Here is a 144,179-nt window from a genome sequence, read left to right on the forward strand (position 1 = left end):
ACCAAAATAAAATCAGAAATGAAAAAAAAAAGATGCATTGCAACTGATATCACAGAAATACAAAGGATCATCATAACTACTATAAACAACTATACACTAACAAATTGGAAAATCTAGAGGAAATGGGACATATACAAACTACCAAGATTTAACCATGAAAAAGTCAAAAACCTGAACAACCCAATGATGCGTAATGAGACTGAATAAAATGTTTCCCAAAAAAGAAAAGCCCAAGATAGCCTTACTACTGAATTCTACCAAACTTACAAAGAAGAATTAACACCAATTGTCAAATTATTCCAAAAAATTGAAGAGGAGGGAATTCTTTCTAAATCATTCTATGACACCAGCATTACCCTGATACCAAAATCAGACAAGGACACGAGAAAAAGATAAAACTACAGCCCAATATCTCTGATGAATATAGGTTCTAAAATTTCAGCAAAATACTAGCAAATCAAACCCCACATACATCAAAGAGATAGTAGGCCATGATCAAGTGGGATTTATCCTAGAGATGCAAGGATGGTTGAACATATGCAAGTTAATAAATGTGATACATAATATCAAAAGAATGAAGTAGAAAACCAATAAGATGGTATCAATAGATGCAGAAAAATATTTTATAAATTCAATATCCTTTCATGACAAAATGATTGACAAATTAGGTATAAAAGGAACATACCTCAATATAATGAAGGCCATGTATGACAAACCCACAGGTAACATCATACTGAATGGGGAAAAGTTGAAGGCCTTTCCTCAAAGAACTGGAACAAGACAAAGATACTCATTTTCATCGCTCCTATTTAATGTTGCACTAGAAGTCCTAGCTAAAACAATCAGACAAGAGAAAGAAATATAAATTGGAAAAAAAAGGAAGTCAACATGTCCCTATTTGTGGATGACATGATCTTATAGAGAGAGAAATCTAAAAATTCCATCACAAAATCTCTTAGAACTGATAAAAGAATTCAGGAAAGTTGCAGGATACAGAATCAACATAAAAACTCAGTAGTCTTTCCATACACTCACAATGAACTAGCTGAAAAAGAAATTTTAAAAGCAATTTTCTTACAGTAACAACAACAACAAATACCTAGGAATAAAGGTAACCAAAGAGGTGAAAGACCTCTACAAGGAAAACTATGAAATACTACTGAATGAAGACCCAACAAATTGAAAGACATCCCATGCTCACAGAACAGATGAATTAATATTGTTAAAATGTGCATACTACCAAAAGCAATCAACAGATTCAATGCAATCCCTATCATGATACCAATGACATTATACACAGAAATTAAAATAATAATAATAATTCTAAAGTGTGCATCAAACCATAAAAGAGCCCAAATAGTCAAAGCAATCCTAAGCAAAAATAACAAAGCTGGAGACATCGCACTACTTGCCTTCAAAATACACTACAAAACGGGTAACCAGAAACAGCATGGCACTGGCATAAAAACAGACACAAAACCAATGGAACACACTAGAGAACCCAGAAATAAATCTATAGATGTACAGCCAACTGATTTTCAAAAAAGGCACCAAGAACATGCATTGGCAAAATGACATCCTTTCCGGATGCTGCTGAGGAAACTGGATATCCATATGCAAAAGAATGAAATTAGATGCCTATCTCTCACCACATACAAAAAATCAACTCAAAATTGATTAATGGCTTAAGCATAAGACTCAAAATTATAAAATTACTAAAAGAAAGCATAGCAAAAATGCTCTAGGACAGAAGTTCCCAACCCCTAGGCCATGAATCAATACTAGTCCTCCGCCTGTCACAAACCCCAGGTGGGAGCATTACTGCCGGAGCTCCACTTCCCATCAGATCAGCTTCAGCGTTAGGTTCTCATAAGAGCATGAAACCTATCGTGAACTGTGCACATGAGGGATCTAGATTGCACATTCCTTATGATCATCTAATGCACCCTCCCACCCCCGCCACTGCAGGTCCGTGGAAAAATTGTCTTCCATGAAACTGGTCCCTGGTGCCACAAAGGTGGAGGCCACTGCTTTAGGACATGGATCAGGACAAAAATTTTATGGCTAAGACCTCAAAAGCACAAGAAATTAAAAAACAAAAATAGACAAATGGGGCTATATTAAACTAAAAAGCTTCTGCACAGCAAAGGAAACAATCAACAGAATAAAGGGATAATCTTTTGAATAGGAGAAAATATTTGCAAACTATGTATCTGACAAGGGACTGCTTTCTGGAATATAAAAGAAACTCAAACAACTCAACAAGAAAAAATAATAATCTCATTAAAATGCGAGCAAAGGGTCTGAATAGACATTTCTCAAAAGAAGACATACAAATGGGCAACACACATTTTTAAATGCTTAACATCACTCATCATAAGGGAAATGCAAATCAAAACCATGATGTGATATCCCCAGTTAGAATGGCTATTATCTGCCAATTATTAAAAAGTCAGAAAAAAACAGATGCTGGCGAGGTTGTAAAGAAAAAGGAATGCTTATACACTGTTGGCTGGAGTTTAAGTTAGTTCTGCCATTGTGGAAGACAGTGTGCTGATTATGCAAGGATCTAAAGACACAAATACCATCGGCTCAGCAATCCCATTACTCAGTATATAACCAAAGGAATATAAAGTGTTCTATTATAAAGATACATGAACGTGTAAGTTCACTGCAGCACTATTTGCAATCGCAAAGGCATGGAATCAACCTAAAATCCCATCAATAATAGACTGGATAAAGAAAATGTGATTCTTACACAACATGGAATAATATGCAGCCATAAAAAAGAGTAAGTTCATGTTCTTTGCAGGGACATGGATGGAGCTGGAGGCCATTATCCTTAGCAAACTAACACAGGAACAGAAAAGCAAATACTACATGTTCTCACTTACAAGCAGGACCTTAATGATGAGAACATGTGGACACATAGAGGGGATCAACACACACTAGGGCCTATTAGAGGGTGGAGGGTAGGAAGAGGGAGAGAATCAGGAAAAATAACTAATGAGTACTGGCTTAATATCTAAGCGTTAAGTAATAATATATAAAACAAACCCACATGACATGAGTTTACCTTTGTAACAAACCTTGCACGTGTACCCTGAACTTAAAATACATGTTACGTAAAAATAATCACTATTATTAAAAAGACAAAAAGTAACAAATGCTGGTGATAATGCAGAGAAATGGAAACTCTTCTACACTGCTGGTGGGAAGTAAATTAGTATAGCCATTAAAGAAAATAATATGGAGGCTCCTCAAAAAACTGAAAATAGAGCTACTACCTGATCCAACAATCCCACTACTGGGTATTTATCCAAGAGAAAGAAAATAAGTATATCAAAGGGATACCTGCACACCCATGTTTATTGCAGCACTATTCACAATAGCCAAGATATGGAATCAACTTAAGTATCTATCAATGAGTGTATGGATAAAGAATGTGTGGTATATATATACACAATGGAGTACTGTTAAGCTATAAAAGAGAACGAAATTCTGTCATTTGCAGCAACATGGTTAGAACTGGGGGTCATTGTGCTATGTCAAATAATCCAGGCACTGAAAGACAAATACAAAGTTTTCACTCATATGTAGGAGCTAAAAATGTTGACCTCATAGAGGTAGAGAGTAGACTGATATGGGGTGGTGATAAAAGAGGTCAATAATGAGTACAAGCACATAGTTAGGCAGAAAGAAGAAGTTCTAGTGTTCAAAACACAAATAGGGTGATTATCATTAACAATAATAGATTGTATATTTCAAAACAGCTAGTAGAGAAGAAATGTTCTCAACACACAAAAAAATGATAAATGATATGCTGGGTAGGTAAACTAAATATTATGGTTTGATAATTACACACTGTATGCATGTATCAAAATATCACATATACCCTCATAAAAATGTACCCATATTATGTATCAACTAATAAACAAAGTCTACCCCAGACTAGGAGGTAACAACAGGTTAGTGATCACCCACAGAGGGAGCATCTGGTCTCACCCAGCCCAAGTTGCTAAGTAGTGACCACCAATCCATGGTGCTCTTCTTATGCCTTCCCTAGGTTGGGAGGCAGGCCCAAGTCTACATATAACTGTGGAGCATAGCCTTTTGCCCTCCCCACCCTAAGTGGTTGAGCATCAATCCCAGAGACCTCACCCAGCCTTACAGCAAAGCACATAGCCCTGTCCAACTACAGATTCCATATAACAGCACTGCCCAGCCAGGAAGACAACCTGCCCAATATGCAACGCTGTCCCAGCAGAGATTATCACAAAGCCCAGGCAATAGTTCCACCTCACTACAGAGTCTGGTCAGTGTTCTCACCAGACCATGGAGCACAATAAACAGTACCGTTCAACTTTAGAAAACAGAAAGCAACCAAGCCCAACTAGAGAGCTTGACACCAAGGTCTGCTCTCCTTAGATTGCTACTAGTGGCCCATCCAGAATTTCAGGCTAGGCTAAACAATAAAGGTCTATCACCACCAGATAATACCTGCAAAGGCCAAAAGTGGTGGTCACCTCTCTAAATGACCAGACATCAATGAATGGACACAAAGATTATGAAAAAATCAGAGAAATACAACACCACCAGAAGTTAGATAAATCTGCAGAGAATATGGAGATCTAGGAAATGATTAACAACGAATTCAGAAAAATTATTTTAAGGAAGTTCAGAAAATGACAAGAAAATATGGATAGAAAATTAAATAAAATTTGGAAGATTATTCATGAGAAGCTTGACAAGGAAATAGAAATAATGATAAAACAAATAGAAATCCTAAAAATAAAGAATACAATAACTGAATTTAAAAATTCATTGGAAGCTTCAATAGTAGAACTGATCAAGCCGAAGAAAGAATCAGTGAGCTTGAAAATAACCTATTTCAAATTATTCAATCTGAAGAGAAAAAAAAAAAAAAAAAAATGAAAAAAGCCTACGGGAATTATAGAATATCAGGTGAACAAATATTTACAATACTAGTTTCTGAAGTAAAAAAAAAAAAAGAAAGAAGCCTAGAAAGCACATTTAAGGAAATAATGATAAAAAGTTTTCAAAATCTTTTGAAACCAATAGGCCAGAGAAGAAAGCAAAAAGAAAATTTAAAAAAAAAAAAAAAAACTTAAACCAAAATTGAAACACAACATACCAAAACTTGTGACATGCCACAAAAGCAGTCCCAAAAGGGAAATTTGCAGTAATAAATGCCTATACCAAACAAGAAGATTACAGATAACATTACACTTAAGAAACTAAAAGAGGAAGAATAAACTAAGCCCAAAGTTAACAGAAGAAAGGAAGTAACAAAGATCAGAGCAGAAATTAGGAAACTAGAAAAAAATAGGAAAGTCAACAAAACTAAAGATTGGTTTTTTTGAAGGCATAAAGAAAAATGACAAATCCTTTGCTAGACCAACTAGGAAAAAAAGAGTTTACAATTAAATATAACCTTGGAATTGATGGAAAAACGTTGATTTTCCAAATTTATAAAGGCCAGGTACACTCTTTTGAACCTTTGAACACACAATGAGGAAACAATTTTTGACCTTTACACCATATACAAAAATCAATTCAAAATGTATTAAACACTTAAATATAAAACCTGAAACTCTAAAACCACTAGAAGAAAATATAGGAATAAAGCTCCATGGCATTGCTCTGGGCAATGCATTTTTTGGTATCACCCCAAAAGCACAAACAGCAAAAGCAAAAATAGACAAACGTTATGGCATCAAACTAAAAAGCTTCTAGAAAGCAAAGAAAACAATTAACAAAGTGAAGACAACCCACAGAATCATGGAAAATATTTACAACCACACATCTGATAAGGGGTTAATATTTAAAATATGTAAGGAACTTGTATTAGTTCATTTTCATGCTGCTGATAAAGACATACCCAAGACTGGGTAATTAATAAAGAAAAAGATGTTTAATAGACTCACAGTTCCATGTGGCTGGGAATGCCTCACGATCATGGCAAAAGGCAAAAGGCACATCTTACATGGCAGCAGGCAAAAGAGAGAATGAGAGCCAAGTGAAAGTGGAAACCCCTTATAAAACCATTAGATCTCGTGAGACTTACTACCATGAGAAGAATATAGGGGAACAGCCCCTATGATTCAATTATCTTTTGTCAGGTCCCTCCCACAGCATGTGGGAATTATGGGAGCTACAATTCAAGATGAGATTTGGGTGGGGACACAGCCAAACCATAACAGAATTCAAACAACTCAATAGCAAGAAAAAAAAAAAAAACCTGATTGAAAATGGGCAAAGGATGTGAATAGACATTTCTCAAAAGAAGACATACAAGTGGCTGATAAGTACCTGAAAAAATGCTCAGCATCACTAATAATCAGGGAAATGCAAACTAAAACCACAGTAAGATGTCACTTTACACCTGTTAGAATGGCTTTTGAAAAAAGATGAAACATAAGTGTTTAAGAAGACACAAAGGCCGGGCGTGGTGGCTCAAGCCTGTAATCCTAGCACTTTGGGAGGCCGAGACGGGCGGATCACGAGGTCAGGAGATCGAGACCATCCTGGCTAAAACGGTGAAACCCCATCTCTACTAAAAAATACAAAAAACTAGCCGGGTGAGGCGGCGGGCGCCTGTAGTCCCAGCTACTCGGGAGGCTGAGGCAGGAGAATGGCCTGAACCCGGGAGGCGGAGCTTGCAGTGAGCTGAGATCCGGCTACTGCGCTCCAGCCTGGGGGACAGAGCAAGACTCCGTCTCAAAAAAAAAAAAAAAGAAGACACAAAGGAAAGGGTGCTATTATATGTTGTTGGTGCAAATGTAAATTAATATAGCCATCATGAAAAACTGTGGAAGTTCTTCAAAAAACTAAAAATAGAACTAAATTATGTTCCAGTAATCCTATTTCTAGGTATATAGCCAAAAAAAATGAAATCAATATGTTCAAGGCATATCTGCACTCCCATGTTCATTGCAACAATATTTGCAATAGCCAATATATGGCATAAACCTAAGTGTCCAACAATTGAACAGACTTTTTAAAATGCAGTATATATACAGAATGGAATTCTATTTAGCATTAAATGGGGATGGGGGAAATTCTGCCATTTCTAACATCATGGAAGAATGTGGAGGACAGTATGCTAAGTGAAATAAGTCAAGCAGAGAAAGACAAATATCACATGATCTCACTTATATGTGAAATGCAATGAAGTTCAGCTCATAGAAGTAGAGAGTAGAATGAGAGTTACCAGGGGTTAGAGGACAAGAGAGGGAGGGAATGAGGAGCTGTTGATCAATAAGCACAAAGTTTAAAGTAAACAGAAGGAATATGTTTTGAGACCTACTACACAGTAGGGTAATAGATCAATAATAATAATGTATTGTATATTTCAAAATAAGAGTAAATTTAAAATGCTTCACCATAAAAAAGACAGGTAAGGGAGGTAATACATATCTTAACTAGCTTGATATAATCATTCCACATTGTATACATATATCAAAACTTCACATTGTGTCCCAGAAATGTATACAATTATGATTTGCCAATTGAAAATAACATAATAAATTAAAATAAAAAATTTAAAAAGAATATATGAGCTAGTTTTGTTGATACTATTATTACACATTTTCTGTAGACCTGAGATCAGAATTGCTAACAAAAACCCTGGAAGAACTAGTCATATAAATGCCCATTTTAAAGCCTGTAATCAACAGACACAATCTTTTTGACAAGGAGTATTTCTTTTTTTTTTTTTTTTAATTATACTTTAAGTTCTGGGATACATGTGCAGAACACGCAGGTTTTTTACATAGGTATACACGTGCCATGGTGGTTTGTTGCACCCATCAACACGTCATCTACATTAGGTATTTCTCCTAATGCTATCCCTCCCCTAGCCCTCAACCCTCCAACAAACCCCGGTGTGTGATGTTCCCCAACAGGGAGTATTCTTAACACTGTATTAAACTGTAGTCTTTCTTAGGTTTAGTGTTGCATACTCTCAGTTTATTTCCAGAGACATGAGGATGGTAAAGTTTCTCAAAATTATATATTAAAAACAGATGGGTCAGTGTAGCGAGAATGGGAAGAGCAGAGTGGAAAGAGGCTTTGGTTTTATTCCTGCATGTAAATGAGCTTCATTCTCTGCTCTCACCCTTGGTTCTGCAGCAACCTTGAATCTGCAGCTTCCTGGGACAGCTCATAGCCCTAATGAATCAATCTGCCTGACTAAATTTTTCTTCATTTAAGAAATAAATAAACTTTCTCATTTGAAACCTCTGATGGCCAAGTGAAATAATCTATCTCTTGCTTTGGAGTTCACAGATTCCTAAGTCATTATAGATGGCTAAGATGTCTGCCTGTAGTTCTTTGTTCAAATTTCAGATCATATTCAGTTCTTAATCTTTCATCATAAATTAGTACATCAGGCCTTTTCATCACTCTTGCGTGTTGTGTTCTGAACTGGTTCCAGAATAATAAATCAATCAGTAAATGTTTATAAAGTGCTTTACAAGATTAAAAGTGTGGATAAGAGTAGCAGGTTATGGAAACAGAAAAGTACACTTAAAAGTGAATCTGGTGTTCTAGGTGTGGCCCTTGTATGCATGGGGGCTTGTTTCTCAGAAATTTCTCAGTAATCTCAATGAGGTGGATTGATTCATTTCCCCACTGATGTCTCCCTTATTTCTGAGAAGCAAAGCAAATCATTCTTCTTTGCAATACTTGTTAGAGTTGAAGGACAAGGACGGCCCCATTTTTACAGCAAGAGAGCTTATATGTGGATACTAAAACTTTCTGATGGTCAAAAAAATGGGAACAAAGAAATAATCAGCAAATGAGACTGTGGAGTTTCTATTAATGGAGATCCTCAGGAAAGTAAACAAACATGCAAAATAAAAAAGAGTACTCTTGAATTAAGACTATGGATGGCAAATAATCTTCAATGCAAGTGCCAATTTTGAACAATTGGTATTAGCTGCCTATAAAAAAAGTTTTTAAAATAACATGAAGGCCATGTAAAGGAAAGTATCACAATCAATTAATAATATTTGCCCTGCGTTTGGAGGAAGCCATTTGCCAGTAAACAACTTGAAGGCAAGATATATAGATGATGCTCTTACACAGGACAGGCCTTCGGCTTTAAAAGATTTCAGATTTCTATGAAAACAAACTTACAGTATGCTCTACATTCCTTACAAGACATAGGACCTATCAGTGAACATCAGCTGCACACCTATTCTATAGAGAGATTTGTGCTAAGCTCTTGGAGGTGAGCAGAACAGAATATATTGAATTTGTATCATACCCTAAGTTTACAAAGATTTGCATCTATGTTCTCTTATTTTACATTCTTTCATTTTTCAACAAGTATTTATTGTGTTTATTACATGCCAGGTAGTATACTATGAGTTAGATGTAACTGGTAAATTAATAAATAAAATAAATATTGACTCTACCTCTCTGGGGTTTACATTCTCATGAAAGATAAGAAATAAGAGTTAGGTATGGACTCCCTTTTGAAGATGAGAAAATTCATGCTCAAATAACACATAAGTCACCCATGAAGAAAAATGACACTTGCAGGGATCAATACTACAGCCAAAAGCTCCCACTGTAATTTCTCTCTTCCACTGAGTTATCCTGAGCTCCTATTCCATTGTCTCATGTGGCCCCTGATCTCAAACTGACATCTTCTGGATTGTACTACTCTGGTATTTTTTGTACAATGTTAACTTTTGGGGGCTTTACATGGTACTATGAGATCTCCCCAATTATGTCCTCCATTCCACAGGTCCTGCAGCTCCTTCAGAGAATGATACTCCTGGTATGAAATAGGAAAAGGGGGTTTATAAATAATCTGGAATCAAGCCAGATTTCCAACAGTTACATTATAGATGACTAAGATGCTTGCCTGTAGTTCTTTGTTCACATCTCAGATCATATTTGGTTCTTAATCTTTAATCATAAATTAGTACACCAGGCCTTATCATTCCTGTTTTGTGTTGTTGCGTTCTGAACTGGTTCAGAACCAAGATGGAGAAGAGGGGGAAAGGCATTGCAGGTGGAGAGAGTCGCAGAGTAGAAAGAAAAAATAATAATATAAGCTACATGTGAAGATAGAAAATCACAAAATGAGTGAGTTCAGGGAACAATGAGTAGACAGGTTTGGTTAACCCAAAGGAAAAATGAAAATATTATTTAGTGCATATGTGCCAGGTGCTTTAAGAAAAATGATTTCATTCATTAATCTTCATAACAACTGCATGAGCTAGGAAGGCAGACATCTTTTCTCTGTATATTCAGGGTAACTAATATTCATTGTGTCAAGTAACTTGTCCAAGGTCATAACCTAGTGAGTATCAGAGCCAGGATTCATGCCCATGGCCGTTCCATCTCCATATCCAGAGCTCCCTCCACTCAAAACATTCACAATGGGGCGTGCAAGGTACTCAATGCACAATAGGGTGAGATTTATGGAAAGAGTAAAAGTAGACATCAAATTTGGACTGTAGAGAAGAAAGACAATCTTTGCCAATTTGACAATGTTGCTCTTACCTGCTTTTGCATGACATATAATGTGTTGAGAGGAAGGTGGGAGTCACCTCATTATCAACAAAGCCAGGCCTTCTGTCTGCCACAAAAAGGATGTCCTTGATTGTTTCTACTTTGAAAAATGTTTAAAAACCTAAAGACAGATTCTTCAAAAATCCTCTGCTTTCTCCTGCTCCCTTTTCTCTCCCTACCCCTTTGCCTGTTGCTGAAGATACCACTGGTTGGCTTCTCAGTATCAACCCTCTCTTCCTCAACCTTCCTAAAGAATCTCAAATTCATTCATTCACCTCTACTCTCCCCTGTAAAACTATGTGCATCAGAGAAGACAGTATGCATTCCCAGCCTCAGCGGGTGACTTCTGCTTGATCTAAGCCAATCATGGTGACTCCATTGCCCTTGGCAGTGTTGACATAGGTGTGAGTAAGTAATGCAATTGGGTCAATGAGACATGAGGATGAGTCTGCTGGGAAGCTTCTGGGAGAGGGCTCTTCACTCTAAAGGAGATGCAAGGAAGAAACGGCCTCTACTTTCTCTGGATACTATTCTATCTCGTGATGCCTGGAACTGTGGCAGTCATTGTTGCACACACAAGGGTTCAAGGCTACAGACAGACCACCTTTGCCAATTTGACAATGTTACCTTTGCCTGCCATGTGATGTGTTGAGGGAATGATTCTTTGTGCATGGCAGAGGCTTTCTTTGGGGGTTTTGGCAATTAAGAGGTTCTTAAATGGGAGTATGGGCTATAAATGGGAGTATGGGCTATAGAGAAATGAGACAGAAGGAAACTATGATAAGAAGTATTGTTTTAGTAATTAAATGAGTGCTATATAATACATTTTGAGAGGAGGGAAAAAATAATATTTTTAAAAAAATTTTGGTTGTTGAATTATGTTTTTTGAATATGATGCCACTTTGAAACTAGACCACAATGATCACAGCTTCAATAGTATTAAGACAGGCCAAAAGGGAATGAATCACAACATAGGAGGAGAAAGTTGCTATTCGCACATTTGTTGATTTTGTGTAAACTCTTCAGTCCAGAACCGGGGTCAGTGAACTGGGCCCTCAGGTCAAATTAAGCCTGCTGCTTGTTTTTGAAAATAAAGTTTTATTGAAAGATGGCCAAATCCATTTGTTTACCTATTGTCTGCTGCTACTTTTGTGCTTAAGTGACAGAGTAATTGCAGCTGAGACTGTAAGGCTCACAAAGCTGAAAATATTGTTTCTTAATCTGGCTCTTTACAGAAAGTTTGCTGGCTCCTGATCTAGAAGGAAGATAATTGAACTGACAGAATATACAATGGCCAGACTTTAGGCAAAATGAGTCCTAAGAGCCCATATGAACTCTGACCCATGATCTGCAGCAACCAGCTCAAGAAATCAACCCATTGTCTTCAGTACCCAGCCCAGGAGTCACACTAACAGGAAGTCAGTGAGTCACACTTACAGGAAGTCAGACAGTTATTAGGTTGGTGCAAAAGTAATCACGGTTTTTGCCATTACTTTCAATAGCAAAAACTGCGATTACTTTTGCACCAACCTAATATCTCCACTAACCAGTCCTGGAAGCCAAATAATAATCCCTGTAATGATTGGCCCAAAACAACTAGGACTTGATTAATAACTGACAGCTTCTCTAATTTTTGTTCCTGCTTCCAATTTAGGACCAACCAAAGAAGTCAAATACATACCCCTAACCAATCTCATAGGATGCTCACTTCTGGTTAGCCATCTCCAGCTTTTCCAGGCCAACAGTCTACAGCCAGGGCATACCAGAAGTCTTCCCTTTTTTCCTCTATTAAACTTTCTCATTACTCTGCCTGTCTTTAACAAGTGATAATGGTTGTTGACTCCCTTGCTATTGCAAGCTCTGAGTAAATAGCCTTTGCTTAATCTCATTTGGTGGGTCTTCATTTATTTCCACAGAACTTTGAGTCAAAGGATCTGCGTCCTAATCCTGAGTCTGCCACACATTCCATATGTGACATGAATAACTCACCTTACCTGTTAAAACAAAAAATTAAAGAGGTAGTACCCCTGCCCATAAGTTGCTCATTGGCCATATACACTTTCAGGGTGAGATTACTGCCATACCTGAAGTATACGCAAAGGACAGAGGCAGCTCTAAGGAAAGAATGACAGATTGTATCTGGGTCATATATCTAGTAAATGCTTTGCATTGATTAACTAATAAATTATTATCTTTGACCACTATTAATATATTCATTAAGAAGATATCTTTCCCCTAAATTCACTAATCTCTTCTTTTCTAAGGAAAATCTTAAGCCACTTATTTTAAAATATGGACTAGTCATTTGCTTGAAATCTAATTTCACAAATGCTCATTTGTTAAAGTAATATTTTAATGGGTCCTGATTCAAACAGAGTCCTTGACTCAAACTGTCTTTTCTATGGTTTCCTTTAGTGGAATAATTTGAGTTTGCCTAAAGCACTGTCTAGTTTGGTTCTTAGATACTTGCAGATTTCAACAAATGATAGAGTTTAAATGTTTTGAATTCCTTTGATCTTTCATAGAACACTTACTTGACTTATGATGTGCAAAACAAAGCTAATTGTACAGAACTTTCACTTGAGGTCCCAATTGTATTGTCTCAGTTTTATTGCTCATAAGCATTCTATAAATGTCCTTATACAAGCCCTAAAAATGTTCGTTGTTAAAATACCCTCTTAAAACTACAGGTTTCCATTTGTTAACAATGCAGTAGACGAATATTTGTTTAGATTTTTCAGCTTTAATTCAAATATTCTGTGATGTATTAGTAAAGCTCATCTTGTAAAGTTCATAATTTTCCAAGTTTTCTTTCTATATGTAAATTGAAAAAGACATATACAGTGTTGGGCATCCTGGCTTCTAGTCTGTAATCTTCCCCTGACTGTGTAAGCTCCAGAAAGCAACTTCACATCTTTGGATCTCTATTTCTTCTCTTGTGGCCTATCACTAAGATTCATTTCAAGACTAAAAATCTATGATCAGACCTGCACTCGTATATTCATCACAGCACCATTCACAATAGCAAAGATATGGAATCAACCTAAATTTCCACCAATGAGGATTAAAGAAAATATGGGTGTGTGTGTGTGTGTGTGTGTATGTATACAGTATATATGTGTATATATATGCAAGTTCAGTATGTGCATATATGTGTGTATATGTACAGTGTGTATATGTGTGTACATGTGTGTACATGTGTACTGTGTTCTATATGTACAGTGTGTACATATGTGTGCATATATGTATGGTACATACATATATGTGTGTACATATGTACGGTGTGTATATATGTGTACATAAACATATATACATGTACACTGCACATGTCCTTTTCAGCTTGCATATAGAAAAAACAGAATATTATGAATTTTGCAATGTGGGCTTTACTAATATGTCATATATTTGAATTAAAGCTGAAAAATCTTACCAAATACTCATCTGTTGCTTTGTTAACAAGTGGAAACTGTAGTTTTAAAAGGTTATTTTAACAATGAACATTTTTAGGACATACATAAGGATATTTATAGCATGTTCATATATACATACATATATACACATACACCATGGAATACTACTCAGCCATTAAAAAGAATAAATTCATGTATTTTGCAGCAACATGGATGGAACTGGAGGCCATTATCCTAACTGAAATAACTCAGAAACAGAAAGTCAAATACTGCACGTTCTCAGGTATAAGTGGAAGCTAAGTAAAAATGGGTGCATATGGATATACAGAGTGAAATAATAGACATTGGAGACTACAAAATGTGAGAAGGTGGGAAGAAGGTGAAGGTTGAAAAATTACCTATTGGGTCCAATGTTCACTCTTTGGGTGATGGATCCACTAAAAGCCCAGACTTCACCACTGCAAAATACATGCATGTATGAAATCTGCACTTGTACCTCCTACATTTCTTTTACAATCTATGACCAGGGAGCTCCTGATAAACACAAGTGGAATATGGTATTTTCCAGGTGCTCAGCTGGATGGCTTCCATTCTAGAGGCAGCCTAATGTCCTGGAATTTCAACAAAGTATACCTCAAGCAAGAAGCATTGGATTCAAAGTGGAATCTAGAAAGTCTTCCATCCAGGTGGTGTTCCCAGAAAGAACAATGCTTTATTAGCATCATCAACAAAAATACCATAATCAAAAAGGTAAATAAGGGGATAAGATTGACAGCTATTCATTGAGCAAGGGTTGAGCTTAGTGTTGAAAACTGGGGTAAAACACATCCCCTCCAGATGCCCACAGAAAGTAGGGAGAGAAATGGTTTACAAATGAATAGAGACCATTCACTTGGCCATCTCATCATGTTATTGTATGACGCCTTTGGAAAAGAAAGGGGTGTGTTGTTGTTATTATCAGAGGCAGCAAATTAGTTACCAGTAAGATGCATACGAGCAGGCTTCCTGGGTCCAAATACCCAATCTGCCACTTACTAACTGTGATTTTGAGAGTTAATCTAAATGCCCTGTACCTTGGGCTTTTCTTATTTATAAAACTACCATTATCTACAACTATTAACTACCATTAGAGATAATAGTAGTACTTACCTTATGCGGCTTTCTGAGGATTAGTCAATATATGCACTTCATATAGTGCCTAGCCAATTATAAGCACTCTTTAAGTAGTAGTAATTATTAGCTATTTATTGACCATTTTCTAAACAATGTATATGTATGATGTCATTTAGCTCTCACTAAAATAGGTCCTATTATTCCCATTTTAGTGATAAAAGAAGTGTGGTTTAAACAGCTTAGGTGAGACCAACATTCACACTTGTTAATCTGCTTCTAGTGTTAGCAATAAAATGTGTACAGTACAATATTTAAGGATGGTTAAGATGATGCATTCCTTGGCTTTAACCATAGCAGCCTGCTATTTCACATTCTAATTTATGGTAATATATATAATAAGGTATAGTTATTGGAGGACTATAGTTTCAACATATAAATGACAAAAATATTTTCATTTCCCATAATAAAAGTAACAAACCACTATAAAATTTTGCTAACAATGTACACAATCTAAATTAACAATGATGAAACAAACGAGCTGCCATTTATATCTAACAAGCATGAGAGCAGCATGTGACAAGCACAACCATCTACCCTTGATATATAGCAACTGAGAGTTCATCCAGTGGGAGTGCCGCCACCTGGATGCGGCCATGCACAGAAGCTTCATGAGGCTGCCTGACTTCTGGCTGAGCACCAATTTCATTTTTCCTGAAATGCTAGTCCTGGCAAATTTCAACTTTTAAATGCTAAAATTTAATATTCCTTAATGATTCATTTGAAAGTAGAAGTACGTGAGAGGAAGGGAGGGAGAAAAAGAAAGCCTATGGAATCTGACATTATCCATCAATAAGAAGTAAAGATAAGGTTGTTCTCTGAAAGCTTTTTAAACCTTTCCTTCCAAAGTCTAGGGTGCAATCCTGACTAAGTTTATCTAATCTTCTCATCAGTGCTCAAAAACTCAATAAGGTCATATCACTCCAAAAGGGGAAATCCCATCTGGCTCTCTTAAGATTCCCACCACCTCCACTTCACCAACCAATTAACAGCTCATAATTAGGTCCAGAGTAGAAATTTCTTTTGCCACTGGCCCTTGTGAGATGAAATTATCAGTTAAGAAAGAAAAAAATCATATCACACTTTTCTACTTTCAGTCAAATAAAATGTGTAGCGGATATCTGGACAGTTAACGTGAGTTTCCAATACTACAAAATCTTACTTTTGAGCCAGCTTGTGACACAGGAAACAAAGACATCAGTTCACTCCAATATTCACATGGCTTTTTATTATACCTTTAAGAACATCACTTCAATTCATTTTTATTTATATCCTCACCCTAAGCTTTGCTGGCCTGATTCCCCTCTCAGGACCTCTGATTTTCCTAAATCTGTCTTTTGTTGTTGTTGTTGTTAACACAAATTCCCTCCCAATGTAATGGGTATATTCTTCTTGTTTATGTTTATACCAAATAGTAATTTCTAGCTCACTTTTTGGTGACTTTGAAATATCACACACCTACCACATTTTCTCATTACTTTATCTTATATATTATGCCCTAGCAAATTGGGTGAAGATTCTAAGACCAAAATTTCTATCTTCCTCTAAATTTACTCTTTCCTGTAAGTCCCAAGACACATTCTGCATCTCTGTTCTTCTCTCTAAGTCATTCTTATTATCATCCAAATCAATTATTTCCATGAATGCTTCTTCCTTCCCATCTGTACTAGTTTCCTAGGGCTGTCGTAACAAAGTTCCACAAACTTGGTGGCTTAAAATTACAAAAATGTATTCTCTCACTGTTCTGAAAGCCAGAAGTACAAAATCAAGATATCAGCAAGCTTGTTTCCTTCTTCAGCCTCTGAGGGACAATCTGTTCCATGCCTCTCTTCTGGCTTCTGGTGTTTGCTGGTAATCCTTGGTGTTCCTCGGCATATATTACCATTGAAAGTAATGGCAAAAAATGCAATTACTTTTGTACCAAACTAATAGATGCATCACCCCGATTTTTGCCTCCATCTTCATATAGTGCTCTCCCTGTGTGTCTCTGTTTTTACATTGCCTTCTTATAAAGACACCAGTTATTGGACTTACAGCTTCATTAACTCAGTATAATCTCTTCTTAACTAATTACATCTGTGAAGACCCTATTTCCAAATAAAGTCACATTCACAGGTTCCAGGGTTAGGACTACAACATATTATCTTGGGGAACACAATTCTTCCTACAATACCATCCATATTTATTTCATATCCATGCACGTTTGGTCAGCTAGACTTCAGGGGGAAAAGTGTATTCTTCATCTTCAGTGATGTAGCCAGCCCAAGAAGCCATCACCATCTCCTCCTTTGCTCAGATGTCAAATCCTATTGTTCAACCCCATCGATGCAGCCAGCCTTTCTCCTCCCAGACTGTATCTCCATTCCAAGATCAAAGTATCTGTCAGAAAAATAAAAATAAAAACACGTGTGTGCTCTCAACTTCTCTAGCCTTCTGGATCCCTTCCCCTGATGGTGCTGCTTTTCCACACACAATTAGGAGGAACTGCTGATAAAAGTGCAACAGGCTCTTAGCTGCACCCAAACATAGCTATCATGAAGGCAGCCATGTTTCATTTGGCCAGCTTGGGTGGCAAGAATGAAGACTCTTCGTGGATAATCTATCTAATGCTGTCCATGGGGTATTGAAGTCCCCCACTATTACCGTGTGGCTAAGTCTTTTTTTTTAGGTCTGGTAGTAATTGCTTTATAAATCCAGGTGCTCCAATACTGGTGCATATATATTCAGGATGGTTAAACGTTATTGAATTGAACCCTTTATCATTATGAAATTTCCTTCTTTTTTTTCTTCTTTAGTGTTATTGGTTTAAAGTCTGTTTTGTCTGATACAAGAACAGCAACCCCTGCTCTTTTTTGGTTTTTACTTGCATAATACATCTTTCTCTATCCCTTGACTTTGAGCCTATGACTGTCATTACATGTGAGCTGGGTCTCTTAAAGATAGCAGATGGTTGAGTCATGGTTTTCATCCAATTTTTCCACTCTATGTCTTTTAAGTAGAGCATTTAGGCTACTTACATTCAGAGTTAATATTGATATGTGAAATTTTGTTCCTGCCATGGTGTCGTTAGCTAGTTGTTGTGTAGTCTTGATTGTGTAGTTGCTTTATGAGGTCTGTGGGTAATGCACTTACATGTATTTTTGTGGTAGCAAGTATCATCTTTTTGTTTTTATGTTTAGAACTCCCTTAAACATCTCTTGTAAAGCCAGTCTGGTGGTGACAAATTCCCTTAGAGACTGCTTGTCTGGGAAAGACTATAATTCCTCTTTCGTTTATGAAGTTTAGTTTGGCAGAATATGAAATTATTGGTTGGAATTCCTTTTATTTTAAAATGCTAAAAACAGGCCCCTAATCTCTTCTGGCTTATAAGGTGTCTGCTAAGAAGTCCACTGTTAGTCTGATGGAATTTCTTTTATAGGTAATATGGCCTTTTCCTGTAGCTGTCCTAAAGATGTTCTCTTTGGTGTTGACTTTGGGAAGTCTGATGAGTACAAACCTTTGCAATGATCACCTTGTATAGTATCTTTCAGGAGTTCTCTGGATTTCCTGTGTCTGCATGTCAACTCATCTAGTGAGATTGGAGACATTTTTCTGGATTATACCCTCAAATATGTTTTCCAAGATGCATACTTTCTCTTCTCTCTAAAGAGCGCCAATGAATCATAGGTTTGGTCACTTTGCATAATTCCATATTTCTCAGAGGCTTTGTTCATTTTTCTAAATTCTTTTTTCTTTATTTTTGCCTGACTAGGTTGATTCAACAGACCAGTCTTCAGGATCTGAAATTCATTCTTCCGCTTTGTCTAGTCTGTTATCAAGGCTTCCAATTACATTTTGAAATTTCTGTACTGAATTTTGCAAAGGAATGAAGACTCTTATCAGACAGAACTGTGTATAAATAAATTCTGGCTCTGCATTACTTTGTATGACCTTAAAGAAGATACTTGATCTGTTTTTGCCTCAAATTTTATATCTGTAAAATACATTTACTGACAGTACTAATCATGAAATTATGAAAGTTTAAACTCATTATATAAAAATATATAACTTGATGTCTTTTGTAGGCTGGATTGTGCCTCTCCATCAAATTCATATGTTGATGTCTTAGCCCCAATACCTCAGAATGTGACTGTATTTGCAGACAACCTTTAAAGAAGTGGCTAAGTTAAAACATTGCTGTCAGACTGTGCTCTAATCCAATCTGATTGGTGTCCTTACAGAAAGAAACTCGGACACACAGAAAGAAACCAGGGATGTGCTTACACAGAGGGCAGACCATGTGAGGACACAGTGAGACTCAAGTAGCCATCTGTAAGCCAAGGAGAGGAGCCTCAGGAAAAATCAAACATGACAACACCTTTGCTTGGTTTTGTCATCTCCAGAGCGTTGAGCAAATGAATTTCTGTTATTTAAACCACCAGCTCTGTGGTCTTTTGTTATGGCAGCACTAGCAAACTAACACAGGTTCCAACACCTAATGAATGTTTGATTACTGTTAGCAATTGTTGTTATCATGGCGATGATGACTAAAGCTTCCTCTAAACCTGTGACATTCAGGAAGGCAGCAAATGCTCACATGTGTGTATTGAGTACTCAAAATATGGTTAGGCCAAACTGTGATGTACTTTAAGTGTAAAATGAACACAGGATTTCAAAGATTTGCTACAAAAATATAAATATTTCCACTAATAACTTTTTTAGTATTGATTCCTGTTAAATGATGATATTTTAGATATATTGAGTTAAATCAAATATATGATTAAAGTGAACTCCACATGTTTCTTCTTCCTTTTTTAATGGGGCTAATAGTAAATTTAAAATTGCCTATGTGGCTGGAATCATATGCTCTGAAGACTTCAATGGGAAGTGACCACCACAGCTCTAAGCTTGCCTCCTAAGGCCAACAGCAGTGTTCTTTCCACTGCCAAGTCCTAGAAAATCTCCTTCTAGTACCAAAGTGTAGTGAAAGAAGCAGAAGGTTTAGAGTCCAACACAGCAGAAGGTTTGAAAGCCTACTTGACCCCTTACTTGACCTGTGACCTGGAACTTCTCTGAGCCTGCTGGCTTCTCCCCTGCAAAATGGGAATAATCAAGACTGGCTCAAAGGCAATACACATATAAAGTGCTTACCGTTGTCCCTAGCACACAGAAAGTACATGCTATAGATTGAATATTTGTGTCCCCAAAATCATATGTTGAATTTCTCACCCCAATCTGATGGTATTTGGAGGTGGGGCATTTGGGAGGTGATTAAGTCATGAGGCAAGGCCTTTGTGGATGAGCTCAGTGCCCTTACAAAAAGCCCTGGAGAGCTCCCTTGTCCCTTCTGTCACATGAGGTTACACAAAATGGTACCATCTGTGAACCAGGAGGTGGGCTTTCTTCAGACTTCAAATCTGCTGGTGCTTTAGCTTGGACTTCCCAGCCCCCAGAGCTGTGAGAAATAAATTTCTGTTGTTTATAAGCCACGCAGACCATGGCATTTTTGTTATAGCAGCCTGAATGGGCTAAGACAGTGAACAATAAAGGTTGGCTTTTACTGTTAACTTCGTGAGACATGAAGGGTCTCTTCATCCTCTGGGGAGATGTGACAGGTGAAGGTTTCCAATGGTAAGACTGAGTGGAAAGCCCATGCTAAGGCTACCCTATTGTCAGAGAAGAGCATTCAAAAATTTAAAGAGTCACCTTTTCCTCTGCTGCAAACAGAAATCTCAAGTTTATCTGAAATCTCATCTGCCTCCTTCAGCTCATCTTGGCCTTTCTCACCTCCATCCCTAGGCTCAGATGGTTCTGGATTTCTGAGATATACTTCCTTCTCCTTCTATCAAAATCCAAGCATCTTTCAAGTCATGGGTAAAATTTTATCTCCTTCATGAATCCTTCCCCTAGGAATTATCTGCCATATCCCAGAGAGTTGAATATAGAGTCTGAATCCCCTTCAATCTGCTTTCTCTATGTTATTGGGCACAGAGCCTGACAGATAAAATCTTTGTGGAATAAAGCAAAGTGAACAAAAAGTTGCAGCCTGGACTAGAGAAGAGGGAATGCCAAGACATTATCTACTCAGGGAATAGCTTTATATTTGAAATTTTCACAAAATGCAAAATAGAAAATCCCTATGACTTAAATTTCAAATCCAATTGTGCTCATGAGGATTGAATTCTACAAACTCTTTGAAAAAGCATCCATCACTCAGGCACCACGAGTAAACATCCTCCTCCTCCAAGATCTCAGATCCTCAGACCTTCCTAAATGAGAAAGACATTTATTGGTTCTAGGGAGGAATTACAGTGTGGGCCACACCCACAGTAGTCTCTGAGGAACTGGAGATCCAAAGCTAAAATGACTTCAAATAGAAATCTGAATAAAAAAGGAAAAACCTCTAAGTATTGACAGAAACAAGTTGCAAAAGACTAAAACTCAGCATGTACTGCCCACAAACACACACTGAGACAACCCAACCATTACACAGGTGGGCAAAGTACATCATGGATGAGAGCTCAACCACATAACCATACAGCCTGTATTCAAACCTTAGGCCCATTGTTTACCAACTGTGCAACTTTGGGCAGGACACTTAACCTTTCTGGGCCTCAGTTTTTCCTTATCCAAAAATAGAGTCATATAAGTTAACATTAATTAAACTATTACTATATGCTAGATACTGCCAAATTCTACACAGCATACAACAGGATTAAATGGGTTAATATATATAAATCTCTTGATTCAGGATCAGGCTGCTATGGTCTGAATGTTTTTGTCCACTCAAATTTCATATGTTAAAATTTTAAACCCCAAGGTTATGGTATTAAGTGGTGGGGCCTTTGGAAGGTGATTAGATCATGAGAACAGAGCCCTCATAAGTGGAGTTGGTGTCCATGTCCTTATGAAAAAAAGAGACCTGAGAGAGACCCCTCACTCCTTCCACCATGTGGAGACAGAGCAAGAAAAAACTATGAACCAGGGAGCAAGCCTTTACCAGACATCAAGTCTGCCAGCACCTTCACCTTGGACTTCCCAGACTCCTGAACGGTAACAAACAGATTTCTCTTCTTTACAAAGCTATCCAACTTGTAGTATTTTGTTATAACAGCTCAAATTCACAAAGAAGATTGGAACCAAGAATTGGCGGCACTGTTATAACAAAGATCTAAAAATATGAAAGCAGATTTGGAATGGAATCATGGGTAGAAGTTAGAAAAGTTTTGAGGTGTAGTCTAAAAAACAGCCTACATTGCCAGGTGGATTGTTAAGGGTGAACCTTGTGAGGGTCAGGATGAAAAGAAGAAAGCTGTATAAAGAGCCTCAACCTTCTAAGGAAATACTTAAGTGGTCATGAACAGAATGTTTGTAGAAATATGGATGGTAAAGGCCAGCCTGGTGAGGTTTCAGATAGAAATAAGGAACATGTTATTGGAAACCCGAGGAAAGGTTATCCTTGCTACAAAGTGGCATAGAACTTGGCTGAATTGCTGTGTCTTAGTGTTTTGTGAAAGGTAGAATTTGCACACAAAGAATAGGATATTTGACTGAGGAAATATCTAAGCAAAGTGTTAAAGGTATGGCTTGGCTCCTCTTAAATGTTTATAGTCAAATATAAAAAGAGAAAAATGATTTAAAGACAGAATTTTTAATCAAAAGGGAAACAGAATTTAAAGGTTAGGATATTTCACAGCCTACCCGTATTAAAAGTATGAGAAAGTATATTCAGGAATAGGGTGTGGCAAAGCAACCTTTTGATAAGAAGATTAGTATGGATTATCCAGGACCTCTTGGCCAAGACAAGGGAAAAATAACCCCAAGAGCATTTCAAAGATCATCAAGGCTGCCTTTACCTTCTCAGGCCCAGAGTTCAGAGCCTGGAGGACAGAACAATTTTAAAGGAAGAGCCTCAGACTTACCTGTGGGCCCTCAGCACTGGCTGCCTGGCACTACCTTAGGCTCTACTCCCTACTTTCCAATGGCAATTCCTGGATGGCAATTTTCAGCCACCCAGGTGTGGCTCCAGTGAGGCCAGGTGTGTGACGACTGCCACGGTTACTACTTGAGACCATCATTACAGCAGTTACTACTGTTACTGCTTGAGACTGTCATTACAACTGAATGAAGGGACAAACATAGAAATGATAACAAAAAACAAAAGTAACTATTTTAAGGGAAGGTTAGCATGGGGAGGAAGAAGAGAGAAGAAGAGAAGAGGAAAAGGGCTCCCTGCTTCTAGAGAGCAAAAGCAGCCACCCGAGCTTCCACAGCCCTTCTTATTTATTGGGTAGAATGAGGAGGGAGGAGGAGGTAACGATGGGTCAGCTGCTTAATTGATCACAGGTTCATATTGTTACTAACAGGCTTAAATTATGCGTAATCACAAGAAACACTTGCACCTGGGTCATGACTGCCCTCAGCAGTCCTTCCGGGTGGCATACGCAGTTTGTCAATTTGCCAAAATGCTGCATTTATGAGAAACAGTTTGCTGCTTACTCATATAGCCTCCAGTGGTATACTGAGTTGATCACGACCCTCACTCTTTCAGTCTCCAACAAGGTGTGGTACAGGACACTGTGGCTGCCCCTCTGGAAGACACAAATGATAAATTTTGGCAGCATCCACAGGGTACCATATCTGCCGGTAACAAAGTGCATGAACCATTGGTGTATGGCTGCCTCCATCCAGATTTAGGAAGATGGAGCTGCCCAGATCCTCAGATTCATGACTCAGGCTGAGAGTTGCCATGGGGTGCAACCACCACAGAGAGCCTCCACTATAGCAATGCTCAACAGAGCCATGGGATCAGGGTCACCATCCCAGTAAGACTAGACGACAGAGCCTGGAGTCAAAGAAAATCCTTCTCAAGCCTTGAGGTTTTAGACTAGCCCAGGACCTGTCACTCGTTTTTTCTTTTCTATTTCTCTCTTTTGGAATGTTAATGTCTTACAGTGCCTGTTCCACCATTGCATTTTGGAAGCATATAACTTGTTTGGCTTCATAGTCTCACAGCTAGAAGGGAATTTGCCTCAGAATGAATCATATCTTGAGTCTCACCCACATCTGATATCTAAATATCATATTTAGATGAGACATTGGACTTAGACTTTAAAGTCATTGCTGGCACAAGTTAAGATTTTTGAAGCTATTGGAATGGAATAAATGTATTTTGCATGTAGGAAAGACATGAATTTTGGGGGAAGCCAAAATAGAATGCTATGGACTGAATGTTTATGTTTCCCCAGAATTCATAAGTTGAAATCCTAGCCTCCCAAGGTAATGGTATTTGAAGATGGAGCCTTTGGGAGGTGATTAGGTGATGGGTTTAAAGCCCTTACGAGTGGGATTAGTGCCCTTATGAAAGAGGCCCCAGAGAGACCTCTTACTCCTTCTATCATGTGAGGGCACGGTGAGAAGGTGTCATCTGTCAACTAGAGAACAGGCCCTCACCAGGCACTGAATCTACCAGCACCTTGATCTTGGACTTCTCAGCCTCCAGAACTGTGAGAAATAAATTTCTATTGTTTAAAAGCCACCTAGTCTATAATATTTTGTTATAGCAACCAGAATTAAGACACTGGCACAGGGTAAATACGTATAACAATAAGTAGTAGTAATTGTGGTGCTGGTGGTTGGCTTTGTTTTTAAGAAAGAAACTATCTCTATCGGCTATGGTCAGGTGAATGAACAGGTTCTTTATTTATGAAAAAGCTCAAGCACTAGCTGTATGGCTTTGGCTACACTTATGAAGCATCTCGGCCTTTGTTTCTCTGATCTCCCAAACATGCAACATGCATAGCAATCAGTTTTACAAGGTTGTTGGGAGACCCAGGTGGGATATTGGAGGTGAAAAGCTGTGGAACTTACCATTTGTGGACATTATTCTTGCTTCTGCCTCCACCACTGGGTAATTTTCTGCCCCATTCCCACAGTAAATGGCATGACTTAATGTTTAAAAGAAAAAAAAAAAAAAAACTCCCAGCTTCCCCATGGGTAAATACATGGTAGTGAGTCATTACTCCTTGTCATGTCATCCCAGAGTCTCAGCCATGTAGTCTTCAAATTCAGGGAATACCAATAAGCCACATCCTAGAAAGGTCAGCAGGGAAGTAAATGGACCAAATGCACAGAGCCAACCCATCTGCACCTCCAGTCACTCTCACACCATTCTGGCTGCTAGAAGGGCATCCAGTTAGAAGGTAGTTGCAATGCCAATGAGCAATATGGTGGTTTTCACCAAATAATGGTGGTGCAGGGGTGGGGTGAGTGGAAAGAGGAATATGGATCTTAGAGATACACAAGAAATGAACACTTCCAGCCCTGCTTATCTGTCACCTACCACGGAAGTCTTTCTTGGCCACTCTGTCTAAAATGCCAACTGCTCCCCATTGCTTTCCAGCTCTTTATAAAATGGAATAATAGCTTTATTACTCCTTGAAAGAATAAGATGTTGATAAGGATTAAATATGTAATACAGGTAAAGGTTCAAAACAGTGTGTGGTTTATAGTATTTAATAAATGTTAGCTTTTATCATTACTATTACCATTACTATTTTTATCTAATTACTATTTCATTCCAGCAGGTATGATAATTCTGAAAGTATTATCTTGGTTATCTATTTATGTACATAATTGCTATCTGACTTGCCCACTAGATCTTAACCTCTATAAGGAGGTGTCTATGTTACAGCCCTACTAAATACTTAACAAATAGCAGTTGGTTGGATGAACGATTTAATGAGTGAATGAACAGACAACTATCACACTCAGCAGACTCATTTTGTCTCATATCCCAAGAACCTATTTGTAGGAGACACTTTCTTATCTGAATTTTAGGCATGAAGAAATAGTGACACTGAAAACACTGAGTGACTTATTCACACAGGATGACGATGAGCAGGAGATGAACCTTTATCAAATTCTGGCTCTACATCAAGCATGGTGAGAGACCCATTGATTTATCCAGGCTTCTGGTCATTCCACAAAAACATATTAAGTTTCCTCTCTGGGTCATGCATCGGGCCCCTAGCCCCATCCAAAAAGAGGAGCTTTAATCCTGGATTACATCCCACTTTTGTAATCTCAATAGGAAAGCAGGTCTCAGGGCAGACCTCATGGTGAGGAGGGGGCAGGGGCACCCCCTCCCCAGAAGCACAGGCCCTGAAGCGTCGTTGGGTCCTTTCCTTTGACATCTAATTTCCTGATAGATGACTGGCATAGCCAGAATTCAATTGTCCCAGGACCAGCACATGTGGGTCCAGTTTTGTCAGCCTGCAAGGACATTGTGCAGCTTTGTTTGTTTCAGTGTGGGGGGGGGAAGGTGTTGATAAGCATCATCACAATCAGGATCTGCCGTCCATGACTTACCATTCATTTCCTAATCAGTCATCACATTTTGTTCAAGCTTAATGCTGACCTATTGAATTTAACGCCACATTCCCCAGCAAAACGCCACTGCTGTGTTTACTGGGGGAAATCCGCCAGCTCTTGCCCTTGTTGCTGTAGCACACACAGGAAACTTAGATTTTCAGGATATTTCCCCCGCCCCCTCCCTTGTTATCTAGGAGTTCTCATTTTGTTCCAAGATTGTTCCCTCTGTCTTCCCTCTTTCCCTCCATGGTGCCAAGACAACCTGAATTACATTAAAGCCCAGGCGGTTCGATATTCAGGCTACCCTCCTGCTCTCTTCCTTCCCCCATTCCCATCAACACACATGCACACACACACCTGTGTGCACACACCCGTGCACACACACAAATGGGATGTGAGCCAACAGAACACTGTGTGACCTTGGGCCAGTCACATCTTTCTAAGCTTACATTTCGTCAGCTGTAAAATGAGGAAGGCAGACTCAGTTATCCCTTTCTTTTCTAATATTGCATGATTCTAATTTTCCCATGATTCTCAAATGATGGAATTAGAATTATAAAATGTCTGAAATGGAAGATATGCTGAAAACTAATCCACTATTATATCCCCATATTTCAATTATTTCTTATTTTTTGAGACAGCATCTCGCTCTATCTCCCAGGCTGGAGTGCAGTGCCCCAATCTTGGCTCACTGAAGCCTAAACCTCCTGGGCTCAAACGATCCTCTCACCTCAGCCTCCCAAGTGCATGGGACTACATGTGCTCACCACTATACCAGGCTGATTTTGTTTATTTTTTTGTACAGAGAAGGTCTTACTTTGTTGCCTAGGCTGGTCTTGAACTCTTGGGCTCAAGTGATCTATCCACCTTGGCCTTCAAAGGGCCGGGCCTACAGGTGTGAACTGCTGCACCCAGCCCCCATCTTTCAATGATTTTAGTGACATTTTCATCCTTTTTGCCACATCTCCACACTACTATCATTCACTCAACTGTTTTCTTCTTTAAATTGACCTTTTGGCCGGGCGCGGTGGCTCAAGCCTGTAATCCCAGCACTTTGGGAGGCCGAGACGGGCGGATCACGAGGTCAGGAGATCGAGACCATCCTGGCTAACACGGTGAAACCCCGTCTCTAATAAAAAATACAAAAAAAAACTAGCCGGGCGAGGTGGCGGGTGCCTGTAGTCCCAGCTACTCGGGAGGCTGAGGCAGGAGAATGGCGTGAACCCGGGAGGCGGAGCTTGCAGTGAGCCGAGATCTGGCCATTGCACTCCAGCCTGGGTGACACAGCAAGACTCCGTCTCAAAAAAAATAAATAAATAAATAAATAAATTGACCTTTTTACTTAAATACATATATTTAAAAGACATCCCTTATCATTACCACAAATAGAAAAACCATAATCATTTGCTATAAATGTAATCATAATTAAAGGAAAATAAAGCAATCTAAGAAAATTTTGGCTGGGCCCCACTGCCTGTCCAAGGACCCCAGCCTGCTGCTTGTCCCTCTCTATGGAAATGGCAGAACAGTATATGTTTAAAGGCACTAAGGTCATGCTGGCATCAAGGAGACTCTTTTGGCCCTAATCAGAATTGAAAAGAGCCACATTCTCTCCCAAGGGATGTCCATTTTATTTAATACAGAGGCTACGTGCCACCCAAGATTGCCCTCAAGAACTTCACTTTGGGTAAAATGTTCTCACCACTGGTCTTTAGGTTAATGTTGTAATTAGTTCATCGAATGCTCCAAATTGCCAATATCTGCATCTTCTTCACCATTACCTTCACCTGCGACCATTGCCAGGCAGCTCCTATGAGAAAACAGATAGGCTCAGAAATATACACACACACAAGCACATGCTCCAAAACAAGTTTTTAAACAGCACAATGCTTCCCTGGCACTTCCCCAAGTCCACAGCTCTAGGAATCACTGACCTCAGGCAGGTCTACGTCACTACTTTTTCTAAAGAAATCACTGCCCATGTACAACAAAGAGCAGCTTCCCTTGAGCATCTGGGGAGCTCTTGAAGCAACTTCCTTTTTTCCTTTTCTCTCTTCATAGACGCAATGTGGAGTAGGGAGCAGGTGGTACACTCTTGTGAGAAAACAGGTACAGAGACTGGGGGGCGGACACGGACGAGAGAGAGAGAGAGACGCTGCCTTCTGTTTATTTTGTGTGGTATAGGAAGAAAATATTTAAACATCTCTACTTTAGATACAGTATGGCTTCCAATTCCAATTCTATCATTTTCCAGCAACACAAATTTGGGCAAGTTGCTCAGCCCCCCTGAGCTTTAATCTCCTCCTTAGCAAAATGGCTCTAGTGACACACCCTTCCTTGTGTTCTGAGGGTGTAAGGCAGGTATGGTACCAGGCACCGAGATAAACATTCATCCAACACTCAGTCCCTTCCTCTTTTACCTTTTTTTTTTTCACTTTGGCACCATTCATGAAGGTCCAAAATTAATCTCCTTTTTATTTGTGTGTTTGTTTGTTTTGCCTTCTAAATCCTGAGTCTCATCTGTAAAATGGAAAAAAGACTGTGAATTTCCATAATGTAAGTTTTGTTTTCTGTGACTCGATTATGGCAAGTGATGTATGAAGGCTGAGTGGAGTGACAAGGAGAGGCACAGAGAAGAGGGAAGATAAACTTTACACCAGCAAACCCAACAATCAACCCCTTTTGAATAATCATTAGCAGCCTGCTGGAAGCTCCAAGTCTCCCAAAGATTTTGGATATGAGAGAGTAACAACATGAATCTAGAAAATGTGGTGCATTTCGTGCATAGATTTGAATTAGAGAATTCTTGGTCAGTTTTGCATATGAAGTTGGGGAGAAGGCACGGGAGGCGCAAAGAAAAACAGAGAAACACCTCCCCCTGCTGCCTGGATGGCGAATAGCAGCAGAGACGTAAACAAAAAAAAAAAAATTCCATGGTCACACAAAAACCTTCACCCTATTCCAAGTGTTTGCCAAGGATTTGCTATGTGCAGGTAGCTGAGTTTTATGGAACGCATTTCCCTATCCTAAGTTACCTTCAAAGGTCATAAAAAATGATCTTAGGACATTACTACAATGATGATGCTTTCCACTGGGCAGGTTGTTATTTGTTTCTTTAACAGGAAATATATTAGCATCACTTTTAAATTAAAATGATATAAAAGTTATACATTGAAAAGTCTTGTTTCTGACTGCCTTACGTATACCTAGCTACTTTTATTAGCTTTTCATATAAATATAAGTAAATGTGACTATGTAGTCTTCTTTTTTTCCTTCTTACACAATAATTAGCTATTTGATACTCTTCTGGACATTGTTTTTGTCACTTAACAACATAACTTGGTGATCTTTCCAAAGCAGAAAAGCTCTCCCAGATATGTTTCAGGGCAGAGTAAGCTTCCTTGTTCTTCCTTCCCTGAGCATGTTATATGTGGAAAGAACACATCCCCTCTTGGGGAAATCAGATAAGTTGTTTAAATTATTGCAGATGTGAATGATGTTAATGTGGAAATAGCCTTTTTTGGTCCACATTAGTCACAAATACTGTTCACAACACTTCACAATAAACTTGTCTCCTGCCTATATTTTTTTTCTGGTATTCCTTGTTATTAGACTCTCTTGCCTTGGTATCCATTGTGTTCAAGAGCAGAACAGAGCTTTGAACTTTACAGTGTAATGCTCAGAATTAAAAGTGCTTAATGCAACCAAGATTTCTATTTAAAAACCCAGGGTAAAGGAAAAAGCCTTTGCTTCAGCTGAAATATTCTTGTAGAGGGCAAAATGGGAAATCCAAACACCACCGCCGTTTGCTGGTTGCATGCCACAGCCATCGGCACCTCCTGGAAATGGCAAGCCCGCGAGCTCCTGGTGGAAGCCAGGTTAGTCTTATTGCATTTGAGAGAGCTAGAAAAGTGTCTTCCAGTGTGACTGAGCCAGCAAGATTGTGAAGGTCAAAGAAAAAACCAATTATCCATAGCAAACACTGACCATACAATTAAATTACACCAGTCAGGAAAGCATCTGATCTTCTGCAGCAGACTTCTTCCAGCAAATTTACCCTTGAATCAATCTGGGCCACTCACTGGCATCCAGCTATCAGTTTCCTTCTGCTGCCCCACATCCTACAACATGTCTGTAGCAGATGCATCACTGCCCACCTACATCCCCTTGGCCCACCCCAGAGGTCACCTGCAGCTGCAGTGGTCAACTCCCAAGCACGCAGACATCTCAGCATCAAGAACCTGCTTCTCTCTGCCCAAGGGCTTTTTCTGGCCACAGAAGTATCCCCTGCACAGTCCACATACGCAGGGCAGGACAGAAGTTCCAGGGAGCTACCATCCCCAAGAGCAAGCCTCAAGCAATGAGTCGGAGGATAAACACCCAGTTCCCTTGCTTGCCCCTTGCTGGGGCAATCCCAAAGTGTGTGGTGCCCATACTCTCAGAGGGACACCAGTGCGACTGAGCCCCAGGTGGGACCTACTCATTAACATACTGCTTATTGGCTTTTTCTCTCGTCCCTACTCTCTCATCATTTTTCCGGGATTGACTCCTGTGACAGCCTTGCTCCAGTCAAGAGACAGAAACCACACAGTAAGTTCAATAGGACAAATGTAACACAGAGTCATGGACTACTATGAAGAGTATAGACGTAAGGAAACTACAAAGCTGAGAGGGAGAACTTAGGAAAAGAGCTGAGAGGGAGAACTTAGGAAAAGATGAACTTGAGAGGGATTCAGACCTCTTGGGAAACGGTGAGGTTCAGCCCACGAGACAGCAGGGAAGCTGCTTTGGCCAGCCTGGAGCTGGCCTGGAATTGCTGGGAACCACCAGAGCGCAGCCAGCCTCCGGAGTGCAGCGGGAGCCAGTCAGCAACTGATGGTGAGGGCTGGAGCCCGGGAGCTGGCGGGGGCTGCTGGAGGCTGCAGAAGTAGCGGCTACTCAACGCGTGACCCTGCCAGCTAAGTGCAGCTGCACACAGGCCGAGCAGAAGCTTGTAAAGGGAGGCTGAGTTCCGGGCCCAAGAGCAGCAAACAGGGAAAGGGAAGGTAATCCGGGCACCGGTAAGGGCAGGAGCCCTTCGGAGCGCTCATTCTGTGCTGGGGGGCTCTGCTTTCCATGTCAAGAGGGCTGCACAAAAAATATCACCAAGCCGGGGCTGCAGAGTCACAGAAGGACCAGTTCCACTCGCTGTCCTTGCTCACCCACACTACTGAGCCGCTGTCGCCGCACAACCGGCAAGAACCCTCCTCCAGCTGTGGTGTCCTCCAGCGCCCTCTACTGAGGAAGCCTAGCATCGCGCGCACTTAAAGAAGACAGGCTCAAAGGCAGGCCTTTGTTAGTCCCAGAACATACATTATTAATAAAGGGTCCATTCAGAGCTGACAGGCATAAAAAATATTTTTTAAAAAAGATAAATACACCTCCCAAACTCCCACTTGCACTCAAACCCTTGTCTCAGGATCTGCTTTTGAAAGAACCCAAATCACAACAGTGTCAGAGAGCTGATTTTTGTTGACAAAAAGAGTGAGACTCTAAAATATTTAAAGAAATTTATTCTGAGCCAAACATGAGTCACCAATGGCCCGTGACATAGCCTTCAGGAGACCCTAAGAACAAGACCCCAAGGTCGTTGGGGCTTTGCCTAGATTTATACATTTTAGGGAGACATGAGACTTCAATCAAATACATTTAAGATACATATTGTTTCAGTTCGGAAAAGGGAAACTGGGGGGTCTGCTTCCAGTTGTGGGTAGATTTAAAATTTGTCTGATTTGACAATTGGTTGAAAGAGTTATTATCAATAGAAAGAAATGTCTAGGTTACAATAAGAAGTTGTGGAGACCAAGGTTTTATCATGCAGATGAAGTCTCCAGGTAGCAGGCTTCAGAGAGAATAGAATGTAAATGTTTCTTATCAGACTTAAGGTCTGTGTTCATGTTAAATGCTGGTCACTTTTCCTGAATTCCTAAAGAGAGGAGGGTATAATGAGACATGTCTGACACCCCTTCCTGTCATGGCCTGAACCAGTTTTTCAGGTTAACTTTGGAGTGCCCTGGCCAAGAAGGGCCAGGAGGGGCCCTTCAGTTGCTTGAAGGGGCTCTAGAATTTTATTTTTTGTTTATATTTTAATCTTGGCTCTGTATGACCTCAAGAAAGGGTCTTATCAGCTTAGAGTGCTCACTTTCTCATCTGTAAGATGGAGGTGATCCTTAACAGTCCACCTCACAGGGACTATTCTTGAGAGAATGCAACAAAATAGACCACCTGCAATGCACTTGGTACAAAATAATTGCTCAAAATAAGTGCTTGATATCACCTCCCTTCCGCCTTTTCAAACCAAATCAAAGCCCCAAAGGTGGTTCTTCCTTTCTTTAAGTAAGAGTCAAGGTATGAGAATCCTCCGAGCTACTCTGCTCAAGACATTTTTCCCTTAAATGTGGCCCGGGACATCTTGGAGGAAAATGGGGAGATTAGAAGGAGGCCTTGTCCTGGAAAGGAATGATTTGAAGTATTGGAAACAAATGATAAACAAGTGTTTCTCCACAGAGAAAAAAGTTCAAGTAGAGAAGTTCTCTAGGATATGACAATTTCTGTTGGCATTTAAATGAATGAGCTTTAAAGCAGGGAATAAGCAGTGTGATAATTGCTACCATTAATTAAGAGTTCACTATGTGCCAGGAATTCAAAGTCATAACCTCTCTTAGTCCTCATAACAATTCTTTAAGGTAAATGCTATTTTTAATCTCATTTATGCAAATGATGAAACAGAGGCTTGAAAACATGGAGCAGTTTTCCCAAGGTCAGAGCCAGGATTTGATCCCAAGCCTACCTGACTCTAATCCTTGGCTTCAATTGCTGTGGTAGATACAACTGGGATTGAGCCTAAGGAGTCAGAAGTCTGTGGTCCTGGTCCAGGCTTTATGTTTGAATCCCTATGTTTTCCAGTGAGTAATTCTTCCCTCCCCAAAGGGATGATTCCTTCATCTGTAAAATGAGAGAGCTGAGTTAGAATCAGGGTTTCTGCAGAGGTGGCACCACACCCAAGGATATTTTGGAAAACTGTGAGGATAGCTGGTGCTATGATGAGAGGGCACTCAATGATATTTCATGGTTGAGGACCAGGGTGAGCAGATGCCCTACATATCCCACAAGATATTTGTGTAGTTGAAAAAGTTATGTGAACCTAGAACCTTGCTCCATTTTACATCTAAAAACAAGTAAATTCTTATACCATTTAATATCCAGTGAATTTTCCAGGGTCAATTGAAGAAAGATTGTACTTTATTTTATGATAAATTTTACCAGGAGTTGGTCACTATTTGGTAAATCATATCACCAACAACAGTGCAAAACATGATATGCATTAGCAGATCATCCCCTCTCACTTCGCATTTGTACTGATTATGGATACAGTCACAAATGTCTGTGTATTTCATGGGGCCTTTGAGTGTAGTATTCCCCAGTTATTTGTATATTGAAACATTCATTACCACTCAAGAGGAGAACAGATAAATAAATCATGATATATTCATAAAATGGAGTACTACAAAGTAAACTAAAAAAAAAAAAAACTACTAACATGACAACATGGATGAATCTCATAGACATTATGTTGAACAAAGAAACCAGACACAAAAGTGAAAATACTGTACAATTCCACTTGTATGAAACTGAAGAAGAGTCAAAATTAATTGATGGTGGTAAGTATCAGAATAGTAGCACACCTCCTGGAGACACTTTTAACCAGGAAGGTACCCAAGAGAAGCTTCTGGAATGGTAGGAAAGTTCTATGTCATGGTCTGAGTGATGGTTACACAAGTATATAAAACTAATTTAATATTCATCAAGCTAGACTGGGTGTAGTGGCTCACGCCTGTAATCCCAGCACTTTGGGAGGCCAAAGTGGGTAGATCTTCTGAGGTTAAGAGTTCAAGACCAGCCTGGCCGACATAGTGAAACTCCATCTCTACTAACAATACAAAAAAATTAGCTGGGTGTGGTGGTGCACGCCTGTGGTCTTGGCTACTCGGGAGGTGGAGACAGGAGAATTGCTTGAACTTAGCGGGCAGAGATTGCAGTGAGCCAAGATCATGCCATTGCACTCCAGCCTGGGCAATAAGAGCAAAACTCCATCTCAAAAAAAAAAAAATTCATCAAGCTGAGCACTTAAGACTAATGCACTTGGACACACCTTAAAGTACCTACATTTTACCTCAGTATTCTCTTTTTTACAACTCCATTTGAACACCCGAGTTTAAATAGTCACAAACAAAAGCTTCTGGAATCAGGCATCTGGGTCCAAATCTCAGATTCTTCTTACCACTTCTTACTTTGTAAGATCTTGAGAAAATGACTTACCTTGTCTACGATTCCATTTTCTTTCATACAGCGTGAGAATAATGGGAAGCAGATCTCTACGCACTCGTTGCCAACTTGTCTGGGTGCAGTGAGACAGAACACATTCGTACACAAGTTACATGAAGCAGATTTATTACTTATAGATAGGCAGCAAGGATAACAGAAGACTGGGATTCATTTTAAGCTCGTCCCCAAGGCTCAGAAAAGCTTCCTAAGGCAGATGATGCTCCGTCTGCCTGTGCCCTACTTGCACCGCAGCTAAGGAACCAGGGAAAGCAGCCCACCCTGGGTTGTATTCCCTATGGTCACATGACATGCTGGGCTAAAGCACTGAAGGACACCCTGTTTCTTTCTCTTTTTTCATATACTCTTAAGTTCTGGGGTACATGTGCAGAACATGCAGGTTTGTTACATAGGTATACACGTGCCATGGTGGTTTGCTGTACCCATCAACCCATCATTTACATTAGGTATTTATCCTAATGCTATCCCTCCCCTAGTTCCCCACCCCCTACAGGTCCCGGCATGTGATATTCTCCTCCCTGTGTCCATGTGTTCTCATTGTTCAACTCCAACTCCCACTTATGAGTGAGAACATGCGGAGGACACCCTTTTTCTTTAGGAGAACGGGGCAGGACTGGAACAGAACTCAGGCTGTTCCAGCCATCTCCCCCTTTATCTCAGATGCTACACTCATGGCACATTCTATAGTTACTCTTGAGAACTACAAGTGGAAAAGGAGTAAAAACTGGTTTGGTCCAAGGCCACCTGGAGCACTGTCCTGCAAAGAGTAATTCATTCCTCTCCAGTTTGCTGAGTGCATTCAAGACATAACACATGTAAGAGTGTCTACCACTCTCCTTATGTTCAATAGCTATTCATTTCTTCTACACAAATTTCACACTCCATTTGCTCTGACTTCCCAAAACAGAGGTGTGTCAGTGATGGCAAATTTGTGACATTTGTGTTCCTCAGTGCCCCCTCCTGAGCCTTGAAGGATATGGCTAATCCACTACACCACTCTTCCCTGCTGACCCTTAAAATCCATCTCAACACAGTACTCCCTGAGGCTTCACCACTTCATGAGAGCTGGGCATGAAAGAAAACTTATTTGCCATCCTGGCCTATGTCATATTCATCTTTGCTTTGGCTGTAGTATCTAGTACAAGCACTTGTCAAGCTTGTGAGAAATGAAAAAAGAGCTGATATTTATTACACATCTAAACAACACACTGAAGCTGGAGTTTTTTTTATACATTGCCTCTTAAATCCACACACAAAAAATTCTGTGGGGGAAAAAAAGCATAATTCTTGTTAAGAAATTTTTAAAAAAAATCAAGCTTATTTAAATAAGAAAGGCCTGTCCACAGATGACAGATGGTTAAGCCAAGTTTAAATCCAGGTTTGTCTGCCCCAGATGCCCAAGGTCTGTCCACCATGGCATGCCACACTTCATCAACTGTGGACACACAGTGCAAGTCCAACATTAGAAAGTAGGTATGTTCTCTCTTCCTTGGCACTGCCTATGGAGGTGGCAGCCATGTCCTCCTCAGCATCATGGCCACCTTCATACCCCTTGTGAAGCCCAAAATAGTCAAAAAGAGAACCAAGAAGTTCATTGGGCACCAGTCAAACTGATATATCAAAATTAAGCGTGACTGGCGGAAATCCAGCGGTATTGACAAAAGGTTCGTAGAAGGTTCAAGGTCCAGATCTTGATGCCCAACAGTGGTTATGGGAGCAACAAAAAAACAAAGCATATGCTCCTCAGTGGCTTCCAGAAGTTCCTGGTTCACAACGTCAAGGAGCTGAAAGTACCGTTGATGTGCAACAAATCTTACTGTGCTGAGACTGATCACAATGTTTCCTCCAAGAACTGCAAAGCCATCATGGAAAGGGCCACCCAGCTGGCCATGCAAGTCGCCAACCCCAATGCCAGGCTGTGCAGTGAAGAAAATGAGTAGGCAGCTCATGGGCCTGCTTTGTGTTTACATAAAACTGTAAAAAATAAACAAATAAATAACAGAAAAAAGAAAGTAGATATGCAATATCTACTGTCTTCCCTCAACAATAAAATCATCCAGAATTCAGAACGAGAAAAATAGATGTGCTATCCTACTAGAAGTGAGTTAAAAAGAGGATATAGGAAATTATTTCATGCCAAAAAATAAATAAAACTAAGTGAGTTCTGATGGTTAAAAAAGAGCAAGACAGAATCAACAGCCTGCAAGACTAATAATTCACTGGCTGCTAATTCTGCAGATTTGCTTCTTCAAACACAAGCACATTAGGTATTCTGCTAATGGAGCCAAAAGCGCCTTCTCTAATCCCAAGTGAAGTGCAGATAGCCGCTCTCTGCCGAGCCTTGTTTTTCTTGCTTTCATTTTGATTTGCTTCCTGTGGGTTTCATGTACCTCATCAGAAACTGAAGGTAGGAAAACAGAGCTGCCCCCTGACCAAAGTAAAGCTCTCATAGGGAGGGCCAAGGGGACTCACAGAGCGCAGACCTCGTGCATGTCAAAGCCACTGTTTTGAATCTGAAAGTACACATTATAATGCCGTCTCCGCTGAAGAGGACATGACCACAGAGAGGAAACAAGAGAAAAGATGGGGAGGAGGAGGAATGCTAGAATGTCACAGCCAGGAGGGCCTGTGGAGGTCGCTTTGCCCATTTCCCCAAATGTTAATCATGTTGGCCATAATCCTATACCACCTGCACTTTCTTCAAGTAAGCTCACTTATTCAATTAAATGTAGCTTCATCTTAATCAATATCAATGAAATCACACATTTGATGTGATAGTTATATTTTTTTCCTAATAGACTTTAAAATAAACATAACTATGAAAACTTAAAATGTTCATCCATGCATCATACATAAGCTTGTATCTCCCTAGTGGGACCTGCACCACACACTGAGAAAGACTGATAGTTCATTGGATTCTAGGCTTGTTTTTTAGCAGTGGAGATACTTCGGGGTTTTAATGGACCCCAATCTGTCCAATAGATAACTGCTTTGAAGAAAGCTGCCCAGGGCGGCTTGGAAATCTGGCCTTTTAGCATCTACATTGCTGCTCACCTTGCTCAAGACCCCAGAGGTCACTTGGCTCAAGGCTCAGTAAGCAGCATTTGAGGCCAGGCACAGTGGATCACACCTGTAATCCCTGCACTTTGGGAGGCCAAGGTGGGCAGATCGGCTGAGGTCAGGAGTTCGAGACCAGCCTGGACAACATGGTGAAACCCCATCCCTACTAAAAATACAAAAAATTAGAAAGGTGTGGTGGTGTGTGCCTGTAGTCCCAGCAACTCGGGAGGCTAAGGCAGGAGAATCACTTGAACCCAGGAGGCAGAAGTTGCAGTGAGCTGAGATTGCACCACTGTACTCCAGCCTGGTCGAAGGAGCAAGACTCTGTCTCAAAAAAAAAAAAAAAAAAAAAAGTTGAAACTCTGTTCCAGCTCCAGCTCATTTTACAGAAAAGTAAATTAAAGTATGAAGAAGAGAAATGATGACAAGAGGTTGCACAGAAAGTTACTGCAGAAATAGATGTGGAAGCCAGAGCCCTTAATGCACATCTAGAGATCGTGGCACTACCCTGTACCCTGGAAAACCTTCAACATGGGCCACAAAGATGGCACATAGCCTTCCTCCACCTCTCTCCCGCCACACATGCTGGTTTGAAGAAATATTCGAGCTGAGAGGGGAGGAAATCTGTGGCTAGGGAGAAAGACAACGAGGTAGAATTTGGACAATTAATTGCTAGGGTGCTACTTGGGCTGAAAGTTGTTTGGACTGAGAATAGAAGACCAATGCATGGGAGCCTCAAGGTGACAGACACAACCAAAATGCACCACGTCATGTGGGTACCTTTGTTTCCCCAGTTTTCTTCAACTGACTGAAGCATCTAGAAATGCACCCAAATGCCCAAATCCTACCTGAGAAGCTTTGAAGAATAATTTGAGACAAATTCTACACCTTGACTCCTTCCTCATCTGCAGCTCCTCCTTCACCCCACCCCTGTCCAGCCACGCCCTTCCAGCATCCTTTTGTGGGTCTTTATGTCTAGGGACATCCAGCATCTCCATGTAGAGCAAATTTGCCATTGTAGCATCTTCAGGTCTCCTCTCCATCCATCATGCTGATCCACACAACACAGGTGGTACAGCCCATTCTGCTGGTGATGACGTCTTCCTCCTTCAAAGGCTGGAGAGGGGGTCATAAATAATAACACTTTAATAGTTTTTCTCATCCACCACAGCCTAGCTCAATATAAGAAATCATTTTCCAACAGCCAGAACTTCCCCAAAAAAGCTGAGCTGACTACTACACACAATGATATGCCTCCATCACTAGGCGATTGCTTGAAGGGGCACCATTGGGAGATTCTGGCCTTATATGAGGAATTGCACTGAATGACCACTAATACCCCCTTCCAACCCTGTGTTCTCTGATTCTACAAGGGTTTTGTGGCCTTTGGGTCACAGTGAGGGAGATTATGAAACATACAGCAATTTGGGGGAGTATTTTTGATTGAGAAGCATCTTTGACTCTAGAGCAGGAATCAGGAAACTTTTTTCATAAAGAGCCAAAGGGTACAAATAAGTTCTTATCGCAATTATTCAATTCTGTCACTGTAGCATGAAAGCAGCCATAGACAATATGTAAACAAGTAAGAGTTGTAATGTTCCAAGAAAACTTTATTTATAACACAGGTGGCAGTTGAGTCTGAAATCATTTCAAAATAAAAAGTTACTAAATGCTGACAGCAGGCGAGATTTGACCTGCTGGCTGAGGTCAACCAACTCTTGCTCCAGAGAAAACCTGTCTACCTGGATAGCTCCCCTCCTCCTTCCTGCTTCACCCAGTCAATCATTGAGCCTAGTCAGTACACCTCCTGAATATTATGTGACCACCCATAAGAGAGATAAACCAGTCCCCTTACGTAATCAAACTCACATCATCCATGAGGGAGGATCCCAAACTGACCTCCCCTTTTAGGGACAAGCATACATTTCTTAAAATGTCAATGGTCCAGCATGGGCAACCTGGGCAACTTGGCAAAAACCTGTCTCTATGAAAAATACAAAAATTCGCTGGGTGTAGTGACACGTGCCTGTAGTCCCAGCAACTTAGGAGGCTAAAGTAGGAGGATAGCTTGAGCCCAGGAAGCAGAGGTTGCAGTGAGCCAAGATGGCACCACCACTGCACTGAGTGACAGAGTAAGGCCCTGTCTCAAAAAAAAGAAAAAAAATCAGTGGTCAGTAAAACTCCAGGGTGGAAGTGTTTTAGCCTTTCAATCAGGAGAACTATTGTCTATTTAGAAATGCTGAGTACAACCCTCCTCCCTTCCAGATTGCTAACTAACAGAGGGCAGAGGCAAGTAGCTCCATGAGAATCAAGACACAGTAAGTACTACACTTCCCTTAGGGAAGGCAAGTACTGAATAACTCCAGTACTTAATGTTTTGGCTTTACTCTGTTGGAGAACATGGATGATAACAGACATTCTCCAGTATTCTCCTCAACCCCTTAAGACCTTTAGGCCAATCCAGAGGAAAACCAAAGCTCAGGAACTAACCCAAAGTCTACCTGAGCAAGAGCTGCTTTCTTGAATTTCTCTCATAACCAAAGCAGGAGACAGCAAGACAGCAAGTATCACTGATCCCACAGCCCTGCATTTCAATGTAGAGGCCCCATCACCCTGGTTAACGTGACCATAATCTTAGTGGTGATGTGGTGAGAATCTAGAATCCACTGGATTGTACTGACCAGAGGTCAGAGCTACCACACTGACTACAGGAAGGGCGCAGGAGGAACAGGAAGAGGGATGTTCACTGCCCAAAGGGACAATTCTAATAAGATGCTGATTAGCTTAGCCAATTAGCAACAGTGTCAGTAATAAAATATTACAAATTGATCTATCTACATCTTATCTCATGTATTATTCTCAACAACCCTGTGAGATCGACATTCATATCAACGGCATTTACGTATAATGACTTAACTAGCGGAGATTGAATCCTAAAACTGGTTGAAACTAAGAAATCCTGGGTGTTTTATATGTTCATGGTGAAAACTTGAACTTACCTTTGGAGCAAGTCATCCCATTGTTCTGGAAATAATCACTCAGTGATCCTTTTGAGTTACACCTGGGTAAAGTAATTTCATTCCTACCCGCTGGTTTTGGAATAGGAACTTTTTAAAATTGGATATGCAGCTTGGAAAGAGCATGGGTTTAGAAGAAGCTGATAAGTAAACTGATGAAAGATCCTTTTTCATACTTAGTTTACATATATGAATCTACACATATATGTAGAAGGAACCAAGGATGCTTCTGGAAGAAGAGGGTTTGGTATTTATCTATTTATTAGAACACATCTGATGGACAAGACTGTACCCACCTGGGGCCAGGTGGAGGGAAGAAATGAAAGAAAATCACCAACAGGAAGATGGAGTGTGGACTGGGTAACCCAGACCTACGTTTATGGAACAAAATGGTGGTTCTAGGCAGTAGGTGGATGGTGCTGTAACTCATTGCAATGTGGCTCCCCAGGTGCTGAGCTGTGCCTTGGGAAGCTTGGCTTCACTTAGGTGAAGTGGAAGACCTGACCTCTTAAGGTCAGGTCTTATGGTCAGGTCAGGTTACCTCTTATGACATTGATCATCTTACCATTTCTAAGGTTCGTCTGTAAAATGATGATATTAATGATACTCTCAAAGCAGTTTCTCAGATGAATACTCTCTTCCCTGGCAACCCAGGCCAATTGGGGAGAGAGTATTCTTGCCCAAGGATTACCCAGAGAAAGACCAGCATCCACTGTTCTCAGATGAACCACTGCAAAAGTTGGCATTTCTCCAGACCACAAGGCCTTCCAGCTTCAGCAAGTGAACAAGGATCTCAGTAGCTATTTTTCTCATCTGCAGAGCACCAACAGGGGTTCTTGCACATTCCATGAAAGGGCTCCTGAAGACAAGAAGTTACAGATGACTGCACTGCCTGCCAATCTGAGCAGGTGGAGGGCTGGAGTTACAAAGTGACTGTTAGCAATGGATTGTTTTGTATGTTGTATTAACATGAGCTGTTGTGGTCCAGCGACACCCAGGTAAAGAGCATGGCGGCCAGACGGGGTCCAGAGAGGCTTAATAAGAGAAGCTCAGCAGTTCCTAACATTCACTATACATAGTACTTCACCGAGAGCTTCCAAAATAGATGGATGTTTGTGCTGAAACCTAGTCCAATTGAATCAGTCTTTTGGAGCAGAGCCCAGGAATTAACTATTTTTGAAAAGCTCCCCAAGTAAATATAATGTGTAGCCAGGTTGTGAAGTACAGAGCTAGCCCAAGACAGATAAAAAGAGAGAGAGAGAGAAAGACAAAAAGGGAGAGAGAGGCATTTTGTAGATCAGGAAGCTAAAGATTAGAAATTCAAATGACCATCACAAGGTCATTCAGCTGATAAGTGGCAGAATCACATGTCATATTCAGGCCTGTCTGATTGCTGATCATACTGATTTAACTCTAACATGGTATCTTGGGGATTTTGCAGAATGAGGAGAGAAATTGACAGATAAAAGGGAACAGAAAAGCACGCCTTCTCCAACCTCAGCTTTCTCCTTAACCTGATAAAAACATCCTTGCAGTAAATAAAGGGGGAATCTTGCATAGAGACACAAGTCAGTGAAAAGCCATCCAGCCTAAATCAACATATTTCAAGATAAGTCTCTTCTCACACCCACCCCTTCGCCCCAACCACCACTTATTTATAGCTGAAAAAGTTGTCAAGCTCAATACACTTGGGGTACCACTGGAGGGCAGGCACTGAACGGAATGGAAAAATATGTGCCTGGTGAGACTTGCAATGTACTGGAATCACACCTGTACTGGGGCTTCCAGCCCACATAGGTCACAGGCAGAGAAAGAGCGAGATATTGAGAGAGAGAGCTCATGGGGAAAATGGTACAAGTCAGGCTGGTTCAGAGGCATCAGACATTACCAGAAAGGCCTTTATGAAATCGTAGTTTACAAGTGCCCTCTGTTAAATCAAGTTTAGCATAAAGCTGCCTCCTTACATACTTTAATTTCAGCCTAAGGATTTCTCTGTACATTGTGAACTATAACAAGTGGAGGTGTAAATAGACCATAACCTACGATTGTGCCAGTCACGAGTTTTGGTCAAGCAAATGTACAACTGTTCAAACCATGTTCAAATAAAGCAAACACCAAGCTGTAACCAATCCAATCCTGTAACTCACTTCTGTTTTCTGCACCTCACTTCCGTTTTCTGGGCATTACTTTCCTTTTCCCGTCCATAAATATTTCTCCACCACGTGGCTGTGCTGGAGTCTCTTCCCAGCCTACTCTGGCTGGGAAGGCTGCCCAATTCACAAGTCGTTCATTGCTCAATTAAACTCCTTTAAATTTAATTCAGATGAAGTTTTTCTTTTATTACCTCTGAGCATGTATGAGAACTTACTGAATAATATCATTAGAGCTATTATTTATGGAGAGCCAATGCACCAAGTCTTCAGCAAAGACTTTAATGGGAACCATATCATTTACCACCCCATCCCATCCCCAGCACGCCCCACCCCGCCGCCCACACACACATACATCTATACACAACGAGATTGGTGGTATTATTCTCATTGTAATGATAATGAAACTGAGCCCTAGAGATGTAAATAAACTGATCAGCCAAAGTCCCAAAGCAAGTAGCTATGGAGCTGGTATTCAACCCTAGGGGGGGAAATGACAGCAAACCTCATTTGTTAGTAGGAGTGTGGGGTCTATTTGACTACAGAACTTCTGGCAGTGAAAATACAGGCAAGAAGCCAAAAGCCCATTGGCAGTTTCTCCTCTTTCCCTATCTTCTCCTTGTCCTATAACTAGGAAGAAAGCAGGGAGAACCTGCAAGGCACTTGCAATGGTGTACTGCTAGGTCTCCAGAGTCCATAGGAGCTCAGTGGGCTTTACCAAACCACACAGCTCCCTCTCTTACAAACTGTTTGTTTCAGGCTCTGTGTGGAATACAGTCACCTAGTCAGTTGAAACCACTTTCTGACAGACCCTGGCAACTTATAGATGAACCCAAGTGAACTTTCCTCATTACCATGCTAATGTCTCCCGCCCAGAAGGAGCTATAAAGCAGGTGACCTATGCACTGGCATGATGACTCACTGCATCTGCGCCACTGGGACCCCTTCCCTGCAGGAGATGACACATTCTCTCCCCCTCCATCGCCCCATAAAACTCTCCTGTCACTTTCCCTCACAGAGACACTGCTTTAGAGAACGCTCCCAGTGCTCTCCTTACTTGTGATGAGTAATAAAACTCCTATGGATCAAAACCTGTGTTCTTGTGGAGAGTTGTTGATTGCTTGCCAGGAAAATGAACCCTGGTTTTGTTTGGGTAACATTGCTAAGTGTTTAAAAACAGACTCTATGGGGAAAGAAAGCCCTGATTTGTGGCATTTGCCAGTTTCTGTGGCATAAATACAGCCACAATGGCCATTTTAAAGCTATAAAGTTGTCATGAACTATTTCACAAATTTCCTGAAAATGTAACAGGAGTTGATTGAACTGACTCCAGTACACCACGGAATTGATTTCATTCTAAGAATATAATGCTTGTTAGTTAGAAAAGAGATCCCCCATTCTCCAGTCCAAAAGCATCCAGATTATTTTAGCATCCCTCAGTGATCTCGTTCAAGGTTCTTCTCACAAGAACCAATGAGTAATTTACTTCAGCTCAGCAGACCCACACAATCTGGTTGAGTTGATTGGCATAAGCCATACACACTAATGAATTAAAGCTCCAGCCTTGATGGGCTGAAGAGCCAAGGAAGTGACACTCTAGACCATAAAAATCGATTAAATGGCTCTTGATAAACTGGAGAAAAGTTTCACCCAAGTCAAGATTGGGTTCAATTACTGAAAGAGCAAATTAGAACTTTTCAAAGTTAGAAAGCAGAGTGAGAGTAAACTGCACACATATATCTTGGGGGCAAAAAGAGGGCCCCAATGAATCACAGACTACCAGTCTTTACAAATCAATATGAAATAAAACAGGTAATAATGGGATTCCAGTAAAAGAAATGAGTGATTCTTTTCTTACTGGGGACTGAGACCTCTTGGGTTCAGATTTGCTTTGTTGCTTCCTAGAACGCTGGCTTAATTTGCTCTCCCTGGGTGTAGGTACGACGGAGCGCTTAAATGCACAGGCTACGGTTTTCTTGTCTGTAAAATGGTGATATTAATAATACTGTCAAAGCAGTTTCTCAGATAAATTCAATGGAACATTGACACACATTTTATTTCAAGCTTGGTGGAAGGGAAAAGACTTCAAAAAAAAACTAGTTCAAAAATTTACTTTTGGGAGGAAAAAATGACTTAATAAATATTATTCAGCTAGAATTTGAAAAGAGGAATATCTGGTTTAAAGATTATTAGGATAGCATAAGGCTTAAAGAGTGTTGTGCCCTTAAATGTCTGGTTAAAGGTTACTGAACACATCTAAAAAATAACAGCAGAGTGGTGCCAATCTAGCTTCCCAGAAGGACTCTAAACCTCATTAAAATCTATCAGAAAGGCCAGGCGTGCTGGCTAACACCTGTAATCCCAACACTTCGGGAGGCCAAGGTGGGCAAATCACAAGGTCAGGAGTTCAAGACCAGCCTGGCCAACATGGTGAAACCTCTTCTCTACTAAAAATACAAAAAATTAGCTAGGCGTGGTGGCAGGTGCCTGTAATCCCAGCTACTCGGGAGACTGAGGCAGGAGAATCACTTGAACCTGGGAGGCAGAGGTTGCAGTGAGCCAAGATCATGCCACTGCACTCCAGTGCAAGACTCCATCTCAAAAAAAAAAAAAAAAAAAAAAAACAAGAAAAAACCAACTATCAGTAAAATACTCCAGTGCTTTATCAGGAATGCTAGATCCTTTCCAAAGAGGCTGAAAATCCTATTAGCCTACAAAGTTCTGCCCCAGCTCAGGTTTGGGATAATTTCCTTTCATAGTAACCATCACATAGGGCTGGTGTAAGGACTAAATGAAATGGCAACAGCTAACATACACACACTTGGGTGTTTATCTTGTGCCAAGACTGGAAATGAGCTCTTTACATCTGTTATGAAGTCATGCCACTTCCCACTTTAAAATTTTTGAGGGGCTTTGCATTGCACTTAGTACAAAACACACTTCCTTATCCTTGTTTTCAAAAACCTACATGATCTAATTTCATTCGCTGCCACTCTGCCTCTTGGCCATTAACCTCAGCTGCAATGACCTTATTTATGTTCTTCAAACATGTCGAGCTGATTCCTGCCCCAGGACCTCAGCACCAGCTGTTCTCCCTGCCAGGGCTGCCCCTCCTTATTTTCTCACGGCTGACTTCAACGTGATGTTCGGAGGTGAGAAAGGCCTACCCTAACCTGCAAGTTGCTTCCAGTCACCCTTTATCATATCACTCCACTTAATCTTCTACAGAGTGCTTATCTCTATCTGATATTTTATTTGTGCGTTTCTTTTCTGACTAGTAATTCCACTAGAATGGAAGCACCATTAGGGAAAGGGCTTTGTCTGTTTTGCTCAACTGCTTTCTCTCCCATTCCTAGTACAACACCTGGCACATAATAGGAGCCCAACACATATTTGTGAATGAAGGAGTGAACTCAATCAACCGTACCTAAAACCCTATGGCAAGTTCTGTTATTTTTACAATTTCACAAGAAAAACGGCACAGAGAGGTTGAGCAACTTGCTCATGGTCATAAGCTAGAAAATAGCAAAGCTGAAATGCAAAGCTGAAATTCAAAGACCCCAGGCTTCACCTCTTCATCCTTATGCCTGTAAAAAAAAATTCTTCATCCATCCTTCCTGTTTTATACTAATACATTTCACATTTAGTCTAAGAAATTGAAACACGTCTGCCTTTGCTTTAGATTTCATTTAAATTATTTCCTCTACCATTCATTAATCAAAGAGCTATCTAGTGTTTTCTGTAAATTAAGAAAACTGAATATACCTATGAACGTCTGAATATATATTTTCTTATGACTGATCTTGAAAATTAAGCTGCTTACGACTTGTTCTTATCTTCAGCCCATCATTTCCTGGTTCAAGGCCACTTTCTCCAGAGTGTTTCACTGGTTAGCTTAGCCCATCTCAGCCACCCTTCTATTAGGTTGGTACAAAAGTTATTGCTGTTTTTTCCATTGAAAGTAATGGCAAAAAACCACAATTACTTTTGCACCAACTTAATACATAAATGCACATCATTTTCTACCACTTTGCCCTCATTTCTACTTATCCAACTACTCCTGTTGTATTTTATATATGTATTGTTTATATAAGAAGCATGTTTTATGCTTACAATTAGCACATTGGCTCCCAGAGACTGGGGTCCATGCCCACTGGGCTTCCTATCCTAAGCACATCTACATGAGCACCAACAAGATGGTAAGAATCCCTGTCCGGTTGCCTAATAACAGAAAATGTGAATATATAAGCAAAGTGCATCTCCTTCTCCCTTCTCTGTTGAAATGCTTTAATGAAAAATTGTTTAACCACCATTATAATTTGTTCAACATATTTGCCACATCAAAGTGTATTTCTAATAACTTAAAATAGTAGAAATTTAAATTTACGCTCAATCAAGAAGAATCATAGCTGTCACTCAGTCTTTTTGTAATGATTATTTGAATCTCAACTTTCAATCATAGTCTCTTATTCTTGTCACAGAAAAAGGGATTCATTTAACCACAATCACTTCACTTAAATACAAAAATGTACCATTGTCAATTTAGTATTAATTATTTAAAATAATCACTGATGAGTATTTTTATTCACTTTTCTTTCAAGAAATAGGCATATCTTCTCTTTTCTTTTATTATTTATTTATTATCTTAAAAAATGAACAGCCTAATTCCAACTTTTGAGGCATATGGTTAAACTCCATAGAAATCATTCTTGAATCAAATCTTTCTAGCAAGACAGTTCTTGTTTTAAAAGACTTGTCCCCATCCAATCCATGACCTCTCTAGAGCAACTGAGGCACCAATATGAAAAGAACAACTTACCTAGCTTGAAGAGTATCAGACTTCTATTGATGTTTTGATGCACGCCAGTACTGGTGTGTCAAGCCAATGTTCCGTTTGCTTACAAAGGGGTAAATGATGCTGGTAAATGTTGACATTCACTAGATGCCTATCCACACTGCACAATTCCTCACAATCCCTACCTGTGTTAGTTTCCTTCCGTTACTGTAACAATGCACATCCTATTAAAAATAGGACTTTTATTAGCTGTGAATTTGTTTCACTTAATCAAATGATGGTAGAAACAAGCATACCTGGTCCTCGGGAATATGCGGACTGCAGGCAGGGTGTTCGTTGTCCATCCTCATCTGTGCTTCGCTCTGTAGATTAGTGGATTTCTTTTTTTCTTAGCAGATTGGCTTGATGAACAAGACAGAGGATCTGGTTATTACCTACTCCAGACATCTGCTTACAATGTAGCCAAGAGAGGGATACCAATTACCTTCAAAACTCCCAAGGAAGGGTTCTAATTGGTCCAGCTTGGGTCAGGTCCTCATCTCCAGCCTATTCCCTGTTGTCAATAGACTTCTTTGTCTTTTCCTAGTTTTCTACAAGAAAGACTTCCTTTTCCTAGTTTACTAGTATTCTACTCGTTCTCTACAATTTAAGTTGTAATAATGACAACTTAAATTTAAAATATGGCCAATAAAATTAAATGTTACCTAAGATAGGTCAGCTGGTCACCCTGACTGGACCCCCACAGCAACACTTCAATTTGTTGACCATAGTGTGGGGTCCAGCCTTCAGTCTTGCAAGGTAAGAGGTGACTATCAGTACAAAAAAAAAAAGATCTGAATCCTGGGTGGTTTAAAAATTCACCAAGCTCTTAGGGTTTTATGCATAAAAATCATTCATGGGGAGAGATGTAACTACCAAGTAGACAGCTTCCTCAATTTACTAATCAGCACTTTTCTTCCTATAGGCAAATCCAAATGTGAAGCCAAATATGATCCAATAACTATCACAGAATCAGAGGAGAAATGAATGAGATCATCTTAATGGCTGGCACCCAATAGCAAATGCATGCTCTCCAGAGACATTGCCAATTCTACACACTTTGAATTCCTTCCTTTCATAGATGCATGCCAACCACCTCTTACTCTAAAAACAAACAAACAAAAAAAAACCAAAAAAAAAAACAAAAAAAAAAACCTCTTTCTTCAAATGTAGAATACAATCTTTATTTAGGTATACAAATTTTTATTTATATTTAAATAAATCCATCCCAGAATTTCTACCCAGATGACCTGGATTGGATTTGAGGTATTCAGATAATATTACATCATTTCTAGAGACCTCCCTCCAATTTCTACTTTTCCTAATTTTATTCCTGGAGGTGTGACTTTCAGTTTTCAGAATACCATGTACCATCTAGAATATTCAGGAAACACACACACACATGCACATACATTAAGGCTATTTTTAAAATAAGAACAATTTTCACAAAGACTAAGTGGAAAATGCTAAATGCAAAGCTTCTTTCCATCTTTATAAGCATATAAAAGATACCTTGTATTTCAAGTCATCTGTAATATTGACATCTCAATTTTCAAAATAGCCAGCAATTCAGTAGCATTAATAGACACAGGCTACCTAACTTCATAATAAATCTTACTTCTATAAATCTGATTGCTATCACTACCAGGAGTTTAAACCTTATGAGCAAAGAAATGTATAAAAATTAATGGAACTTGCATAAAAGGAGTATCATCTTATGAAAAAAAAAAGTTCAAACTAGAAAGCATGGTTTCAATACAACTTTGTTTATAAAAAGAGGTAGACTGGATTAGGCCCGTGGGCTGTGATTTGTCTAGTCCAGTGTTTCTCATATAGTGCTCTATCAGCATTTCTTAAATGCATTTGTTAACAATGGAAACTCTTAGGCTCTGTTCCAGACCTATCAAATCAGGGACTCAGGATGGCACACCTAGCACTCTATTTTAACAAGTCCTCTAGGAGATTTTGGTGCAGGCTAAAATTTGAGAACCACTATTAGTCTTCCAGATTACCCACAGAGGACTCTCCCATCCCATAAAGTATTAATAACTAATGTGATTGATAGGTCCAACTTCACCAAACCCCCGTCACCACTCTATTTCCCTCCTCTTCTGAAGTTCCTACCCCAATATCCCATGGGCTGATGTATCCCAATCCTCATCTCAGTTGACATTACTGCTGTCTTGCTGCCCCAGACACATCCTCCTTTTTCCCACTAACTAGGACATGGCCACTCTCTTGAATTCTGCAGCTCCTCAAGGTAATACATTCTCACAAAGCCACCATTTCCAAAGCACCCCTGCCCTAGAACACTCCCAGCCTGGCAGGGAGCTGAAGTTTCCATTCTCTGCCAAATGTCCCAGAACCATCCTTCTCCCTCTCTGCCTTACCATCCCCCTGTACCACTCCACCTCCATGCCCTGACCCTAGGGCAAGTAACAATTCTTTCAAGGGAAAAATCAATACCCGCTTTTCACATTAACATTGTATAACACTCTGCAGCCCCACCGTCATGGCAGTCCTGCCTTATTTGAGGTTTTGCTTTCTGCAGTTTCAGTTACTCATGGTCAACTGTGGTCTGAAAATATTAAATGGAAAATTCCAGGAACAATGAATACATTTTAAGTGTTGCACCATTCTGACAAGTATGCTGAAATCTTGCACCATCCCATGCCATCCCTTTGTCCAGCATATCGACTCTATATATGTTACCTGCCTGTTAGTCACTTAGTAGCCATCTTGGTTATCAGATCAGAAAAAAACATAATATACACAGTATAGAGTTTTGGGGGTTTTGTTGTTGTTGTTTTTGTTTTTGAGATGGAGTCTCACTCTATCACCCAGGCTGGAGTGCAGTGGCACAATCTCGGCTTACTGCAACCTCTGCCTTTCAGGTTCAAGCAATTCTCCTGCCTCAGCCTCCCAAGTAGCTGGGATTATAGGCACATGCCATCACACACAGTTAATTTTGTATTTTTAGTAGAGATGGAGTTTCACCACGTTGCCCAGGCTGGTCTTGAACTCCTGCCCTCAGGTGATCCACCCACCTCACCCTCCCAAAGTGCTGGGATTACAGGCATGAGCCACTGCGCCCAGCCTACAGTATACAGTTTGGTCCTCCATGGTTTCAAGCATCCTCTAGGGGTCTTGGAACATCTCCCCTATGAATAACAGGGCACTATTATACTGCAACAAAAATAGAATACGTGTGACCATGCAGCTTGCATTGGAAAGACAAATAGTATTAACACATGTCCTCTCCCCCTCCTCCTGTGTTTTCTGTTATCATTGAAAAATGAACTTTCAAAGTTTCTACTAAGCTTTGGGTTGATGGACAGTCATTTAGGAAATATTAATTTCCCTTTGATTATCAAAAGACTAGTCAGGAATGGAGATGCCAGAGTGGGGATCCCACGGGGGTACAAGGGGAAGAAAATAAGGAAACAACTCTGCCGAATAATCAGACGGGATCCCTGGGGTTAGGAGATCAATGTTTGACTTTCACTGGACAAGCTCACAGAAACAGTCTGGAGGACTGGGTAGGGGTAGGGGACAGGCTGGACTGTACAAAGGAGAAATCCCAGGGGCCAACCATTTGTCAGGAATCTGGTGCCTAACCATACACATGGCTACCAGTAACGGAGGCCATCATCACCTACTGTTGCTTCCCTAATTCACAAACTGTAAAGTCCATCACCTTGACATCAGACTTGGGGAACAGAATGAGAGTCAATCCTGTTAAGGGAGAAAGTATCTGACCCTTGTTGGAATGTTCTGAATTCAGACAGGCATACAGTAGAGCAGGAGAAGGACGGCAATTTCTTTTGTGAAGATCTCACCTCTTCTATGCCCTAAGTACTGCTAGAAATTAATAAACTCTTTTCCTTTCAGCCGGAACTGCCATCTTCTAGTAATTCGCCAAATTGACGAACACAAAGGGAAAGAGGAGAGGCACCCAATAGATGTCCTCTAGGCCTTTTAGAAAACATGCAGTTGTTCCATGTATGTGTCAATCCAGAAGAAAGGTGAGGCCGGGCTTGGTGGCTCACGCCTGTAATTCTAGCCCTTTGGGAGGCTGAGGTAGGCGGATTGCCTGAGCTCAGGAGTTCAAAACCAGCATGGGCAACACAGTGAAACCCCGTCTCTACTAAAAATAAAAAAAAAATTAGCCAGGCATGGCAGCGTGCGCCTGTAGTCCCGGCTACTCAGGAGGCTGAGGCAGGAGAATTGCTTGAACCCAGGAGGCGGAGGTTGCAGTGAGCGGAGATCATGCCACGGCACTATGGCCTGAAGGACAGAGCGAGATTCTGTCTCCTGTCTCAAAAAAAAAAAAAAAAAAGGTGATATTGTAGACATCAAGAGAATGGGTACTATTCAAAAAGGAATGCCCCACAAGTGTTACCATGGCAAAAGTAGAAGAGTCTACAATGTTACCCAGCATGTTGTTGGCATTGTTGTATACAAACAAGGGCCTGATTCTTGCTAAAAGAATTAATGTGCGTATGGAGCACATTAAGCTCTCTAAGAACCAAAATAGCTTCCTGAAACACGTGAAGGAAAATGACCAGAAAAAGAAGCCAAAGAGAAAAGTACCTGGGTTCAACTGAAGTGCCAGCCTGCTCCATCCAGGGAAGCACAGTTTGTGAGAACCAACGGGAAGGAGCCTGAGCTGCTGGAATCTATTCCCTATGAATTCATGGCAAAATAAGTATTAAAAAAATAAAAGACCTCTGGACTGTAAAAATGTTTCTCTTCGGCTGGGTGGGGTGGCTCACACCTATAATCCCAGCACTTTGGGAGGCCCAGGCCGGCAGATCACGAGGTCAGGAGATCGAGACCATCCTGGCTAACACAGTGAAACCCCGTCTCCACTAAAAATACAAAAAAAAAAAAAATTAACTGGGCATGGTGGCAGCACCTGTAGTCCCAGCAATCAGGAGGCTAAGGCAGAATGGTGTGAACCTAGGAGGCAGAGCTTGCAGTGAGCCGAGATGACACCACTGCACTCCAGCCTAGGTGACAGAGCGAGACTCTGTCACAGAAAAAAAAAAAAAAAAGTTTCTCTTCATTGAGTAGAAGTGTGGTGTCCTCTACCTTAAAGAAATATTTAAAGCAAATTTTAATTGTGTCCTAATTCATTATGTAATGTCTTTACTATTCAAATTTAACATATTTCTTGCTGCAAGATGTGAGGTAGCTTATCGTGCAACAAATTACTCAATTGTTTAGAAAATGGCCAGATATTATTTACGAAATATTTGTACTGGTTTAAATATAGTACTTCTAAATCATGATTTGTACTTCTAAATCATCATGGAAGAAATAAAATGATTTACCAAAAAAAAAAAAAAAAAAAAGAAATTATATACTCTTTTCTAGAGAGACAATCAGGAGGAAACACAGCAAAGACGTCACTGGTAGGAAATGCTGACTGCTTAAAGCAGTCTTTTAAACAAATTAAATGTATGCTTTTTGTTGTTGTTCTTTTTCGGGTATTTAAAATACTCATCCCTAAGACCTGTATTCATATGAAAAGAAAATCACCTTTGAACAGCCAAGGCAGTACAGATCAGTGACCCAGATTCTTTTCAATGTATCTAGAATGTTTTTCAAGGCCACAAAATCGTTCAAGTTACACTGTAACCAGTATAATGTGTCTACCCAGTGTAACCTGAACTCAGAGACACAATGATGTATCTTTTAGATTCAGTATGTGTTATTCAATAAGGCAATTAGGGCACATTTGAGAAAATGGATTGTGAACTATTATAAAGATCTCATCTTATTGCATTGCAGAAAATATTTAATATTTTCTATATGCTGTTCATAAATCATTTATTAGTCACTGACCCAATTCATTTTTAGCAGTAAATACCTTATTGTCTCATTTATTTTTTTAAACTTGGACATTATGCCTAACTAAATTTGTAAAGTTTTTCAGAACTTTAATGGATGATTTCTACTAGTAATCCCCAAAAAGCTAAATAAATTTGATTAACACATCCAAATATACCAAAGAAATACCACGCCTTTTATCATACTACACACTTAATAACTTATAAACTTAGAATTTAGCAACATATGTTGTATTGTTGGTAATTAAGTGTTATAGTCTTACCTTTTCATGACTAATTTTTAAAATGAATAAAACATTTATATTTTACGCTATTTTAATCCTGTAATCTTGACTGCCTTTTTCTTTCTTTCTTTTTTTTTTTTTTTTTGAGACAGGGTGTCACTATGTCACCAAGGCTGGAGTGCAGTGGCACCGCCATAGCTTACTGCAGTCTTAACCTCCTGGGCTCAAGCAATCCTCCCACCTCAGCTTCTCAAGTAGCTGGAACTACAGGTCTGCACCATCACACCTGGTTACTTTTCGTTTTGTTTTGTTACTGGTCTTGAACTCCTGGCTTCAAGTGACCCACCTGCCCCAGCCTCACAAAGCTCTAGGATTGCAGGGGTTTGCTGCCATGCCCAGCCTTGACTGCATATAGTAATTCATCTTTTAAGATTCATTCCATGATTTTTTCCTCTCTGCTATCTTCATCAAACTCCTCAAAACACACAGGATACTTTGAATTGAAACAATGAAGTCAAACTGTTTCTGATTTAAAGTAAATCTGATTTGTCTAGTTTGACAATGAAAATGGGCTGTTTATTAGGTTATAAGGTAAACATTTAACATACTTGCAAATCTTTTTTTTTTCTTGTTTTTGAGAAGGGTCTCACTCTGTCCCTCAACCTGGAGTGCAGTGGCCCCATCATGGCTCACTGCACACTTGACTTCCTGGGCTCAGGTGATCCTCCCACCTAATCCTCCCAAGTAGGTAGGACTACAGATGCCCGGCACTACACCGCCTAATTTCTTTTATTTTTTTGTAGAGGTGGGGTCTTGCCATGTCACCCAGGCTGGTCTTGAACTCTGGACTCAAGCGATCCTCCTGCCTCAGCCTCCCAAAGGGCCAGGATTACAGGCGTGAGACACTGTGCCCAGTGACAAAGATTTTGAACTTGAATGAGCTAAATCTGCAGTTGCAAATTTTGACAAAAACAAAATTTAACCACCTGATAACAAAAATAAATCTTATCCAAAACTATTTATGAAATGAACAATGTTTAGATATTCTCCACTCTTTCAGCATATCGGGTGAAAGGTACATCTCATTGAAAAAATCAGGTCGAATTCATAGTCATTTGGTATCTTGGTAAAACCTATCTGGTATATTTCCCAGAATCTGAAAAAGTGAAAAAATAAGGATTAAGTAAACAAATCCTTTGGTGAGTCAGGTGGTTTTCGGTTCTTTGCTTCTGATAAAAAGGAAGGAGGGCCTAATTGAAGTCAGCTCATATTTTTTGAAGTCAACCAATTTTTTGAGGTCAAGAATTGAATGATATTGCTACAAAACTCTTCCATTCCTAGGCACAGTACTTGTTTATATTAGCAAGGTTTCTCAGGGCACACAGCTATAAAAATTACAAATAGGAATAGAATTGATGCTCAACCTTTTTTCTCCTACTAATAAGACATATTCAGCCACAGATGTAGGAACTCTTAAAAGCAGCAATATGCATTTTTCAATAAAATTACATATACTATTTAATAATTATGAAATTTTCTAATATTTATGTTGCTTTGACCAGGTACTACTAACAATTTCAAGGATGATGCAGTCCTAAAGCAGGTGATTTGCTAGCTGTGTAACCTTATTCAACACACTTCATTTATCTGGGCCTTGGTTCCCTGATTTGCAAATTGGGGATAGTAATCGGACCTAGCTCTTAGTGTTTGTCCAAAGATTAAATGAGTTAATATATGTAAAAGCACTTAACGCCACGCTTGGTACGTAATATGTGCTATGGATGTTTTACCGGCTATAATCATAGTAATCAATAGCAAAAAGCCTAAAACCAAAAGCCTGTCGGTTTGTCTTCACACATAGGAAGAAGGGGCTGGAGGGATCCGGACTAATCCACAGGCACACTGCCAGAAACAAGGGACTCCCAAGGGAAAACGGGATGTGCAAGCAGAAGAGAGACAGAAGGACCGTGGAGCTACCTGCTGGGACAAGAATAGTGCAGTTTCACAGGCTAAGAACGACGAGGGTTGGGCGAGTTTAGAATGAGCAGATCCACGTAGGGTTCGAATTATACATGTCTATGGGTCTCTATGCACTGCTCCGGGAAACAGGAGCAAGAGAGGCAGGCCTAAAATGCCGTCGCGGATGAAGCGGGGCCAGAACTTCACTGCTCCCGCTCAGACCGAGGGCCCCAGGTGTCGCGCGGGTCGAAGCCCTAACCTCCGGGGACTCCAGACCCCAGCCAGTGACCCAAACCCCACAACTCGCGGCCAGCACAGCCTTCTCGTCTCCGTCGCCACAGTCGCCGCCACTTCCGGCGCACCTCGGCCTCGCGAGGGCGCTCGCGCCCGGCGACGGCCGAAACTGGCTCCTCGCGGCCTCCGTCGCCGGACTTTCGTCAATGTCGTCACCGTCTTTTCCTCCTTTCCCCCCGTTCCCTTTTACTTCCGGGGTTGCTCTGGATCCTCTGGTTCCGTAACAACATCCCGTTGGCTTCCCTCAGGCGGCGGGACCAGTGCAGCCGCCGCCTCCCAGGTGCGCCCGCCGGTCAGGGCCCTTGCCCTCCCCGGCACAGGCCGCCATGGCCACCAACCCACAGCCGCAGCCGCCTCCTCCAGCGCCGCCGCCTCCCCCGCCGCAGCCGCAGCCACCGCCGCCGCCGCCGGGCCCCGGGGCTGGCCCCGGCGCGGGCGGGGCGGGCGGCGCGGGTGCGGGCGCCGGGGACCCGCAGCTCGTGGCCATGATCGTGAACCACCTCAAGAGCCAAGGGCTCTTCGACCAGTTCCGCAGAGACTGCCTGGCCGACGTGGACACCAAGGTTCGGAGCCGCCGGGTTTGGGGGTCTGCGAGGGAAGGGGAGGACCCAAGGGCGCGCTTCTTTTGCAGTGGCTTCCTCTTGGAGCTGCAGCTGTGTGCCACACGCTGTGTAAAGCACAGCGTGTTCATTCGTTAGCATGTCCATTGGTTCGTTTTACCGACTAGTGTTTAAGTGCCTACTACGTGCCAGTCACGGTTTCGGCGCAGTGATTACGCCGGTCTGGTGAGCAAGACTAAGGCATTGTTCTTACAGGAACTGGTTTGGAAATAGTAGCGCTAACAGTGGCTAGTTTTGTATTCATTCTCATATCTGATGATTTTACTTTGTATCGAAGTTATGTTTGCCTTCTTTCTTGAAGGTTTCTGGGCGGTAAGGGCCATGAACCTTTATCCTTTGGAGAAATCACAAAATGGTAATTGAATCAAGTTATATGCAATATGCTTTGCTGGACATCGTGGGGCTGGGAGCGCCAAGATAAGGAGGCAAACCTGAGAAAGGACTTTAGTATGGTTTCTAGCAGTGACTACCTGATTTAGGTAACTTAGGCCATGTCACCATTCTAAGGTAAGAAGGGACAGGAAGGTGGGGTAGAGAGAACCGAGTCATGCAGTGGAGAAAAGATGCAGGAGAGGTGACAGCAGATACTGAAGTGGAGAAAGGACAGGAAAGAGCAGATTCAGGAGAGTAATGTAGAGAAGGGAAAGGTCAGCAACGAGGTTCCCTGTCCAAAACGAGAGGCTGGAAAGGGGAAGGGATTTTGTACCAAATGTCAGAGTGAAAGGGAAATTAGCAGGAACAAGTAAACTTAGCTGGATTGGCAAAGAATTAGCCAAAGACACCAGGAAAGGGCAGTCAGTGAGGTGGTGGGAAAACCACAGTAGAGTCTAGATTTCTGGAAGCAGAAAGCATGTTGGAAAATTAACTGGTTTGTAGGGGTTGCTTTTGTCTGCTTGTTAAATCTGGTTGGGTCCATTGGATAGGAGTTTTGATGAAATGAGGGTTTCCTTTTTTTTTCTTTTTTCTTTCTTTCTTTTTTTTTTTTTTTTTGAGACGGAGTCTCGTTCTGTCGCCAGACTGGAATGCAGTGGCGCGATCTCGGCTCACTGCAACCTCCGCCTCCCGGGTTCAAGCGACTCTTCTGTCTCAGCCTCCCAAGTAGCTGGGATTACAAGCGTGCGCCACCACGCCCCACTAATTTTTGTATTTTCAGTAGAAACGAGGTTTCACCATGTTGGCCAGGATGGTCTCCATCTCCTGACCTCGTGATTCGCCCAATAGGCGTGAGCCACCGCGCCGGCCGAGGGTTTTCTCATAGTATGTTTAGTTGTTGTGAGGAGCCTTGTTTCTTTGAGAAATGCATGTTTACAACATCCGCAGATTCTTCTAAATCTTTCAGGTAAACTACACACAGTTCCACTATCTCTTCTGGGGAAACTCTCTTGAATATCCTGGTACATCTTTCTTTATAAGGACTCATACTGGGCCCACTATGTAAAATGTGTTTTTTCAGGATATTGGAGGTTTTGCACCACAGAGAATTCAATTCACTTGGGAGTGTTCATCTATTTAGGAAGTATGGTTTTTTTTACTTTTGTCTTCAGGAATATGCACTACTACCTTTTAGAAATAATGCCTATTGCCTTTATTATTTTTGTTATTTAGTGGGAAAAGGTTAGACATGGCCAGGTAAATGTTACCAAATAAAGGTAGTTATTCGTATTCAACAAATAGAATTTTTACTTTGCTGTTCTCGGAAACCCATGAATCTGTGTGTTATCATTATGTATACAAATTAAAAATTGTAATGTACTGCTGCAATGTCTAAGGCTCAACTTTTTTATTATCCTATTCCCACAAAATGTTATTGGTATGTGTCTATAATATCCCTGCCAGATCCTTCAAAGTAAAGGATTAAAACCGTTTTTGGAGGGAAGGAGGGAAGCACAGTAGCGCTGATCATCTAATGAAAGTTAGGACCTTCTCTCGAGAAAAATGCACAAATAACACATTAAAACGCTGTTTTTCTGCTTGAAAATGGTCAGCTATAGACAATTTCATGAGAATCAATCTAATAATGTATACAGTTTCAGGGATCTCAGGAACCATGGAATAAGAACCCATTTTAATGTTCTTAGCCTCTTTTTTGAGGTCAAGAAATGAATGATATTGTTACAACAAAGCTCTTCCATTCCCAGGCACAGTACTTGTTTATATGAACAAGTTTTCTCAGGGCACATGACTATAACAATTAGAAATAGGAATAGAATTGATGATCAACCCTGCTTCTAGTAATAAGACATATTCAGCCACAGATGTAGGAACTTTAAAAAGCGGTGGCTAATGCCTGTAATCCCAACACTTTGGGAGGCTGAGGCGGGCAGATCATTTGAGGTCAGGAGTTCAAGGCCAGCCTGACCAAAATGGTGAAACCCCATCTCTACTAAAAATACAAAAAAAAAATTAGCCATGTGTGGTGGCGGGCACCTATAATCCCAGCTACTCGGGAGGCTGAGGCAGGAGAATTGCTTGAAGCCGGGAGACAGAGGTTGCAGTGAGCCAAGATTGCGCCACTGCACTCCAGCCTGGGAGACAGAGCAAGACTTGGTCTAAAAAAAGCAATATTTTAAAAAGCAACAATAATTTTTCAATACAGTTACAAATTCTATTTAATAATTATGAAAATTTCTAATATTTATGTTGCTTTGAGAAATTAGAACTGAAATGACACCATCCTAGACAAAAAAGAACACTCGGTTATGGTTGAAGTTGTCGCTCAGATGCTAGCTTAAACTTTCCCACAAAATCTCTCTCTCTCTCCCCGCTTGCCACCAACATCTGTACCTGTTCCTGGTTATGTTACAGGTTATGTTCTGGTGCTTCCTTCCCCCCATGACTCTCTCCTTCTCTTCCACTCCCTTAATTAGCAATTAGTAGATTTTAATTTGATTTAAAAGATTTGTTCTCGTTGAATACCATTTTATACTTCATTTTCTTATTTGGAAAAAAAAAGTTATTCCTCCCCTGCTTCCCAAAAAGCCAAAGTTTTTTTCATCAGAACATAACATTCATATCAATGTGATGAGTGGGCCAAAGTAGAAGATTCCCTGTTCATGCAAAGAACCATCACTTTAATGGAATCCTTGAGTTTCATCTGCCACTTGAACCTCAAAGACTGACCTGCTTTCTGTCAAAAAGTCTTAACTTGTAGCATATAGAGTTATAGTGGATTATGTCAGTCACATACATATTTAAGAATCAAGACATTTGTTACCTGCCAGGTGCTATCTAAGAGCAAAACTGTCCAGTTTAGTGTTTAAACCAGGATGAGAAGTACTAAAGTCTGCTGCTACACCGGAAGACCATAGAACCCCCCTCGTAACTGTCCAGGGTCATTGATAGTCCTTAACCAGGAGAGAGATCTGACTGTAGCAGACCAAATCAACCCTTCCCACCCAAAGAAATGGTACCACGGGCAACCCTAAGCTCCAGCTACTGCGAAGACAACTCCACTATAGACTACCAGTTTCCAGATCTCTGGAGCAAGCTTAGTGGTTACAAAGCCATTCTGTCTCCTTTGCACTGATTAGCATCTGGAGAGTATGAGGAGGGATGATGAAGAGGCCCTTCAGGGAGTTCACCAACCAGGTAAATATGACACCTCTTTTTTCAAGTAACAAAGTCTGATTTTTTTGGACATTTTCTTAGTTATAAATGGCCCCTGGTCAATTTATTCACCCAACAAACATTCATTCAACAACTCTTATGTACCAGTCATTTTTTTAGGTGCCAGGGATACAGCAGTGAACCAAACATCCCTCTGTTATGGAGCTTACATCCTAGTGGAAAACAAAATAGACAACAAATAATGTATGATAGATCTATGGAAAAAAGCAAGATGAGGATAGATGGGCTTACTGTTTTATTTTGAGTAAGCTGTTCAGGGTAGGTTTCAATGCAATGATACGTGAGCCATCTGTGAAGGAATTGAAGGGGCAATGCAGCTGTCTGGGGCTTCAGCATTCCAAGAAGAAAGCATAGCAAGTATAGAAGACCTGAGACCCGCTAAGGGGAAAGTGACAAGAGGTGAGGTAGGTATGCCTTCACAGATCTGGCAGGTCTTGGGAGCCATCAGAAGAGTTTGGCTTTTACTCAAGCTCAGAATCCATTAGCAGGTTTTGAGCAAAAGAAGGACATGATCTGACTTCCATTTCAGATGGGTTGGCCATGTGTAATGGCTTCCCCTTTCATGCTAAGTTGTGATTTGAATGGGTCAGTGAATTACATGGTTACCCTATTTTTAGACTTACTTTGCTGTAGGTAAGGATAGAAGCATGAGGGCAGTTATTATAATTCAGATAGGAGATGAGAATGCCTTGGAACAGAATGGGGTCAGTATAGTTAGTGGGAAGTGGTCAGATTCTGGGAGTATTTTCATGCTAATGTTGAGAGAATTTGCTAATGGTTTGCAAGTGAAGTAGAAGACAAAGGGGGGACTCAAGGATAACTCCAAGGCTTTTCACCAAAGCACTGGAAAAGGAAGAAAGGGTATAAATATTTGTAATTGTGTGTGTGTGTGTATGTATGTATATATGTACATGTGGGTCCATATATGTTCGTAGGAGAATACTTCTCAATGAATACTTAATATTTCTCTAGTCACTCAACTTTTTACTTAAAGGAGAACTTGAAAACAAGGAAAATTACATGCTGAGTAGTTCAAATTTGAACTTGTTACGGGAAGACTAGACTAGAATGCCAAATGCATTGTGATGTTAGAGCCTAATGAATATGTGTTAGATTTGAGAATACTGGAAAGAAGAATTAGGCTTTAGAATCATTGGGGAGAAAGAATTAGTTAAGAATTAGTTTTAGGGCTGGGTATGGTGGCTGACATCTATAATCCCAGCACTTTGGGAGGCCAAGGCAGATGGATCACTTCAGGTTAGGAGTTTGAGACCAACATGGCCAATATAGCAAGACCTTGTCTCTACTAAAAATATAAAAATTAGCCAGGTGTGGTGGCACATGCCTGTAGTCCCAGCTAATTGGGAGCCTGAGGCACTAGAATCACTTAAACTCGGAAGGTGGAGGTTCCCGTGAGCCGAGATCACACCACTGCACTCCAGCATGCGCAACTGAGCAAGACTCTGCCAAAAAAAAAATTAATTTTAGTTCATATTGATTTTGGATAAATGGACAGGCAGGTGGGAAATGATCATGAAACTACCTTGTAGGATAGGAAATAAGTATCAGCAAAGGCCTGAAAATTGGAACTGATGTAAGGGCATCAGAGGGATAAAATCTTTATCATTCTGTGTTAGAGATGGTTACCCATTCAGCTAATGGACTGTATTTTAATTGCTCATTTGCCAAGCAGTGTGATACGCTATATGAAAACAAAGAGTAAGAGAGGTAGAGGAGGAGGCTTACACTTCAATGGAGGATAAATATGCCTTGCTCCCGAAAACACAATGTAGTACAAGAATTGCTCGAATGGTAAAATGTATAGAAAACAGTAGGAGCGTGGATGAAGAGCCCATAAGTGTCAAGATGATTTCACAGATTAGGGTGAGCTCTGGAAGGTGAGAAATTTGTCAGATGGACAACCAGAGGGAATGGTAGTTGTAGGATGGTAGGTGCAGAGATGAGAGTTTATCACTGGAGTATAAACTTTGAAGCTAAAAGGAGGCAAATGGCAGAAGGTGAGGCTGTACAGTGCTTGCTTAGTATCAGTCAGGAACACTCAAACTCATCCCCATTGAAAGCTATATAGAAGCAAGGTAGAAAGAACAGCAGTGGTGGGGGACAGCCTCTAGAAATGGAGTGCAGTCCTGAGTGTGTGGTCACATATTCCTTCCAGGCAGTGCCCCTTCAAGTAGAGATGATATAATATGTGTTCCCCTCCATGCTCGCCTCAGGGAGCACATCAAGGGTTCTTCTCGTACTCAGCACTGTCGACATTTGGGACTGGATAGTTCTTTTCCTGTCAGGGGATTGTCCTGTGCATTGTAGGATATTCAGTAGCATCCTTACCCTTGACCCACTAGATGCCGATAGCACTCTCATCAGTTGTAACAACCTAAAATGTCTCCAGACATTGCCAAGTGTCCCTTGGGGGATGGGACTGAAATCCTTCTTGGTAGAGAACCATTACCTTACCTCAGATTTAATGCCTAGTTCAAGTAGTTGCCCCTCAGTAATTTCTCTTGGGTCTACGCCATTAGCTGGTTTCTGCCACCCCAGTACAGACTGTCCTCACTGTAGTTATTGCATGCTTTCCTAAAAGTATTTTGTGTCTGTTTACTCTTGCACTGTAGGATGATTAACCATCAAAAAGCTTAGCTGTTTTATCATTCTGCCCATATGTGCAGTGGGCTCCCATTCTCTACCCCATAATTCCAAACTTCTTGTACAAGTACCCAAAGCCTTTTAGCACCTGGCCCCAACCTCTCTGTCTTAACCTCATTTCTCTGCTTTTTGTATTCTCTTCTGTAGCCAAATTGGACCACCGATTTGGGGGCTCACTAAATGCTCCTGGCCTCCAGTTCTCTCATCCACTTGCTCTTTGTTTACATTGACTGTATGAGCAAAGCCAGCCATTCCCATTCCCAGCTACCTTGTGCAATTGATTTTTCCAGCTCAAATGGCACATTTTTAATGAAGGCATGCTTCCTCAGATCTTCTCCCTTTTTTACTCCAAATCATCTAATAATAACGCTTGTTTGTGTCTTATTTTCCAGTCCTTTGTCTATAAATAAGAGGTGTATCCTCCTTCTTTATATTCCTCATATCTCCTAACACCTTGTCTTACACAAAATCAGTAGTATTTGAATGAGTGTAAGTTGTCTTGAAGCAGAATTGTCAGAAACTGTGAAACTTTGTTGTCCCATGGTAAAAATAATTTTCTGAGAGGTGAATATTGATACTGTATAACATTGAAGATTTAACCTTTGTTTTTTTCTCTCTAGCCTGCCTATCAGAATCTGAGACAGCGTGTTGACAACTTTGTTGCAAATCACTTGGCAACTCACACATGGAGTCCCCATCTCAATAAGAACCAGCTAAGAAACAACATTAGACAACAAGTCCTCAAGTAAGTGTCAGAAATAAGAGTTCTGGGCAGGTTTTAAAATGTCCTAACCTACTTTGCCTGAAAGCGGAGAAATTACATACAAGTTTGTTCACCTAATGATGTTGACAATTTTACTTGATTTGGTGTGGCTATTTCCTGTGATGTAGCATATTTTGGATTTGGGTCTAATCACTTCACATTTTCTTATACATTTTAACAGTCTGATTGTTCCTGTAGACCTTTGGAAATATTTGAAAGAAGGAAATAACAATATGACTTTCTAAAAAATCTAGATGTAATATTAACAGATGATATACACAGTTGCCTTCACAACTATTTTCTTGACCCTAAGAGAGCAAGCAGGCTTTATTATTCTTATTTTATAAATAAAGACATTAAAGATTACTGAAATTAAAATATTTTCTCTTGATTTGAGGCCATGTCTTCTTTTAATACAGTGCCCCCATCTTTTGCATTTGACTATGACTTTTAACTGCTACTTATGGATGATATAGCTCCCCACCTCCCCTCAAAGTGTTGGACCTGTCAGAGCCATTTTGAGTGAACATAAGGTAATGAGAATTAGAAGAACTCGAATATTTGGAGCATCCTTAGAAAACTAGATTTACAGTCTTCTACTTTTTTTTTTTTTTAAATGAAACAAAACAAAAAAGGGTCTCATTCTGTTCCCCAGGCTGGAATGCGGTGGCATGATGATAGCTTATTTCTGCCTCAGTCTCCTGGGCTCAAGCAGACCTCCCAACGTCATCATCCTGAGCACCTGCCACCATGCCCAGCTTCTTGTTGTATTTTTTTGTAGAGACGGTGTCTCATTATGTTGCCCAGACTGGTCTCCAACTCAGACTCAAGGGATCTTCTCTCCTTGGCTTCTAAAAGTGCTGGGATTCCAGGCATGGGCCACCTCGCCTGGCCACTACTTGTTCTTGAATGTAAATATTTGCAAAGACAAGAAAGCCTTCTACCCCTGCTGTACCCCTCAAAAAAAGGGTGACTAAGTTATTTAGAGAGCATCCAGTCTCCCTGACTTGACAAGTATTTATGTTCAAGTACATCTTTGAGAATGAAGTGTAGCTTTTAAACAGTTCAACCAATCTGTTTTATACCTGCCACCTGTTAATTTCCTTTTGTCCCATAGGAACCTCTGGAAAGCCTATCTAGTCTGATAGTTTAACCAACAGGAAGTCCCACAAATCAAAATTCACACCCTGACTAAAAGACAAACCTATTTAGCCACAGGTAATACTAGAAACCAGGAGCCTAGGGGCTCAGACAGTGTCTCCTTGTGCATAAGAGAAGAGGGAAATTCACAATAGCTTTTTTGTCTACATTTTAAAGGATGTCAGAGGAACCTGTAAAAGAGTCTAGGTGAGATCAAAAGATGCCATTAGAAGGCTGCATAATAATACCTGGTAGGAAAAGGTCAAAGCTGTTTCTAGAAAAAGTAGAAACAAAAGAGATCTGTTGGGTGACAGGCCTGCTGCCTGTGTTTCCACAAAGGCCTTCAAAGAGAACAGTGACCAAAATAACTTAGAACTGGGGGATAAGGGAGTGGAGGTAGGGTAGAGCACCCCTTCACACACACTTATACAGAGCTCTACTGATTACTTTCATTCAATGATTTGCATAGCCACCTCCCTGTTCACAAATGATCGCATTGCTTTAAAAGCATATTTTTTGGGAGTCTGGCATTCTTTTTTTTCATATATTGACACTCAGATTGAAGGCAAACTTCTTAGAATTGCGTTTACTTTTATAGCGTACAAAATCTATAAGGTAAGGGAGCAGTCATTGTGTTCTTTTATTTAAGTGAGCTAAGTCTTACACATGTGAAAATTAAGTGACATGCGCATCCGTGTGAAGAGACCACCAAACAGGCTTTATGTGAGCAATAAAGCTTTTTAATCACCTGGGTGCAGGCGGGCTGAGTCCGAAAAGGGAGTCAGCGAAGGCAGATAAGGGTGTGGCCATTTTATAGGATTTGGGTAGGTAAAGGAAAATTACAGTCAAAGGGGGGTTGTTCTCTGGCGGGCAGGAGTGGAGGTTACAAGGTGCTCAGTGGAGGAGCTTTTTGAGCCAGATTGAGCCAGGAAAAGGACTTTCACAAGGTAATGTCATCGCTTAAGGCAAAGACTGGCCATTTTCACTTCTTTTGTGGTGGAATGTCATCAGTTAAGGCGGGGCAGGGCATTTGCACTTCTTTTGTGATTCTTCAGTTACTTCAGGCCATATGGGTGTATACGTGCAAGTCACAGGGGATACAATGGCTTGGCTTGGGCTCCGAGGCCTGACATTAAGCACTTAAAATTACTGCTGTACCAGTAAGACATTGTGATCACAAAATCATGTTTGGTGCGAGGTAAGGAGTTCTTGTGGCTGTGTCAGTGATTAAATGCTGGAGCAATTTGCCTATGAGTAATGAGGAATCTCTTTTTCTGGAGCCATTTTGAAAGAGGGAAGACAGCTGCCTTCTCTTGGATAATTTAGGCATTGCTTTTCCTGGGACATTTGTAAATTTTCTTCTAGCTGTATTTATTTTTTTAAATGAACTATTTTCATTTAATATCCATTAGTAACATTTTATGATACTGATAATAACATTTTAAAGCTTCCTTAAAGAGATTATTTAGTTGTGTTCAATCTGAAGGTATAGGGGTGGACTAGCCCCTGTAAATAAATATAATTTCAAACAGTTTTTTGTACGTATGCTTTGAGACATACTCACTTGACTCCATTAGGTTGAGCTATCTGCACTTGCCATTTTTGTAAGACAAAAATGGTCTAATATCAGCAATTTCAGATGGTTCAACTTAATAGCTGATCTGCTGACTCAGTAGGAGGGAAAATTTTATTCTACTTAAGCTTTTATTTGTACAACAGAATCTGAAAATCCTAGATAACTGAATAATGATCTTAGCTAAACATAATTTGAAAAGAAGACAAGGAAGTAACTTTAACCAGAAAACTGCCAGCTGTTGGCATTTTGACTTTGCCCTTGAACGAGGGCTGTAGCTTCTCCCCACTTGGGTGAGGCAGTTATGGCCGCTACGTGCAGTATGATCATTAGTACTGGACTCCATTTTTCTATAAGATACCAGAGCTGACCTCTGTGTGAGAAAGGACTAAAGTAGAAGTGTTTTGTTTGTTTGCAGGACAAGAGGCTAGAACATAGGCAGACAGAAAGAGACTGAAGCAAAAATTTGGGAGTGGGTTGTTTTAATTTTTTTTTTGTACTTTTTTTTCTTTTTCTTTTTCTTTTTGAGACAGAGTCTCGCTCTGTTGCCAGGGTGGAGTGCAGTGGTGCCATCTCGACTCACTGCAATCTCTGCCTTCTGGGTTCCAGCGATTCTCCTGCCTCAGCCTCCCAAGTAGCTGGGATTGCAGGCACAGCCAGCTAATTTTTGTATTTTTAGTAGAGATGGGGTTTCACCATGTTGGCCAGAATGGTCTGGATCTCTTGACCTTGTGATCTGCCCACCTCGGCCTCCCAGAGTGCTGGGATTACAGGCATGAGCCACCATGCCTGGCCCTTTTTGTACCTTTTTACTTGTACCCTAAAACCTTTTTTAAGATTGCTTTTTCTTATTTCTTTTCTACCTACTACATTTTAAATACACCTCTAAGATGTAACAATGTTTGCAAGATTTGCATTTTTTTTAATCTTAGAACTTTAAAAAGCAGGTAACCTACTTTGTGCCGAATTGGCTCATTTTTCTCTATGGCCCACATAAGTAGAATTATAGTTTCACAAGGCGACAAGGTGCCTCCAGAAATGAAAAACTAATCCATCCTGCACTCCAGATGGAACTACACTCAAAAATAGCATTTGTAAAGTGTAAGGAAAGATGGCTCCTCATCCATTCCATAGAGAGAAATTGAGGCTTAGAAGCTAGAAATGATTAGCACTTTGATCTTCCAGCCCTATCCCGGGTACCTTGACTTGTCCACTTCTTTTTTAGGAAGAAAAGATTTAAGTGTGTTTCTTAAAATAAATTCATGTTCTCTTATTTTACTGAGATGCCTCTGTGCAGAAGCACATTTCATAGATAGTTGTCCTCATCTCTCTTTTGTCTCTTGTATATGATATTTCTTTAACTCCACGTACCTTTCTTCCCCTTCTCTTCTGTAGAAATCAAGACTTGGCTCAAATGTCTTCTCCTTTATGAAGCACTCCTAAATTATCTTGGACATATCTAATAATTTCTTATTCCTCTAATAAGCAAATAATTTCTTATTCCTCTCTTTTCCTGTAGTACATGATGTGTACTAGTGCCTGTCATCTCATGTCTTAATTGTGTATACATCCCCATCCAGAACAGGGACCAGGTCAGTTTGTAGCTGTCAGTGGCCAGCATAGTACCTGTTATATAGAAGACACTTATAATTGTTGAATGAATGAATCATCCAGTTTTTATAGCAGGAAGATAATAGAAAGCCAGAAGTCTTGTTTCTCCAAATATTTTCTCTAAAGTTTTCCTTCTTTTATTTTGTAATTTGATGAAATTATATTTTGTGTGTGTGTTGTTTGTTGTTTTTCTGGGGACTCTAATGCTTATAAAAAGCTTACATTTTTTTCTGTTAAAAAAAAAGTTATGGAGACCATAGGTTTGTTTTATCCCCAGAACTCAGCTTTTTAATGAGCTTATTCCTATATGCCATGAGCAGAGCAGGGGTGAGATAAGCATCACTTCTATACTGGACCCTAGGTAGTGTACTATGTCTAGTTCTAAGGGTGTTTTGTTTTGTCTGTTTCAGTATTTGCACTAGTGAAACAGTAGTAGAACAGTTTACAGACTTTTATAGTATGGTATATCTAAAGCTAGTATAGCATGAAACTTAGTTTCCATTGTCTATATCTAAGAAAATGGATTGGGACAATTTAAGTTGGATGGATGGATGGATGGATAGATAGATGATAGATAGATAGATGGATAGATAGAGTGCTATTTTAAAGTAATTAATGCAAATAATATATTATTTTTTCACGTTTCCGTAATTTATCTTGTGTTTCAGATCAGGAATGTTGGAGTCTGGTATTGACCGAATTATTTCTCAGGTTGTGGATCCAAAGATCAACCACACATTCAGACCTCAGGTGGAGAAAGCTGTGCATGAGTTTTTGGCCACGCTGAATCACAAAGAGGAAGCAAGTGGCAACCCAGCTCCCGATGATGAGAAACCAGACTCTTCCCTTATTACACAAGGTGCTTTGCTTTTACTCTTGGTCAGTTCCATTGTTTTTCTTCTTGAACTGAATATCAAGTTAGGGAGACTTGGCTCTTTAACACATTTTTTAATTTGGCTATTCCAGTGAAATTGTACTTACTTTAAATATCTCCTAAGTTCCTCAATTGTCATAACATTTCCTTTTTTAGATTAATAAAAATAATAAGCATATTATTAATGGGGTGTGTGAGTATGATAATAGAAGGAATAACTAAAATAATTAGAGAATATAGTCTTTTTCTAGGAGGTAGACAATTCCTCAGATTTGCATGGTGCCCTTCCTAAGATAATATATTAGAGAGAGAGATAATTCAGAATATGGTATATACTAGTACTGGTACCTGAAAGTCTGAAAGAATATACAGATGGTCTGCACAGCATATGCATCGTATAAAGATGACAGTGGTGTGTGGTATTGATTTAGCAGAGGTATCTTCCTTCTGATTAAATGTATTCTAAAACTTCTCTTTTTCTTTAAGGTGTTCCTGCTCCTGGGCCCAGTGCTAATGTAGCCAACGATGCCATGTCGATACTGGAAACCATCACTTCTCTTAACCAAGAAGCCAGTGCTGCTAGGGCTTCAACAGAAACATCAAATGCCAAGACCAGTGAGAGAGCATCAAAAAAACTTCCATCTCAGCCAACCACTGATACTGGTACTGACAAAGAAAGAACTTCAGAGGACATGGCTGATAAAGAAAAATCTACAGCTGACTCTGGAGGTGAAGGACTGGAAACAGCCCCAAAGTCTGAAGAATTTAGCGACCTTCCTTGTCCAGTTGAAGAAATTAAAAATTACACAAAAGAGCATAATAATTTAATTCTGCTAAATAAGGATGTTCAACAGGAAAGCAGTGAGCAAAAAAATAAATCAACAGACAAAGGTGAAAAGAAGCCAGACAGCAATGAGAAAGGAGAAAGAAAGAAAGAAAAGAAGGAAAAGACTGAAAAGAAATTTGATCACTCAAAAAAGAGTGAAGATACACAGAAAGTTAAAGATGAAAAACAAGCAAAAGAAAAAGAAGTAGAGAGTTTAAAACTTCCTTCAGACAAGAACAGTAATAAAGCTAAAACTGTTGAAGGGACAAAAGAAGGTATATAAAAACTTGCAAACATCTACAAAGTTTAAAGAACAGTATTTTGGGATCAGGGAAGTATCAAATTTGCCTTCATATTTTAATAAGTTTAATACTTTTGGAAACTTAAATCCCCTTTGCTTAAGAAAAAAACAAATATTTGTATTTTTGTATACTAATATATCTGTTCACAGAGTAAATTAACATAAATTATGAATTTATAATTTGTCTTATAATTTATTCACATACATTATTTTAAGCAACTTAATTCATAGTTGGATATCCTAATCTTTATTAGGTAGTAAATACTTCAGTTACTTAAAATTCATTTTTTTATTATATCATACATTGTAAATTAATAGTTCAGTTATTTTCACAGAAGTCTACTTTGCCTTTGTATATTCTGTAAACCACTCTGCCTTGTTTGATAGTTTGACACGTATTTAAAGCAGAAAATTTTAAATGTAATTTAGTAATTGAGCTCTGAATATGTTCTTATAACGAGATGATTTTTTTTTTCTGTTTTATTTTCCTCTTGAAGATTTATCTTTGATAGATTCTGATGTGGATGGACTTACAGACATCACAGTTAGCTCTGTTCATACCAGTGACCTTTCATCTTTTGAAGAAGATACTGAAGAGGAAGTTGTAATGTCTGATAGCATGGAAGAAGGAGAGATTACGTCAGATGGTAAAGCATTTTACATAATAATGCCTCTGAAGCATCCTGTCAAGCATTATTTGTATATTCTAACGGCTATATCCTGAAAAACTGTGTGGTATAATAGCAAGAGCATGGGATTTTGTAGTTGGAAGATTTGTTTCTGAGTCCCAGCTCCAAAGTTGTCTGTCTGGGCAAGCTTGGTAAGTTACTAAATCTCAACAACCTTTGGTTCTTCATTCTTTAACTCTATCCCCTAGTATGATTATTAATTTAAAATGTAGAGGAGATAAATATATGAAGATGCTTTTTATTTGTGTGTGTCACATTTGGGGGCAGCATAGTCCACAACACTGCCCTCAATTAATGGCACCAGTTGCAAGTTCAGGGTTCCCCAAGACCACCTTTAGATTTGATAATTTGCTAAAAGGACTCATAGAACTTACTGAAAGGTGGTATACTCACAGCTATGGTTGTTTACAGTTAAGGTACTCAGATTAAAATCAGCCAAGGGAAGAAGCACATAGGGCAGAGTCCAGGAAAGTTTCAAACTTCCAATTGTTCCCCCTTGAATTACTTCCTCTGCATTGATGTCTGACGACATATGCAGAATATTGCCAATCAGGGAAGTTCACCAGAGCCTTGGGATCCAAAGTTCTCACCAAGGCTCTAGCATGTAGTCAGAGTTGGCTGCCCACATGGCTGATCTGAGTCTCTAACCCCTCTAGAGGTCAAACTCATACTCCATGACCCACCACTCCAACCCTAAATCACATTGTTAGACTGTTTAGCTTGACTCAAGAGCCTTTGCACTCTGAAACACTCCAGTCAGGCCTAGCATTCCAGAGGCTTAGAGATTACCTCCCAGAAGCTAATGGTAAAGGCCAGACCTCTCTGGGCAAGGCAGAATTCTTTATAATACAGTTTGTTTTTCAGAAAACCCCTCCTGAGCACTTACTATCTTCCAGGCACTGTGCTAAGGACGTTCGTGTAATAACTCCTGTAGTCCTCAGAACAACCCCAGGAAGTAGGTATAGGTAAGGAGACAAAGTCAGGGAGACCATGTCTTGTCCAGTCATGTAGCTAGTGAGCACTAGTGCAGATTTCAAACCTGAGTCTGTGCTTCTTACCAATATCTTATGCTGCTCTTACCACCTGATTAAATTCTGTTTAGAAGTAATAAAAATACTGAGTTTTATTTGCAATTGCCTGTAGAGAGCATCTTATAAATTTGTTGCTAGCTTTCAGATAGGCTACCTAGAGAGAAAATCATGGCGGAGAAAAAGTATAAGCTTGTAACACCATAGATGAATGTGTCAGTCCCTCCCATTTTTTTTTTCTTCAATTTCACAAACTAAAAAAAGCAGCAGCAGCACTTCCTAATTGTCATATGTGTCCTCATGAGGTCAGCTGTGTGTTACCTGTGTAGGAAGAGTGCTCCCTATCCTGTGAACACTCCACTTTCTCTACCCTAACTAAAATTAATTCTTGATGCCTTTTTGGGTCTTCTTAAGTTTTTTCCTGGTAAGACTAGATTTTATATGTATGGAATTTTAAAAGTAAGAAGATGGCTATTTTAAGAGTACATGGTAGGAAATGAAAACCTTGTTTACCTTTTTTTCTTCTTGCTGTGTCAAAGCAAAACAGATTACCTTCCAGTTATTGATCCAGTTATTGATTCAATCCAGTTATTGATTCCCACCTCTTCCCTAAATGAGAAATTCGGAGATGGTCATTAAAATCTCAAGTTTACTTTAAAGTACAGCTTCCAGTGGATTTGTTGAACTTAACAATGGTAAAGCATAAATATCAAGTCCAGTGAAAAATAAGAATTGTTTGTCCAGAGAACACTGAGGCACAGATGGAGGCTTTTAGGCTGAGATAGCTCCAGTGCCTTGGGTTCCTACAAAGGCAAACTGAAGCTCAGTCTAAATAGTAAAACAGAGATTAAACGTAGCTCGATCAGAAACCTCCAATTAACTTCTAACTAGGGACTTTCCACCAGATCATATTCACATAAGGCACATACCTAGCTGTAGCCAATCCAGTCATATATTTCGTCTGCTTTTGTGTTCAGCCTGTAAAAGCCCACTGGTTGTGTTGCCGAAGCAGAGCTCTCAGAACCTCTCCTCGTTCTGACGCCTGATTCATGAATCATTCTTTGCTCTAAAAAACTCTGTTAAATTTAATTTGTCTGAAATTTTCCTTTTAACAGCATAAATAACTATAATGTCTAATTTTTCTTTGTCTTATTTATGTGTGAGAAGCTGATAAGAAATAAAAATATGAATTATAGCCTTTAAAAGTCAATTTCTGAAATTTTCACATCCTAATAGTTCCCCTTTTGGACCTCCAATTGATCTTGCCTTTGCTTCTTGTACAGCATAATGTTGATTTTATGCTAATTCACAGACATACTCCTCTTTCTATTAACTTTCTTACAGATGAAGAGAAGAACAAACAGAATAAAACAAAAACTCAGACTAGTGATTCTAGTGAAGGAAAAACAAAAAGTGTACGGCATGCGTATGTCCACAAACCGTATCTTTACTCAAAGTACTATAGTGATTCTGATGACGAGCTTACTGTAGAACAACGACGACAGTCCATTGTAAGTCCACTTTGTTCTGTTATTTTAACCTACTACATCAGGTTAACAAACTTAAATAGTCTTATCTGCAAGGTACTGGTGTGCGTATGAAGCAGAGACATACAGGATTTGCCTGTAGGAACCTTGTCATTTAACTAGGTAGAGTAGATGTAAACATGTGACAGAGATGTTTGTGTCATCATTACTAATACAAGCAAATATCCCTTATCCGAAATGGGTGGGACCAGAGGTGTTGCAAATTTTGGAATTTTTCACAATTTGGAATATTTGCATATACATAGTGAGAAATCTTAGGGATGGAACCCAAGTCTAAACATAAAATTCATTTGTGTGTCTTATATACCTATGCACATAGCCTGCCAATTATTCTATACAATGTTTTTCATAATTTGGTGCATGAAACAAAGTTTTGACTACAGTTTGACTGCCACCTGTCACATGAAGTCAGGTGTGGAATTTTCAACTTGTGAGAGCATGTCAGTGCTAAAGAGTTCACATTTTCAGATGATGGTTGCTCAACCTATAGTAGTGAAACTGGCAACAACCTAAATGCTTCACAGTATGGAAATGTTTAAACCAAGTGTAGATCCAATCCTGCAAGGATATGGTATGCAGCTATTAACATACTATTGAGATGGAAATGCTATTCACCTATTTCTTGGATTCGAAAATATTTCTAATTATAAAATGTACCACTGAATTAATAACTGCTTTTTAAAGAAAATTACTACCTTATTGTTATATATGTATGTTAGTTTTAAGATAGCTTACAATTTTAGAAACATTAAAGTATGAAAAGTTGTAAAATATGAAAAGTTCAGAATCAGGAAATATTGTTACATAGGAAAATGATTTGAAGAAACTGCCCCAAAATGCTAGTGGTGATCAGCTTTCCCTTCAGGCTTATCTCTTGAAAAGGTTACTTGGTTAGAAGTTATGCACCTGCTTAGGATTTTTGGCACTCCGGGCCAGAAAAGAGTAGTGGGAGTAGCACAATGATTGTGAATTCTTTCTGCTGTAAAAGACAACAGCTGCAAGTCCCAAGTCCCTTGGGTCCCAAGCGTATAACCATCAAGTCATATATGTTGTAGAACTAGCCTATCACTTGAATTTTTATTTCAACTGTTTTCTATAAGAATAGTTGGAAAGTTATAAACACCTACCTGTATATACTTAATGTTCATAGATATTTTCACAGCTGTCTTTTTAATTGAAACAACCAGCTTATTTAATCACTTTTTCCCAAAATAATACCTTTCCCATTCTTTAAACTAATGGCATTCTGAAAGAGTAATGGCAAATTTTCATAACTGTTTATTTTTTTCTGGTAACTTCCAGATTGAAACATACACATACATATGTATGTATACACATACAGATAAATGTGTGTATATATATGTAGTGTATGTGCATTTTTTCAGAGTCCATTAATTTGTAAGAACATCTGAAGGGTAAACTAAAATTTTTAAAAAATACAGTTTTTCAGTGTGTTTCTGCCTTTGCCTAATAATCTGTTAGGATATTTTGTGGTTTTAGGCCAAAGAAAAAGAAGAGAGGCTTTTAAGAAGGCAAATTAATAGAGAGAAACTTGAAGAAAAACGAAAACAGAAAGCAGAAAAGACAAAGTCTTCTAAAACCAAGAGTCAAGGTATACATGTTAACTTTTAATATTTTAAACTATCTTATATATTTCATTATTTTCCAGGTACTCTTATGTTACTTATGAGACATGGATATAAAATAAAAGGATCTATTCTCAAATGTGGAAGATTTCCTTGCGTTTTAATCTCATGTGTTTATTCATTTTTCTTTTTTATTATATTGCTAAATCTTAATTAAACATTTTATCAGATACCAGCTTATGCAACTCATTTGTTAGCAGTTTATTTTTCTGTAATGATTTGATTATCACTGGAAAGTAGATTGTTAACAATGAGTTATCAACCCTTGCTAGTGATTAATGAAATTAATCTATGCTTATGATAACTAAAATGTCAAACATTTACCTGTAATATTGCATTGAACAAAATTGTATTCCCTCTGCGCACTAATCCTATGTAATATATGAATTCACACATACACACATTTATGTGATCATTTGAAATAGGAAAGATAAGACTTCTTCATCCAAAATATTATGTCTGTTCCAGCACAGCTTAAGAATATTAAAGCCATTTTGGCTTTAACAATGATTAGAAATATCTTAATGAAAAATTAATATTACACTGTTTATAAAACTTTTCTGAAATACATTTTATTGATTGCTTCTTTTCTAGGCAGGAGTAGTGTGGACTTAGAGGAATCATCAACAAAGAGTTTGGAACCTAAAGCCCCCAGAATTAAAGAAGTCCTTAAAGAACGGAAAGTTTTAGAAAAAAAAGTAGCCTTAAGCAAAAAGAGAAAAAAAGATTCAAGGTACATATTTCATCTGGTCATGTTGCCCTTGTAACACTCCCCTGGGTGCTTTCAGAAGAGAGGCGTTGAAGTGACACTAAAGAGTTGTACTTAGGATGTGTATGTTACTGCATATTTATGAAGGACCTTAGGGTTTCGTATTTAGTATCAAAATGTTAATATCTATAACATTTCTAAGTAGTGTATCTTAATTTTTTTGGATGTCTCAGATCTTTTTGATAATTTGATGAGAGCTTTAGACCCTCTCCCCTGAAAAATGTATGTGCATAAGCTAACAATTATCCCTAGAGTTTCAGAGTTTATGGATCCTCTAGAAGTTATCTAGAAGTATTCCTCTTGTTGGCGTTCAGTAACCACTTGTTTACAATTATTATTTCCAGTCTTTCCATGCTTTTAGTTTTACCAGTATTCCATGATTTTCCCCCAACTCAGAATCTGAGCCAGATTCCTTGTTAACTGCATTATCATGGTTAACTTTTTAAGAATTAGAAAGCTAAAGAGACTCTTGAGGGTAGCTATGAAGTCTTGTGAGCCATGGGCCGCAATTTGTTTATTCCATCAAGTTGCATTTATGTAAATTTATCACAGACTTCAAGATAACTGATTTGATAATTTGCAGAACTTGGAAGAGTAGTAAGCTCTCAAATTTCTTACTGTTATTGCATCTCATCCTTATTGAGCTGAATAAATAAGACTTCCCTCTTTACTCAAAAGATAGTAATTTTGAAGTGTAATTATAGCCCATAAAACATTCATCTTTAAGCAACAAATTAGGAATTTTTGTTTCGGCTGTACTTTCCTTTAGCACCAAGAACAGTTCATGCCATATTTGGGATTGTGCTCTCCTTTGTTGACCAATAATTGATAGGATTTAAATTGAAATGTAACAAGTCTCCATTTATCGATTAAGTGTATAAATTATAGTAAACGGCTGGGCGCTGTGGCTCATGCCTTTAATCCCAGCACTTTGGGAGGCAGGGGCGGGTGGATCACATGAGGTCAGGAGTTTGAGACCAGCCTGACCAACATGGTGAAACTCTGTCTGTACTAAAAATACAAAATTAGCCAGGCATTGTGGTGCATGCCTGTAATCCCAGCTACTTGGAAGGCTGAGGCAGGAGAATTACTTGAACTCAGGAGCGGAGATTGCAGCAAGCCAAGATTGCGCGATTGCACTCTAGCCTGGGCAACAAGAGCAAGACTCCACCTCAAAAAATAATCATAATAAAATAAGATAAATAAAAATTATAGTAAAGGAAAGCTTTTTATTGTTTTCAACCTTCCTGAAAAATTTTCACATTTGATCCATGCTTTATATTTGACTTTCACCCTTAGGAATGTTGAAGAGAACTCCAAAAAGAAACAGCAATCTGAAGAAGATTCCAAAGAAACCTTTAAAACAAGTGAGGTATGTCTTAATAAAACTTCATTTCAAATGCTGTTTTGTTAGATATAGGCTGTTTATTCCTTTGGAATAAAACTTAGCATGTCATTTGACTTTTTTCAAGTTAAATAAAAAGTCACTTACATTCAGCATTTTTGAAACCCCATTTTGTTATGTCCCAAATTGCCCATTTTGTTGAGTTGATTTATATATTTGTCTTTTATCTAGGTAATAGCTACTTTTCTTCTCTTTTCCCATTTCTTATAATTGCAATAACAAAAATGCCAGTAATGACAAAAAAAAAGAAAAAGGGAGGCTAAAATTAAAATCTAAAATCCCCCCACTATAACAAATTATCCTTTTTATTCCCTTTCATTCCTTATCCACAGGTCCACATAATTTTTTAGAGTACAAGTAATCTGGCAAACTGTTTTTAACATTTTACTCATTTCATGTCACCTTCTGGGCTTCCTAATTATTTAATGATTGTGTAGTGTTACATTTAATGTAGATACCATAATTTATTTGAGTATGTCCTTATATTTTAGCGCTTAGGTTGTTTCCAAGATTTGATCATTTTGAACAGTAAAAGCAATGTACAATGTTTTCTTCCCCCTTTCAGGATTATTTTCGTGGGACAAACTTTTGCTTGCACTGGTTTAAAATTATTATTTACGAAGCCACATTATCTATAGTTCTGTAGCTAAAATATCTTATTATTTCCAGAGGGAAAAAGCAATAGTTTAGTGATTATTTGTTTATCATCAGCAAACATAAATTTATTTACTCAGAAATTAAAGGCATATTTAGAAATATATAGTGATGGTTTAATGACATATTTTTAAAGATTTAACTTTGTGATAATTCTCTATAAAAAATTATCTCATAAGATTGTATTCACATTGTTTAGAATTAGTTTTTTATTGTGAAGTTAGGTTGCACAAACTCCTGTTAGTTCTTTGAGTAATTTAATTTTAAGCTATTTAATAAGGTCTTGTTATGACCTGGACCCTGTTATTAGTAGAAGTATATTAATCTTTGTGTTGACATTTAAGGAGATGCAGTGTTAAACTGACCTAGAGGCACAAAGGTCTGTCTAAGAACTTTGGCCCATTATTTGCATAAGAATAATTATAGTGAGTAGTTGGTGGGTCTTTATTGAAGTAGATTTAGTCAACATCCCCTCATTAATATTAATCACCTACTTAGGGCCAAACCACAGGGCCAGGAGGAAGGTTTAGATGCTCTTGTCTCAGTATCTTTTTTGAATACATAAACATATGCATATGTTATATATGATATGGTTACTATGAGTTATTGCATACATTTGAAGCTTCGTGTATAGAATGTTGTACAAGTAGCCTAAATTCATGAGGTTTCCATACATATTTCAGGTTTCTAAATCAAAATATAGGAAATCTATATTTCAGTGTATTTCAATTTTAAATTGCCTTCATGTATTATGTTTTTGACTGTAAAGAACATTGGACTGTCATTTATTTAGCTTGTATTTATTATTGAGTGCTGAGCATTAGTGAGCTCTAGTGATTCAGAATTGAAGAATTCATAGACAAATCAGTGCCTGTGGTATGCTGGAAGGAGTACTAGACATGGAATGAAATAATCTAAACTCATTTCTAACACACCTACTTGAGGCCTGAGTGTCAAGTTATAGAATTATGATGAGCTTCAATTTCCTGATGGTTTAATGGCATATTTTTAAGTATTTAACTTTATTTTGTGATAAATCTCTATGAGAAATAATCTCATAAAATTGTGTTCATATTGTTTAGAATTAGTTTTTTTATTGTGAAGTGTGGTTGTTGTAAACTCCTGTTAGTTCTTTGAGGAATTTAGCTTTTTAAAATCAAGTTAATAATATCTATTTTTTAAAATCAGGTGAGTTTTTGACACCTACACAGGCTGCTTGCAAGAATTAAGTGAGATGTTACATATGTGACAGCACTCAACATATTAAGTGCACCCAAATGTTACATTTGAATCTAAAAATTGATTTTGGTATTTCTCATATTTTAATCTTTGTTTTCTTTCAGCATTGTGAAAAGGAAAAAATGTCTTCTTCAAAAGAGCTGAAGCATGTTCATGCAAAAAGTGAACCAACTAAACCTGCCCGGAGACTTTCAGAGTCTTTGCATGTAGTTGATGAAAACAAAAATGAATCCAAAGTAGAAAGAGAACATAAAAGACGGACATCTACCCCTATTATCATGGAGGGGGCACAGGAAGAGACTGACACAAGAGATGCAAAAAGGCAAGTAGAACGTGCAGAAATTTGCACCGAAGAGCCCCAGAAACAGAAAAGCATACTTAAAAATGAAAAACATCTAAAGAAAGATGATTCTGAAACACCACATTTGAAAAGCCTACTTAAGAAAGAGGTGAAATCCTCCAAGGAGAAGCCTGAAAGAGAGAAAACTCCATCGGAAGACAAATTGCCTGTGAAACATAAATATAAAGGTGATTGTATGCATAAAACAGGTGATGAGACTGAGCTTCACTCTTCTGAGAAAGGTTTAAAGGTAGAGGAAAATATTCAAAAGCAAAGTCAACAAACAAAGCTTTCTTCAGATGATAAAGCCGAACGAAAAAGTAAACATAGGAATGAAAGGAAATTATCAGTATTAGGCAAAGATGGAAAGCCAGTTTCTGAATATATTATAAAAACAGATGAGAATGTTCGTAAAGAAAACAACAAAAAAGAGAGACGCTTGTCAGCCGAAAAAACTAAGGCAGAGCACAAATCAAGAAGGTCAAGTGATTCTAAAATTCAGAAAGATTCTCTGGGTTCCAAGCAACATGGTATCACATTACAGAGAAGAAGTGAAAGTTATTCAGAAGATAAATATGATATGGACTCCACTAACATGGATAGTAATTTGAAACCAGAAGAGTTTGTTCACAAGGAGAAACGACGAACAAAGAGCTTGTTAGAAGAGAAACTTGTGTTGAAGTCTAAATCAAAAAGTCAAGGCAAACAGTTAAAAGTTGGAGAAACAGAATTACAAGAAGGTGTCACAAAACAGGCAACCACTCCAAAACCAGACAAGGAGAAGAACACAGAAGAAAATGACTCAGAAAAACAGCGAAAGTCTAAAGTTGAAGACAAACCTTTTGAAGAAACTGGTGTTGAACCTGTATTAGAGGCTGCTTCTTCTTCAGCACATAGTACACAGAAGGATTCTAGTCATAGAACCAAGTTACCATTAGCAAAGGAGAAATATAAGAGTGATAAAGACTCCACTTCCACTAGGCTTGAGAGAAAGTTGTCAGATGGCCACAAAAGCAGGAGCTTGAAACATAGTAGTAAAGACATAAAAAAGAAGGAAGAAAATAAGGCAGATGACAAGGATGGTAAAGAAAGTGACAGTAATCATGAAAAGGCCAGAGGTAATAGTTCACTCATGGAAAAGAAATTAAGTAGAAGATTGTGTGAAAATCGGAGAGGAAGCTTGTCACAAGAAATGACTAAAGGAGAAGAAAAGCTAGCAGCAAACACTTTGAGCGCTCCCAGCGGTTCTTCCCTTCAGAGACCAAAAAAGAGTGGTGATACGACATTGATCCCTGAACAAGAGCCAATGGAAATTGATTTTGAGCCAGGTGTTGAAAATGTGTTTGAAGTATCTAAAACCCAAGACAGCCGCAATAATAATTCTCAGCAAGACATTGACTCTGAAAATATGAAACCAAAAACTTCTGCCACAGTTCTAAAGGACGAATTGAGAACTTGCACAGCAGATTCAAAAACAACAGCTCCAGCTTATAAGCCAGGCCATGGAACAGGAGTTAATAGTAATTCTGAAAAGCATACCGACCATAGAAGCACCCTGACCAAGAAAATGCATATCCAAAGTGCTGTGTCCAAACTCAACCCTGGGGAGAAAGAACCCATTCATAGAGGAACTAATGAAGTGAATATAGATTCTGAAACTGTTCATAGAATGTTACTGAGTGCCCCATCAGAAAATGATAGGGTACAGAAGAATTTGAAAAACACAGCTGCTGAAGAACATGTTGCTCAAGGAGATGCTGCTCTTGAACATTCCACAAATTTAGACTCCTCTCCATCCTTAAGTTTAGTGACTGTTGTGCCTCTGAGGGAATCTTATGATCCAGATGTAGTTCCTGTGTTTGACAAAAGAACTGTTTTAGAAGGTGGCACAGCCAGCAGCTCCCCTGTAGATCACTCTGCTCTCTCTAATCAAAGTCTGACTGTTAGGGAATCAGAAGTCCTTAAGACAAGTGACAGCAAAGAAGGTGGTGAAGGTTTCACAGTAGATACACCAGCAAAAGCAAGCATCGCTAGCAAAAGACACATTCCGGAAGGTCACCAGGCTACTTTATTGGATGGTAAACAAGGAAAGGTAATCATGCCTCTTGCAAGCAAGTTAACGGGCATGATTGTGGAAAATGAGAATGTTACCAAAGAAGGTGGTTTAGTGGACATGGCCAAGAAAGAAAGTGACTTAAATGCAGAGCCCAATTTAAAGCAGACAGTTAAAGCAACAGTAGAGAATGGCAAGAAGGATGGCATTGCTGTTGATCATGTTGTAGGCATGAGTACAGAAAAATATGCTGAACCTGTCAAACTTAAGCATAAAAGAGGCCCAGGTAAAGTGAAAGACATATCAATTGATGTTGAAAGAAGGAATGAAAACAGTGAGGTAGACACCAGTGCTGGAAGTGGCTCTGCACCCTCTGTTTTGCACCAAAGGAATGGACAAACTGAGGATGTGGCAACTGGGCCTGGGAGAGCAGAAAAGACTTCTGTTGCCACTAGTACTGAAGGGAAGGACAAAGATGTCACCTTAAGTCCAGTGAAGGCTGGGCCTGCCACAACTACTTCTTCAGAAACAAGAGAGAGTGAGGTGGCTTTACCCTGCACCAGCATTGAGGCAGATGAAGGCCTCATTATAGGAACACATTCCAGAAATAATCCTCTTCATGTTGGTGCAGAAGCCAGTGAATGCACTGTTTTTGCTGCAGCTGAAGAAGGCGGGGCTGTTGTCACAGAAGGATTTGCTGAAAGTGAAACCTTCCTCACAAGCACTAAGGAAGGGGAAAGTGGGGAATGTGCTGTGGCTGAATCTGAGGACAGAGCAGCAGACCTGCTGGCTGTACATGCAGTTAAAATCGAAGCCAATGTAAATAGCGTTGTGACAGAGGAAAAGGATGATGCTGTAACCAGTGCAGGCTCTGAAGAGAAATGTGATGGTTCTTCAAGTAGAGACTCAGAAATAGTTGAAGGAACTATTACTTTTATTAGTGAAGTTGAAAGTGATGGAGCAGTTACAAGTGCTGGGACAGAAATAAGAGCAGGATCTATAAGCAGTGAAGAGGTGGATGGCTCCCAGGGAAATATGAGAATGGGTCCCAAAAAAGAAACAGAGGGCACTGTGACATGTACAGGAGCAGAAGGCAGAAGTGATAACTTTGTGATCTGCTCAGTAACCAGAGCAGGGCCCCGGGAGGAACGCATGGTTACAGGTGCAGGTGTTGCCCTGGGAGATAATGATGCACCACCAGGAACAAGTGCCAGTCAAGAAGGAGATGGTTCTGTGAATGATGGTACAGAAGGTGAGAGTGCAGTCACCAGCACGGGAATAACAGAAGATGGAGAGGGGCCAGCAAGTTGCACAGGTTCAGAAGATAGCAGTGAAGGTTTTGCTATAAGTTCTGAATCGGAAGAAAATGGAGAGAGTGCGATGGACAGCACAGTAGCCAAAGAAGGCACTAATGTACCATTAGTTGCTGCTGGTCCTTGTGATGATGAAGGCATTGTGACTAGCACAGGCGCAAAAGAGGAAGACGAGGAAGGGGAGGGTGTTGTGACTAGTACTGGAAGAGGAAATGAAATTGGGCATGCTTCAACTTGTACAGGGTTAGGAGAAGAAAGTGAAGGGGCATTGATTTGTGAAAGTGCAGAAGGGGACAGTCAGATTGGTACTGTGCTAGAGCATGTGGAAGCTGAGGCTGGAGCTGCCATCATGAATGCAAATGAAAATAATGTTGACAGCATGAGTGGCACAGAGAAAGAAAGTAAAGACACAGATATCTGCTCCAGTGCAAAAGGGATTGTAGAAAGCAGTGTGACCAGTGCAGTCTCAGGAAAGGATGAAGTGACACCAGTTCCAGGAGGTTGTGAGGGTCCTATGACTAGTGCTGCATCTGATCAAAGTGACAGTCAGCTCGAAAAAGTTGAAGATACCACTATTTCCACTGGCCTGGTGGGGGGTAGTTACGATATTCTTATATCTGGTGAAGTCCCAGAATGTGAAGTTGCCCACACATCACCAAGTGAAAAAGAAGATGAGGACATCATCACCTCTGTAGAAAATGAAGAGTGTGATGGCCTCATGGCAACTACAGCCAGTGATGATATTACCAACCAGAATAGCTTAGCTGGGGGTAAAGATCAACGCAAAGGCTTGATGATTTCCACCAGTACCACAAATGATTACACCCCTCAGGTAAGCGCAATTACAGATGTGGAAGGAGGTCACTCAAATGCTCTGAGAACTGAAGAAAACATGGAAGGTACCAGAGTAAACACAGAAGAATTTGAAGCCCCCATGCCCAGTGCAGTCTCAGGAGATAACAGCCAACTCACTGTCAGTAGAAATGAAGAGAAAGATGAGTGTGCCATGATTTCCACAAGCATAGGGGAAGAATTTGAAGTGCCTATCTCCAGTGCAACAACCATCAAGTGTGCTGAAAGTCTCCAGCCAGTTGCTGCAGCAGTGGAAGAAAGGGCTACAGGTCCAGTCTTGATAAGCACCGCTGACTTTGAGGGGCCTATGCCCAGTGCATCCCCAGAAGTTGAAAGTCCTCTTGCCTCAACCAGCAAGGAGGAGAAGGATGAATGTGCTCTCATTTCCACTAGCATAGCAGAAGAATGTGAGGCTTCTGTTTCTGGTGTAGTTGTTGAAAGTGAAAATGAGCGAGCTGGTACAGTCATGGAAGAAAAAGACGGGAGTGCCATCATCTCCACGAGCTCGGTGGAAGACTGTGAGGGCCCAGTGTCCAGTGCTGTCCCTCAGGAGGAAGGCCACGCCTCAGTCACACCAGCAGAGGAGATGGGTGACACTGCCATGATTTCCACAAGCACCTCTGAAGGGTGTGAAGCAGTCATGATTGGTGCTGTCCTCCAGGATGAAGATCGGCTGACCATCACAAGAGTGGAAGACTTGAGCGATGCTGCCATCATCTCCACCAGCACAGCAGAATGTGTGCCAATTTCTGCCAGCATCGACAGACATGAAGAGAACCAGCTGACTGCAGACAACCCAGAAGGAAATGGTGACCTGTCAGCCACAGAAGTGAGCAAGCACAAGGTCCCCATGCCCAGCCTAATTGCTGAGAATAACTGTCGGTGTCCTGGGCCAGTCAGGGAAGGCAAAGAACCGGGTCCCGTGTTGACCGTGAGCACTGAGGAGGGGCACAACTTGCCATCAGTCCACAAACCCTCTGCAGGGCAAGGCCATCCAAGTGCTGTTTGTGCAGAAAAGGAAGAGAAGTATGGCAAGGAGTGCCCCGAAGTAGGACCATTTGTAGGAAGAGGAGAGCAAAAGAGCACTTTACACCTCATAAATGCAGAAGAGAAGAATGTATTGTTGAACTCCCTTCAGAAAGAAGATAAGAGCCCAGAGACAGGGACAGCAGGGGGCAGTAGCACAGCAAGTTATTCAACAGGAAGGGGCTTAGAGGGGAATGCTAACTCACCTGCCCACCCGAGAGGACCAGAACAGACGTCTGGGCAGACGGTTAAGGATCCCTCTGTCAGTGTTCACTATTTGGCAGCAGTAAATACCGGTGCTATAAAAGCTGATGACATGCCACCTGTCCAAGGCACAGCGGCTGAGCATTCCTTTCTTCCTCCTGAGCAACAGGGGCCTGAAGACAGCTTGAAAACTGGTACCACCAAATGTATTACTGGCCAAGAATCAAAAATTGCTCCTTCCCACACAATGATCCTTCCAGCTACCTACAGTGTAGCTCTGTTAGCTCCTAAATGTGAGCAGGACTTGACTGTAAGGAGTGATTATAGTGGCAAATGGACTGATCAAGCATCTGCTGAGAAAACAGGAGATGGTAACAGCACAAGGAAATCATTCCCTGAGGAAGGAGACGTAATGGTTACTGTGTCTTCTGAAGAAAATGTGTGTGACATAGGTGAGAATCTGTACCTAATTGCAAATTTTAACATTTTACAAGGATGATTGTACAACAGAGTGCGTTTAGGACAGTCTTCCAAAAGATGGTTTTGGTTCCAGAAAGATGAAATATCTATAAATTTTTTTCTCATATCATAATGTTGCAAAATAACTCATCAAACTTGAAGGTCAAACTTCTCTAAAAGGTACTTGTGTTTAAAAGTTTAAAACCTTTGGCCCATTTCTCATGTGTGGGGAGAGAAAAAGCAGGAGGCTGAGGCATGGGAAGTCCACATGTTATTTACATGACTGCTGCAACTTACTAAACCTCTTTGACCTACAGGTTTCTTGTCAATCAAAAGGAAGAGTACCCTACCACAACCCAATGAAAGCAATATATGTATTTTTTACCACCCTCATTTTACAAATGAGGAAATACGGTCAGAAAATTTAAATAGCGTTCATGGTCCTCGGTGACTTTTAGAAGAAAAAAAGCTTCCGAGCCTCCATTTCTTGTATAAAATGGGGATAATAAGATGGGATCACAATACAAAGGCAAACATGATTCCAACCCTCATCTGATTAGAGGTTTGCAGTATGTATTTGTTCAGTCTGCTGGTTCCTTTGAATCAAGGGAGCACATTATTCTTTTTAACTGAGCCTATTTTTCAGGTGAAATGAGTTTCTAGTTTAGAATATATTTGAAAGTGAAAGGAAACATTTTTCCCTGCTGATAGATTTTGGACAGTGCTGGTCTGTTAGAAATAGTTAATGACTTTCAAGGATATTATATCAGTCATGCCTTACACTATCCAACTTCAGATACTTTAAGTGGACAGTGACACTTTAAAGCGTGACAATTGCCTAGAATGGTATTAAGCACAGGATGCTGTGAGAACCAAAGGGTCCTTATGCGCTGGACTTGAAGGGGCAGAGGAATTCTTTTCCACTCTGACTGTATAAATTGTAGCATCCTGGACTTTTAACTGAAACAGACCTTAGCCATCAGCTAACCCAGTCTCAGGAAACTGAGGCCAATAGATTTAGTCTTGTTCATTATAGAGACTTAGGAGAGTTTAAGAAATGCTCCAAGGGTTGAAACAAGTAACTTTACAAGTTTCTGTTGAATTTAGCCTAGAGTAAATTGAATGCTTCAGAAGTTTTTATGACTCAATCATTGCTACAATTACTCATCCCTCTTTTTTTCCTGAAGAAGTGAAAATAGAAGGGTTTCTACAGAAGATTCTACACAATCTACAGAAGGATATAGGAAAGAGGCAAGACCAGAGTAGAATCTCTCCACCTGACAAAATTTTATTTTCTTTTTGTCTACCTCACAGTTTAACTTTGTGTTCAGTATTTGTGTTCAATGTGAAGCAAGTAAAGTGAATCTGTTACTAAATCACCTGTACTGAGAATAGACCTTAGTGACTCAGAATATTTTTAAGGACAAACTTGATGGAGATCGCTGCAGAAAAATACTTGGAAATGAAGATGTCTCCACAGATAATACTTTTGTCATTCTTTCTGGGCAGTTATCTTACTGTGCAAACAAGAATTTCACTCACCCAAAATGAGCACGTAATCCCTGCCTTTCATCCAGATTCTTTTTATACAACATATTCCTTTTGGTCATTTTCTACTGACAGCAAAATAAACCAGAAAAGGAAGGTGGCACGGCATGTCAGATAACCACATTCCATTACTTTTGACCCCAGATGTATTTTGCAAGCAAATTCTTAAATTGTACTAAATGGCTTGAATTTTATTAGGCAATGAAGAGTCTCCATTGAATGTTTTGGGAGGATTGGAACTGAAAGCCAACTTGAAAATGGAGGTATGGCTTATAATTCAGCTGTGCTGAACTGTAAGTGATTATCATCACATATACACATATTTATACTTATGTGATATATAGCTCCTGTTCTCATTGTACTTATGACACTTAGTGGTGCTATTGTCATATCCTGTGGGGGAGAAAGTTAAGAACCTCAGTAATCTTAGTAAATAGTGCCATCATCAGTTCCATTTACTCAAGCCAGAAACACAAGAGTCACCATAAGTTTCTCCGTCATCCCACATTTTATTTATCGCCATTTCTTACAGGTTCCATTTCCAGAATATAACATGAGTCCATCTATTTCTGTTTCTACAGTCACCACCTTAGGCTAAGCCACTACTTCAGTAGCCTCTCCATTAGGCTTATTTTGCTCCAGCCCTCCTCCAGTGTGATTCACACTGCAGGTAGTCTTTAGAAACATAACTTAGGCCCTGTCATAGCTCTGCTTAAAATTTGTGGTGGCTTCCCATCATGCTTAGAATAAAATCTGCTTTTTGTTTGTTTGTTTGTTTTTTTGTTTTTTTGAGACGGAGTCTCGCTCTGTTGCCCAGGCTGGAGTGCAGTGGCGCGATCTCGGCTCATTGCAAGCTCCGCCTCCTGGGTTTACGCCATTCTCCTGCCTCAGCCTCCTGAGTAGCTGGGACTACAGGCGCCCGCCACCGCGCCTGGCTAATTTTTTGTATTTTTAGTAGAGACGGGGTTTCACCGTGGTCTCGATCTCCTGACCTTGTGATCCGCCCGCCTCGGCCTCCCAAAGTGCTGGGATTACAGGCGTGAGCCACCGCGCCCGGCCTTTTTTTTTTTTTTTTTTTTTTTTAAAGCATGGCTTTGGTGCTTACACAATTTAGTCTCCATATCCTCTTTCTAGCCTGATCTCAAGGCACCATCCAAGTATATGTGACAAGACGGCAGTGAACATGGGGGTTATGAACACCACAAAGGAAACACAACTTGCCCAATAGGAGCAAGGGGCAGGTAGACAGGAGGGCTTGCAAGGATGACACTGAAATAGAATTTTGAAAGTAGAGTGGAAATTTCCCAGAAGAGAAAGAAAGAGCCTTCCAAGCAAAGAGAATGTTGTGTTCTAGACTCAGAGACAGGAGGGCACGTGGTGTGTCTCAGGCACTGCAGTGGTTCACGGTGAGCTGTGGTGAGACTTAAGCCTGGAAGGCAGTGGGAGCCCATCAGGAAGAGTCTTGTGTGGTGTGCTGAGTTGGGGGTTTTACCTTTAAAGCAATAGAAGACCCATTGATGGATGAAATACAAAATTAAATTGATTTTTTACTTGCTTGGTTTTTAAAGTTTGATGTATTTATTTTTAAGTTTTGTGTACTCTTAAAAGTAGGCTTTTATATTGTTTCAGGATGCTAGGGTTTTTTGTTTAATTCACTTGAGGTTAGTCTTCTTGTAAAAACCCGGGTTAACTTATTTTTACGGTGCTTTGGATTTTTTAGGCTTATGTGCCTTCAGAGGAAGAGAAAAATCGTGAAATTCTGGCACCACCAGAAAGTCTGTGTGGGGGAAAGCCAAGTGGGATAGGTGAGCTTCTTAGAGTGGTTGTCGACATTGTTTTTGTTTTTGCCTTGCGTGCGGTTTTACCTTTCTAAAAATCAATAGTTGATGCATAATAACATACAGTCTATATTAATTTGCCTCTCACTTTTTAAAATAGATTAGGGAGAATTCTTTACTATCTTATTTTTAACATACACTTTTCCTCATGAAATGTCAATCAACATTACGTAGGGTAATTGTTTAAATCTGATTACCTCCAAATAATAATGCAAAACGAAAGTTGTTTTGGAGCAAACACTTGCTCTATCCCAGCAGTGTTTCTCCATACCCCTGCCTGTCTCCAGACACTATTGCAGCTCACTTCCAAAAGGCTAGTCTGAGCCTAAGGACCCACTTTACACCATTTGCTCTTGTCTCTTGCTCAGGCTTTTGCCCCAGTGGCTGCACAGAAACTACTCTCAGCTTATATAACCTCTTCTCAGTCTCTCTGTGCAACATTCTTCATTGTGGACTACAGATTTTAAGGGAGAGCCTCAGTATCAGAAAGGATAAAGGCAGGAGCTCTTAAATGTTTTGATCTCAAGGACCAAAACTTACTGAAAAATTAGCGACAACCCCAAAGAGATTTTGTTATATGGCTTATACCTGTTGACATTTGCCAAATAAGAAATTAAAATTGAGAAAAGTAAATATTAAGTCACTATTAATTCAATATAATTAACTCACTATAAGTTAACAACTCTATTTTCATGAAAAATAGCTAGATTTTCCAAAACAACACAATTAAGTGATAAAAGTGACCTTGTTTTGCATTTTTGCAAATCCCTTTAAGTCTGGCTTAATAAAAAACAGCAGTTTCTCATATCTGTTTTCACATTCAGTCCTGTTGCTATTTATTGTTTTGGTTAAAGTAAATGAAGAAAATCCAACATTACAGATAGATGGTTGGGTTTTTGTTTTTATTTTGTTTTGTTTTAGTTTAGTTTTGTTTTGTTTTGTTTGAGACGGAGTCTCACTCTGTTGCCAGGTTGGAGTACAGTGGCGCAATCTCGGCTCACTGCAACCTCCGACTCTCTGGTTCAAGCTATTCTCTTGCCTCAGCCTCCTGAGTAGCTGGGATTGCAGGCACACACCACCATGCCCAGCTAATTTTTGTATTTTTAGCAGAGACGGGGTTTCACCATATTGGCCAGGATGGGTCTCGATCTCCTGACCTTGTGATCCGCCCGCCTTGGCCTCCCAAAGTGCTGGGATTACAGGCGTGAGCCACCGCACCCAGCCGATGGTTGGGTTTTAGTAGCCTTTTCAAATAATTATGGGTACATCTTGGCCTGTGGAAAATTCCATTGAGCACTCATGAGTCTGTAAAACAAATAATGTTAGTTTGGCCCTTGTGAATTCCTTGACGGAAAGCCTCAGGAATTCCCCATAGAGGCTGGACCATACTGGCTTAAGGAAATGGAAATGAGAAGAACTGTGACAGTGAGGAATTATTTCTAATTTGTATTGCAAACATGATTGCGTATTTTCTTCTGATTCCCACAATATTTTTTTTAAGTACTAGGAACTATAGAGTATGTGACCAAATTTAAGCCGGTCCTCCATTTTTTTCCACAATGTTAAAATGTCCATGCAAGTCAAGTGGAATAAACAGTCAGGGTGATTTTGGTTGTAAGCTAATTACTGTGACCAGAGGAATGTAGCTTACTAGTTGACTTAAGTCAGGTGCTGTGTTCCTGGATCCACTTGGTATTCCAGACCACAGTTTGGGCTCTTGGGAAAGGTGCCAGGAGGGCAACTGTAATGTCTACTGTAGTTGGATTGGCTCTTTAAATTATTTCCCTGACAAACATCAAGTCTGCTACCTGTGAGTACTAGGGAAATCAACATGGAAATGACAGATGGAAATAAGTCATTCACTGAAATCAACCTGCAAATAAGGTACTATAATAAAGATACTTACTTGACTGTGGGAGTCAGCTTCCCTGATGTAAGACCTCAGGGAAGACTTGTGTTGGCTCAATCAGTCTCTTCCTTCACCCCCTCCTTTAATTATAGAAAGTAAGATATACAGAAATGCATAAAATGTTTCCCACTCCCTATGAGTAACCACCTTCAGTACAATAAAATTATATTGTTCTAGAATTTTTTTTCACTCGACCATATATTGCAGTCACCCATCATTACTTTATCAGCATATACAGATCCACTTCTTTGTTTTAATAGCTAAATAATCGTCCCTAATACCAGTTTTAGATATTTTAGTGGTCTCAGGGTTTCTACTGTTACAGGGCTGCAACAAACTTCCATAATGCATATCACTACATGTGTTTTACCAGGTATTTTCATAAAATTGGATTGGGGGAGGGAGGGTCAAAGAATATGCAGGTTGAGTATCCCTAATCCAAAAGGTTTGGATCAGAAGTATTTAGAATTTCAAATTTCTTAGGATTTAGGAATATGTGCGTTACACCTCATTGAGCATCCCATATCTAAAAATTCAGTCTGAAAGTTCCAGCGAGCCTTTCCTTTGATAGTCATGTTGGCACTCAAAGAATTTCAGATTTTTGGAGCATTTCAGAGTTCTCATTTTTTAATTTGGGATGCTTAACCTGTATACATTTTGAATTGTTATAAGTACTTGTTACTCATTTGGGGCTAAATATTGAGTAATGAGTAGGTATGCATTAGGTGTACAAGGCAAAGAGAAGGGCAGTAGATGTGGAGTGATTCAGATTAAGTGAATAGTGCATATAAATCTCACCCATGACTTATCTGGGGAGGTTTGGGGAGTGGGAGCAGTTGAGGACCTTCTTACACAAAACCATCTGAAAGGGTCTCGAAGCCTTGTAAGAAGTGTCAGCCAGTCCTGGAAGACCACACCAAGACTTAGTAAGTCATTTATGCTGGCATGTTAAAACCCTGAAGATGACTAATCTATTCAAAACTTGGACAGATACATTAGTTAAAATGTGCATGGGTGTTTTATACTACAAATAATTAACGTCTCATTTGTTAATTGTCAAGAAGCTAACATTTTTGGATTCTGAAGTCCATTGTTCCCACAGCTATATTTCAGATAGCTTTACTGTGTTTAGGTACAGTTCAGTAAGAGATCTACTTACGTAAAAGGAAGTTGTTTAAAAGAAAAATGTGTGTTCTGTCATTGTTGAGTAGAAACAGTAGACTTTGTACTTCATGTTTCCAAAGAATATAAACAGACCATTGCTGTTTGAGGGGATAGGATCTAACTTTTCATTTGACACTATTATTTTAAATGAACCAGTGTTATACTGCAGCTTAACAGCTACATTAAGGTCTTTTACTTTTTTTCTAAGCTTCAGATCACCAACATAGTTAAATCACCATAGCGATTTAATATACCACTGCTATTACTATAAAAATGCAGTCAACATTAATTTCTGTTGTCTTTTTCTGGTAGTATTTTCTGGTAGTACAACATGGATTGATTGTGGGAAATAAGTGGTCAGAATGTTATAATTTATGAAGGCAACTAAGCCACTTGGTGACATAGGATAGGTTCCCCATCCTAAAAGTCTTCAAATTTATTTCTCTACATTTCAGAAACAATACTCAGTTTCTTTACATCTCATTTTTGTTTTTGAACAGCTGAACTCCAGAAGGAGCCTTTGTTGGTGAATGAATCACTAAATGTAAGTCACTGTAATGATTTTGATTTTTGTGGTTATTGGATTTTTTTTTTTATTTTTTGGAGAGCTATTGAGGAGGAGCCATCTGGAGGGGTTACGTGTATACTTCTGTAGGAGCCAGGAGGCATTTGGTAATGTACTCTTCATTTGAGTTCAGCATCCTGACAGCATCTTTCACTAGCTCTTTTCCACGTACACCTATACTCACTGACGAAGAACTCTGAACTTTCTATTGTTTATTATTATAACAGGATTGAAAATTGGATTTTGATGTCTTAAATCATCCTGGTGCTATAGACAAAATAGATTTTAGTTTGAGAATTAAATTTCACTTCATGTTTTTAGACAACTTTTCTCAACATACTAACCTGTAACTGCTATGTGTCTGTATTTTTTTTCCCAGATGTGGCTCTCATAATCCCTTTCATTCTTGAAAGAGTCTTCTTTTGGGCTTTCTGTCTTAATGTATTTATAAGGAACCTCGTATTGTACCAGGAGTGAACATTTTATAAAATGTTTCCAAATGTGCAGACAACTGCATTCTTTCCAATGCCCCTAGAGGAATTGGGGTACTATCAGTGAACCGTGGAATCAGAGTACTTCCTCATCAACCACCCTATTTTGTAGCTAGAAATTCATACACCATATGCTGAATAAGAAGAAAGAGAAAAGCACCACTTGGTGTGGTTCAAGTTTGCCATCCAAGAGTTAAAAATATTTTGACTGGGCACAGTGGCATGGCCTGTAGTCCCAGCTACTGAGGAAGTTGAGGTGGGAGGATCACTTGAGCCCAGGAGTTTGGGTCCAACCTGGGCAACGTAGCAAGACCCTGTCTCTAAAAATAATTTTTTTTAATAAAATAAATTTTAAAAGTTAAAAAGACTTTAAATGGAGTTGAAGCTTACCGAGCCAGGTGGCATGTTCTCCATCCTACCTCAGTCCCCCGAGTCCACCAACAGCTATCTTTTCCCCAGTCGAGCATAATTGTCCTTTCCAAATGTGTACAAAAGCCTGTGACCAGGACTTAGGATATTATAGGATATTTATCTTATTTATTCTTACTCTTTTGCCATTGGCTGCTTTAAGGACAGGAAGAATAAGCACAATAATTTGTTAAACTGAAACCTTTTCAAAAAGAAGATGCTGCATGCTTCTGAGCTTCTGGGTGAAATTAAAAAGAATATGTACCCCAATTCCTTTTGGCATTTGTACAAATAGCCAGGTTATGTAAATTACCTTCTCTCCTCTCTCTCTCTTTTAGCCTTTAAATTTTTTGTGAGACTATCCATAAATATCTTTTATATTATATATTTAGGTTGAAAATTCAGACTTCAGAACAAATGAAGAAATTCATAGCAAATCTTATAACAAAGGAGGTAAGTTAATGAATTTCATAGCCATAGATTTAATATTAATTATAGTTGCCATTTATTGAGTGTGGTCTGTATACCAGGCCTTGTGTTAATTATTTTACATATTTTTCTCTCATTTAATTCATAGTAATTCAGTAAAGTGATAGTTAACAGCATCACTCCTGTAGTTGAGGAAAACGAGTCTTAGACCAGGTGACTTCTTCCAAGCCATAGAGCTTAAAAGTGATGTCTCACTTTAAATAGCTACTAGAACTTTGCCATTAATCTCACAGTTGACTCAATCCAACATGAATACAAAACACATAGTCCCTTGTGGATTGCAAGTACCCAACTGTGAAATGTGTTAACTTCTGACAGACAGTTTAGGATGGTGGCATATCAAGGATGTCACATTTTTGTGGGTCTTCTCCCAGGGGTGAGGTCTGGTGGCCATACAACCTGTGTAGGCTGCCAACTCTGGACAGATAATTCCCTTCTCAAACAGAACATAGAATTTTCTTGATGCTTACTAATTTTGTTAATTTTCTATTGTAAGAGTGGGAAAAGAGGCTTATTTACTTATATAGTTATTTTTATAACATATACCATATTTCAAACAAAAGTAAAGTGGTAATAAACACCCATGTGCCCCCAACTTTGTTTTGCCCTATCTTACAATTTATTTGCTTCACATACCTTTTAAAAAATATTAGTTATGGTGGAATCCCCATTTACCCCTTCCCAATCCCAATCTCTTTCCCTTTAATCCCACTCCAAAAGGAACCACTATTATGCATTAGTTATATATAGGTCCATAAACAACATGTAACATATGTTGCCTTCGTTAGATAAATATGTGGTCTCACATTACATAAACCCTCCCCACCTTATTTGCTCATTCAGCAGTTTGAGATTTTGTTCTGTTGATTTGTATTAACTCTAATTATTTTCATTGCTTTCGAATATACCACAGTTAGTATTTTTTGCTTCATTTGTACATTATTTTGCACATGTAGGTATTTTGAAGCTTTTCCCAATTACAAAGAGTGCTACTGTGTATGTTCTCCTACCTTTCCCAGTGTATATGTAGTGTACTTATATTTCTGGGTATGGAATTGCTCAGTTATAGGCACCTCTTCAACTTTACTGCATGTGCTAAATTGACCCCAAGTAGTGTACCAGTTGTCACTCTATAGCATCTCCTGTATTTGGTATTGTTTGACTGGTGAATGTTTGTTAGCCTGATGATTATGATGCAGTGATTCATTGTTTTCATTGATGCTTCTTAATACTGTGTTGCTACACAAAGTGGGGGGAAGGGCCTTGAAGTCTTCTGTGTAAAGTCCAGTGTTGTTACCCCCGACATGTTACTGACCTCCTTGAACCCCGTTCCCTCACATCTACAAGTGGAGGAAGAAAGAGAACTTAACTGACGGAGTTGTGTGGAGGATCCCATCAAAAATCATTTGTGAACTATCTACCACAATGCCTTGTACTGGTACTCAGTAAAGTTACTCACTCAGTTTTCTCCCAGCCCCCTAACACACACCTACAATAAGTATTGGAATATAAAAAGATTTAAGATTTTTTTTTCTTTTTTGTATTTATTACTCAGAGATATCCAGTGATAGAAAAGACAACGCAGAAGCCATAAGCAGTCACAGTGTTGAGGCAGATCCTAAAGAGGTGCGTTTTAATAAACTCAAGTGTTTGATATTTTATACATAATATTTTCACTGTGCACAAAGAAGGGCTTTAGGAAGGCTTTACTTCTTTGTATAAATTAAATATTAATGGGTATACTGAGAGTTCCACATGTCACTTTTACCTGTATATGCCCTTTCAATGTTTAGGCAAATAGCAGTTCTCAGGACTGTCTGGAAGTGCCCATGTTGTATAGTCAGAATGGTTTTTCATGCACCTTTCATCAACCATAAGAAGTCCATGTTTAATCAGCCACTAAGCAGAAAAATACTACTAATTATGACATGCCATCAGTTGTAAGATATATATAGCTTGACTTCAGAGATGGTGAAATGATAAATAATTTTTTAAACATGTGTTTTAGAATTATTGAAATACAGTATGTAGCTAGAAATAGCATGTTTTGTATGAATTTACATTCAAACCCAGAAAAAAGACTAAAGCTTACAAAATTAGTCTAATCCAAATCTAAATATCAAGTGTTCTAGATTTTTTTTTTTTTTTTTTTTTTTGAGATGGAGTCTTGCTCTGTCGCCCAGGCTGGAGTGCAGTGGCATGAACGCTGCTCACTGCAAGCTCCGCCTCCCGGGTTCACACCATTCTCCTGCCTCAGCCTCCAAGTAGCTGGGACTACAGGCACCCACCACCATGCCTGGCTAATTTTTTTCTCTATTTTTAGTAGAGATGGTTTTTCACCATGTTGGCTAGGATGGTCTTGATCTCCTGACCTCGTGATCCACCCGCCTCGGCCTCCCAAAGTGCTGGGATTACAGGCATGAACCACCGCACCCGGCCAAGTGTTCTAGATTTTTTTAAAATGTGTATCTCAACTTATTCCCAAGGTTAGAAACTAATACAGTGTGCCCCCATTTCAGTTTATTTGAATCAAGATTCTATGGCCTTTGATCTAGTCATTCTTAATTCCAGGTTGAAGAGGAAGAAAGGCATATGCCTAAAAGAAAAAGAAAGAAGCATTATCTCTCTTCAGAAGATGAACTGGGTATTTATATATGTTTCTGTTTTAGACATCTGTGAAAAATCATATTATTTTTATATCCAAAAGAGTGAGCCAAAAACAGAGAGAATTTTTGAGGATAGTAACTGTCTACTTCACAAGTCTTGAGGCTAATTTGTTTCTAGACTGGCTTGATACCTCCAGGGTCCTTTCTGGACCTCAGTCTAGAAACTAAATTGTTTCTTGCAGAAGACCCAACCCCTGGATCTCAAAGATAGACTCTCTCTGGAACCACACCCCGGGGCCCAGCCAGGTGCCACTGCAGTCTGTATTTTGTATCATAAGCAGATGCCCTACAGAGCTAGTGAAGCACTTTAGTCCCAAAGTGCCTCTAACACCCCTTCTGTGCTTCATACTATTGATTTTCTCATGGTCTGTAATGGTGCCCTCTAGTAGAACAGCAGTAATAGAAGTGTTGTACATTCATTTTGTCTAATACAGAAGCTACTAGCCACATGTCACTGTTGAGCACTTGAGAGTGGTCAGTGGAAACAAAAGACTGAATTTTTAATTGTTTTTAAATTATTTTATATTTCAGTAGCCACTTGTGGTTAGTGACTATCATGTTGAACAGTGCACTGACCTTTAATACTTGACATAAAGGAGAAGTTCAATACTTATTGAATGACTACATGAGAAAGAATGAAGAGTGAAGAATGAAATATTTATATTTTATATTATTTGGTAGCAATTTAATGAGTTCCTGATGTATTCAGGTACTATCTATGGTACATTATACACATTCCCATTTAATCTTTACAATAAACTTGTAAGTTAGATGTTGTTGTCATCTTATAAATAAAGAGATTAAGGTTCTGAAACATGACGATTTTATCTTCACCACATAAATCTGATTCCAAAGCCCATGGTCTCAATTACTATGCTATACCTCTTACGTGGTAACTCATTTAGAAAGTTAAAGTATCTCTGGAAACTATACACTAAGCCCTTCCCACAGAACCCACTACTTCATTGGTGTCATGTGACCATATGGGGATTTTTGTATTTTGTTTTATTTTTACTTGGCCAGGGCAAAAGGCAAGTGTTCAGTGCTCATATCACATGATATTATAAATATAGAGTAACTTTTGGCTTCTCTGTATCACAGGCCTAAGAAAGAAGGCTCAAACAGTCTTAAAATAGAACTATGTATTTCATTTTTCATTTAGCTTTTGTTCATTTGTGATTCTGTCTAAACTGATTTACAGATGATAATCCAGATGTCCTGGATTCCAGAATAGAAACAGCACAAAGGCAGTGTTCTGAAACTGAGCCACATGACACAAAGGTATTTTTTCCACATATTAAAGTTTTGGGTGGGGGTAGGGAGGCCTAATTACAGCATTGTGAATACTTATTATAATATTTTTTCATTTTAGTATCCCCCTTTATATGTCTCTAATAATAATCACTTTATTATAAAAGGTGTATATTTTTAGTCTCCTCCCCAAAATCAAATGTTGCACTTTATAATTCTTAAACTGCAAGATTGTCTTATTATAATTTAAATATAACATTGCTTAGGTTTTTGTTCAGTAGTATTGATTTCTTAAGGTGTCTAAATGTTTTCTTCCAAAGTAGAATGTGCTTTATCACAGATATACTTGCACCAAAATACTGAAATACAGTCACATATATTTAAATATTAGTACTTTACTCTCTAGCTTACCTCCTGTATTAGTCTGTTCTCATGCTGCTAATAAAGACATACCTGAGACTGGGTAATTTATAAAGGAAAGAGGTTTAATTGACTCACAGTTCCACATGGCTGGGGAGGCCTCACAATCATGGTGGAAGGCAAAGGAGGAGCAAAGTCACATCTTAACATAACAGGCAAGAGGGCATGTGCAGGGGAACTCCTCTTTATAAAAGCATCAGATCTCATGAGAGTTATTCACTGTCAGGAGAACAGCACAGGACAAACCTGCCCCCCCGATTCAATTACCTCCCACTGCATCCTTCCCACTACAAGTGGGGATGATGGGACCTGTAATTCAAAATGAGATTTGAGTGGGGTCGCAGCCAAACCATATCACCTCCTACCTTTAAAATCTGGGTACTATAAGGATTGGCCTTACCCATTGCCTTTTTTCCTGTGGTCTTATTTTCATCTTATGACTCACAGAACCTCCTCACAAATTTTTATTTGTGCTCTGCTGTCTCTTTTGTTGTAGGCCCAGATTTTTTCATTCCCTACTAGATACTTCTTGGGTGTTCTTCCATTTCTGAGACTCAGTACTCTAAAATTTCTCATTGTCTGTCTAAACTAGTTCCCTCTTTTCCTCTCTCTTTCCCTAATTTAGAGAACTGATTTCCAGTTCTCTAAAACCAGACTTTGGTCTCTTTTTTCCCCCAGTAACCGAAGAACTAAATAAAAAGTAGGAAAAGATTTAATAACCTAAGAGGGAAAGTGGCATATTGTCATGAATTTTAGTTGGTTGTGACCAAAGGAAGAAACAGGCTCTTAAGCTATGCCTCACCCTGCCCTGTCCAAAATCAAAAATCCTGAGACGATCCTTCTAAATTTGAAGAAAAGTAGATTGAAGGGGTATTGTTTTATTTTCTCTTAAATTTCATGATTTTTCAATGTTAAATTTAAATAAAATCTAATGTAACTATTTTCATTAAGCAGTTTTATAGACATGGTATTTTCAGTTACTACAAAAGAATCCTTTCTTACATGGAAAGCTGTCTGCAATAGCATTTATTTGATGTCATCTTAATATTAGTAATTTTTGGACAGTAAATTGGGAGTGATTTCATCATTTCTGTTAAAGTTTTCTGTGTAGCAAATATGTACCATTTTATAAAAGCAATAAAGTCATTATTCTGAAATGTGTATAGGAAGACCAAAAGAAGACCAAAATTGAGTAAGTGAAAAAATTCTAGGCACTGGAAAAATAAAAGCAGGAAATAAAAAGTGAGTTGCATGCATGTCATCAGGATCTGATTAAGTGCTTACAGGACCAAGCGTTGGTTCTGAAAGAGCCAATTCAGAAACAGAAATGCAGTTCATCCAGTGGTTTGAAGACTTTTGTGCAGGACATCTTCAGCCCCCACTATATGAAACAGATATAAGTGTAGATGTTCTGGCTGAAATGAGGGAGAAGACCTCAAACACTTCAACCCGCTCCAACACACACACACACACACACACACACACACACACACTCTCACACTCTCACTCTCTCTCTCTCTCTCTCTCTCTCTCTCTCTCTCTCTCTCTCTCTCTTTCTCTCTCTCTCTCCCTCCCCCCGGCGTCACACACGTGCTGCCTTGCTCCCTCTCACACACACATTCTCTCTCACACACTCTCTCTCTCTCACACACACACACACACACACACACACACACAGAGCACTTGAAGAGGTCCTGCACTGAAAATGGCAGTGCAGCATGAGGGTCTCAGTGAAGCCTCAATGTTGATGTGTTGATAAGGTCAGAGCAAATAGGTTTCTCCTTGGCTTTCCCAAGTGAGTGGACCTTCCATCCTCTAAATTAGCACTCTCCCAAGGTACCACAAGCCCTCAGAATGTGAGAAGAAATGGTAGAACCACCATTTATATATGCCTTTTATCTAAAAATCTTAAAAATTAATCTCTACTAATATTTACTGTATAGATTGGCCCTGATGCTATCACTGAAAGTGAGCTCTCCTCTGACGTCACCTGTTAGTCTTACATTGTAATCGCACGTCTTGGACCTAGTTATGTAGTACTGTCAGAGTACCTTAAGGGAAGCTGGGAGTCCCACAACACAGAGGACTTGACATTGAGACCCTCACTTATTTGTTCACTTTCAGCATTTTATGACTTAATAGCTTACAGATGCTCAACTAAATGAATTTGCAGAGTTTGTTTACCTTGTTTTAATTGAACTGACCCTCCCAAAACAGACACTGGTTTGAGATTTCTGCAAAAATAACCACAACAAAAAACCCCATAAGACACAGAGAGTATTTGTAATCCAGATACAAACAAATAACAAGAGAAATGGCTGAACTGACACTTCTTTTACTAGGAAGTAACAGAAGCTCTGTGTCATCCTCATTGTTAGGTAAAAAAGAATGAAGATCTAATCATATCTGACATGAAGTGGGTCAGAAATTCCAGTGTTTCAGAAGACTGTGTGAAATGTGGATTTGCTTTTATATCCATCCCCTTCCAGTCCCTGAAAGGCTATATCAAAACCCAATGACATTGAATTCTTCCAAGTAGGGAAGTCGGGGGTGAGGGCATTTCATTATAGATCCCTTTAAATTTTGAACCACGAGAATATATTTCTACTCAAAAATAAGTAAAATTAAAATTAATGGAAATGTGGATTTACAGTTGTTTATAATGGGCCATTAAAGTAAAATTAATGCTTACTTTAGTTTCCTATTTCATCTTGATCTTATTCTACTTTATATATTTTTGTTTATATACTGTATTAGTATTATAGTATAAACGATTTGGCATTTCATGCTGAGAACTTTCTTGCTACTACGGGGGGATAATTTAATTGCTGAAAGATCACTGCTCCAATTCAGCCCATCTGGATACCCATAAATTCCCTTTGGCACCTCCCAAATTATTGCTTCCCCACATCTGCCCCCTCCATCATCCCACAAAGATAAATATCTGTTGCCAATATCTGTCCATTTTTCCTTTGGAGTTTGTCTTAAAAAGACAAAATCCAAGCGGAGGGAGGAGAAGAGCAATTTCTATTTTGCAGGAAAGAAAATGGCCTTGATATTTTATACTTGAACCTTATCTCATGCTTTTCTGTTCTCAGAATGTTCAGCAATAATAGTTACATTTCAAAAACATTTTCCAAAAAACTATCCTAAAAAAGAGGGAGTTTTTTTGAAATAGAAAGGCATACTTGGGTGGGGAGGATGAATGGATGAAGGCTTCAGTTTGAAGAAGCTTCTGGTCTTTTTCAACTTCTCTATAGGAAGAGAACTCCAGAGATTTGGAAGAATTATCTAAAACCAGTTCTGAGACAAATAGCACTGCCTCCAGGGTCATGGAAGAAAAAGGTGAGTAAAACATCTGCTTAGGTAAATTGACTGAACCTTCAAAGCAGCCATTGTATCTCTCAACAACCGAAACATCTATTCTGCTCATTTACTTTCCCTGTATAATAAAGTGCCTCATGCTTAAGATTAGGGATCATTTTTAATTTGGATCCTGCTATACCCAAAATGTGCTGTTTACTAGTCACCCCAACTCAGGCTTACTAATTTTGATGGTAGAAACATGAAAATGGAGTGTGTGTTCATGTGTGGCTGCAGCTATGTAGGTCACTTGGGTAAAGATGGGGAAGGCTGACCGTGGCCACTAGCAGTGGACAAAGCTCTTCCTTTTCTACAGATGAATATAGCAGCAGTGAAACTACTGGTGAAAAGCCAGAGCAGAACGATGATGACACCATAAAATCTCAGGAGGTGAGATGTGCTTTTCATATTTATTTGTTCACAATTATTTAAGCACTAAAACCAAATTAAATTCGTTAAATACTGTTACCTTGAGTTTTTCTTAAGTACTTTGAAGGAGCTCGGGGTTTTTTTAGTGCAATGGGGTACCATTTCATACAGTGCATTTTATCAGTGTCATTTTGATTAATTTTGTTGTCTTCATCTTTGTTTCTTCAAAACATTTGTATGAGACCCACTTATGTCATAGCCAGAAAGGATCAGCTCAGTGCTCTACATCAGTGTCAACGTCAGGTTCCTGGCCTAACATTGGAGGCTATCTGAGCCATGGAGTCCAGCTAGGATGAAATGGGAACAGCAGCAGCAGGTTGTGCAGAAGGCATGCAGGGAATACTCTAGGGAACCTAGTTCATGAGGCAAGGTCATGGATTCCTGGGGGCTGCAGGCACAGACAGCATCCCAGCCCTGCCCACTGTAACCCATAGATTTTCAGGGAGCCCGTGGAGCAGAGAATTGCAGTGGCTTGAGACTGAGCACCATAAATCAAGAGACACAGCCTGTGCACTAGCCAGATCTAGATAACCATCACCAAGTTTGCCCATTTTAAATCTTTCGTTGTTGTTCTCACTTCTGTATGTATGATATATTCAGTGGACTCCTTTATTTTTTATAAGGGTTACCATTTGGTCACAACTAACTTGGGCTAAATCCCAATTAAATGGACATACATATTTATTACAGAAGTAAAAGGTAACACTTTGATTACTTCATTGTCTCAAAATCATCACGGCTCCTTTAATTTATGACAGTTAGTGATATTTATCAGGTTGAAGGAACTACAGTGAGATAAGTAAATAAAACACTAAGCCCTACATCACATATTTTTAAAGTGACAAAGCTAGGATTTGAGCTCTCTTAGACAGGAACTCTAAGTCTGATTTTTGAGAAAACTTTGTATAATAAAGGATTAAATTTTTTTTTAATTGCTGTTGTTTTTAATTTCCCCCTTAGGAAGATCAGCCAATAATTATTAAAAGGAAAAGAGGAAGACCTCGCAAATACCCTGTAGAAACAACGTTAAAAATGAGTAGGTACTTGGTGTATTTTCAGTTCACACACAAGAAATTTTTGAACCGATTTTCTAAGAGAATTTTTTTTTTTTTTAGAAGACGACTCCAAAACAGATACTGGCATTGCCACTGTAAGTAATTGCAAAACACGACAATTTCAAATACTTGCTCTTAACCTGAAAAGGGTATAATGCACTATCTAGTATTTTGAACTTTATTTTTTAAGTACTTGAAAAGCTTTAAAAGAGTTTCTTAAATAAAATACTGAGTAACCATTCAAATATTTTGATTACTAGTATCTTTGTGTAAACAGAGTTATATTAGTTGTTCTTCATTCTTATTCCATTCTAACTCATGAGTTTGATTATTTAAAAATTATCTAGGGATTTATCTTCCTGCGGCTACCTGTGGTTAAAATACACAAATTAGCTATTTTATATGATTTTGAGATAGTGGCTTCTTTAGAGAGACTTGTGAGTTGTCTTGCCATCTTACTACTTTCTATGGAATTCTTTTTGACCTAAAATATACACTGATTTCAGTGCAGGAAAATCCTCAGTGATATTTTATGTTTGAACGTTCTTTATCTTTGACCCTGATGTATATACCCACCAAAAGCATTGTATCAGGATTCCATCGCATGCATTTCAATGGATTATTATAAGAAGAGCATTATAAGGAGAACAGATGTGTGTTCACTGACCTAACAAAAGAACATGGGATTCAAGCCTCAGTTTTGCCACTTACCCTGAGACCTGTGACTTAGGGTCAGTCATGGACCCTCGGGTGACTCAGTTTCCTTGAATGTAAAGTGGTATGATGCCTGTAGTACTTATCTCATAGAATTATTATAAGACAAAACCAGAGAAGCACATGGGAATGCATTTACCAACATGTAAAATGGTTTGTCTTGGGGAATATTAACCACAGTGGCCATGCTGCATTGCCTCACTTCTCATCCTCTAGCGTTGCAAAAGGGAAGTAACTTATTGGAAAGTCTGTATTTAGAAGCTCAGGCATCCATGTTTGGCTAGGTATACTTAATTATAGAAAATAGGTCTCAAATATGCCTATGTAAATAAAGATCCTATACCACTTTTATATCATTGATTGCATTTCTATGTGATGATTATAAACTGCTGATTTTAATTTTTTTGTTGTTGTTTATTTAAACATAGGTAGAACAATCTCCACCTAGCAGCAAACTGAAAGTAATGCCAACAGGTCTGTACCTATAGCATTCCTTTGTGTGTGATCTGAGGTGGGGCCGGAGAGGCTGGCTCTTGGAGAATGTTTGGGACTTCCATTCTGCTTCTCATTGAAGTGGGTGGCCCCCTTGGTAAAAATAGTTGTCCTTGTATCTGGGAGAGACTATTGACTTACGGAGTCCAGGACTCAAGAATTGAAATTGTTTTGACTCTTTTTCTTTTCATTCCAAGGAGAAAAATATATTCCAAAATGTTGATAATGATTAGCTCTGGAGGGTGGAATAATGGGAGCATTCCATATTATTTGTCACTATTGCATGCATTTTCCAGATATTTTTTGCAATGTGTGTATATCCATTTTGTGGTCTAAAATTTTTTACATAAAAGCAAGAGGAGCCATTAGTGACCTTTGAAGTGCTGATATCAACAACAAAGGTTAATGTGACAGCTATTTTGTATCAAATAAATAGCATGGTCAGATCGATAAAGTATATATTCTGATCAGCAAATAAAGCAAATAGGTAATATAAAATTTTTCCCACATTTATGTGTGATCGTACTTCATTTTTTCTTGTGTCTTGGTAAATTAAGGTTTGTTTATTTTTTAAAAGAGGGAGGAGATTCTGCACATTTGGTCTTCACCAGTTTGTATTGATAATTTTGTAGTATTTGAATCCATACAAGAAGAAATCTTTGTAACTTGAGTGCCCTTTAAGGACGCTAATTAAAGCTGTGTGATTCAGAATGTTTTCTGAATGTGGGTAAAATGATGACCATTTTAAGACAGTCCTCTTTGTTGACCTTTCTATTGGGTTAACTTTTTCATTTTCATTGGTATTTTAAACCTGCAAAAAACGATGACTACTACAGTCACCAAAAAGAAGTACCTTTGAGTTTTTGAGTGCCTGATGAACATCCCCATAATCTCAGCTTCAACTAGTGCATTGAACTAATCTTTACTTTTCTTACCATGAAACAGTCTCAGAAAGTTGTAACATCTGCAGAAAGCAAATGCATAAAGAATGTATGTATGCACCCTACAAACAGGTCATAAGATGTACTTTTTTAACTACCATGAGGTCTTTGGAGTCAAAAGATTTCTACCTGTCACTCTACTTGTTAGTTATGTGACTCTGAACAAATTACATAAATCAAGTTACTCAAGCCTGGTTTGTTCAGACTATAAGCTAGGATCATAATACTTGTAGAGCTACATTGAAATTGAAAAGTCCATATTAGCCAAGTGTGGTGGCTGACACCTGTAATCTCAGCACTTTCCGAGGCCTCCACAGGAGAATCACTGGAGCCCAGGAGTTGGAGGCTGCAGTAAACTATGATTGCACCACTGCACTCTAGCCTGGGCAACAGAGCAAGACCCTGTCTCATAAAAATAAAAGTACCCGTTATATATCCTTATTTGAAATGCCTAGGACATCAGAAGTGTTTCAGATTTTGAATTTATTCAGATTTTGGAATATTTGCATTTCCCAGTTGAGCATTCCTAATCAGAATTCAGAATGCTCCAGTGGCATTTCCTTTGAGGGTCATGTTGGTGCTCAAAAAGTTTTGGATTCTAGAACATTTTAAATTTTGGATCGTCAGATTAAGGATGCTCTGCCTGTATATCATTCCAACTTGCAGTTACTGGTACATATTGTGAGCTCCTTATATGCCCCTTTTTTATTCTTTCTTTGGGGTCAGAACATTTAAGCTGAAAGGGATCATAAAAGTAGTCTAACCCAGCCAGGCGTGGTGGCTCAGAGGCCTGTAATCCCAGCACTTTGGGAGGCCGAGACGGGTGGATCACCCGAGGTCAGCAGTTCAAGACTAGCCTGGCCAACATGGTGAAACCCTGTCTCTACTAAAAATACAAAAAACTAGCTGGGTGTGGTGGTTGGCACCTGTAATCCCAGCTACTCGGGAGGCTGAGGCAGGAGAATTGCTTGAACCCAGGAGGCGGAGGCTGCAGTGAGCCAAGATCATGCCACTGCACTCCAGCCTGAGTGACTGAGTGAAACTCTGTCTTAGAAAAAAAAAGTAGTCTAATCCAACTTCCTATTTTGTAGCTGAAAAAAACTGAGGGGCCGGGCGCGGTGGCTCACGCCTGTAATCCCAGCACTTTGGGAGGCCGAGGCGGGCGGATCACAAGGTCAGGAGATCGAGACCACGGTGAAACCCCGTCTCTACTAAAAATACAAAAAAATTAGCCGGGCGCGGTTGTGGGCGCCTGTAGTCCCAGCTACTTGGGAGGCTGAGGCAGGAGAATGGCGTGAACCCGGGAGGCGGAGCTTGCAGTGAGCCGAGATCGCGCCACTGCACTCCAGCCTGGGCGACAGAGCGAGACTCCGTCTCAAAAAAAAAAAAACTGAGGGTCAGCAAATAAAATAAAATCTGAAATGAAAACTTAGGTTTTGTAACTCACAATCCAGTGTGATCTCTGCTAGGTATTCTGATTCTGTCTTTGCTTGACTGATAACAAAATAATAATGAAGTGTATAACAGTGTATTAATTAATACTGATACACAGATAAGCCAGACTGACTGTTGAAATTTAAATTTACAGTAATAAAATATTAATGCAGAGATTTCCTTTTCTTAAAGATGAATCCAATAAAGAAACAGCTAACCTACAAGAAAGAAGTATAAGCAATGTAAGTGTTAAATTTCTTATCAAGATATGTTTACAAATCAACTTAAATGCTCAACTGACCACCCTTTGAACTTTAATTTTATTGCTTCTAGGATGATGGTGAAGAAAAAACAGTAGCAAGTGTGCGTCGGAGAGGAAGAAAACCCAAACGTTCTCTCACTGTGTCAGATGATGCAGGTATGCTTCTAGCAACTTCTTAATAAGTCTTATTGTTTCAAAATCACTTTTTTTAAGAGTTTTTCTTTGAATGAGGAAAAATCCAATGGGATACGGCTAATATTAATATTACATAAATATGTGTGAAATAGGTCTAAGCCCATGTCAGAAATGGTACATCCCAGATGCTTTTCTGAGTACATGTGAATTTTTTATGAACGCTGGCTGTGAACTGCATATGTAAACTATCCAAAATGTGTTTGAGATTAAGTTAAACAGTTGTGAACTGCAAGTGCTGAAACAAAAAGGAAGTGGAAAACCACTTCTCTGCCTCCAAGTCCCTAATATCCTAAGTTCTAAACTCCATGACTCTCTCCCTTGGATCTTTGGGAATTGTATAATCCAGGTGTTACCCTTCTATTTGAACAGAATCCTCAGAGCCAGAAAGAAAACGCCAGAAATCAGTTTCTGAACCAGCAGAGGACAAGAAAGAGCAGGAGTCTGATGAGGAAGAGGAAGAAGAGGAAGAGGATGAGCCTTCAGGAGCCACCACAAGATCCACCACCAGATCAGAGGCTCAGAGGTAATGGGGGCAGCACAGAGCTGCCAGAGACCTTCACCAGCTTCTCCATCTGAAAACTGCTCTGGGTTTTCTGGGATTCTCTTTGTACTAACTGAATCATTCATACTTCAGTGGAAGTGTTTCCCTTTCATTTTTATTGTTAGTGGGCACATAGTTCTTGGAGAACACATTTTCTGTCCTAAACCATTTTAGGGGATTGCTTCAGAGTCTTTACCAGGTTTTAAACGTCTATTTGGTGGAACCCATTCAATTCGTTACGAATATTTTTTGAGCATCTACCATCCTTCAGACGTTGTATTGAGCACCATTCATGAATATGGACATACATAAAACATCCCTGCTCTCAGCATACTTATTTCAACCCAGAAAGCAGGAGGAACCAGGCCCATGCACCGCCGTCATCACATGCATCTCACCAGTGCTATGCAATAGGTTAATCATAGGAAAGTGCCCAAATTTGACCAATTTTGAGGTACATAATTTCATATATTTCCCAAAATGTGTTCTCTCAAGCCCTATCGTAGCCAGAAACCTCTAAGAAAAAGAGTACCATGGTCAGATGAGTTTGGGAATGACAGTGAATTCTCTCTCCTTCTCAGTTACATGTTCATTAAAACATTGAGGGTTTGGCAAACTCCAGGGCTCGGCGCGGTGGCTCACGCCTGTAATCCCAGCACTTTGGGAGGCCAAGGTGGGTGAATCATGAGGTCAGGAGATCGAGACCATCCTGACCAACACAGTGAAACCCTGTCTGTACTAAAATGCAAAAAATTAGCCAGGCATGGTGGCTCGCGCCTGTAGTCCCAGCTACTCAGGAGGCTGAGGCAGGGGAATCGCTTAAACCTGGGAGGCGGAGGTTGCCATGAGCCGAGATGGCTCCACTGCACTCCAGCCTGGTGATACAGCGAGACTCCATCTCAAAAAAAAAAAGGGTTTGGCAAACTCCTAAAGGAAAGAAGCCGGTTGAACTTTGTTTAAACAAGCATTATTTGCTGATACCCCTTTTCTGTTGTTGGCCTATATCATTATAACTGTTCATCCAGCATTCCTTTTCCCATGGCACATTTGAGAAATGGTACATAACTGTGTAGTCTCATCCTAACCGTTAATAATTTTCCCAAACATGAATATTTTCCAGGCTGAGCATGGTAGCTCATGCTTGTAATCCCAACACTCTGGGAGACGAAGATGGGAGAATCACTTGAGCCCAGGAGTTTGAGACCAGCCTGGGCAACACAGGGAGACCCCATCTCTACAAAAAAATCTTGAAAATTAGCTGGGCGTGGTGGCATGAGCCTGTAGTCCCAGCTGCTTGGGAGGCTGAAATGGGAGGATCGCTTGAGCCCAGGAGGTTGAGGCTGCAGTGAGCTGTGATCATACCACTGCACTGTAGCCTGGGTGACAGTGAGACTCTGTCTCTGAAAAAATGTATATTTTTTAAATTTTTAATTAATGTGATTTATAAGGTGTTAATCTTGGTATCATCTTATTTAATTTCATTATTCAAGATCAAAAAGTTCAGGAAGATTTATTTCAAAAATAACACTAACACCATAATATGATAGTATCTTGTGTTTACATAAAGACTTAAAATCAGGGCTGGGTGCAGTGGCTTACACCTGTAATCCCAGCACTTTGGGAGGCTGAGGCCAGCGGATCATGAGGTCAGGAGTTCGAGACCAGCCTGGTCAATATGGTAAAACCCTGTCTCTACTAAAAATATAAAAAATCAGCCAGGCGTGGTGGCATGTGCCTGTAATCCCAGCTACTCGGGAGGCTGAGGCAGGAGAATCAGTTGAACTCGGGAGGCGGAGGTTGCAGTAAGCCGAGATCACGCCATTGCACTCCAGCCTGGGTGACAGAGTGAGACTCCATCTCAAAAAAAAACTTAAAATCAACTTGTTTCTAATTCCTCCAAACTTAACACATTATTAGCCATTTGTGCCATGGTTTGATTTCTCAAAGAATCAGATTTTAGAGCCAAAGGATTCTAGAAGCTCACACGGCGAAAGTTATAAGGTGGTCTCATATTTGTTTTTTTAGGTGGAGCAACTCAGATAAATAGAAAAGAAGTCACAGAATCCAAATTGCTGCTGCTAGGAGAGGGTGAGGGTGCTGGAGCCCAAAACCCATGCATTTGGGTATAGCATCCATCCCACCAGAATTACTGCTTCCCTCTAAAACCGTTGTGGAAAGTAGGGCTCAACTCAGAGAACGTTCCATAGGCCTTCTAGCCGTCTAGTGAGTGTCTAGAAATTGCTCTCCGATTTGCCTTTTGTAAATTCTTTAAAAATCTTATTTGATGTATCTGATTCTGTAATCACTTGGATTATTAGAGTTCTTCTTCATGCACTTTATAATATAAACTTTTGATTTACAAATGAGTTCTTTTCTCTCTAGTTTGGATTCCTTGGCATTGGTTGATCAGTCCCAGGGCTCTGATGTTTTCATAATTTCACAAATTGTCTGGGTTGGGTGGGCTCTTAGTGATCATGTAGTACCACTAGCCAGTCATGCCTGAGTCACTGCACCTGCATCTCCTCTGAAAGGGTCTTCCTGCTTTTGCATGGACCTCAGTGGCCACATCCTCCTCAGCATTCTCTGACTTGTGTTCAGTAGAAGCCGGCCTCCCTATGGCTTCTACTCTTGATTCTAGTTCTACTTTCAGAACCTTCTGTCTAATTTTCCCTTACATATTTGAGGGCAGCTTCCAGGTCTTCTCTGCTTGCTTCTTGAGCCCTTTCATCATCCCTGTTTGTGCTCCTCAATGACCTTTATCCTCTTTTAGATGCAAATATGCAGCTGGGCGCAGTGGCTCATGCCTGTAATCCCAGTTACTCAGGAGGCTGAGGCAGGAAGACTGCTTGAGGCTGGGAGTTCGAGACCAGCCTAAGCAACATAACAAGACACTGTGTCTTAAAAAAAAAAAAAAAAAAAAAAATTAATAAAAAATAAAAGAGGCCACTCACTGTGGCTCACGCCTGTAATCCCAGCAGTTTGGGAGTCCAAGGCTGGTGGATCACTTGAGGCCAGGAGTTCAAGACCAGCCTGGCCAACATGGTGAAACCTCATCTAAAAGAACAAAAAATAGCCGAGCGTCATGGCAGACTCCTATAATCCCAGCTACTTGGGAAGCTAAGGCAGGAGAATTGCTTGAACCCGGGAGGTGGATGTTGCAGTGAAAAGAGATTGTAGCAAGCGAGGCTCTTTCTCAAAAGAAAGAAAGAGAGAGAGAAAGGAAAGGAAAGAAAAAGGAAGGAAAGGAAGGAAGGGAAAGGAAGGAAAGAGAAAGAAGCAAACTCTGTATACCAAGTGTGGTCTAATGAATCCAGAAGAGGACTGTTTTACCTTATTTTCTGGATATTTTTCTTCAGTGTGCATCCTCATTACTGAGCCTCAAATTGAAAAACACACCAGTTAAACAAGTTCCTTTTTCAGAGTTTTTACTGGTTAATCAGAATTCCTTATCAAATTCTTGTGCAATTGACTACTTGGGCCTTAACACTTAGCTTCGTGAATTGTACTGTCATTAATCTTGGCCCTTTATTCTACCCTGATGAGCTCTTTTGTAATCTTTATTTTGTCAGCCAGTATATTTTCTATTTTTCACAGATACATCTCTTTTCTAAATCACAATAAAATACCACGCACAGTAAGAGCAAAGATAGTGTCACACAAGCAGAGGTAGTTGTAGATGACATTAAGATCGACTTATCAGCAGTGGTCAGGAAAACCAACCATTTTTCTGATTTGAGTTCCTATTGTTCTGACTTGCCCACAAGGAGCCTCATACTTCCTAAATAGTTCCAGGGACTGGAGTATTCAGTGCTACCATTGCCCAGTGTTTCTATAATCTGTTTCAGAAAGCAACATAGCAAGCCATCTGCACGTGCAACATCCAAACTTGGCAGCCCAGACACAGTTTCTCCTAGAAATCGCCACAAATTAGCAAAAGAGAAGTTACCTACCAGCGAAAAAGTTAGTAACTCTCCCCCATTAGGAAGGTAAGTCCCTGCTTACACTTCAAGTAATTTTTAACCCCCTAAGACTATTTTTGGTGCAATAATGCTTTCTTCCTAATTTCCTTTAAGATTTTGTCTCACCAAATAACTGTTTTTGGGGATCATTGGTTTCCAAGAAGAATAGGAAGGGCTGCAGAAGGTGTCTCTGTGGCCCCACCAGTCTGGCCTTGCCGCAGTGGATTGCCACACAGGCTTGCCCTTGACACCTATGAGCCTTATCTGCCTTCTCCCATCCACCAAGACCAAAGGCAAGGCAGTGTGGTAAAGCAGACAACAGTCCAGAATCAGTTCTGTGCTAGGTAGAGCATTGGAGAGGTGATGAGGTGGTAAAGCTTCCTCTTTCAGGCACAGCCCCTGCCAGCTTACACCTTTCACTGCAGCCTTACTAGTCTTACTGCCTCCCACAGGTGGTCCTAAGCCTGCCTTTCTTGCCTTTGCTTGAGCTAGTGAGGAGTGCACCAGCACCTCCAGTAAGTCAGATCCTTTCCATCCTGCTTCAGCCTGTTTTCATCTCTTCTTCTTGCTGCGCTTCTGGTCAGTACTGGGCACTTGAGATGCCACATAGCATTGGTTTGGTATATTCCTTTTATTTACCCCTCTGAGCTCTAGCTTTCTTTCTTCAGATAGGAACTTGTCATATTTTCTATACATTATCATATTCCAAAGTAAAAGACTCTTCACTGTACACAAAAACCGTTTTGACCTCTTACCACATTTTCATCTTCACAGCATACTTGCATGTATGTGCTGTTTTCCCCATGTTCTAGAAACGAAAGCAAACTATAGCGCTAGGCACTTTCACAAATATGCTCTCATTTAACTCTCATTGAGTGAATTGTAACAGTTACTTTTATTTTATATGTGAGGGACAGAATCTCAGGAAGGTTTGCATGCATACTACTCAAAATTGAACATATAGTCGAATCACTTGAGGCTCTTTGTAAAATGCAGATCCAGGGTCTGTAAGTCTAGGGTGGGGCCTGTGAGTTGGCATTTCCAACAAGCTCCTCAGTGACCAGTGCCCCTGGTCACAGACCACATTCTGGGTGAACTGGAAGGGCCTGGATAAGCTACGAAGCTCACATGGCTGGGGAGAAGCAGCCTGACTCAGAGCTTCTGTTAGCTGCCATTTGGCCCCCAGCACAATGCTGCGCACGGCACCTTCACTGAAGAGGTGTTCATTGAGTGGCTGGTGGCTTTCCATGGAAATGGTTTGAAATGGATTATCAACAAACACATTTTCAGTCATTGTCAACACATGCCAGAACCACATCATCTGCAACAATTTTTGACTCAATTTGAGTTTATTTACTTTTGCTGTCAAACAATAAATGAAAGACGTGTCTTCATATCAGTAGAGTCCCGTTTCTCCGTCTCTTGCAATTTTGGTTTTCCAAGCCTTTTATTCATTGACAGGACATTTACTGCCTGCTTGCCATGTTTTGGGCATTTCTGTAGGCACTGGAGTTAGAAAAATGAATAAATCTCAGCAGCTGCCCTAGAAAATCATTGGGTCTAATGGGAGAGATATATGTATATAAGACTTTCAAACTTTTTTGGCAACAACCCACTATCAGAATGTTTTGCAATACAGCTGGTGCTCACATTCCTGCTACTGTAACTGAAACAAAATTTTCATGAGTCAAATTTAGTAGATGTGATACAAGTGGTATTTTCTGTTGTGTCCTATTTTTTTTTTTTTTTTTTTTTTTTTTTTTTTTTTTTTTTTTTTTGAGACGGAGTCTTGCTCTGTCACCCAGGCTGGAGTGCAGTGGCCGGATCTCAGCTCACTGCAAGCTCCGCCTCCTGGGTTTACGCCATTCTCCTGCCTCAGCCTCCCGAGTAGCTGGGACTACAGGCGCCCGCCACCTCGCCCGGCTAGTTTTTTTGTATTTTTTAGTAGAGACGGGGTTTCACCGTGTTAGCCGGGATGGTCTCTCGATCTCCTGACCTCGTGATCCGCCCGTCTCGGCCTCCCAAAGTGCTGGGATTACAGGCTTGAGCCACCGCGCCCGGCCTGTTGTGTCCTATTAATATCTTGTTTTAAAATATTGATTGTAACTTGTAGTTACAAAATATTGATTGTAACTTGTAGAAACACAGCAGATAAATTACAATGATAAATGCTGTGGTAAAGACCTAAAGTCTTCATGTCAATAAAGTCGCATTTCTCTGTGGGGGATTCCAAAGATAGGGCATCTTGCTCTGTGATGTGGAAGGTGCAGGACTACAGTCCCAGATGGTGCACAAGTAGAAGGCAGAATTATAAAAGGCTCTGTGTGGGAGGCCGAGACGGGTGGATCACAAGGTCAGGAGATCTAGACCATCCTGGCTAACACGGTGAAACCCCATCTCTGCTAAAAAATACAAAAAACCAGCCGGGCGAGGTGGCAGGCGCCTGTAGTCCCAGCTACTCGGGAGGCTGAGGTGGGAGAATGGCATAAACCCGGGAGGCGGAGCTTGCAGTGAGCTGAGATCCGGCCACTGCACTCCAGCCTGGGCAACAGAGTGAGACTCTGTCTCAAAAAAAAAAAAAAAAAAAAAAAAAAAAAAAAGGCTCTGTGTTCTATGCTCTGGATGATTTTCTCCTGAAAGCGTCGGAGACCCAAGAGGAACTACTTCATACATCTCCTGGACAGTAACATGATTAATTGGAGTTTCCAACAAATAATTTTAATCACAGACTGTATCAACAGGGTATGCTGGTTACAGGGAGATTGGTTAGAATGTTCTTCTGAAATTCCTGTGGCTTTTTTAACACAGCTATTTTCTGTAATCCTGTGCTACGAAGTATGATTTTGCACTTGGTCCAACCTAGGTTGAAATCCTGCTGTGTTCTTGCTAATTGTTTGAACTTAGAACAGTTTCTATATTGGTGGGACCTACTGTTGATGTCTTTGTTTTATAGATGAAAGAACTAGGGCCCAGAGAAGGAAGTGGACTTGAGCACCATCAGCACCTAGAGTGTGGTAGAGCTGGAACCAGAGCACAGGCTTCACACTTCTCTTCCAGTGTCCTGTGTTTGTGAGTTTGACAGCAAAGAACCAGTTAGCTCGAGCTCTTCGCGAAATAGCTCCTTTTCGTGTATAAATTTTACTGGGTTTTTCTTTTCTTAGCTGTCAAGTTCAAAACTCTTCCATTTAGTTATTTGAAGCAACTGCTTTTAAACCTCACCATTGCCTTGACTTTGCTTAATGCAGATCAAAGACACAGCTGTCCCCTTCTATCAAGCGCAAGAGAGAAGTCAGCCCTCCTGGGGCCCGAACAAGAGGCCAGCAAAGGGTGGAGGAAGCCCCTGTGAAAAAAGCGAAGCGATAATCCTGACCACTGCTGCCCTAGGCTTATGGAGGAACACAGTGGAGAGGAAAGAGACATGCCTCGGTGGCCATAGGCTTCTCTTTAACCAGGAAAAAGATATGCATGTGCTGTAAGTCCCTAGGTGCAAGCTTTTTCTTGTTATGTTTTAAACAGCTTTATAAACTATTGTTCATAGAAGATATTATGTACATTTATTTCAGATAAAGGACAATAAGTTTACTTTGTATCTGAACTCAAAACAAAGTAGTTGTATATTTTAACATTCAAAATTGGGATTTCCCAATGTGACACATCATGAATGCAAACCCCTCCAGCCCATCAGACACCAGGCTGCCTACTGGTAATCTGTGTATAGTATATAAACATGTAAAAATAGGTTGTATTTTACTCTATGTATGATGCTAATCAATGAACACTATTTATTTTACAGAGAAAACTTATCTGTGAACTTTACTATATATCTGTTTATTTTACTTTATTATTTTTTTTTAAATAAAAAAGGGTTTTAAATGCTATGCAGTCATTAGTAGAAAATTTTTTAGGACTCTGCCTGCCCTGTAACTATCTTAATATGATCTGGCGGAAACTCGCATGTATCCAAGTAAAGTAGTTTAGCTAAAGAAAGTTTCTCCATTGCTTTTCTGTTCACAGTCGTGGCTCTGTTTTTTAAGAATGTAACGTTTTTAGATTATACTTGCATCTGTGACTTTACTACCAGCCCCATTGACATAAAACAGGTTCTGGTTCAGGTAAAGTTGTGTCAGTCACCTGCAGCAGAAACCTCTCTGCTGGTGTTCATTCCCCTGCTCTGTGCTGTTCTGAAGCTTCTACCAATACCCTTCCCATATTGTCTTTTTCAGTGAAGAGAAAGGCATTCAAGATTAGGTCCCTCCTGTCTATCCAGTTTCAGGATTTTATGTTGTTTTATACACAGTTGTTTCTGTATAGAAACTGGCTTTACTGCCAGGTGTTTTTTTAAACATGTTTTAACTCTCATATGAGCAAACTGTCCAACTTCAGTTTTTCATAAGATTAAACTTCTTACGATCAAATTTGTCTCTTGCAATGATGTGATGAGTTGCCAAATAATTGAGATTATTTTTAAATGTTTTGTTCATATTCTTGTTTTATAATTAAAATTTACATTCAGTGTGTATGGGTTTTTTTTTTATTTTTATTTTGACTCTTAATGTCAGGTGGATATTTCTGTCATTTTACATGGTTTCTTACTGAGATTTTATATATAAATTATAAAATGTTTACCAAAATTTGAGTGGTAAGAATTTTATTTGTGTGTTTTAAAATTTGTCTGCATGAAAACTGTTTCTTCTCTCTAAATAATTGGTCTTACCTATATCGTTCCATGTTCACATTCAAATTTGAATCAGTGATGGCGTTTCTCAGTAGAACTGAACTTGGTAGAACTGAACTCCGTAGAATTGAACTCTGTAGAACTGAACTTGGAAGAACTGAACTTTAGATCCAGAAAGGCCCTTAGAGACGAGGAATATGAGAGTTTCTCATTTTTATGTATATGGATGACTTTTAACCAAAGCTCAAAAATCTAAAGTGATTTGTCTTAAAAGTAAGAAATGCAAATCAAAGCCACAGTGAGGTACCAGTTAGAATGGCTTTTATTTAAAAAGTCAAAAAATAACAGGTCTTGGTGAGAAAAGGGAACTCTTATACACTGTTGGTAGGACTGTAAATTAGTTCAGTTCTTGTGGAAAGCAGTTTGGAGATTTCTCAAAAAGTTAAAATGAATTACCATTTGACCCAGCAATCCCATTACCAGGTATATGCCCAAAGGAAAGTAAATTGTTCTTCCAAAAAGACATCTGCACTTAGATGTTTATGACAGCACTACTCACAATAACAAAGACAAGGAATCAACCTAAGTGCCCGTCAACGGTGGATTGGATAAAGGAAATGTGGAGCGTACACACCATGGAATTCTCTGTAGCCATAAAAAGGAACGAAATCATGTCCTTTACAGCAACACTGATGCAGCTGCAGGCCATTATTCTAAGTAAATGCACGCAGGAACAGAAAACCAAATCTAAAATACAAAATACAAGTAAAAAATGTAAAAAGTAAAAGGGTAGAAGCTGAACTAGTTTCCAAGGTTCCTGATTCCTTTGGTCATAGCCTTTGCACCAGTCAGTTTTAGACTGGTTCACCAGCAGTGCATTCTGAAAACGCAGTCTTACTGTGACACTGATGTTACTCAGTTTAGTAATGGCTGCTGTTGGCATGACCCTATAGGGACCGGGTAGTTGGAGTGTGCAGAAATGCTGCCTCTCGATAAAACTGGAAATAGTGGAAATACGTGAAGAATTTTATGATGGGGAAGTCAGCTAAACCACATACCTTCCAATGATTCTAATACAAGACTTCGGAAATAGGTGGAAGCAATTCTTAGTCATCACAATGATTTGCTACTAAAAGTATTGAGCAGAAGGAAGGAGGTCAGGAATGCAAAACATACTGCAATTTACAGGACAGTCCCTGACTCCAAAAAAAATATCCAGCCTAAAATCCAGTAGTTTCCACTAACTCACTGAGAAGCACTTGCAGACCATCTCCAAATTTGACATTTCCCAGGCCTTGGCTTGGTTACCACTGCCACTGCCTCACTGCTTCTCCATAAGCAACCTGAACAAGAGCCCACCTGCTTTCCCATCCCAGAGCTGAGACAAGGCTAGGAGGATCACACAAGACTTAGTGAAGGCAGCAGAGCGCCCTGTGACTGAGGACAATGTGACTCAAAATGATGGCTGGTTCCTCTTCAGTTGAAGTTGGTCATCCACAACCACAATCCTTCCCTGCCTACTTCAGGCCTCTTTCCTCAGGGTGGTACCACTTGACCCCTACCACCTAGACTTTACTTAAATACTAGAGTCTACTAACAGGTTTACCATAACCACGCCAATTAGGAATGGTCATCAGGTGACACTCCTCTTCCCAATGAGATCTCATGGCGAGCTGGTGGCAACACAGACTGAACACTTTGTCTTCTAACCCCCAGGCCAGAGTTATTTATATGAAAGCCCATAGGAGGGAGGTATTGATCTTTCCACCTCAACAGCAGGCTCACTGCTCTTAGGACCATAATATATCAGAGCTTTTCCCCAAACATCTCTGTCAGTGATTAAAACCTAAGTGATTTGAGGTCAGAGGAAGATAGTTCTAACGAGAAGAAATGCTAGAAAAGTTTGCTTTTTTATTTATTATTATTTTTTTTGGGGGGGGGATGTCTTGTTTATCATTTGTACAACAGCACCTGATATTTACTAAGATTACTGTGTAGCCATCTTTGTATGATTAAATCAAGAACAAGATACTTTTCAGAATACACTGACAGATACTGTTCTCAGGGGAAGAAAATAGTTCTAGAACCAGCACTTTTCCCACTGAAACTGCTGTGCTGGGAAAGGACACATTTGTTGAGCTACTACTCTGCCCAACACTAGGGACTCCAATGTTGGCTCAAGTCTCAAGGGCACAACCACATGAAGCAAACAGCTGGGCTGCACTAGCAGTGCCACAGAACAGCAAGTGGGAGAAGAATACCTTCCTTAGAGAAGCAGGACAAAGGACTAACTCCTGGCAGATGAAGGGAGTTTACTTTTAAAAGTCTAAAATGGAGTTTCAAGCAAGGTTGGAACCTAAAGAGAGTATTTTGGAAGCTGACGAGCAGGGACGACTGGAGACAATAATGGATGCCATTTTTACTACTAAGTCAACCTTTCAGAAACTTCCTGGAGGAAGATACAGATAATACTATCAATATATCTTGGCATTACACAAAACAGTAGTTCCAAGAGATGCTTCCTCACACAATAGCCCTTCTTGGAAGTTCATTGTGCACAGTAACAAATATAAATTCTAAGAAATTATGAGAGGAATCAGGTTAATTTGTTGAACCTAGAATTTTCCAAGGTTATTATTAAACCTTTAGAGTACCTGCTTTCTTTCCCTAAACCACACACACAGAAACTTAATTTAACGCCCATGGAAACTGATGTTGCACAAAACTTTGAAAACCCTGAAGAGTTTCAGAATAGCCCTGTGAAAGAGTATCATACACCCAATGTCATAGTTGGGAGAATTTAAGCACAGGGCCATTACATAACTTGCTTAAGAACACACATATGAAGCATAACTAGGATTAGAACCAAGATCTTGTTCAAAGATTTCCTCCACTTCATTCACCTAGCTAGTGCCCACAACAGATCTAAGTGGAAACAGCTTTCCCTTGACATTCTCTTGAAGTATGTTTGATTTAAAAAAAAAAAAAGAAAGAAAAGAAAAATAGCAGTGGGCCTGGTGGCTCACGCCTGCAATCCCAGTACTTTGGGAAGCCAAGGCGAGCGGATCACTTGAGGTCAGGAGTTCGAGACCAGCCTGGTCAACATGCGAAAACGCCGTTTCTACTGAAAATACAAAAATTAGCCAGGCGTGGTTGTGCATGTCTGTAATCCCAGCTACCTGGGAGGCTAAGATGGGAGGATTGCTTGAACCCAGGAGGCAGAGGTTGCGGTGAGCTGAGATTGCTCCACTGCACTCCAGCCTGGGAGACAGAGGGAGACTCCATCTCAAAAAAACAAAACAAAACAAATGTTATAAAATCTTAATTTTTCTTTATTATATGAGCAATGTTTCTATTGTAGAAAATTAAAAATAAACAATAAAGAGGAAAAAAATCACTGGTAATCCCAAAGTCAGATATCACTATTAACAGTCTGATGTGTAATTCTTCCAGGTCTTTTTCTATTTACCTATACTCAAAACTCATATACTACAAATCATTGAATCTAAAACGCTATTGACTATAAAATGTCCATGCACCATTACTTTGTATACTATTAGGAAAGAGAAACGCCATAACACAAAAATTAATGATGTTCTTAATGGCATGCATGAATCAGTTATATTAGCTTGTTGCTTTAAAATGTCTCTCCTCAATTACAAAGAATGTGGTGATTTCTCCACCTTTAGCTGTATGATTTGTCATGTATGAGGCAATTCTTTGCACATGTGTCAGGAACAAAATATAACAACATCACCTACTTGTAGATATCTTCCTTTCTTAAGTCACAGAAAGCACTTGGTTGTTGCTTTCTGAGGAAACATAGAATCAGTTATTTCTCTTTTCCAACACTGAATATTTGCCTCATTGATATAAAATGTATTTTTCAGTCCTTGGTTCCTGTGCCCTTCCAAATATATAGTAACTGTTTTGATGCCAAGTCATACTCCAACCTTTTAAAAAAACTTTAAATGGTGTTTGAAATCAAAGGATCTAGAACCAATGATATACATAATTCAGTTGAAGTGATATGTGAATAGTTAGGAACAACATGAAGCATGGCAATGACAACTATATCATAATTGTAACTCATTCAATAGCAATTTCAAGACACATTCTAACTTCAGAGCTGTTAAAATATAGGGGAAAAAAAGCATGCCTTTGAATTAATGAAATAGTAGATTCTTTTTTACAAAAATGAGATTTTACATATCCACCCTTTTGCCCTTTTAAAACATGTCCATTCCTTATCCCAACTGTACCACTCTTTTTCCCCCTCAAGATTACCATCATTCTAAATAAAGGTTTATTATTTTATAGCTGTTTATCAGTTTTACTACATACGTATATATCCCTAACAGTATATTCAGTTTTTTTTTTTTTTTTTTTTTTTTTTTGCTTTCCAAATAGAATCATTCTATGGATCATTTGAGACTTGCTTTTGTCTTCTACATTATGTTTTAAAATTCATCTATGTTAATATGTATAGCTCGAGTTGGATTCATTTTCACTGCTGTATAGTATTCCATTGAAGGAATATACATTATCTCAGTATACTAAGCCATTCACCTCTTACTGGTCCTTGGGTTATTCACAGATTTATTTGCTTTATTTTAAACATTTTTATGAAGCTTCTCTATGGTAGAGTTTCCTAAACTTATGAATTTTGTTGTACATATAGAAAGTGGTATTTGTAGGCACAGGATGTAAGTGGAAGGACCAGGTTGGTTGCTGCCTAAAGAGAGTATCAGCCTGTTAACCAGAAAAGCAGACTACTCAGCTACTTTGAAGCTAGGGAATTAATATATCTTTACACTTGTATCCATTCTTTGCACTAAGATATATACAGCTTTCTGCTTCACAGTACAACTGCTAATTCCTAGGATAAGCATCTTTTCAGTTTTAGAAAATAATGCCAAAATTTTTCCCAGATGCTTGTATCATATTGTACTCATACCAGTACTGTTTAAAAATTACTTCTCTTTCTGACATTGAGTAGTACAGGACTTCTTGCTTTTCGCCTGTCTAGTAGGGATAATATATCTCATTGTGGCCTTTATTTGCATTGGTTACAAGAAGATTGAGCATGCTTTCATGTGCTTATTTTCCAACCTTATTTCCTCTTCTGTGAAATGCCTGTTGATGGTTTTTGTCTATTTTTCCATTTGGTTGTGTTTTTCTTATCAACTTTTAGGAGTTCTTTATATATCTTTATATATTCAGGATATTAATCCTTCACGTATATGTGTTGCAAACATATCTCTCCCCCAAAACACACACACACACACACACACACACACACACGGCTTATGTTTTCACTTTCTTTATGGTACTTTTTGATGAACAGTTTTTATTTTTAATGTAATTGATATAAATTTAGTCTTGTGGCCAGCTTTTTTTGAGTCCTAAAGACTCAAAAGATCAAATAGATATTCTAAAAGTTTTAATGTTTTGCCTCACATTTAGTAGATAAAGAGGAAATGAAGAGCTTTGGCAGCAAGCCAAGTATATAAAAGAATCTAGGTCACACTCTCCCATGTACCCCTAGATCTTAAAAGATGGTCCGAAGCCAGAAGGCATCTTGCTGAAGACAACTCTCCGCCTGTTTCTTGAGTCCTCCTGCTGCAGTCTGAACTGGCTGCCATCTCATCCTCCAACCATTGTCCTAGGGTTACCCTTCACTTCTCTTCCCACTGGATCTCCTAATACCTGTATCCTATGTCGTCCTCTTGCTTGTGTACTCCTGTATTTTGCTGAGGCACCTATAGCATTCTGAGCAAAGGTCTATGCAATACCATAAAGGATCAACTGTTAAATCAGACAGTGCTCAGAAGCACCTATAGCATTCTGAGCAAAGGTCTATGCAGTACCATAAAGGATCAACTGTTAAATCAGACAGTGCTCAGAAGCACCTATAGCATTCTGAGCAAAGGTCTATGCAATACCATAAAGGATCAACTGTTAAATCAGACAGTGCTCAGAAGCACCTATAGCATTCTGAGCAAAGGTCTATGCAGTACCATAAAGGATCAACTGTTAAATCAGACTCTTGAATCAGAGATCTTACCCAGCATCAAGCTTTACAAATAATTTCAAGGATATAAGTATGTGCTAGACACTTGTGCTAGACACAAGTGAAGCACACAGGTCCAGGCTAGCCAACTTATTCCTAGGCCCTTTCTCATCAGGACACATGTGCCTAGATTAACACATGAGGTCTCAAAAAAAAAAAAAAAATTCTGCAGCTCCATTACTTAGAAGAAAGTTGTTTCAGTCATGGAACTTCTGTATTCAGATGGCTACATAACTTGTGTGATATTTTCCAGGGAGCCATGTCCCACATATCAATAGATTCTAAGGGATTTTATTTGGTTTTTTGTTGCCATAAGCAATTCTGGATAGACCAGGTATATCTTGCTAAAAGTATTTCATAAGTGCCAACTCTCCTCCTAGTAAACACCATTAGCTGTTTTCCTGGAAGTCTATCATTATTAGCAAGTTTACAAGGATTCGAAACTAAAGGTCACCTTTCTTTCAGAGGGGTGTGCCCCTGGTATTGGATGCAAGGCCTGATTCTAACTATATTCATGTTACCATATTATAGGAAATAAATTTTGGACCTTGTTTCAGTTACGGTCCAGTTAGTTATTAGAAACTGCACCAGCTATTTGAATAAATAACTGCTGTTTATTTTAATGTGTCCCCCAAAGTTCATATGTTGGGAACTTAATCCCCAATGCAACAGTGTTGAGAGGTGGGACATTTAAGAGGTGATTAAGTCATGAGGGCAATGGACTAATGTCATTAACATGGAAGTAGTTTCGTTATTGTGAGAGTGGGTTTGTTATGAAAGTGAGTTCAGCCCCCTCTTGCTAGCTCATGCTCTCTTTCCTTTCTGCCTCCCACTTTCCATCAAGAGATGACTCAGCAAAGAGGTCCTTGACAGATGCCAACCCTTTGATCTTGAACTTCCCAGCCTCCAGGAACAATAAGTAAATCTCTGTTCTTTCCACATTACCCAGTCTGTGGTATTCTATTATAGCAGCACAAAATGGACTAAGATAATAATTTAATGGGAACTAGTTAAACAGCTATTAGAGAACTAAGAGGGAAAAAGGTAACACTGATATAATACAGAGTTATTTCTGAAAGCAACCAGGACTATCTCCAGGCTTGGAGAACAGAAAGACAAAAATTGAGGTTATTAGAAGTTTGAAGGAGAAGCCATGCAGGGCTGGGATTTAGAACCTGAGGAAAGATGCTACCCAGATAGTTCTGGTATCTTTGAGAGAGGACAACGTGGCTTGTCCTAGGAGAGTGGGTGGAAACTTGGAAACTGGAACCAAGTGCCACTGCCATCATCTACCATTACTGAGATAAAGAAGTATTGCTGGAGTGATGGTAACAAAAGAGTAACCAAACAAGAAATAAGACCTCTTTTCAACCTCGGCCTTCTGGACTTCGGTTAGCATCCCCTATTGACTGAACTTAACAGTGGGCCTGCTAGCTAGGGAGAAATCTGGCTTGCAAAATCCCAATCCTAGCACCACAAAGCAGAATATAGAAGAGTTTGGAGTTAAGAGACAACAGCTTAACAATCAGCACAACCACAATTCTGACTCTTCTCATCTATCCCATCTTTCAATACGTATTTCAACTTCAATATAACAAGAACAACCTGTGGTGGCTGGGCGCGGTGGCTCACGCCTGTAATCCCAGCACTTTGGGAGGCCGAGATGGACGGATAACGAGGTCAAGAGATCGAGACCATCCTGGCCAACATGGTGAAACACCATCTCTACTAAAAATACGAAAAGTAACCAGGCGTGGTGGCGTGCGCCTGTAGTCCCAGCTACTACTTGGGAGGCTGAGGCAGGAGATTGCTTGAACCGGGGAGGCAGAGTTTGCAGTGAGCCTAGATCATGCTACTGCACTCCAGCCTGGTGACAGAGAAAGACTCCATCTAAAAAAAAAAAGGAAAGAAAAGAACAATCTTTGGCTAGTGGATATCGCTTATTCTTTAGTAAACCCAGCAGTGCACATTAAGTATGCAATTCAAGTATGTAATTAATCCAGCATCTGGGTGTTTCGCTGCAGTAGGGTCATTGTAAGTACCTAATATTGCCATGCTATCTAAACTGGAAACTCCAAATATATTTTCCAAATCCTCCAGAAATCATTTGTGTCCTCATTTGCTCAGTTTACATCTGAAGGATCAGCTTCCCAATTAGCTTTTAGTTAATGCATTCCCTATGACCACTACTAGAATTTGTTCAATGCTGTTTTAAAAATGTCATTGATATGGTTTGGCTCTGTGTCCCCACCCAAATCTCATCTAAAATTGTAATCCCCATAATCCCCACGTGTCAAGGGAAGAACCTGGTGGGAGGTGATTGGATCATGGAGGTGGTTCCCCCCATGCTGTTCTCATAATAGTGCATGAGTTCTCATGAGAGCTGATGGTTTTATAAGTGTGTGACAGTTCCTCCTACACACGCTTTCTCACGCCTGCTGTCACATAAAACATGCCTGCCTCCCATTCTGCCGTGATTGTAAGATTCCTGAGGCCTCCCCAGTCATGCAGAACTGTGAGTCAACTAAAGCTCTTTCCTTTATCAATTACCCAGTTTCTGGTAGTATCTTTATAGCAGTGTGAAACAGGCTAATAACGTTATCCTTTCCAAAACTAGTTGTTCTTATTTGAAGACACCAACTTGTCAGTCTTCAATGAGTCTTACTTAAAATAGTTAAACTGACTTTTTTTTCAGCCAAAACCGAATATTCAAGAAGAGCTTCCCTTTCCTTCTTTGAACATTGATGTTAATTTCATCCTTGTCATTTTGGGATTCTCCGGCTCTTCAAAAAATTATTTCCCAGTAAACACTGACAGAGTGTCAAAGGATATAAGTGATCATTTCCAATTCCTAAAAGTAAATTGATGGGAACCTACTGGGCCCCTACTTCCTTCTGACCTGAATGCGGATTGACTTTAGAGAGATGACTTGGACAGAGATGCCTTTGCTTGCCCTTTTGATGCTTCACTCACAACTCTTTTTGACTTTACAGGAAACACACGTCCCCATCCCCACTTCACCTGCATTTGTGTAAGGATTCCTCTGAAGGCTCCTTAGACTTCCTCCTTTGACAGTTCCCAGGACAGCTCCAACCCATCTGTTCATCTGACATTCCATTAAGCCCGTGCGTTACCACAATATCCTGTTTTTCCCTTCCTGTTTCTAGCCACACTTACTCAGATGAAATGACAGAGTTTGCTGCAAATTCCTCGACATAAATCTCTCCAGTGAGCTTTTTGCCCTTACCTTAAGCCTTTTTCTCTGAAAGCACAGCCCTCTGGCCCTTTCTTTTTCAAAACCCAGTCCAAAATATCCCATAATGGAAATAAACATCTCCAAGTTAGGTCCCAAAATACGATTTAACAACAACAAAAGAAACTAAAATACGCTATTTGTGCTAAAAGGCTGAGGGAACAGCAATGTTACTTAGAATGATGGTGAGTTAACACATTGTTTTTCTTTTTAGAGTTGGGGGTCTCACTCTGTCATCCAGACTGGAGTACAATGGTGGGATCAGAGCTCACTGCAGCCTCAACTTCCTGGACTCATGAAATCCTCCCATCTTAGCCTCCCAAGTATCCGGGACTATAGAGAGAGCTAGCTGTTTTAGCAGGGATCCTAACGTAGTGACCATGATTGGGGTGACTGGGAGCAAATCACTTGACCTCTTTACATTTCAGAAATTCTGATAGCTGCCCTGCTAATCTCATGGGGTTGTTGTTGAGGGTAAAATGAGACCATTCATTTAAGAAATATTTGCTAAGAATCTACCATGTGCCAGGCCCATTCTAGGCCCTAGGGATGTGACAATGAGTCATCTAAAACATTGCATTTATAAACTACCATCATATGGTTGCATGTAGATGTAGACTGGTTCTTCTCATTGCTATATAGTATCCTATTCTGTGAATATACCACACTTGATTTATCCATTCCACTGTTGAGCATTTGCCTAATTTCTAGGTTTGGAGCTACTGTCCAAAAAATGAGGCTATGAACATTCTGGCATATGTCTTTTGATGAACTTAGGTGTGCATTTCTGTTGTGTCAGTTCCCTTTTAATCTGGCTAATCATGTCAAAGGAAGGTCCAGGTTGGAGCTAGCGTTCGGTAACATCTCTGTAGCCCTTGTCAATGTGTCCTTATAACAAATAACCAACTTCATGTCCAGAGCCTTCAGCATCACACTGTAGCCAGCTAGAGTTTGTAAACACTGTTTTATTTATTTATTTATTTATTTTTGAGATAGGGTCTTACTCTGTCACCCAGACTAGAGTGCCATTGCTTTATCTTAGCTCACTGCAGCCTCCTGGGCTCAAGGGATCCTCTAATCTTAGTCTCCCAAGTAGCTGGGACTAAAGGCATGTGCCACCATGCCCGGCTAATTTTTTTTTTTTTTAGATTTAGGGTCTCGCTATGTTACCCAGGCTGGTCTCAAATTCCTGACTGCAGGCAATCCTCCCAATGTTCAGGGATTACAAGCGTGAGTCACCACACCCAGCCCCAAACATTGTTTCATCTGCATTTTGTTTTTCTTTTTAGAGTTGGGGGTCCTCACTCTGTCATCCAGACTGGAGTACAATGGTGGGATCATAGCTCACTGCAGCCTCAACTTCCTGGACTCATGAAATCCTCCCATCTTAGCCTCCCAAGTATCTGAGACTATAGACACAGACCACCATGTCTGGCTAATTTTTATTTTTTTTAGAGATGGGGTCTTGCTCTGTTGCCCAGACTAGTATCCAATTCCTGGCCTCAAGATATCCTCTCGCCTCAGCTTCCTGAGTAGCTGGGATTACAGGCACAAACTGCCTCCTTCAGTTTGCTTTATTTATAAGTTTAAATTACATATTGCAAGAGATTAATTGTGCTCCATTTATTTACATATTTATAAATATATCTACATTACTCATACGTTATTTATATAAAGTTTCCTTGAAAATAGGTTCTTATCACACTTAATAGCAAATTAGAGATGGCAGAAAAAAGAATTAGTAAACTTGAAGGTATATCAGGCCAGGCGCAGTGGCTCACGCCTGTAATCCCAGCACTTTGGGAGGCCGAGGTGGGCGGATCACGAGGTCAGGAGATCGAGACCACCCTGGCTAACACGGTGAAACCCCGTCTCTACTAAAAATACAAAAAATTAGCCGGGCAAGGTGGCGGGCGCCTGTAGTCCCAGCTACTCGGGAGGCTGAGGCAGGAGAATGGCGTGAACCCAGGAGGCAGAGCTTGCAGTGAGCCGAGATCCCGCCACTGCACTCCAGCCTGGGCGACAGAGTGAGACTCTGTCCGCACGCCCCCTCCCAACAAAAACAAACAAACAAACAAACAAACAAACAAACAAAACTGAAGGTATATCAATTCATCTGGCAGTTTTTCAAAGTACGTCATTTAAAAAGAGCAATCTCTTACCTTCTCAAGGATTTTGCTACTGCAATTTTCTCTTCTGTCTTGGATTATGAATAGTCAGTATATTATAGTATCTTCTATCTAAAAATAAATCTCTAGATGCAGGATCCCCTCCATCTTCCATCTCACTGCTTTGCTCCTCTTCATGCCAAATTCTTTAAAGCATTACCTGTATTGACTAACTCTGCTTCTACCTCTACTATGTTCTCCTCAGTGTACTCCAATCTGATGTACTCCCTTCACTCTGCAAGATGGTTTCTATCAAGGTGACCAATAACGTCCATTTTACCAAACCCAAGGGCCATTTCTCTAACACATTGCTTGACCACAGCACATTTTACAACTGATCATTCTCTCCTTATGGCAACATTTTCCTGTCTCAGCTTCCTCAAGTTCCAACCTCCCCTGGTTCTTCCTAGAAAACTAATGATTGCTTCCTAGTTCCTTTGGGTGAATGTCCCTCTGCTAATAAATCTGTAAATGTCAAAAGGCCCTGATTGCTGCACTTGTAGTTCACTCTGGCCAGGTTACAATCATTTTCCTAGGTGACCCCATCCAATTCTATCAATATCACCTATCATCTTAGCACTCCCAGATTTCTATTTCTAGCATTGAAGTTTTCTTGAAATGTCATTTTCACTGCTGATTATTTTACACCTCCAAATGGATGTCTAATAAGCATCTCAGATGTAATACATTCCAAACTGAACATCTGCCTCCCACCCTTTCTCCCACCAAGTATTTTCAGGTCTTTCCTACCTAGATCAATAGCACCACTACTCACCCAATCTCCTAAACTCAAATTCAGGAGATACCTCAGATCTCCTAGAGTGAAAGACTCTTTCCCTCATCTCCATCTCATCTATCAAGTCCTTCAAGAATACTGACAACTCACAGAATGGGAGAAAAGAATTTGCAAACCATGTATTTAATAAAGGATCAACATCCAGAATATACGAAGAATTCCTGAATCTCAACAACAAAATAAGAAACAACCAAATTCAAAAATGAGCAAAGTACTTGAATAGACATTTCTCCAAAGAAGATATACAAGTAGCCAATAAGTACATGAAAAGATGCTCACCATCACCAGCCATTAGGGAAATGCAAATCAAAACCACAGTGAGATGCTCTTCATAATGATTAGAATGGCTGCTACCACAAAAACAGAAAATAACAAGTATTGGTGAGGAAGTAGAGAAATTAAAATCCTTTTGCACTGTAAATGGGAATGTAAAATGATGCAGCCATTATAAAAACAGTATGGAGGTTTCTCAAAAAATTAAAAATAAAATTATATGATCTAGCAATTCCATTTCTGAGTACATATCCAGAAGAACATTAAGCAGGATCTCTAAGAGTTATTTTCACACACATTTTTATTGTAGCATTATTCAGAACAGCCAAGAAGTAGAAGGGGCATTAATTCAACTCAAATGGATGAACGAGTGAATAAAGTGAGTAAAGAAAATGTGGTATATACACACAATAGAATATTATTCAGTGTTCAAAAAGAAAGAAATCCTGCCACGTTTATGCTACATTATGAATGAACCTTGAGGGCATTACGCTAACTGAAATAAACCAGTCATAAAAATATAAATACTATATGATTTCATGCGTATGAAGTATCTAAAGTAGTCAAACTTATGCAAACAGAAAGTATAAGCTTAGTGGTGGCTAGGGGCTGGGGTGAGAGCAAAATAAGGAGTTGCTGTTCAATGAGTATAGAGTTTCAGTTTTTGCAAAATGAAAAAGTTCTAGAGATCTGTTCCACAACAATTTGAATAGGTTCGACCCCACTGAGATGTACACTTAACAATTGTTAAGATGGTAAATTTTATGTCATATGTTTTTCTCCTACAACTAAAAAAATATAAAATAGTAAGTGTTGGCGAGGATGTGGAGAAATGGAATCTTTGTGCACTGCTGATGGGAATGCTAAATGGTGCAGCTGCTGTGAAAAATCATATGGTAGTTCCTCAAAAAATTAAACAGAATTATTGTATGATCAAGCAATTGCATTTCTGGGTATACACACACACACAGATGAAAGCAGGGTCTCAAAGGGTATCTGTACACCCGTGTTCATTGCAGCATTATGTACACCAGCTGAAATGTGAAAGCCACACATGCCCATTGACAGATGACTGGGTAAACAAAATGTGGCATACATAGAGAATGGAATATTATTCAGCTCTAAAATGGAAGGAAATTCTGACACATGCTACAACATGGATGAACCTTGAAAACATCATGATAAATGAAATGAGCCAATCACACAAATATTCTGTGATTCTATTCATATGAAGTACTTAGAGTAGTCAAATTCATAGAGACATAGTGGTTGCCAGGGTCTGGGGAGAGGGGGAAATGGGCAGTTAGTGTTTAATAGGGAAAGAATTTTGGTTTTGTAAGATGAAAACGTTATGGGGATGGATGGCAGTGATGGTTGCACAACAATGTACTTAATGTTTCTGATCTGCACACTTAAAAATGGTTAAAATGATAAATTTTTTATATGTGTTTTTTTTTTGTTTTTTGTTTTTTGTTTTTACTTTTAGAGTATTTTAAAAAGAATACTGCCAAACTAGGTGGCAATTCTGGCCATTCCCTCCATCTCCAGTACTACTTAATCCAAACCACCGTAATCTCTTGTTTGGACTCTTGTACTAGCTTCTAGTTTGTCTTCCTGATTTTCCTTTATTTCACCCCACAATCATCTTGTCATAGAAAAGCCAATGTAATTTTTAAAAATGTAAATCATAGTCTGGTTCCCTTTTGCATACAACTTTCCATGGTCTCCCATATACTTAGAATAAAGTTCATGCCCTTCACCGAGGCTTAAAAACCCTGCTTGATCTTGGACTCCAACTCTCATCACTCTGCCTCTCTCCCACTGTCCTCTGGCCACAGGAGCAAGCTGTTATGTCTGTGAGCACACTACGACTGCATCTTAGTCAGCTAGGGTTGCTATAATAAGCACACCATAGACTGGAGTCTTAACATTTATTTCTCGCAGTTCTGGAGGCCGGGAAGTCCAAGATCAAGGTGCTGGTAGATCCAGTGTTTGGAGACAGACACTTTCTTATTGTATACTCACAAGGCAGAGAAAAGGAGAGAGACAGAGACAGAGAGAAACAGATAGATGGGGGAGAGAGGGAGGAAGCAAGCTCTCTCTTGTCTCTGCTGGTGAGGGCACTAATCCCATTCATGAGAGCTTCACCTTTATGACCTGATTATATCCTGAAAGCCTTATATCCTAATCCCATCACACTGGGGATTAAGATCTCAATCTATCACTTTAAGGAGAACACTTTCAGCCCAGAATGGAAATTCCTACCTAATGTTTATTGCACTATTTCTTCCTCTCTCTGAAAATCTTTCTCAGTCTTCACAAAGTATCTCTTTCAGATTTGAATCTCACCCATGAAAAGTAGCCTCAAGTCACCCTCTATCATATCACTCTGTTTTTTGTTTCTATTTTCATTTTTAACTTTTCTTTTACACACAGGGGTACATGTGCAGGTCTGTTATACAGGTAAATTCATGTCACAGGAGTTTGTACACAAATCCATCACCCACATATTAAGCCTAGTACCCAATAGGTATTCTTCCTGATCCTCTCTCTCCTCCCACCCTCCACCATCAAGTAGGCCACAGTATCTATTGTTCCCCTCTTTGTGCACATGTGTTCTCATCATTTAGCACTCACTTATAAGTAAGAACATGCAATATTTGGTTTTCTGTTCCTGTATTAGTTTGCTAAGGATAATGGCCTCCAGCTCCATCTATGTTCCCACAAAGCACATAACCTTGTTCTTTTTCATGGCTGTGTAGTATTCCATGGTGTATATGTATTATTTTCTTGTCCATTCTATAATTGATGGGCATTTAGGTTGATTTCATGTCTATTCCTGCCTATATTCATGTCCATATTCATACTATTGTGAGTAGTGCAACAATGAACTAGTGTTTAATAGGGAAAGAATTAGTGTTTAATAAGGAAAGAACATATAGGTCCATGTGCCTTTATGTCAGAACAATTTCTATATTTCTTTGGGTATATACCCAGTAATGGGATTGCTGGGTCGAATGGTAAATCTCTTTTTAGCTCTTTGAAGAATCCCCACACTGCTTTCCACAGTGGTTGAACTAATTTACACTCCCACCAACAGCATATAAGTCTCCAGCTTCTGTTATTTTTTGACTAATAATAGCCATTATGACTGGCGTGAGATGTTATCTCATTGTGAGTTTGATTTGCATTTCTCTAATGATAAGTGATACTGAGCTTTTCTTCATACACTTGTTGGTTGCATGTATGTCTTCTTTTGAAAAGTGTCTGTTCATGTCCTTTGCCCACTTTTCAATGGAGTTGTTTGTTTTTTGCTTGTAAATTTGTCTAATTTCCTTATATATGCTGGATATTAGACTTTTGTCAGATGCATACTTTCCAAATATTCTCTCCCATTCTGTAGGATTTACTCTGTTGTTTCTTTACTCTGTTGTTTTATTTATTCTGTTGATGTTTCTTTTGCTGCACATAAGCTCTTAAGTTTAATTAGATCCCATTTGTTACTTTTTGCTTGTAATTGCTTTTGGCATCTTCATCATGAAATCTTTGACCATTCCTATGTCCAAAACTGTATTGCCTAGTTTTCTTCCAGGGCTTTTATAGTTTTGGGTTTTACATTTAAGTCTTTAATCCATCTTGAGTTGATGTTTGTATGTGGTGTAAGGGAGGGGTCCAATTTTAATTCTCTGTATATGGCTAGCCAGTTATCCCAGCACTACTTATTGAATAGGGCGTTCTTTCCCCATTGCTCATTTTTATCTGCTTTATTGATGATCAGATGATTGTAGGTGTGTGGCCTTATTACTGGGCTCTCTATTCTGTTCCATTGGTCTATATGTCTTGTTTTTGTACCACCACCACACTGTTTTGGTTACTGTAGCCCTGTAGGATAGCTTCAAGTCAGTTAGTATGATGCCTCCAGTTTTGTTCTTTTTGCCTAGGATCGCCTTGGCTATTCAGGCTCTTTTTTGGTTCTATATGAATTTTAAAATAGTTTTTTCTAGTTCTGTGAAGAATCTCATGATAGTTTAATTGGAATAGCATTGAATCTAGAAATTGCTTTTGGCAGTATAACCATTTTAATGCTATTGATTCTTCCTATCCACGAGCATGGAATGTTTTTCCATTTGTTTGTGTCCTCTCTCATTTCTTTGAGCAGTGTTTTGTGGTTCTCATCATAGAGATCTTTCAGCTACCTAGTTAGCTGTATTCCTAGGTATTTTATTCTTTTGTGGCAACTGTGAGTGGGATTACATTCCTGATTTGGCTCTCGGCTTGGCTGTTGTTGGCGTATAGGAATGCTAGTGATTTTGGTACATTAATTTTGTATCCTGAGACTTTGCCAAAGTTGTTTATCAGCTGAAAGAATTTTGGGCAGAGATTACGGGATTTTCTAAATATGGAATCATGTTGTCCGCAAACAGGGATAGTTTGACTTCCTCCCTTCCTATTTGGATGCCCTCTCTTTCTATTGCCTGATCACCCTGGCCAGGACTTCCAATACTATGTTAAATAGGAGAGGTGAGAGAGGGCATCCTTGTCTTATGCTGATTTTCAAGTAGAATGCTTCCAGCATTTGCCCATTCAGTATGATGTCAGCTGACATCACTCTTTTTAAATTTTCTTCACAGTATTTATTACTGCCTGATGTTTTTTTCATTGTTTTGTTTAGGCATTTGTCTATTTATAGGTGTTCTTCCAACAGAATGTAGCCTGTTGAGAGTAGGAGTTTACAAGACCTTGAACTACAGATCCTAGAATAATGCCTGACACAAAATAAGAACTAGCTGGAAATTTCCCGAGGAGAACTTGGCTTAGCACTGCAGGGGCTTTCAGAATAGTATCTTAGAGAAAAAAATATATAATAAATCCAGAAGACTTTCGTTTTGTTTCACAAGCATCTGAAACTCAGCACAAGCAATTGACCATAGCATGTTTCTCTTTATCTACTGAAGCTGGCTCCTGCCCCTGCTCTCCTCCTCAAGCCTCCGAATACAACTGCCATCCACCCACTGTCAAACAGACAACCTAAATAAGAAAACAAAACCCTTCCAGGTGTGGTGGCTGTAATCCCAGCACTTTGGGAGGCTGAGGCGGGCAGATCACTTGAGGTCAGGAGTCCGAGACCAGTCTGGCCAATGTAGTAAAACCCCTTCTCTACTAAAAATACAAAAATTAGCCGGGCATAGTGGTGCATGCCGTGGTCCCAGATACTCAGGAGTCTGAGGCAGGAGAATCGCTTGAACCCAGGAGGCAGAGGTTGCAGTGAGTCGAGATTGTGCCACTTCACTCCAGCTTGGGCGAGGGAGTGAAACTGAGGTTTGTTTTCAGTGCCTGAAATTTCTGGTCTTTAGGGTGAAATACCTCAGTTTGTATCATGAATAAGTTAGTTTCTAAAAAAACACTCCTAGCCGGGCGCAGGGGCTCATGCCTGTAATCTCAACATTTTGGGAGGCTGAGGTGGGCGGATCACCTGAGGTCAGGAGTTTGAGACTAGCCTGGCAAACATGGTGAAACCCCATCTCTGCTAAAAATACAAAAATTAGCCGAGCATGGTGGCGGGCACCTGTAATCCCAGTTACTCGGGAGGCTGAGGCAGGAGAATCGCTTGCACCCAGGAGACGGAGGTTGCAGTGAGCCGAGATTGCACCATTGCACTCCATCCTGGGTGACAAGAGCGAGACTCCATCTCAAAAACAAAAAACAAACAAAACAAACAAAAAAAATTTCTATGGCGCCAATAAAACACACAGGGATGCCTGTGCCCTAAATGATCATCCAGCGAGAGCTTTGGTTATACACTCACAGCAAGCAGCCTGCAGACCAGCAAGGTGGAATGCAGGATAGCGTAGGAGGTGGGCCAGGGCTTCCTGCAGCCTCCGTTCTAAAATTGATCCCAACACACCTGCGTCCTGCTCCAGTCCCTCCCCCTTGGCCCTGGAGCGAGGTGAGTCTTCAGTGGAGGTGCTGACCATGCCTGGGTGAGTTTTTTAAAATAAAACATCTCCGCTATTAGATCCCTGGCAGCGCAAGACTGTGTACACGAAACTAGAAGCAAAACAGTCCGTTTTGTATACTGCTTATTCCAGTACCTCCCTATAAAAGGTACGTACAACCCCAGAGGGATTCCCGCTAGGTGGTGCTCGTTCTCCATTGTACCCAGGCGGGTTCGAAGCTGGCACATGTCCTTTTAACACCCTGAGAGGTGATCTTCAACCCTGGTTTTTTAGGTAAGAAAACTAAGCCCCAAAGAGGGTCTTGCGTGAGGTCGCTTGGCTGTCTCTCAGAACCGCGTGCACAATCTGGTTTCTGAACCTAATGAGTTTCCATCACCTGGCTGTCTCTCTCTACACACGGTTTAGTTTGTTGATTATAATAAAATAGTGTGTTTCCTTCTTTCTACACAACGAGGTTTAAGATCCTCAGGCCTTGGTGTGATTTGTTTTCAAATGCGTGGAACAGAAAAAAAGTCATTAGATTTGGCTGACTGAATTTTTTCTTTGATTACCTTAAATCCGAACGAAGCTCCCTTTCCAATGAATAAGCAATTAAAAATGGGTAAGGTCTATGATGGGAAACGTTAAGTCTGAAGTTTAATGAGAAAAACCGATTAGAGTAGAAAATCCAACTGGATTTGATATCAGACAAAGCCTGATTTAAATTCTGACTTAGCCACTTACTGATAGTCAAGAATCTCAGTTTCTCCATCTGTAAAACAGGAATAACAATGTTTTCTACTCATTCCAGTCCCAAGGGTGTGTACATTCAATGAAACAATAGGCTTTGGTTCCGGGCACACTGTCAGTGAGCAATATTTGTTAAATATAAAACTACCTTTTATATTATTATTTAGAGTATTATAAGCTGGCCAGTTACAATACAGCCTCTCTCTGCAGTCTGATATATTCGGACCATGTGCATGAAAAACGCTGCAGGGCGCTGGATGACTCAGGAACGCAGGCGCGGGTGCTCGACTCGGGATGCTTAGGCGGTTTGGATCGCCCTCGGGAGTCTGCGGATTGGGACCGACCGTCAGTGCTGGGCGCGACCTCTGCCTGGACCTGGCTCTGGAGAGCCTGCAACACCGCCCCTCCCTCCTCCCACCCCCACCACCCCCCACACACACCCCCCCTTCACTTGCTTACTCAGTGAAGCACCGGCTTCAGAAGGCACCGGGTCCAAACCCTCGTTTTAAAGGACTGGAAGCTAGAGAAGGCAGGTGACTTCAGTCAAGGTCACCGGCATCTGAGGGACGAGCCCCGCATGGCCTTTGGTTGCTGGGCAGCACCCAGCGTGCGCGCCCACCGGCCGCTGGCGTCAGGGAAGGCGGCCCAGGGCACAGGTGGCGGGCGTTGGGGGCGAGGCGCGCGGTGGCGCCGCCAGGAAATCCCGAGCCCACTGGGCACCTCCCCCACAACCACGGGAGCACGGGCACGTGCGCAGCAGCTTACCGCGCCCGCGAGGGCGGGGGCTTCCCCTTCCCCGCCCCCTTGGCTTTCGCAGTCTAGTCCCGCTCTCCGCCCGCCGCCCGCGGAAGTCTCACCGCGCAGCAGCACCCCCAGCCCGGGCGGTTCCGGGGACCCAAGGGCGCGGCGCATAGGGGGCCCGTAGGATCCAAACTGCGACAGAGGAACAGGAGGCGGAAGGAGAGAAAGATGTGGAGGAGGAGGGGAGAGAGGGAAAAGGAAGAGAGGCAGAAGACTAGTAAAAAATGGGCTCGGGGGCGCAGAGGGGTTGCGGTGGGGTAGAGAGGCGCGGACGCCGAGCGAGTCCGGTGCCTCTCGAAAGCCTCGCCGGCCGCCCCGCCGGGCCGCGCAGCTCCGCCAACTCCCGGGCGGGCCCAGGCCGGAGCGTGGCGCCTGTCGGGAGGTTGCAGAGTTCCTGGAGCTCACAGCTGAGCCCGAAGGAAGTCGCCCTCAATGGGCACGAAGCGGGACCCAGGCACGCCCGCGCGGTCACGTCCAGATCTGCGGTCCTCCGACAGGCGCAGGCCTGCTGCGCCTTCGCCACACACCCCCACTTGTGGGCCTGGACTCCGACTCCGTAGTTAACGCCGGGATATCTCTGGGCATCCAACCACCTCCCCTCCCCCATGCTCTTTTCCTCTCCACCCGACCCCTTACTAGGAGCAGCTTCTAGTTGCAGCTCAACACTCGTGAGTTCACCCTCCGCGCCAAGCACCCAACTCCTGGCCTTGCCTACAGTCACCCACAGACCTAATGATCGACTGAGCGCCGCCGCAATGGCCCGAGATGACACCAGGAGACTCCCTTGCTTTGCGCCTCCGGAAGACGCAGAACGTAGCCCCTTCTCTCACACTTCTAGGACACAAAAATACCCGACAACTCAAAATCGCCGAATCACATCTTTTCATGCTTTGAAAACTTCTGCCCAAGCCTGTGGCAGGAGCATGTCCAACTGTGATTTGGGTTTCTTTTTAAACATCTAATCAAAGGGAAGAGGGGAGGGATTCGCAACTAAATGGTAGATGTTTTCAAGCAAGTCTTTACGTAGCCCCAAACCTACTATAGTATTCGGCCATTCAACCCCCAGACATCTCTGCCTGCCTTTATGTTCGGATCTCACTCCATTATTTGTCAGCACAAAGTCCTAAACCTGCAAAGCGATAGCTGTGAGGGACACCAAACCCATACCTGCCCGTCCCCTACCTTCCAGGCAACCGGTGTCAATCTCCTCACTATTTATAATTCCCAACATCCCTGCCTGAAGTGAGGAGAACGGTAATTTAAATAATACAGCGGGAGCAGAGAGGACACACTGTTTTTGAAAGACTGTAAGCATTCTGCTCTGTTCCACTCTGCGTCCTTACACTTGCTGAGCACTGACACCAAATTTAAACGGCGTTCCTTCAAAACTGATGTAATTATAAAGAGCTATAAAGGGCAATGACCTCAAGTGGATGTTTTTTCCCAGGTACCCTACAAGGTTTGCACAAAGCAAGAAAGCATCGTGTAGCCGAAATGTTGGAAAGTATAGATGCTGCAAAACCTCGTTCTGAGGCTGAAAACTATGAATTGTGGGTGTATTTCCTTCTGCGGTGCAGAAAAAGAACAACCAAAAAGCAAGCAACAAGGGGAAATGTTATTTATTTTAATGACACCAAAACTACCAATCCTAGCAATGTATTAAATTAAAATCATAGTCCTTTAAGTGTATTTAATGGTTCAAGTTTGTGTATTTGGTGTTAACTCTCTGTGAAAAAGTTTATGGAAAACAGTGAAGTACGTTAATTGAGCAAATTTTATATTAAAAAAGGAATAACACATTTAAAAATATTCTTATATACCCACAATATCTGTATTTCTTAGCTTGGTTCCTACTATTACATAATACAATGCATTTTTTATTTTTTAAAGAGCAAAAAGTGTTGTCACTTCTGGATCACTTTATGGTAATTCCAAGGTATAATTTTACAAACAAACAATCTATTTATAATTTTATTCAACTCACAAGAGATATTTTTTAAAAACTGAAAGTTTTTTTTTCTTCCTGATGCAAAACTTAACCAACTCCAGTTAAATTCAATATTGATCTGCCAGGGAAACGACCATAAAATTTACAGAAATTCTCCCAAAGATGCCTTTCAATTCTTCTCCTGACTTTAGTTCTAATTATACCATTTTTTTCTAATTCCTCTATAAAAATCGAATCAAATCAAAGACGACGAGGAAAGAAAAATATTTCTAGAGTGATCTTAATTAACTGATCATTTCAGCAAAGAACGTTAGCAGTGAGGAAGCGGCGAAACTGTAGGGAGAAAAAAAAGATGCATTTTGTTCTTCGTGTTTATAATCCTTCCTAGAGAACAGAAACTACGAGCATGATTTATGGAACTGCATTATCTTGGATTTTCTCCGCAGATTTGACTCAACTTAGTATCAGGGTTCTATTAAAGCGCTGGAATAGGTGGATAGATACATCTGCAGAGGTAAGAAACGTGGTTTGGGGTGGATGAGCCTCCTTGTTGCTGGAGGGTGCTTCGAGGACCAGGCTTAGGAGAGAAGGGGTTAAGTTAGACCCTGTCTTTAGCGGCGCAACGTGCCCAGTTTTGTCTGTTAAAGTCAACGTCGCCCAAATGGAGCCAGCCAATGGACGGCCAGGAGCACCCGGGACAGCCCGGGGGGGGTGTGGCCTGAGGCTGTCACTCAGCAGTGAGGAATGACACCCGGGCGGGAGGGGGTGGTACAGTGGAACGCAAGGGAAGGAAAGAGAAAAGAAACAGATAAAACCAGGGCAGGGGGTAAAAAGGTGCCCCGCGCCTCTCGGAATCCAGCGGCCGCGGCCGCCGCCGCCGCCGCCGGGGGTGGGCTCCGGAAGAGCCTGCCCAGCAGGGAAGGGGAGGACGGGCCAGGAGCGAAATCCTGCAGGCGAGGAAGGGACAGACGCGCAAAGAAAAAGTGACTCGGGCTGTGCGCCCCGGCGGCGCTCGGGAGGGGACTGCTGCCACGGAGGGGCCCCCGCCAATCCTCCTTCACGTCCCCCGAGGGGGCAGACCCCGGCCCGCCCCTAAGGGCGAGAAGCGATGAGATAATCCAGCTGAGCTGCGAAAGGAGAGCGTCTGGCTCTGGATTCGGGGGGAGGGGGTCTCCGGGCGGGGTGGGCCTCTAAGGTGGGGGTGAGGGTCGGCGCAGATCCTGGGACGGAGTGGGGCGGGGGCTGCTGGGCCGCGCAGGAGTGGGCGGCGGCGGCCTCGTACACCCGGCTCACTCGCGCTGCGGCCGCCGGCTCTCTCTGTCCCGCTCGGAGCTGCTCGGCGCCCCAGCTGCCCGCCCCGGCGGCCGCTCCGGCCCGCGGCGCAGATGGCTGTGCGCGGCGCCAACACCTTGACGCCCTTCTCCATCCAGGCGATCCTCAACAAAAAAGAGGAGCGCGGCGGGCTGGCCGCGCCAGAGGGGCGCCCGGCGTCCGGGGGCACAACGGTGTCGGTGGCCGCGGCGCCCGCTGTCTGCTGTTGGCGGCTCTTTGGGGAGAGGGACGCGGGCGCGCTGGGGGGCGCCGAGGACTCTCTGCTGGCGTCTCCTGCCGGTACCAGAACAGCTGCGGGGCGGACTGCGGAGAGCCCGGAAGGCTGGGACTCGGACTCTGCGCTCAGCGAGGAGAACGAGAGCAGGCGGCGCTGCGCTGACGCGCCAGGGGCCAGCGGGGCCGGCCTCGCGGGGGGATCCTTGAGCCTCGGCCAGCCGGTCTGTGAGCTGGCCGCTTCCAAAGACCTAGAGGAGGAAGCCGCGGGCCGGAGCGACAGCGAGATGTCCGCCAGCGTCTCAGGTCTGCTGCGGCTTCGCGGGGATGGGGGCCGGGCTGAGGGGATGGACGCGGAGGGCAACCACGCCGAGTGGGGTGGTCGGCTGTGAGCACCCTGCGCCCTGGGGCTCGGAGGCTGGCCAAGTCCTGAAGTTCTGCACTCTGGCGCGAGCTGCTCTGCCACTTCGGGAACTGAGCCCGCGAGAGACCGGAGTAGCTCCTCAGAACCCGGCGTCCTGGGGCGAGGCCTGAGACGTCCTGGGTCAATGTGCATTAGACTGGGTTGGGAGAACCGCTGCCTCTTGCGGTCGGGAGTCTTTGAGTTCATCGCCAGTGCTTTCTGCCATGTCTGTCCCCAAATGCCCAAAATCAGGGAAGCGGAGAAGTGAGGGCTGCAGAGACCTCAAGTAGCCAGTGCCCTAGCTCTGGACAAGAGACCTTTGCCAGTTCGAGGTCCCGGGGCCGGGCCCCACAGTAGGTGGATAGGTGGTGAAGAATACCTCCGAGTGGGCCAGAGCTGAGAATCTGCAGAACTAGAGCTTTGGGGAAACGGCTGGTTTGGCTTTCTCAGACCCCAGGTCTGGGAGAGCAGCCCTAGGCCGAGGATCCCGGAGTGGGACTATAGTTCATCACGGAGGCAGGAGAGAGGCCTCCTCAGCCGTGGCCTGGCCTGTCCTGTGGTCTGGAAGACCTGGGTGCCCGCCCTAGTTGGGTACAAGTTTCTGTAGGCCTCCAGCACAGGGGAGAGCTGGACCTTTCTGCTGGAGTTCTTCGGAGGGGCGGGTACGAGACCGAGAAGCTGGTGTGGGATCAGGGTCCAAAAACTCGAGGCAGTGGCAATCCTCTCTCTTTACTCTCCAGTCCATCCTCTCATCTAAGGCCTTGGCTCAGCCTGTTTCCATGTCCCTCACAGCAATTCCAGGCGGCTGAGGGTGAAAGATTCTAAATACCTTTGGCCCCAGTATCCGCCTCCACCTTCCCTTACCTGCACTAGACAAGTGTGTGCTGCGATGACGTGCGCGTGTGTGCGTGTGAACTGAGTGTGGAGAGGCTCGTGAACCCAAGCAGAGAGGCGGAAATGCAGTCTAGAACCCCAATGCTCAGCACTGAGAGCCGGGAGGGCTTTCGCGGATGCTCGGGTGTAGTGCCCCAAGTTACTGCGGGGAGCCTAGGACCCAGAGAGGGTGGGGAGCAGGTCTCGACAACACAGCATTGACACAGCGACTGAGTCCGCCGCCCTCCCCAGAAGAGGCCTAGATGGGATACCCAGTGGGGCAAGATTCTAAGACTGGTCTCCCGGGCGCAGGGCCTCCCAGACCTCGGCTCCGCTTGAGTGGGATCAAAGTGTATTTCCGCCCCACCCCCGTGACCCCTGCAGTTCAGGCCTGGCCTCACCTCGTCTGTGGCGCTGACAGTTTCTTGTTTCTGTTCCCACCGGGGTCCGCAGGCGACCGCAGCCCAAGGACCGAGGACGACGGTGTTGGCCCCAGAGGTGCACACATGTCCGCGCTGTGCAGCGGGGCCGGCGGCAGGGGCGGCAGCGGGCCGGCAGGCGTCGCGGAGGAGGAGGAGGAGCCGGCGGCGCCCAAGCCACGCAAGAAGCGGTCGCGGGCCGCCTTCTCCCACGCGCAGGTCTTCGAGCTGGAGCGCCGCTTTAACCACCAGCGCTACCTCTCCGGGCCCGAGCGCGCCGACCTGGCCGCGTCGCTGAAGCTCACCGAGACGCAGGTGAAAATCTGGTTCCAGAACCGTCGCTACAAGACCAAGCGCCGGCAGATGGCCGCCGACCTGCTGGCCTCGGCGCCCGCCGCCAAGAAGGTGGCGGTAAAGGTGCTGGTGCGCGACGACCAGAGACAATACCTGCCCGGCGAAGTTCTGCGGCCACCCTCGCTTCTGCCACTGCAGCCCTCCTACTATTACCCCTACTACTGCCTCCCAGGCTGGGCGCTCTCCACCTGCGCGGCCGCCGCAGGCACCCAGTGAACCGGCCTGGGCTGAGGCAGCGAGTGATTCCCGCGCCCCGGCTCCGGACCGCCGCTGACAGCTGTAGGCTGTAGCCTGCACGGGGCGCCCCGCCAAGGAGGCACCTGGAGGTGAAACTCAGCTCCAGCTCCCGTTAGCCAGGACTTGTCCCCTGGCAGCTGGGCTGAGTCTGCCCCGAGGGGGCGCCTTTTACTAATTTGAACAGAGGCACCCTATGGCCTAGGGGCCCTGATAGCCCACCTGCCTGGAAGCCCCTGGGCTCTATTTATTATCACGACAATGTTGGAGTTGAATTTGGATTCGAATTATGTCTGCCTGGGGGTGGGGTTTTCCCTAAGCCGGAACTCCTGGAGACCACATAGCCTGAATCCTCAGAATTTCTGGCCTGCTGGGAGCTTTCTGCACTAGGCCACACTAGTTCATGGTATCCATGCTACCAATCTATGTGTATCTACATATCTTTTATTTTTGGAAATTGCATTTGTAACCAAGGGGTGCGAAACCCTGGCAGTCCCAGGCAGCACCAGGCCAGGGGTTGATTTGAAAAGTGAAGGACTGGGTTTTCAGGCCCTCTGCTCCACCCCTCCCTTGTGTCAGAGCTAGGGTGGGGGCGCCCGATTGGGGTGCTGAATGTAATGAAGGGGGCCTCCGAGTGTGGTGCAAGCCGTGGGTCTCCACATCTTCCCTCTCTGAAGTCCAGGTACCTGCACAAGCAGGAAACGCCTAGGAGCCCCGGAAGGAGGAGAGGGCACACCCGGGCAGCCCTCTGCGGAAACTTTCCTTCATTTCTTTTTATTTGTTTAAAGGAGGTTAAGACGTGTAGCACTTTTCAGTTGTTTGTATTCAAATGACGATTATTTTTGTACTCAATGTGAATATCCCTGGCCAGCCTTTCCAGGGCGCCCACCGCAGTGCCGCTGCCTGGCCCTCAGTCTCTACCTTCCGCCCTCTGCGACTCCTGCGCTCTGGCCCGGGACTCCCCTATCCGCCCCTCACTTACCCTTAAACAGGAGATCCCACCTGTCTTGTCAACCTCGCCGCTTTTCGCCTCCTTAATGGCACTGTGCACTCAACTAGAGTATTAACTGTAAAAAGATTTGTGAAGTTTGGAAGCTCTATTCGCTGTATTTTTTCTTTAATTTATAAACTTTTAGTTTAACATGCCCTCCTGGACGCCGTGTTTTCTCTGAAACTGTCTCTTTCCGACTTTGGGGGAACCAGTATTACGGCAGGCTGGAAATAGCTGGGGCTTTTCCAACCTCTTTTCGGTCTTGGACAAGGATGCTTAGTCTCTCCTGGGAGCAGCCCTGCTGCCCACCCACTCCTCAGGCAGGGTATAAACCTGGGCAGCTCAGAGAAATCATGGCTTCGGGGACTTTGTAGGAGTCATGGAGGAATCCCACTGAAACCGGGAACAAATTCCTAGGATTTCTCCCCAACCGCCCCGTGACCATTGGTTTCAGAGCCTAGTAAGAGTCCGTGGTTGAACCCCCAGCCAATGTCCATCCCCCATCCCAATGTACCAACCCTTTCACCTCTCCTCAGCCCACCCCACCCTGTTGTTCTCTCTCTGCTTTCGATTTTAGGAGCGTTTCTCTACGTTATCTAGTCTTTAGTTTCAAGAGTGGTTTAGTGAAAAATCCTGCTAAAATTCTGAAGCCATTAGTTGCAAACCAGGCGTGAATAACCTGTCTCTCGGAGAAGGGTCACCTGAGTGTTTTCCTCGGACGGGTGCAATTGGGGCTCTACAAGGTTTCAGAGCGCATCCCCGCACTAAACAAAAGGGCGTCATTTGATCCGCACCAAGCCTACCCCGGGAGCAGAGAATGGGCAGGGCACCATTATATATTACCCCATTTTACAGATGATAATACGCAGCTGGCGCTCCCAGACTCCCCGGAATGCTACGGATTCACTGGAGCTAAATGCTCACCTTCACTAGCCGCTCAAGCCGAGTTCCCGGCGAGCAAGGAAGAGTTAATGCCACACTGCCGGCGTTGAGGCCTCCAGTCCGCGGGACCCGAGCCGGGAAACACCAAAACCCAGGCCGAGGCTTCTTTCAATTTCACCTGAGGCCGAAA

At 40.7% G+C, this 144,179-nt stretch overlaps 2 protein-coding genes, 1 long non-coding RNA gene and 1 pseudogene across 4 annotated transcripts; 3 read left to right on the forward strand and 1 right to left on the reverse strand.

The window, feature by feature from the left end:
- Positions 1–27,913: 27,913 nt before the first annotated feature.
- On the reverse strand, positions 27,914–56,302 carry LOC126955281 (uncharacterized). Its single transcript, XR_007725869.1, has 7 exons — positions 55,983–56,302; positions 48,184–53,020; positions 38,774–39,041; positions 34,842–34,920; positions 33,313–33,467; positions 28,904–29,003; positions 27,914–28,293 (listed from the first exon to the last, which is right to left on the reverse strand). It is a non-coding gene; the product is annotated as an uncharacterized LOC126955281 (long non-coding RNA).
- Positions 36,399–36,805, forward strand: LOC126955278 (60S ribosomal protein L32-like; annotated as a pseudogene).
- Positions 56,303–56,450: 148 nt separating the features above from the next.
- BOD1L1 (biorientation of chromosomes in cell division 1 like 1) lies at positions 56,451–116,246 on the forward strand. 2 transcript variants are annotated; one of them, XM_050791639.1, is made up of 27 exons: positions 56,451–56,821; positions 63,790–63,914; positions 68,925–69,115; positions 69,617–70,231; positions 70,755–70,904; positions 73,319–73,485; positions 75,022–75,133; positions 75,762–75,900; positions 77,236–77,308; positions 79,339–85,474; positions 87,228–87,292; positions 88,750–88,834; positions 92,441–92,484; positions 93,797–93,857; positions 95,449–95,519; positions 96,465–96,537; positions 97,761–97,840; positions 101,491–101,575; positions 101,910–101,983; positions 102,983–103,058; positions 103,138–103,172; positions 104,220–104,265; positions 106,851–106,900; positions 106,992–107,076; positions 107,485–107,638; positions 111,502–111,642; positions 114,861–116,246. In XM_050791639.1, the coding sequence occupies exons 1-27, from the start codon at positions 56,585–56,587 to the stop codon at positions 114,976–114,978; spliced, it is 9,288 nt and encodes a 3,095-aa protein (XP_050647596.1). In that variant the 5' UTR covers positions 56,451–56,584; the 3' UTR covers positions 114,979–116,246. The 2 variants fall into 2 exon arrangements, with proteins under 2 accessions (XP_050647596.1, XP_050647597.1); XM_050791640.1 differs by lacking the exon at positions 111,502–111,642.
- A 23,333-nt stretch (positions 116,247–139,579) lies between these two features.
- Positions 139,580–143,262, forward strand: NKX3-2 (NK3 homeobox 2). The gene is made up of 2 exons (XM_050791661.1): positions 139,580–140,139; positions 141,563–143,262. Exons 1-2 carry the CDS (start codon positions 139,674–139,676, stop codon positions 142,096–142,098), a joined length of 1,002 nt encoding a protein of 333 aa, XP_050647618.1. The 5' UTR covers positions 139,580–139,673; the 3' UTR covers positions 142,099–143,262.
- The last annotated feature ends 917 nt before the right edge of the window (positions 143,263–144,179 follow it).

Source organism: Macaca thibetana, chromosome 5, assembly GCF_024542745.1.
Source record: "Macaca thibetana thibetana isolate TM-01 chromosome 5, ASM2454274v1, whole genome shotgun sequence".
NCBI classification, from domain to species: Eukaryota; Metazoa; Chordata; class Mammalia; order Primates; family Cercopithecidae; genus Macaca; species Macaca thibetana.

What these genes read in the sequence shown, in the direction of transcription:
- BOD1L1 (XM_050791639.1), top strand. Translation starts at nt 56,585, where the DNA reads ATGGCCACCAACCCACAGCCGCAGCCGCCTCCTCCAGCGCCGCCGCCT. An exon ending in AAGAAAGAAGTATAAGCAAT is followed by an intron (nt 106,901 to 106,991) that starts GTAAGTGTTAAA and finishes TATTGCTTCTAG; the next exon opens with GATGATGGTGAAGAAAAAAC. An exon ending in AACTCTCCCCCATTAGGAAG is followed by an intron (nt 111,643 to 114,860) that starts GTAAGTCCCTGC and finishes TGCTTAATGCAG; the next exon opens with ATCAAAGACACAGCTGTCCC.
- NKX3-2 (XM_050791661.1), top strand. Translation starts at nt 139,674, where the DNA reads ATGGCTGTGCGCGGCGCCAACACCTTGACGCCCTTCTCCATCCAGGCG. An exon ending in GATGTCCGCCAGCGTCTCAG is followed by an intron (nt 140,140 to 141,562) that starts GTCTGCTGCGGC and finishes CGGGGTCCGCAG; the next exon opens with GCGACCGCAGCCCAAGGACC.